The sequence below is a fragment of the Xenopus tropicalis genome, chromosome 10 (assembly GCF_000004195.4).
Source record: "Xenopus tropicalis strain Nigerian chromosome 10, UCB_Xtro_10.0, whole genome shotgun sequence".
Lineage (NCBI taxonomy): Eukaryota > Metazoa > Chordata > Amphibia > Anura > Pipidae > Xenopus > Xenopus tropicalis.
Genome location: NC_030686.2, coordinates 6,075,959 through 6,204,021, shown reverse-complemented (window position 1 = coordinate 6,204,021; position 128,063 = coordinate 6,075,959). Strand labels below are relative to the sequence as shown.

The 128,063-nt window shown below is 45.4% G+C and overlaps 7 protein-coding genes and 1 long non-coding RNA gene across 10 annotated transcripts; 6 read left to right on the top strand and 2 right to left on the bottom strand.

The window, feature by feature from the left end:
- The first annotated feature begins 19,621 nt into the window (after nucleotides 1–19,621).
- On the top strand, nucleotides 19,622–37,964 carry coasy (Coenzyme A synthase). The gene is made up of 9 exons (XM_002942271.5): nucleotides 19,622–20,582; nucleotides 23,425–23,639; nucleotides 26,287–26,418; nucleotides 27,786–27,975; nucleotides 29,802–29,866; nucleotides 32,200–32,284; nucleotides 33,804–33,901; nucleotides 36,056–36,202; nucleotides 36,372–37,964. Exons 1-9 carry the CDS (start codon nucleotides 19,931–19,933, stop codon nucleotides 36,459–36,461), a joined length of 1,674 nt encoding a protein of 557 aa, XP_002942317.1. The 5' UTR covers nucleotides 19,622–19,930; the 3' UTR covers nucleotides 36,462–37,964.
- Nucleotides 37,965–42,739: 4,775 nt separating this feature from the next.
- Nucleotides 42,740–49,251, top strand: coq10b (coenzyme Q10B). The gene is given in 5 exon segments (NM_001017119.2): nucleotides 42,740–42,861; nucleotides 46,833–46,985; nucleotides 47,308–47,500; nucleotides 47,978–48,079; nucleotides 48,691–49,251. Coding segments are annotated over 5 exon segments (717 nt in total). The 5' UTR covers nucleotides 42,740–42,748; the 3' UTR covers nucleotides 48,847–49,251.
- On the bottom strand, nucleotides 48,422–54,281 carry LOC116407996. The gene is made up of 3 exons (XR_004220665.1): nucleotides 53,672–54,281; nucleotides 51,834–51,983; nucleotides 48,422–48,612 (listed from the first exon to the last, which is right to left on the bottom strand). It is a non-coding gene; the product is annotated as an uncharacterized LOC116407996 (long non-coding RNA).
- A 2,460-nt stretch (nucleotides 54,282–56,741) lies between these two features.
- mlx (MLX, MAX dimerization protein) lies at nucleotides 56,742–65,645 on the top strand. 3 transcript variants are annotated; one of them, XM_004918728.3, is made up of 8 exons: nucleotides 56,742–57,017; nucleotides 57,340–57,372; nucleotides 59,247–59,330; nucleotides 60,914–61,059; nucleotides 61,979–62,078; nucleotides 63,291–63,390; nucleotides 64,594–64,795; nucleotides 65,149–65,645. In XM_004918728.3, exons 3-8 carry the CDS (start codon nucleotides 59,255–59,257, stop codon nucleotides 65,203–65,205), a joined length of 681 nt encoding a protein of 226 aa, XP_004918785.1. In that variant the 5' UTR covers nucleotides 56,742–57,017; nucleotides 57,340–57,372; nucleotides 59,247–59,254; the 3' UTR covers nucleotides 65,206–65,645. The 3 variants fall into 3 exon arrangements, with proteins under 3 accessions (XP_004918785.1, XP_004918784.1, XP_004918786.1); XM_004918727.4 differs by having other exon boundaries at nucleotides 56,743–57,055; XM_004918729.4 differs by having other exon boundaries at nucleotides 56,747–57,055; nucleotides 60,953–61,059.
- Nucleotides 65,646–72,814: 7,169 nt separating this feature from the next.
- On the top strand, nucleotides 72,815–79,405 carry LOC105945216 (protein kinase C delta type). The gene is made up of 8 exons (XM_018089751.2): nucleotides 72,815–73,074; nucleotides 73,230–73,397; nucleotides 74,083–74,174; nucleotides 74,995–75,057; nucleotides 75,753–75,891; nucleotides 76,392–76,583; nucleotides 77,088–77,216; nucleotides 77,567–79,405. Exons 2-8 carry the CDS (start codon nucleotides 73,308–73,310, stop codon nucleotides 77,687–77,689), a joined length of 828 nt encoding a protein of 275 aa, XP_017945240.1. The 5' UTR covers nucleotides 72,815–73,074; nucleotides 73,230–73,307; the 3' UTR covers nucleotides 77,690–79,405.
- Nucleotides 79,406–101,419: 22,014 nt separating this feature from the next.
- Nucleotides 101,420–106,315, top strand: fam210b (family with sequence similarity 210 member B). Its single transcript, NM_001079350.1, is given in 3 exon segments — nucleotides 101,420–101,633; nucleotides 104,667–104,842; nucleotides 105,714–106,315. Coding segments are annotated over 3 exon segments (591 nt in total). The 5' UTR covers nucleotides 101,420–101,435; the 3' UTR covers nucleotides 105,931–106,315.
- Nucleotides 106,316–107,225: 910 nt separating this feature from the next.
- On the bottom strand, nucleotides 107,226–114,732 carry aurka (aurora kinase A). The gene is given in 9 exon segments (NM_001016570.2): nucleotides 107,226–108,077; nucleotides 108,336–108,510; nucleotides 109,556–109,704; nucleotides 110,057–110,195; nucleotides 110,278–110,469; nucleotides 111,166–111,238; nucleotides 112,274–112,571; nucleotides 113,007–113,057; nucleotides 114,678–114,732. Coding segments are annotated over 8 exon segments (1,248 nt in total). The 5' UTR covers nucleotides 113,049–113,057; nucleotides 114,678–114,732; the 3' UTR covers nucleotides 107,226–107,897.
- Nucleotides 114,733–115,026: 294 nt separating this feature from the next.
- cstf1 (cleavage stimulation factor, 3' pre-RNA, subunit 1) lies at nucleotides 115,027–122,561 on the top strand. Its single transcript, NM_001001220.1, has 6 exons — nucleotides 115,027–115,162; nucleotides 116,679–116,867; nucleotides 117,601–117,878; nucleotides 118,442–118,639; nucleotides 120,217–120,607; nucleotides 121,859–122,561. The coding sequence occupies exons 2-6, from the start codon at nucleotides 116,699–116,701 to the stop codon at nucleotides 122,116–122,118; spliced, it is 1,296 nt and encodes a 431-aa protein (NP_001001220.1). The 5' UTR covers nucleotides 115,027–115,162; nucleotides 116,679–116,698; the 3' UTR covers nucleotides 122,119–122,561.
- The last annotated feature ends 5,502 nt before the right edge of the window (nucleotides 122,562–128,063 follow it).

The following is a 128,063-nucleotide window of genomic DNA, read 5'->3' as shown; positions in this document are numbered from 1 at the left end:
TAAGTTAAATTGGACCCTAGCAACCAGTTGGCTGCTGAGATTTCAAACTGGAGAGCTGCTGAACATAAAGCTCAATAATTCCAAAACCGCAAATAAAAAACAATGAAGACCAATTGCAAATTGACTCAGAATTTTGAATGGTGATTTAAAACAACGGAGCGGAAGCTCCCTTATAAGTAACCGGCAAGGCTGACCTCTGCTACATTGTTTCAAGAGGCAGAACCAACAGTGCAGGAAAAGACACAGCTCTCAATAGCAATTACAAGTACATTTAAAACCACTGAACAAACAATGGAACGTTTCTTAGAATGAAATGTACTTTTTCTAGGCAGCATTTTATTTTTGGGTTTCCCTCCGCTATATATAAATGAGGCATTTTCACAAGGAATTTGTTTGTACTGAGTTTTCCTAGAAGCAAAAAAAGAAAAAGAGCTAATTATACAATGAAATGTCCCCGGTGGAGAAGTTACACAACTCTCAGTCGCTGCGAGAGACGGGTTTGAATTCCAGATGTCGTCGGTCGTAGCGGACCCTGATGTATTTACATTCTTTCCCACTGGATGTCAGCTGTCAGGTAGCACTCCATCCCTCCATGCATGGTCACGTTCTCATGATCCCTAACCTCCCATACGCCAGGCCTTCATCCACTCATATTAGTTCCTTTTGTATTCCAGACTTTCATTCAAATCAGTACATGGTTGCTAGGGTAATTTGGGCCTTGGCAACCAGATGGCCGAAATTGCAAACTGGAAAGCTGCTAAATAAAGGTGGCCATACACAGGCTGAATTTAGCTGCGGATATCAGTCTCTTGGACCGATTTGGCAGCTTATTGGCCCATGTATGGGCAGAAGTGACAACCATACCCGACCGATATCTGGCCTGAAATTGACCAGATATCGATCGGGCAGGTTAAAAGATTTAAGGTCCCCATACACCTTAAGATCCGCTCGCTTGGCAATGTCCCTGGGGCCAAATGATCAAATTATAATGGCAGGTATAGGCAAAGTCGGTCCGGGGACCGCATCAATGAGCCGATGTGGTCCCCGATCCGACTAGATTTTTAAACCTGCCCGATCGAGATATGCCCGATTTCAGGCCAGATATCGGTCGGGCAGACCCGTCGGTAGTGCCCATACACGGGCCGATTAGCTGCTGAATCTGTCTAAGGGACCCATATCGGCAGCTAGAATCGGCCCGTGTATGGGGACCTTTAGTCGGATCAGGGACCGCATCGGCTCGTTGATGCGGTCCCTGAACCAACTGTGCCATTGCTGCCGTTATAATTCGATCGTTTGGCCCCACAGAATATCAGTCTGTACATAATACTAAAAGTTAATTCAAAGGTGAACAACTCCTTTAAAGGGATACTGTCATTCCATAATTACCACCTTTTATTATAAAACAGTAATTGATTTCTACACAAGCTTTAATGCCTGAAATCCCTACCTCCAGCGGCATACCTAAACCACTCCAGGCCCCCCTGCTAAAAAAGTCTTCATAGGGACCCGGCAAGTACTTCAACCATTACTGGCCCCCTGTCCGCCCTCTTTTATGTCCCCAACTACCCCAACCCCGCCAGGAGGGAGCTATAGAGGAAGCAGATCCTGTTGTCCGGGCCCCCCGTACCCTGGGCCCCCCGTGCTGCGGAGTCTGCTTTCTCTATAATTACGCCACAGCCTCTCGCCCACTTCTGCCACCTTTTTAATTTAATTGGTAAATGCCAGTATCACAGAAATGCCCTAGTGAATGTTTTCTCATCAGTATTTCATATAGTGATTTCAGCAATCTAGTTGCCAGGGCCCAAATTACCCTAGCAACCATGCATTCATTCGAATGAAAGACAGCTCTCCAGTTTGGAATTTCAGAAGCTATCTGGTTGCTAGGGTGCCATTTAACCTAGCAACCAGACAGTGGCTTGAAAGAGACAGGGGAATATGAATAGAAGAGGGCATAAATAGAAAGATAAGTAACAATAAAATTGTTTTGTGGCTGCCGGGGTCAGTGACCCCCATTTGAAAGTTAGAAATTGTGATATTGCTGTTGGGGGATGAGAGACCAGTTGAGAGCCAGCAAAAATGGGTAACTTCCAAAGAAATAGGAGTAGGTTGAGAGCTCTGGGAATGCCGTATATGCAGCAAGCAACAAGGATTGTCTATGAACAGGGCCACCATCGGGGGGTACTGTAGTCAGAGGGCCCATAGCCCAGCAGGACCCCATGCTGGAAAACCAGCGGATGGGTGGGGTTTGAGAGCACAGTCAGTAGGGTTTGGCATAATAGGGGAGTGGCTGGGCAGATAAGGGGTGTGGCCAGCAGCATTTTATCTTTCATTAGGGCCCCATTTAACTTGTTGGCAAGACCCACCATCCAGGAGTGCCAGGTAACTACTGGGCTAATAATCAGGGCCTTACTGCTGGCAGCCCTGTCTATGAACAAGGAGTATAATCCAGCTCTTACAGGGTATATAATAGCTGCAGGCTGCTTAATACACTTAATGGAAACGCCACATGGGGGAATCAATAAGGATTACAGAATTTCCCAATAGGAAATCAGCCAAACTAAATTGTTCAGGAGACAAGGAATGCGATTTGCAGGCAAAAGTTTGAAACTACAATATACCCCTTTCAAGATACATTTTCCACTACTAATCAGCTATGTAAGAGTGAAGCAGTGATAATGATTTCCTTTTTATCTTGTTCCTGATTCGACCACAAGATGGCAGTGTCATGCTGGGTTTATAAGGATAAGCGTTTGGAAGAGGCTGAGTGCTGTGAATAAAGGACTGCGTGGGTAATTGGCCAGAAATCAGTCTGGGGGTAGGGTTGCCACCTTTGCCAACTTTTTTCTCTGGGCAGGGGGTGGGCAGTGATGCCCAGGCTTGTAATATACTAACCAGTTGCAACCCTAAGTGAGGCACCCCGGATAATATTTATATGTAATAAATGTAGTGCTTAACAATATTTTTGGTTGGTCTTAAGTTGACCATACAAGGTGCAATCGGCTCATTTGGCGAGGTCACCAAACAAGCGGATCGTCTTGCCTTATGCCCACCTATGGGGGCCGATATTGGGCTAAACAATCTAATTAAAACAGCGTTATATGGGCCATCGGACCTTATGAGTCAATGTGGTCCCATATCCGACGGATCGAGATCTGGCCAATTTTAAGGGTATAGGACCTTATCCAGAATGCTCAAGACCTGGGGTTTTCTGGATAAGGGGTTTTTCTGTAATGATTTCCATACCTTAGGTCTACTAAAATATCATTTAAGCATTAAATAAACCCAATAGGATTGTTCTGCCCCCAATAAGGGGTAATTATATCTTAGTTGGGATCAAGTACAGGTACTGTTTTATTATTACAGAGAAAAGGGAATCATTTAACCATTAAATAAACCCAATAGGACTGTTCTGCCCCCAATAAGGGGTAATTATATCTTAGTTGGGATCAAGTACAGGTACTGTTTTATTATTACAGAGAAAAGGGAATCATTTAACCATGAAATAAACCCAATAGGGTTGTTCTGCCCCAATAAGGGGTAATTATATCTTAGTTGGGATCAAGTACAGGTACTGTTTTATTATTACAGAGAAAAGGGAATCATTTAACCATGAAATAAACCCAATAGGGCTGTTCTGCCCCAATAAGGGGTAATTATATCTTAGTTGGGATCAAGTACAGGTACTGTTTTATTATTACAGAGAAAAGGGAATCATTTAACCATGAAATAAACCCAATAGGGTTGTTCTGCCCCAATAAGGGGTAATTATATCTTAGTTGGGATCAAGTACAGGTACTGTTTTATTATTACAGAGAAAAGGGAATCATTTAACCATTAAATAAACCCAATAGGGCTGTTCTGCCCCCAATAAGGGGTAATTATATCTTAGTTGGGATCAAGTACAGGTACTGTTTTATTATTACAGAGAAAAGGGAATCATTTAACCATTAAATAAACCCAATAGGGTTGTTCTGCCCCAATAAGGGGTAATTATATCTTAGTTGGGATCAAGTACAGGTACTGTTTTATTATTACAGAGAAAAGGGAATCATTTAACCATGAAATAAACCCAATAGGGCTGTTCTGCCCCAATAAGGGGTAATTATATCTTAGTTGGGATCAAGTACAGGTACTGTTTTATTATTACAGAGAAAAGGGAATCGATTATTTTATTAAAATGGAGTCTGTAGAAGGTGGCCTTTCTGTAATTTGGAGTTTTCTGGATAATGGTTTTTCAGATAACAGATCGCATACCTGTATTAGCAATTTTCAAACTGCTATAAAGAATTTAAAACAACAATGGCACCACCTGCTGGTCATTTCTAGGAACTGACTACAGTCAGGTGCAGATTCATTTCGTGACCAAAGCAGAGCAGCATCACAAGCTGTTACTTTCTGCTTCCCTGGGGCCCCTGTTGGTGAGCTCCATGGGGCCTGAAACCAGAAGTGAACATGGCCGCCACCAACCCCCCCCCACAGTGCTGTTCTGCGTATCCTGAACAGGTATAGGGAATGGGGCAGATTATGTGGATCAGGAGGGGGGGAAGGCCAACCTATGAGACTAAACCACTAAGCTGCACAAGTACTTACATGTTTTATAACAGTTGCACTAAATCCCCAAGGAATCTTGCATCTGTGCTCATCATGGTTTCAGACTGTACTGATACTTTTTTTTTGTTTGTTTGTTCGAACAGGATAAAAATATGAAATTCAGCCTCAGAAGAAGATCAAAGAAATCTACTCAAGCGGCACAATAACCATGTCATACAGCTGCTGAAATGGAAAAGGTAACCTATAGAAACTCCCAAGTCAATTAGCATTCACTTTGGGCAGGCACAGAACAAAGCACGAGATTATACTCGCGGATATTCCATTGCTCTTGATGTTCTCTTACGTTTCCCAGCAAGGACCAAGCCTGAAAACAGAAGAGAATCTTGAGTATTATCGAGTCTATTGAGATTCTCATTAAAATACACGACACTCGTAGCGCTTTGTCTCCAGAGAGAGGGGAACTGCTTACTTTGCGTCATGACCCGCGTCCCAGATCGATATTTCTCTATTGAGAGTGGTCGGAACGATTCCATTAGTGTGAAAAAGCATCTTACAAAAAGCTCTGGAGATGCATTTACGAGTGGGCTTTTTTAGGTAGACAAGGAGGAAAGGTGTATTTATTTATAAAGAAGCTTATTATGGGCCGGTCGCATGTACGTCTGCTTAATGGCTGCCGAAGTACAGTGTATGGGAGTCACAAAGAGTTAATGATCATTGTAAAAGTGTAATGGCTATTGCATTATATACTTGGGCAGAATAAGGTATTACTAAGATAATAATAACATTAATAATAATATATATTTAATATGTGCCGACATATACACTGTACAGTAAATGGGCTTATACATTGAATATGCTGAATTACATATTGAGCCCTATTGTAAATGGTTCTTTTATTTACAGATATTGAACGTTTGAGTTTTCTATGGTTCTGGTGACACCTCTCTCCAACTGTGAGCCAAACTAAATGTTATCTCTTAGGTTTCCACCTGATCACTTGATTTAACTTTTAGGATGAAGACACACTGGGCTACTAGTAGCAGATACTTTTTAGTGGCTACTAAACGCCAGAAAATCCCCTGCCATAGACAATACTGAGAATTGCCTCTGCTAAAACACATGTAGGGACAGTTATCAGTAAAAGATCAGCATTGTCTATTTTATTAGCCGTGACAAGTAGCTGCTACTAGTAGCTCCATGTGTCTTCACCCTAAAAATACTCAGGTTACAAGTGGGATGTAAAATTACCCAATCACTTATATCCTTTATGGGCCTGCACTAGGCAAATCCATAATGGAGTCCTTGGAGTCCTTATAGATAATACACTTTGCTGCAGCAGGCAATGCCAGGCAGCAGCTGTAAGGGCAAACAGGGTATTGAGCTGTATTAAAAGGGGTATAGATTCACGGGAGGAGGGGGTTATTCTTCCCCTTTACAGAGCGCTGGTAAGGCCCCATCTAGAATATGCTGTTCAGTTTTGGTCTCCAGTGCTCAAACGGGACATTATTGAGTTAGAGAGGGTCCAGAGAAGGGCAACTAAGCCATAAAGGGTATGGAAAGTCTCAGTTATGAAGAAAGACTGGCCAAGTTGGGTCTGTTTACACTGGAGAAGAGGCGATTAAGGGAAGATATGATAATTATGTCTATGATCATATAATAACCTCTCTTATGCTTTATTTACCAGTAGGTCCTTCCAACGGGCATGAGGGCACCCACTCTGAGTAGAAGAAAGGAGGCTCTGTCTGTATATACGGAAAGGGTTTGTTACAGTGAGAGCTGGGAAGTTGTAGAATTCCCCCCTTGAATCAGTCGTACTGGCTGATACATTATATAGGTACAAGAAGGGGTAGAAGGGGTTGGGTGACTGTTGAGGGAATACAGGGGTATGGGAGATAGCTCTTAGTACAAGTTCATCCAGGGACTGGTTTTATTGCCTTCCTCTGGATCAGCTGGCAGTTAGGCAGGTTATATATTGGCATGAAAGGTTGAACTCAATAGACTTGTGTCTTTTTTCAGCCTATTTGCTATGTTACTATGATCAATAAAACCTAGAAGATAAAATCCATTAACTAACTTCAGCAGTTACACCTTTCTTCACTTATAGCATTTGTCTGCTGGCATATTGTGACATTAGACTTCACCATTCGTATGGGACTTAAAGTGCATATTTGACAAAGGCTGAACTCTCATTTTTTTATTTTTTATCACAAAGACTGACTGTAATGCCATGGATATTGTCTTGGGATTCTTTTTGATCCCAGGAATGATGCTATGCTTTGCTTAGGGGCACTTTTTATTTCTAAATGACACTGTTTACATGGCAAATAATTCCCTCTGCCATTTAACCTTTTATTCTTGTACCAACAAATGTATTTGTAGCTGTAATATTGGTGTGTAGGCGCCATCTCAGTGCCTTGTGCCTGAGTCTGAGCTTTCAGCCAGCGCTACACATTAGAACTGCTTTCAGCTAACCTATTGTTTCTCCTACTCCCATGTAACTGGAGGAGTCCCAAGCCGGACTTGGATTTCTTACTATTAAATGCTATTCTGATACCTACTGGGAGCTGCTATCTTGCTCCCTTCCCATTGTTCTGCTGATCGGCTGCTGGGGGGGAGGGGGGGGATATCACTCCAACTTGCAGCGCAGCAGTAAAGTGTGCCTGAGTCTGAGCTTTCAGCCGGCGCTACACATTAGAACTGCTTTCAGCTAACCTATTGTTTCTCCTACTCCCATGTAACTGGAGGAGTCCCAAGCCGGACTTGGATTTCTTACTATTAAATGCTATTCTGATACCTACTGGGAGCTGCTATCTTGCTCCCTTCCCATTGTTCTGCTGATCGGCTGCTGGGGGGGAGGGGGGGGATATCACTCCAACTTGCAGCGCAGCAGTAAAGTGTGCCTGAGTCTGAGCTTTCAGAAGGAGCCAGCGCTACACATTAGAACTGCTTTCAGCTAACCTATTGTTTCTCCTACTCCCATGTAACTGGAGGAGTCCCAAGCCGGACTTGGATTTCTTACTATTGAGTGCTATTCTGATACCAACTGGGAGCTGCTATCTTGCTCCCTTCCCATTGTTCTGCTGATCGGCTGCTGTTGGGGGGAGGTGATATCATCCTTATTGGGGTCAAAACTATCCTATTGGGTTTATTTTGATTTTTTTAGTAGTAGATGAGCCTATTTATCAATTTTTGATTTAATGAATTTGAGGTTTTTCTTTCTAAATCAAATAAACTCACATATCCAATGCTCGCTTATTTATTAATAAGAAAACTTCATTTGAGTCCCTGAGCATTAGGATAAAGGTGACCATAAACGTTTTAGTCTTCTGACAAACGTTGGGATATCAGTCGTACGTTTAAATGCAACGATCTAAAACTCTGAAATTGTAGTATAAAGCCCTAACAATAACCAATGGGAGGATGTTCTGAACATGAAACAGTTACAGGCACCAATCGTACGGAAGTGACCCCCATTGTAGGGCCCCCAAGGGTATCGGCAGATACACAGATACATGCGCAGATTTTATACCTGTACTTAAATGGAAACAACAATCTTATTGGGTTTAATTAATGTTAGAATGATTTTTAAGTATATATAGTATGGAGATCCAAATTACACAAAGATCCCAGGTCCCCAGCATTCCGGATAACAGGTCCCGTACCTGTATTACATGTATTAAGGACCATACACAGAATTATAAACTAGCATAGGGATGCTGTTGAGGCTGCTAGTATCCCCTCCTCTCTTATCTATGTCTCCTCCTTCCCTCCCCATCCTCTTGCTCATTGAGTCAAATATATAAATACAGAGATGGCAATAATATCTTGTGAGACTACACAAGCTCACGTCCAGCACAGAGCACATCAGCAGGTAGGTATCCCATAACATATCTTTCACTATGCAGGTATTATATATGTATGGAGGCATATAGGAATAGGCAAGGGGCATAGCTAGTACATGATAATGATATTATGCCAAACTATAATTACTCCTTACTGGAGGCAGATAAATACTATTGGGTTTTTTCATGTTTAAATGATTCCCTTTTCTCTGTAATAATAAAACAGTACCTGTACTTGATCCCAACTAAGATATAATTACCCCTTATTGGGGGCAGAACAGCCCTATTGGGTTTATTTAATGGTTAAATGATTCCCTATTCTCTGTAATAATAAAACAGTACCTGTACTTGATCCCAACTAAGATATAATTACCCCTTATTGGGGGCAGAACAGCCCTATTGGGTTTATTTCATGGTTAAATGATTCCCTTTTCTCTGTAATAATAAAACAGTACCTGTACTTGATCCCAACTAAGATATAATTACCCCTTATTGGGGCAGAACAGCCCTATTGGGTTTATTTCATGGTTAAATGATTCCCTTTTCTCTGTAATAATAAAACAGTACCTGTACTTGATCCCAACTAAGATATAATTACCCCTTATTGGGGGCAGAACAGCCCTATTGGGTTTATTTCATGGTTAAATGATTCCCTTTTCTCTGTAATAATAAAACAGTGCCTGTACTTGATCCCAACTAAGATATAATTACCCCTTATTGGGGCAGAACAGCCCTATTGGGTTTAAAAAATTATTTTTAGCAGATAAACTATAGTGATCCAAAATAACAGAAATATCCCCTTATCCAAAAAAACCCAGGTCCTTAGCATTCTGGATAACAGATCTTATACCTATTTGTCTACTTATTCATATTTACTATAGAATAGGAATATATAATATACTAGAGTAGGTCATTGATTGTACTGCTAAATTCTACTCCATATGTATGATGATTGTGATATATTTGGGCATAAAAAAAATGTATTTGTTTTAAGAAATGCCATTTTCCATAGACAATGAAACTAGCCAGCCAGTGTATTTTATTCAGAGTTGCTCTGAGCGTTTCCAAAACTTTGAAAGAACTAAATCTAAATCTGAAATTTTGTTGACCACGGTCTTTCTAGAGAGAACAAATCAGGATATTTTCCAACAGTTGCTTCACTTGAAAGTGGGTGAAATAGAAAACAATGATGGGATTAACTTCCCCTTGAAAGTGGGTGAAATAGAAAACAATGATGGGATTAACTTCCCCTTGAAACTGGGTGAAAAAGAAAACAATGATGGGATTAACTTCCCCTTGAAAGTGGGTGAAATAGAAAACAATGATGGGATTAAATTCCCCTTGAAACTGGGTGAAATAGAAAATGATGAGGGTATTAAATTCCCCTTGAATTGGGTGAAATAGAAAACAATGAGGGGATTAAATTCCCCTTGAAACTGGGGGAAATAGAAAACAATGAGGGGATCAAATTCCCCTTGAAACTGGGTGAAATAGAAAATGATGAGGGTATTAAATTCCCCTTGAAACTGGGTGAAATAGAAAACAATGAGGGGATCAAATTCCCCTTGAAACTGGGTGAAATAGAAAACAATGAGGGGATTAAATTCCCCTTGAAACTGGGTGAAATAGAAAACAATGAGGGGATTAAATTCCCCTTGAAACTGGGTGAAATAGAAAACAATGAGGGGATTAAATTCCCCTTGAAACTGGGTGAAATAGAAAACAATGAGGGGATCAAATTCCCCTTGAAACTGGGTGAAATAGAAAACAATGAGGGGATTAAATTCCCCTTGAAACTGGGTGAAATAGAAAACGATGAGGGGATCAAATTCCCCTTGAAACTGGGTGAAATAGAAAACAATGAGGGGATCAAATTCCCCTTGAAACTGGGTGAAATAGAAAACGATGAGGGGATCAAATTCCCCTTGAAACTGGGTGAAATAGAAAACAATGAGGGGATCAAATTCCCCTTGAAACTGGGTGAAATAGAAAACGATGAGGGGATCAAATTCCCCTTGAAACTGGGTGAAATAGAAAACGATGAGGGGATCAAATTCCCCTTGAAACTGGGTGAAATAGAAAACGATGAGGGGATTAAATTACCTTTGAAACTGGGTGAAATAGAAAACAATGAGGAGATTAAATTCCCCTTGAAACTGGGTGAAATAGAAAACAATGAGGGGATCAAATTCCCCTTGAAACTGGGTGAAATAGAAAACGATGAGGGGAACAAATTCCCCTTGAAACTGGGTGAAATAGAAAACGATGAGGGGATTAAATTACCTTTGAAACTGGGTGAAATAGAAAACAATGAGGAGATTAGATTCCCCTTGAAACTGGGTGAAATAGAAAACGATGAGGGGATTAAATTACCTTTGAAACTGGGTGAAATAGAAAACAATGAGGAGATTAAATTCCCCTTGAAACTGGGGGAAATAGAAAACAATGAGGAGATTAAATTCTCCTTGAAACTGGGGGAAATAGAAAACAATAAGGAGATTAAATTCCCCTTGAAACTGGGGGAAATAGAAAACAATGAGGAGATTAAATTCCCCTTGAAACTGGGTGAAATAGAAAACAATGAGGGGATTAAATTCCCCTTGAAACTGGGTGAAATAGAAAACAGTGATGGGAAAGTGTGTAGCAAAAGGACAGGCTGACAATGAATATTCACTTTTTTAACCATTTTCAAGTTAAACTCGAACATTTCTAGTATTGGAAGCCTTCCATAGGACTCAATGCTACTCAACAGAACAAACCAGCTGATTTTTTTTCCCCGAGAAATAAGCAACCTTAGCGTTAATAAATCTCGAATTATACTGGTTATTTTCGGAAAATACGAATTTTTTTCAGGGAAACTCTCCGAAAACTAAATTTTTTGAGAAGCAATATCAGAAAAATTGATTACTGGCAAAAACCTATTTGTATAAAAATACAAGCAAACAATATGCCCCCCACCCTGGGAGCCCCCCAGTGGCCATGCTTGGCCAGTCTCCCGGCTATCTATGCACGTGTGTGACATTACAGGAAGCCAACTGGGACACGCCCCATTATTTGTGTGCTAGGAATCCTGACCAGGGTCGGACTGGGGGGTGCAGGGCCCACCGGGGCTGCCTCCCCAAGGTGCCCCAGCCGGCCGCGTCACCCGCACCCCCTAACCCCCTGCAGGGGCCCCTACCACCCGCCCCATGTTCTCCCCTGAGCACCCCTAAGTGAAACGCGTCAGGGGAGGACATCGGCGGGAAGTGGCAACAGGGATTGGGTCTGGGCCGCCGACCCTGGTCCTGACATGGCCGTCCACAAGCATTTTGCTCTAGTAGCCCACACAGCGGGGAAAACTATTTTTTTGCTATGACCAGGGCCCTTTAATTCATCTAATCTAGTGAAATGTTCTTTCCGCTGTATCTTGGATATTCGCGTGTAAGATATATAGCCATATAGATATTTGCACATATTAATCGCATTGATCGACTTGATATATATATATTGATCGCCTTGACAGTGCACTGTACAGCAAACCCATCAGCAACTGCTTGTGACAGAAAGTTTCTGTAAGATTAATGGCCGGCGTGGGTACCAATCGGCACGCCACAAAGGGTGCAGGATTGGTCTCGGCAATATAGTAACCCATGGCAGCTAAACTGCCACAATAAGTCCCCGCCACTGAGTTTTTAAATGTCACGGCAACTAATTGCCCCATGTGCCTTTGGCCTTAGTTACACAATGATAATTAAATACAGAAATATAGTACAGTTATGGGACCTATTATCCAGAATGCTTGGGACCTGGGGTTTTCCAGATAAGGGATCTTTCTGTAATTTGAATCTCTGTACCTTAAGTCTGCTAAAAATCATTTAAACATGGAATTAGCCCAATAGGATTGTTCTGCCCCCAATAAGGGGTAATTATATCTTAGTTGGGATCAAGTACAGGTACTGTTTTATTATTACAGAGAAAAGGGAATCATTTAACCATGAAATAAACCCAATAGGGCTGTTCTGCCCCAATAAGGGGTAATTATATCTTAGTTGGGATCAAGTACAGGTACTGTTTTATTACTACAGAGAAAAGGGAATCATTTAACCATGAAATAAACCCAATAGGTCTGTTCTGCCCCAATAAGGGGTAATTATATCTTAGTTGGGATCAAGTACAGGTACTGTTTTATTATTACAGAGAAAAGGGAATCATTTAACCATGAAATAAACCCAATAGGGCTGTTCTGCCCCAATAAGGGGTAATTATATCTTAGTTGGGATCAAGTACAGGTACTGTTTTATTATTACAGAGAAAAGGGAATCATTTAACCATGAAATAAACCCAATAGGGCTGTTCTGCCCCAATAAGGGGTAATTATATCTTAGTTGGGATCAAGTACAGGTACTGTTTTATTATTACAGAGAAAAGGGAATCATTTAACCATTAAATAAACCCAATAGGGCTGTTCTGCCCCAATAAGGGGTAATTATATCTTAGTTGGGATCAAGTACAGGTACTGTTTTATTATTACAGAGAAAAGGGAATCATTTAACCATTAAATAAACCCAATAGGGCTGTTCTGCCCCAATAAGGGGTAATTATATCTTAGTTGGGATCAAGTACAGGTACTGTTTTATTATTACAGAAAAAAATGAAATCATTTTTAAAATTTAGAATTATTTGCTTATAATGGCGTCTATGGGAGATGGCCTTTCTGTAATTTGGAACTTTCTGGATAACGGGTTTCTGGATAACAGATCCCATACCTGTACTGCTTTATGCCATGTCTACTAAGGAACCAGAACTAAATGGGTTTTAGCAGCACCCACCCTACCATTCCTAAGGGAAACCAAAATAGATGTTGTCCCCAATAGGGAGAAGGGATGTACCTAGGGAGTCGCTGGGTGAAGGGTAGAAGAAGCGACTTACACCGAGACCCATCAGGAAGGGAACCAGACAATCTTTATAAAGGAAATATACACAGGCCCAGTTTTCTGTGAAGGCCATATAGTACTGTGCCTAAATCATCTGCCCGCTGCATCTACACTGGGGACCGGACATTGTTTAGGGAAAGAAATAATGTAAAAAAGAAATATTTGTTAGTTAGGGTATAATGTTTGTCTAGCCCAAGTCTCGGTAAGTGATTCATGTTGAAGTGTATAGAGGTAGTGTAGAGAAGTGTATTGGGTAGGGTAATATTTGCTTGGACAGAGCTGATCCAAAAGTACTGTGTCCCCGAGCTCTGCAATAACTGGGGTAAATATGAAATGAGAGGGTTTTAACTGTCTTTACATTTGAATGTGGCTCATAGGTAGAAAGGGTTGGGGACCCCCCTGGTCTAGATTCCCATTTTTTTGTCTGTAATGGGTGAAGTTTTAAAACCCACTTATTCCAGTCCACAGATTCATGAGGAAAATGAATCCAGCAACCTTGGGAATTATCTGCTTGCTTCTATCTATCGAAAGCAGATCCGCTCACAGCGAAAGGTGGAACACATTGGCCCGGTCAGAGAATAGAAATTTGGTGAGTTGATTTATCTTTTATGGCTGCTTGTTGGTAAAAGTGGGGTAAAAAGCATTAGATTTATGCAGGTCTGACATTACAACACTTGTATTAATCTTCAGCTTTAATTTCCATGCAGTGGGGTCCAGGATAATACCAATATAATAACACCTTTGATTATCTCCTACTATATCATCTATGATCTATGGATTTATTTAATGTTTAAATTATTTCCTTTTCTCTGTAATAATAAAACAGTACCTGTACTTGATCCCAACTAAGATATATTTACCCCTTATTGGGGCAGAACAGCCCTATTGGGTTTATTTAATGGTTAAATGATTCCCTTTTCTCTGTAATAATAAAACAGTACCTGTACTTGATCCCAACTAAGATATAATTACCCCTTATTGGGGCAGAACAGCCCTATTGGGTTTATTTCATGGTTAAATGATTCCCTTTTCTCTGTAATAATAAAACAGTACCTGTACTTGATCCCAACTAAGATATAATTACCCCTTATTGGGGGCAGAACAGCCCTATTGGGTTTATTTCATGGTTAAATGATTCCCTTTTCTCTGTAATAATAAAACAGTACCTGTACTTGATCCCAACTAAGATATAATTACCCCTTATTGGGGCAGAACAAGCTGTGAATGTTCTGTACAATAGGCATTACTGCATGTGAATACTATTATGAAAAAAATACACTGCTTTTACCCCATTTTAGCCATTTGTGCTATCAGGTGTCGCTTTGCTTGTTACCTAGCATATCTAAATCCTCCCTCTAGATCCTGCACAATGATACCGGGAGGGGATCCCTGTTAATTGTAATCCCCCAAAACTTTCTTTTGCTAAATCACAACGAAGAAGCAAGTGACCAATACATGGGAAACAACGGTTTCAGAATGGTTTTTTTTGTTGAGTCTTGAAACTGAACAGCCCATTATGATGAAAGAAAATATGACATAAATTGTGCACTTCTAACCTTAGTGACTGTACCGGAAAGCACATTAAAAGCATCTTAAGCCCCTCTGTGATTATGTCTCTAATGGACCTGAACAAATGGCTGGAGATGGGACTATTGTTTGTTCCTTTTCTAAAGAAAGAGGCAGGAAAAGTTACAAGAGATGCTGAAGTGCCCCTTTGAGGGTCTGTCTGTCTTATGGGCTCTTATAACTCGGCTTAGTAATGGGCAGCAAGGGAAAGAGATTGTCTTTTAAAGCAATACCGTCATAGGAAAACATGAAATTGTCAAAACCCATCAGTTAATAGAGCTTCTCCAGCAGAATCCTGCATTGTATTCTGTTTTTCCCATGGGGCTAGCCATATTCTTCATTTCCCAGGGTGCCACAGCCATGTGACCTGTGCTCTGATAAACTTCACTCACACTTTACTGCTGCGCTGCAAGTTGGAGTGATATCCCCCCCCTCCCCCCCAGCAGCCGATCAGCAGAACAATGGGAAGGGAGCAAGATAGCAGCTCCCAGTAGGTATCAGAATAGCACTCAATAGTAAGAAATCCAAGTCCGGCTTGGGACTCCTCCAGTTACATGGGAGTAGGAGAAACAATAGGTTAGCTGAAAGCAGTTCTAATGTGTAGCGCTGGCTCCTTCTGAAAGCTCAGAGCCTTCCAAAACCCGGGCTGTCTGGGTCCAAACCAGACATATGAATGATAAAAATGTCTTTTTCTTTTTCAGTTCTTTCTGTTAGTATCAACTTGATCGTTGTTTTACAGTTTTTAAGTGCGCTGCAGAGTTATTTCAGAAGAAGAGGAATTGCCATTGATGGGGCCACGCCTTTATTTAACAACCTACCTACGAAACCACGAAATACCCATGGTTATGTCCCCAATGAAGATGGATTTGAAGCTGCAGGAATACCTTCAAATGATATTGAATGGGTGAGTTAAATCATTGTCTTCATTTTGGGGCAGAGCAGTAAATAGCTGGGCAATTGGTATATAGTATCTATTACTAGTTATCACACCAATGCTTAGAGTTTTGCTTTGCCTGCCTTTCCTTTGTTTGGGTTATCTGAGGAGACACATTTATTAAAATGTATATTTCCTAGTGTTTTTTTCTAATTCAGAAAGTTGTTCACCTCTGAGTTAACTTTTACTATGAGGTAGATAATGCTATTCTGAGACAATATGCAATTGGTCCTTGTACCTTGTACTTGATCCCAACTAGGACATAATTACCCCTTATTGGGGCAGAACAGCCCTATTGGGTTTATTTAATGGTTAAATGATTCCCTTTTCTCTGTAATAATAAAACAGTACCTGTACTTGATCCCAACTAAGATATAATTACCCCTTATTGGGGCAGAACAGCCCTATTGGGTTTATTTAATGGTTAAATGATTCCCTTTTCTCTGTAATAATAAAACAGTACCTGTACTTGATCCCAACTAAGATATAATTACCCCTTATTGGGGCAGAACAGCCCTATTGGGTTTATTTCATGGTTAAATGATTCCCTTTTCTCTGTAATAATAAAACAGTACCTGTACTTGATCCCAACTAAGATATAATTACCCCTTATTGGGGCAGAACAGCCCTATTGGGTTTATTTCATGGTTAAATGATTCCCTTTTCTCTGTAATAATAAAACAGTACCTGTACTTGATCCCAACTAAGATATAATTACCCCTTATTGGGGCAGAACAGCCCTATTGGGTTTATTTCATGGTTAAATGATTCCCTTTTCTCTGTAATAATAAAACAGTACCTGTACTTGATCCCAACTAAGATATAATTACCCCTTATTGGGGCAGAACAGCCCTATTGGGTTTATTTCATGGTTAAATGATTCCCTTTTCTCTGTAATAATAAAACAGTACCTGTACTTGATCCCAACTAAGATATAATTACCCCTTATTGGAGACAAAATTCTGATTTAAAAATTGGAACTTCGGAGGGGGGTGGGGCTGCCTCCTGAGAAGGGTTCCTCAGCTTGTGATAGTTTGGATAGTCGCAATGAGCCTTGTGATTTTAAGTTGTTAAATATCTTCCTTGTGTTTCAGGAAACATCATTCTGAGAAGCAGCCCCGTGGCACCCTTGGACGACAACATGAAAATACGCTCCAAATATATTTAGGTGTGAGGTGTAGCAATTGTGTGTGTAATAAATGTATTTAGTACACAGTAAGCCATGGTGTATTTTTATACTTGGAACTGTCATGGTCGTAGCTGCTACACAGTGTGACTGGGAATCTACGTTCTCAGGTTGTTTATTTTAGGGACGCACCACAGTTTTTTGAGTTTGGCCGAAGCCCCGAATCCATGTTAAGGGGTCGGCCGAACTGTAATGAGAGTGGATCTGTTTCTTGCCTACAAAATGCAGATGGAGAGTTGCAGACTGTATGCTACGTGTGCCCAGTGGGGTAACTACCTATACAACACACCCTGCAGTTACCAGGGGGGCCCAGACCATGGGGGTTTGCTTGCTGTATCATAGTACCCTGTCCCCAGCCCCTCTCCTACTTAACACAATGGTGCAGTGTGGGCCGGGAGGGGGGACTGTTGGTGCTGGGCCCCCCTGCATAAAAATCTTCTAAGGGGGCCCAGCCCAAGTTACGCTACTGCCAGTAAAGGAACACATTAGGTACAAATGACACAAAACACAACAATGTGGCCACAGATACACTGCTGTACGTAGGTACACAATTAAACACAACTCTCACACCTACTGTAATACAGTATATACCCAAACAAACCCAACAGAACAGTGTAGCATTCCGTAGCACAAACCTCACAAATACATAAACCTACAGTGTGGAACATAACGTGTGCGTCGTGCAGGTAGGAACGGTTCTCGTAGTTTCGTCGGAGGATCGCGAGATGATAAATAAACAAGTGTTTACCAACTGGTGTATGGTTTTTTTTTATCATCAAAATTATAATTTACATGGTTATTATATAAAAAAGGAAAACATGTCTGATTGCTGTGAACTGATTTTACAGAACTGTCACCCCCCTATTTTTTTTCCCTTCACCCAGTAGTATTCTCCCGTTTTTTTGGCCTATCCTACGAAATCTGCGTCAAATTTTGCTCATACCGATTTTCCGTCACTTCCGGGACCCAGGGACAAATTTTTCAGCTCCTGAAGTGCTTCCAACGCTCCTATATTCTTCATTCTTTTCCTTTTTAGCCTCTCCAGTTTGCCACAGAGAGGTATTTATATACCACCATCAGCCCCACCCCATATCTAATGTAACCAGAGGGGCTAATATGAGTAAATAAGCACTGCAGTGTCACTAGGAGGGTGGGGCCAGTGTTAAGAGGGAGGAGTTGGGCTGGCTGCCTTTCATAAAGTGCCACCCCAACATGGCACAGAAAAATGAACTGTGTGTGTGAGGGTTTGTCCTTCCCGCATACATATAATCCTGGAACTCACTGAATCTGAACATGCCAAGTAATGCCCAGGTAGGGCACATACACACCTCCCAACATTTGAAAAATGAAAAGAGGGACAAAGAGATTTGGCGTGCGCAGTGCAGCAATTTTGACCACGCCCACTTTTGTGGCCACGCCCCAATCACCACACTCCATTAAAAAAAAAAAAAAAAATACTCCTTTTATATAGTTGAAATGGCGGGATCAGATGCAAATGTGCTATACCCACATACTGTACGACCTAAGGGAAACCATATAGCAACTCCTACATATAAAATACAAATATAAAGAGAAGGCAGTCAGTTGTAAGTGAGTTATAACTATGTACCAGTTTTTCCCCCCCATACACAGTGTCCCCAATGGCCCAATAAACAGTAGCCTCCATACACAGTACCCCCCATACACAGTGCCCCCCATACACAGTACCCCCCATACACAGTGCCTCCATACACAGTACCCCCCATACACAGTGCCCCCCATACACAGTACCCCCCATAGAAAATGCCCCCAATTGACCCCATAGACAGTAGCCCCCATACACAGTGCCCCCATGACCCAATAGACAGTAGCCTCCATACACAGTGCCCCCATAGACAGTATCCCCCAAACACAGTGCCCCCAATTGACCCCATAGACAGTACCCCCCATACACAGTGGCCCCAACTGATCCCATAGACAGGTTACCCCATAGAAAGTACCCCCCATACACAATGCCCCCATAGTAAGTGCCCCCATAGACAGTAACCCCCATACACAGTAGCCCCCATAGGCGCTCTGGCTTCTTCTGCTGCTTTGCTTCTTATGCCGCTCCTTGCGCGGCGGCAACAGGCCCTTTTATATGTTTGCGCTCTGTGCGTAATGATATCACACGTGCGCACGGGGCGCAACCTTATAAAAGGGCCTGTTGACGCCGCTGGATAGTTCAATGAATGTCCTGCATTTCCGTAATCTGTTACGATAACGGATGCGCTATAAAAACTGGGACTGTCTGGCAGAAAGCAGGACAGTTGGGGGGAATGCAATAAATACAAGATACAGTTGCAATAAGATAAGAGTCAAAGACACACGAGGATGGAGGTCCCTGCCCCGTAGAGCTTACAATCTATATGGGAGGGTTATGGAATTAAAAGTGATTTAAAATAATAAGGGGCACATAATTCCACAGAGCCAATGAACAGACTCAGCCAATGAACAGGCTCAGCCAATGACCAGGCTCAGCCAATGACCAGGCTCAGCCAATGACCAGGCTCAGCCAATGAACCTATAGGAACAGCTCAAGCCAACAACAGATTAGTTATTAAACTTTAACAGAAAGACAAGCAGCATTCCTTGGCCACGCCCCCTGGCCACACCCCCGCTGAGACCCTTCCCTCTCGGCCCAGCGTTGCCGGGGAACGCACGTCATTTTCGCAGAAACTTTAATTCCTTTTCAAACCCCACAATATCTGACACAATAACGCAGCAAATCTAGTCCTACAGTCTGTCAGCGACGATGTTTCTATTTCCGAAGCGGCATAGCGAAACGACGTCTCCGGGCGCGCCGCTCTGACGTCACTACACCGCGCCGATTGTGCGAGCTTTTCCTACACACGGGGCTATTTGTTTTCCTGTCAGAAGCAGATGTGTCACTAATGTATGTTTCCCCCGAGTCTCTAGCATGTCTGTGTTCCGCACCGGTGTGCTGATATTAACTTCCCCGCTCTCCGCCCTGGCTGTGAGACTAGCGCCCATTTTAGCCTCCGCCTCCAAAATCGTGCAAGACACACTGTATGTTCACTTCCAGCCGGGGCTGCTGCTCACTGGCCCCTCCCAGCCCGGTTCTACCTCCATTCCCGCCACCTCTGAGGTGTGCAGCCTCATCTCCAGACTGTACTCGGATGCTGACAGCCACACACACCTGGACATCCGGGTCCTGCTGACCAACATTAATAACCAGTCTCCCCAGCAGCTGCCTTTGGCTTCAGTCCAGAACCTTTCCCACCCCCCAGAAGTGGTTCTGACAGACTTTCAGAGCAGCGATGGGGGACAGTACAACCCAGCAAAGCAGCAACTAGAGCGCTATGCCGCCAACTGCTACAGCTGCCAGCCCAACCTGGCGTCGGTGCTCTTGTATCCGGATTATGGGTCCCCAGGGGAACTAATTCCTTCAGACTCCGCCGCGGATACGACCCTAGAAAGTTACAGCGATGTGGTGGTGGGGGGGACGTTTGATCGCTTGCACAACGCTCACAAGATCCTGCTGAGTGTGTGCTGTCTGCTGGCGGAGACGCGGCTTCTGGTCGGAATGGCGGATAAAGAATTGCTGGAGAGTGAGTGTTGGTTCATTTCTTGGCCATTGAAAGCATGAAGAGCCCTCAGCAAATTGTATCAAATGTTGCACGTAAGGTAGCCATACACGGTATGATCTGCTCGTTTGGTGAGGTTGCCAAAAAAGATCTGCTCGTTTGGTGAGGTTGCCAAAAAAGATCTGCTCGTTTGGTGAGGTTGCCAAAAAAGATCTGCTCGTTTGGTGAGGTTGCCAAAAAAGATCTGCTCGTTTGGTGAGGTTGCCAAAAAAGATCTGCTCGTTTGGTGAGGTTGCCAAAAAAGATCTGCTCGTTTGGTGAGGTTGCCAAAAAAGATCTGCTCGTTTGGTGAGGTTGCCAAAAAAGATCTGCTCGTTTGGTGAGGTTGCCAAAAAAGATCTGCTCGTTTGGTGAGGTTGCCAAAAAAGATCTGCTCGTTTGGCAACCTCACCAAACTTTCCTGATCAAGATCTGGCCAATTTTAAAGCTGGCCATACACGTGGCGATCTGACAACATCGTCAGATGTGCCACACACCATTCAGGCCTGAATCGGCAGGTAAGGAGGTAGAAACAATAGGATTTCTACCTCCTTCTGCCGATTCAGCTCTGAAGGGAGATTTTGATCAGGCGCCTTCTATGGCGCCCGATCAAAATTTTCCTACTGGTCTAATCGGCGAGTCGGCCGATATCAGCAGCTTCCTGTGATAACGGTCGACTCGCCGACATACCATACACGCACCGAATATCGTATGAAACGAGGTTTCGTACGATATTATCGGTGCGTGTATGGCCACCTTAAGCCAGATATCGGTTGGGTAGGCCCATACACGGGCAGATAAGCTGTCAAATTGGTGTAAATGACCCAAATCGCCAGCTGGAATCTGCCCCTGTGTTGCAAATAAAGGAACAGTAAAAGGTAGCCATACACGGTATGATCTGCTCCTTTGGTGAGGTTGCCAAAAAAGATCTGCTCGTTTGGCAACCTCACCAAACTTTCCTGATCAAGATCTGGCCAATTTTAAGCCAGATATCGGTTGGGTAGGCCCATACACGGGCAGATAAGCTGTCAAATTGGTGTAAATGACCCAAATCGCCAGCTGAAATCTGCCCCTGTATTGCACATAAAGGAACAGTAAAAGGTAGCCATACACGGTATGATCTGCTTGTTTGGTGAGGTCGCAAAACGAGCAGATCTTTTTCCGATTTTCTCCCGATATGCCCACTTAAGGCGAATCAGGCTAGTTAGAATAAAAACGGCAGGTATATCAGCAGTGAGCTGATGAGGTCCCCAATCCGATGGGAAAATCAAACTTATCCGATCAAGATCTTGCCAATTTTAGGCCAGATGTCGGTTGGATAGGCCCATCGGGGGGCCCATACACGGGCAGCTAAGCTGTCAAATTGGTCTAAATGACCAAAATCACTAGCTGAAATCTGCCCCTGTATGGCCACCTTACAAGCTAAGATCCGCTCGCTTGGCGAGTCTCCCCAGCAGCTGCCTTTGTCTTCGGTTCCTAAGACCATCAGAAACACTATATTAAAGAGCTCCTGTGTAGCCCCGGGGGCAGCCAAATTACGCTGGAAAAAAGGACAAAAGGCACAGGTTACATATAACAGATAAGCTCTGTAGAATATAATGGGGTTTTATCTGTTATCTTCTATGTACCCTAAAGCTGGCCATACACGCACCAATAATATCGTGCAAAACCTCGTTTCGTACGATATTCGGTGCGTGTATGGCAAGTTGGCGAGCCGACCGATATGGCAAGAGGCTGCTGATATCGGTCAACTCGCCGATCGGGCGCCATAGAAAGGCGCCTGAGCAAAATCTGCCGTCAGGGCTGAATCGGCAGAAGGAGATAGAAATCCTATTGTTTCTACCTCCTTATCTGCTGTTTCAGCCCCAAACGTTAGTGGTAGATTTAAAGATTGCAAATCACCACGTGTGTGGCCACCTTTAGCCTTTTCTCCTAAATGGCTGCCCCCGGGGCTACACAGCCGCTTTGTTTATATAAACTATAGAAGTCTTTCTATGGCAAACACACCAGCTGTACCAGTAAACCATATTGTAATTACTTTTATACACTTTCATTTTTTGGTGTTACTGTTCCTTTAACAGTTTCCAAAAAAAGTTGCTGCGTAAGCAGATCCTGGGGTAGTAGAACCGGCGCTATTCCCCGGCCAAAACTAAATGACTCAAGGCAATCGTGGCAATATTTTATAAGGCTTATGCCAGCTGGCAGGGAAACCAGCGGTAATGCCCTTTGTGCATAGAAAGTGACAGGAATGGCATCTGCCTGTAACCGCGCCAACGGGATGAGCCCAAGTCACGTGCACAGAGGCCAGCCAATGACATTTCTCTGCCGACATGCAGGGAAATAGGGGCAATGGTTTCTCTGCAGCGGTATAATGCAGCAGTATAATGTACATCATACTAAGAGTTAACTCAACCCCTTTTAAGGCGGAGCTTGACATTTCTACGCCTGCTTCCAGTTGAACTGCTAAATTACTGGGTCACAGCATTATGGGTGCAGTTGTTAGACTCCGCCCCTAGTGACTAGTTGCTCACCTTCAGCCCCATGTCAGAGCCCCTCCTCTTAAGAAAACACTCCTGCTCGGGTTACTTTGGGGGGTTATGTAATAAAAGGCACTAAGGTTGCCCAGGAGCAGTAACTCATAGCAACCAATCAGCAGGAATCATTTACTGGTCACCTGTTTAAAAGCAATCATCTTATTGGTTTCTATTGCTTTAGGCCAAACTAAGTGCCATTTATTAACCCCTGGAATGATAATGTGGGAGGAGCTTAGATTGTCTGATATTGTTATGTCTGTTTCAAGCCTTTCACGCAAACCTTTATATTTTAGGCAAGGTCCTAAAGGAGCTGATTGAGCCGTATGAGCAGCGGGTGGAGAAACTGTCACAGTTTCTGGTAGACGTGAAACCTTCACTCCTCTATGACGTCGTGCCCATCTGTGATCCTTACGGTCCCTCAATCACCGACCCGGATTTGAAATGCATCGTGGTTAGCGAGGAAACCCAAAGGGGGGGACTTGCGGTCAACAGGAAACGTCAAGAAAATGTAATTGGCAAGTGCTATTGGGGGCAGGGTTATTGGTTCCCGCTGTCAGTGGGCTGTGTGTTTCAGCAGCTTACATGGCATCGTTGGGGGGTACGTAGGTTCTAACGACACAAACATGGCTGAAATCACTGGGTCATTGCAGCAGATGTATTCACTCTTGGCTAAAGGTAGTCATACACGGTACGATCTGCTCGTTTGGTGAGGTTGCAAAACAAGCAGATCTTTTCTCCTGATATTCCCACTTAAGGTGAACGATATCAGGCTAATTAGGATAAAAAGGGCAGGTATATGCGCCATCGGCCAAGGACCATATAAATGAGCTGATGCAGTCCCCCATCCGACGGGAAAATCAAACCTGCCCGATCACTATCTGGCCAATTTTAGACCAGATATCAGTTGGGTAGGCCTGTCGGGGGGCCCATACACGGGCAGATAAGCTGTCAAATTAGTCTAAAGGACCCAATTCGGCAGCTAAAATCTGCCCCTGTATGGCTATCTTAAGGGTAAAGACACACTGGGTTACTAGTAGCAGCTACTTTTCCATGGCTACTAAACACCAGAAAATCCCCTGCCATAGACAGTACTGAGAATTGCCTCTGCTAAAACACAAGTAGAGACAATTGTCAGTAAATGATCAGCATTGTCTGTTTTAGTAGCCATGACAAGTAAGTAGCTGCTAGTAGTAGCTATGTGTGTCTTCACCCTAAGGGTGAAGACACACAGAGCTACTAGTAGTAGCTACTTTTCCATGGCTACTAAACACCAGAAAATCACCTGCCATACACAATACTGAGAATTGCCTCTGCTAAACACACGTAGAGACAATTATCAGTAAATGATCAGTATTTTAGTAGCCATGACAAGTAGCTGTTACTAGTAGCTCTGTGTGTCTTCACCCTTAGGGCTCTGGTACACGGGGAGATTAGTCGCCCGCGGCAAAACTCCCTGCTCGCGGGCGACTAATCTCCCCGAGTTGCCTTCCCTCTGCCATCCCACCGGCGAACATGTAAGTCGCCGGCGGGATGGCAGACGCGGCGGCGCGATTTCGCGCAAATCGCCGAAAAAGACTCGCGAGGCTTTTTCGGCGATTTCCCGAAATCGCCTCGCCGCGTCTGCCATCCCGCCGGCGACTTACATGTTCGCCGGTGGGATGGCAGAGGGAAGGCAACTCGGGGAGATTAGTCGCCCGCGGCGAAACCTCGTTTCGTACGATATTCGGTGCGTGCATGGCAAGTCGGCGAGTCAACCGATATCGCAGGAGGCTGCTGATATCGGTCGACTCGCCGATCGGCCAGATTAAAAGATTCTGATCGAGCGCCACAGAAGGCGCCTGAGCAAAATCTGCCGTCAGGGCTGAATCGGCAGAAGGAGGTAGAAATCCTATTGTTTCTACCTCCTTATGTGCCGTTTTAGCCCTGAACATTAGTGGCAGATTTAATGATCTTTCATGCGACCGATAGTCGCACGTGTGTGGCCACCTTAAAGGGGAAGGAAAGGCTAAGTCACTCGGGGGTGCGAAAATGTTAAATCGCTTACCCCGTACCCCAGGCTGGTGCCCCTATTAGGAGAAAAACGCACCAGCCCGGAGCACCTGGGGCGATGCGCTTCCTCCTTCCTGCTCTGTTCAGCCTTGACTGTGAGTCCGGCGCATGCGCAGTATAGTGAAAAAGCCGACTTCTCTGTTAAAGTTCCACTATTCACTCTACTGCACATGCGCGCACGGCGAAGAAGGAAGCGCTCCAGGTACCCCAGGCTGGTGCTGTTCTCTCCGTACAGGGGCACCAGCCCGGGGTACGGGGTAAGCGATTCAAGTCACTTGGGGGTGCCTAACATTTTTGCACCCCCAAGTGACTTAGCTTTTCCTTCTCCTTTATGGCATAAGAGTGAGTTGAAAGTCATGTGTGTGGTTGCCTTATCTCTTGCTGAGCCTGAAACACAATAGGGATCACTGCATGTAGAGAGTTTTCAGTGTGGCACTTCCTATTCTTCTGGATTGCAAGGTATTTTTGGATGCTTATTTTTGGATGCTTGTTTTTATTTGCCTGTGGGAGCTGCGTTCTCCCACAGACAAAACAGCACCGTTTCTGACATTGCCCTAAAGGAGGCCATACACGGATGGATTTAAGGTGTCGGTTCAGGTCCTTTAGAACAATTCGGCAGCTTATCTGCCTGTGTAGGGCCTACCCAACCCATATCTGGCACAAAATTGGGCAGATCTTGAGCAGGCAGGTTTGATTTTTCCATCAGTTCAGGGACCGCATTGGCTCTTTGCTGAGTTCCTCACACTGACTGGTCCTATTGTAATTTGACCGAGGGCCAAACCAGCAGATCTTTCAGCCCATAAGCCCACCTAAGGTAGGACGATATTGGGCTAATTTGATCGTTTAGCCCAAGGGCCAAATATTCAAACTACAACAACGGGAATAGGAGCTGTCAGAGCAAGGATCCTCCAATGGGAGTTCCTCATATGCGGGCAGATAAACTGCCAAATCTAAGTCTGAAGGACCCCAATCAGCATCTTAAATCTGTCTATAATTCCTATCAATCCAGATGATTAGATGCCATAAGTAAAACATATAAACAAGCTACTGTATAGTTATTATCGCACATCACACTTTTCATGCAGTGCAATTCCATTCTTCCCCAGGAACTCAGTGAATTAGCCGTTCATGAGATTAAGCTAGTGAAAGATGCCCGACACGCTGAAAACGAGGAGGAAAAGATCAGTTCATCTAGTTTTCGCAATAGATTGCTGGGAACGCTTCTCAGGCCTCTAAAGGTAAGTTCCTTTCTTTATAATAACGTATTTTATTTCTCTAACTATTTTAGTATAAAATATATGTATTAATAAATGATTAGTACACTTTCATATTAAGTTTTATATATATATATTCAGAGACAATTTGCAGTTGGTCTTTATACTTTATTTTTTAATTATTTAGCTCTTTGTTCAGCAGCTCCCCGGTTTAGAATTTCAGCAACTATCTGATTGCTAGGGTTCAGAATACCATAGCAACCAGGAAGTGGTTAAATGAGACTTAATAAGAATAGTAGAGGGCTGTTATAGCTGAATAGAATAGTAATATGATTAGTCCAGGACTATAAAACCAGTGTATATACTATTCTTTTCCTACAACTTAAGGTACAGATATGGGACCTGTTATCCAGAATGCTCAGAACCGGGGGTTTTCTGGATAAGGGGTCTTTAAGTAATTTGGATCTCCATGCCTTAAGTCTACTAAATAATCATTTACACATGAAATAAACCCAATAGGGCTGTTCTGCCCCTAATAAGGGGTAATTATATCTTAGTTGGGATCAAGTACAGGTACTGTTTTATTATTACAGAGAAAAGGGAATCATTTAACCATGAAATAAACCCAATAGGGCTGTTCTGCCCCAATAAGGGGTAATTATATCTTAGTTGGGATCAAGTACAGGTACTGTTTTATTATTACAGAGAAAAGGGAATCATTTAACCATGAAATAAACCCAATAGGGCTGTTCTGCCCCCAATAAGGGGTAATTATATCTTAGTTGGGATCAAGTACAGGTACTGTTTTATTATTACAGAGAAAAGGGAATCATTTAACCATGAAATAAACCCAATAGGGCTGTTCTGCCCCAATAAGGGGTAATTATATCTTAGTTGGGATCAAGTACAGGTACTGTTTTATTATTACAGAGAAAAGGGAATCATTTAACCATGAAATAAACCCAATAGGGCTGTTCTGCCCCAATAAGGGGTAATTATATCTTAGTTGGGATCAAGTACAGGTACTGTTTTATTATTACAGAGAAAAAGGAATCATTTAACCATTAAATAAACCCAATAGGGCTGTTCTGCCCCCAATAAGGGGTAATTATATCTTAGTTGGGATCAAGTACAGGTACTGTTTTATTATTACAGAGAAAAGGGAATCATTTTTAAAAATTATAATTATTTGCTTATATTGGAGTCTATGGGAGATGGCCTTCCCTTAATGCGGAACTTTCTGGATAACCGATCCCATACCTGGACAGATATACAGGAGCATGTACTGTAGCTCATAAAAGAAAATACTTTTAAGCAGTTATTTTTGATTCTTTAAGCAATACACTATGCTCTCTGTGCCAAAGATTTTTTAATGAATTGTTCTTCCACAGGTAAACAATAGCATCCCAGCAAAGCCGTATGTAATTGGTCTAACAGGAGGAAGTGGTAGTGGGAAATCGTCCATTGCAAAGCGTCTGGAGGACCTGGGAGCTGCCGTGATAGACTGTGACAAACTGGGGCACCAGTGTTACATGCCAGGAGGGCCCGCATATGAGCAAGTGATCAATGAGTTCGGCTCAGGTATAGGGTACATTGCTGTGTGCATATACATTGGTTTGTGTGGGGTGACTTTTAAGGTTCCCTACTGCTCCCTGCACTAAGGATTGCTGGTTCCCCTCTAACTCACCAGGGGGACTGTATAAGTTATTAATATCCTATAATTGGGGAGCTCGACCTACTGTGAATACAACAAAGTAGGCCAATACTGGAAGTGCCCTACCCTGCTCAGTAGGGAAGTGCAAGAAAAACGCAACCAGCGACCCAACACCAATATTTATAGACCACCCCACCCGCCCTACAGATGAGCGGCGCAGCCATGTGGCTATAAATCCGGGAACACAAGCCGTCAGTGTAAGGTAGCGACCCACAATGATGCGCCTAGGGCACACTGACCCGCAGGTATCGGGCCTGCACATCACTACTGCACAGGTATGGGACCTGTTATCCAGAATGCTTGGGACCTGTGATTTTTATAGCTAAGGGAAATAAACCCAGTAGAATTGTTCTACCCCCAATAAGGGGTAATTGTAGTTGGCATCAAGTACAGGTACTGTTTTATTATTACAGAGAAAAGGGAATCATTTAACCATGAAATAAACCCAATAGGGCTGTTCTGCCCCAATAAGGGGTAATTATATCTTAGTTGGGATCAAGTACAGGTACTGTTTTATCATTACAGAGAAAAGGGAATCATTTAACCATAAAATAAACCCAATAGGGCTGTTCTGCCCCAATAAGGGGTAATTATATCTTAGTTGGGATCAAGTACAGGTACTGTTTTATTATTACAGAGAAAAGGGAATCATTTAACCATTAAATAAACCCAGTAGGGCTGTTCTGCCCCAATAAGGGGTAATTATATCTTAGTTGGGATCAAGTACAGGTACTGTTTTATTATTACAGAGAAAAGGGAATCATTTAACCATTAAATAAACCCAATAGGGCTGTTCTGCCCCAATAAGGGGTAATTATATCTTAGTTGGGATCAAGTACAGGTACTGTTTTATTATTACAGAGAAAAGGGAATCATTTAACCATTAAATAAACCCAGTAGGGCTGTTCTGCCCCAATAAGGGGTAATTATATCTTAGTTGGGATCAAGTACAGGTACTGTTTTATTATTACAGAGAAAAGTGAATCATTTAACCATGAAATAAACCCAATAGGGCTGTTCTGCCCCAATAAGGGGTAATTATATCTTAGTTGGGATCAAGTACAGGTACTGTTTTATTATTATTACAGAGGAAAGGGAAATAATTTTTAAAAATTAGAATTATTTGTTTAACATAGAGTCTATGGGAGATGGTCTTCCCGTAATTCAGAGCTTTCTGGATAACAGGTTTCTGGTATAGGAATCAATATAGGGATCAATATGCAATTTCTGAAGCATGTAAAAGGGCCCAGAAGGCCCTCAAAGATGCTCGTTTATGAACACTGGGCAAATTTGCACCTGAGTAGTAACCCATAGCAACCAATCAGTGATTAGATTTTCTCAGCGTGCTGCAGGTATCTCATTGGTTGCCATGGGTTACTACCCAGGTGCAAATTTGCTCTTAGTGCCTGAAATTCTCCTGTGTGGCATTACCCTCAGGGCCAGTGAAAAAAAGCAGAATTGAGCTGATAACAATTCTATTATACAATTTCCTGTGCAGGGTTTGGCCACTAGGTGGCGTTTCACTGAGGTCTGTGGAAAATGCCTCATACGGGACGTGCAATAGGATAAGTGTGTTTTACAGTATATTTTCTTACGGACGTCATATTACAGGGATTAGTGCAGCCATTTGTGCACGGCTTGGAAAATACTGAACAGATTGCTGAAAGAAATTCATATTTACTCTCTTACATAGATATTCTCTGCCCAGATGGAACAATTGACAGGAAGGCTATGGGGAGCAAAGTCTTCACAGACAAGGTAGAAATGTCAATATTTAACTTTCCGTTCCCAAAGGAACCCTTACATAAGCACTCGGGCTGATACAGTAAAACACTGGTTGGATGGATAAAGGCAATAAATTGCTCTGTAATGGCCATTCAATAAGAAATCTCTTCAATAATCTTAAATATGTGGGTTTTTTAGATAATAAGAAGGAGGAAAGGCTAAATCAGTGGGGGTGGCAAATGTTAGGAAGCCCCCCAGTGAGTGTAATATCTTACCTATGGGGTGCCTAACATTTATCCATTAGATAAATGGAAAACCCCTAATCCTGTAGGCAATTATGAATAATATCCGGTGCTGGTTTCACTTTGGGCTAAACATTAATCCTATCTGTAACAATGGTCCCTTTATTGGAGCTCCCTAAAGATCCTCTCAGGTCCCTGTCTGTGTTTACAATGAGGGGTGGGCGTGTCCTAACAGTCCCTGCACAGTAGGAGGGGGGAGAGCCAATCACAGCCCTGCAGTCACACAAGCACAGGCAGGCTTCAGTTCCCTATCAGGTCAGCCTAGCTGCTGATTGGTTCCTACAGTGCAGTGTACTGAGAGCTGCCGCCCCCCCTGCACATCCAGAGAAGTCAGCCAGCAGGAAGTGGAACAGGTGGGCGGGACTAGTGGGGTTTTGGTGGAATTTCTCAATAAATCAGTCAGAAACACAACTTTTTTTTAGGCACAAACCTTTTATATCTAGAGGAGTATAATTCCCTGGTACATTCAACATTTTTATATGATATGTCTCCTTTAATAACCTGGGGTTGGGGTTAGGCACATGGTAGAGCCAGGGGTCAGATGATTGACACAAAGCCCTCCGCCTTTATATTGGGTTTCAGATCTTAACAGCCCCACACCCTGCCCTTTTCCTTTTACTCTGATGTAGAATTCTATATTTAGTGGCCAGTCATCTGACATCCAACCATGTTTGAGCAATGCCAGCGACAATGTGTTGCTTAACCAGTGCAGTGAACCCAAGTGTATTTTGTATGGCTTAATACTGTCATCATTACTGTTCTAGCCATTTCATTAACCCAAAAAATTGCACCATAATTTCTGCAAAACTGCCCAAAAAGTCAGATGAAATCTCAAAAAATTCAAACCCCCCCACCCCCAACCCTTCCTGCACCAATTCCAATGAAGCTCTTGTCTCTCTGCCTCGGTTGCAGCAGGTAATGTGACTTTTAAAGCCTGTGCCTTCACTCAGCCGATTTAAAACAAAATTCTCAGGGAAGAACTTTCTGCATATTTAATATTTTGGAGCCTTTGGTTCCCCTTTAAATCATGAAATCTCAGCCCCTTCTTGTTCGCTTTTTTTCCCATCCTTTGTTCCCAGGGCCGCCATCAGAAATCACAGGACCCCTCACAACAAAATTTTCTGGGCGCCCCTCCCCCAATGACCCCTCCCATCAGTACAAAGGACACACAGACATAAAAAGTATTGGGGCCCCCCTAACAGTGCCCCCCCCTAACGCTATGCTGGCCAGGGCCCCCATACACAGTGCCCCCAATTGCCTCCTTAGACAGGGCCCCCAATTGCCCCCATAGACAGGGCCCCCAATTGCCCCCATAGACAGGGCCCCCAGTTGCTCCCAAAAGACAGGACCCCCAATTGCCCCCATAAATAGTGCCTTCAATTGCCCCCAGACAAAGTGCCCCTGATTGCCCCCCAATGATAGTGCCCCCAATAGCCCCCATAGACATTGCCCCCAGTTGCTCCCAAAGACAGGACCCCCAATTGCCCCAAAGACAGGGCCCCCCCCATAGACGGGGCCCCCCAAAGACAGTCTTCTTTGACTTCAGCAGCGTCTTCTCCATCGGTGGCAGCTCCAGCGACTTCGGACTCCTCCAAGAGACAGGCCCTTTTATATGGTTGCACCCTGTGCGTACTGACGCCATGCGTACCCACGGGGCGCAACCTATTGGATTAACCGCTGGCCACCAATGACATTTAAGATGCCCAATGTTAAGGTGGACTGGGCCCGTATTTGATTAAAGGGGGCCCCAGCTATCCAGAAAAGCTTAGCACGACCGGGCCCCCCTTAAATGTAGAAATTGTCCGGTCCCCCCGTGCCCCCCTGATGGCGGCCCTGTTTGTTCCTACCTGTATTTGCCTGCATGTAAAGGTAAGAGGGATACCCTTTCTACATTAGGAGTTGTTAGTTTAGATTATTGTTAAAAGAACAGAATCAACAGAGGTAAAACTGCTTTAGGCCAGAAATTGTAGGAACAGGGGGCAGATAACAGATCCTACAGAGGAGCCATAAAAAGAACATACAGTGTTTATTTTATTTATTCTGTGCATCCTGTTTCTTTCCTAGGAGCAGTTAAAGAAACTGACTGACATTGTATGGCCTGCTATAGCCATGCTTGCTAAGAAAACTATGGAAGAAGCTGCCTCCCAAGGTAAATTCATGGAATTTCTTTCATTAATTGAATATTAATGACATATGTTCATGGATTATTTAATGTATCTTGCCATAGTAAAAATGTAATGAATGTACTGTTATTTATTAACATTGAAGATAAATTTCACCAGTGATGTTGTCCATAGCAACCAATCAGATTGTTGCTTTGGTTTTCTAACTTGTAGGTGACCATTGAAATCTAATTGATGATTGGTTGCTATGGGAAACAGCACCGGTGACGTTTGTCTCCTGTGTTAATAAATACGGCCCTTATTGTGACAGTCAGTAGCAGCACGTGTGGCCATCTTTACTAGGAATCATACCTAGGCCACATGTAACATGTTACGTGCATTGGTCAGTCCCCTTTTTTTCTGTTTGCCTGTAGCTACTTTGGGCAGATCAGTTGCACTTCTATCATTTTACTTAGCCTCGGAGTGCTCCCACAACCCCCCTATTGTGTATTACAGTAATACACGACCCACATGTTAAAGGGGAGGTTTACCTTTAAATAAACTTATAATATGCTGCATCATACTGATGCTTCCGTGTTTGCTTTCTGGAACATGTTACAGGCGGGATCTGACACATTACATAACATTACAGGCACGTAGGCTCAAAGGAAAAAATCTCCTTAGGGCCCTGCAGGCAATAAAGCACCCAAAATGCCCCTCCCTTCAGATTTATTGGAATCGCCGCATATAAAACACTTTGTGTGTCTCTCCAAGGTAATGGCACAAAAATGCCTTCTTCCCAATTCTTATAACTGCATGTAATGATTTACAAGTGGCAATTCCAATGGATGTGGAGGGTGCTTTATTGCCTGCAGGGCCCTAAGGAGATTTTTTCCTTTGAGCCTACGTGCCGGGATCCTTAATAATGTCATGTGTCAGATCCTGCCTGTAACATGTTCCAGAAAGCAAACACGGAAGCACCAGCATGACGCAGCCACAGGTTTATTTCTTACTGCTCCTTTCAGTCTCCTCACGATATGGTGTACTCGGCCTCTTTCCCTATTGTCCCTTATGACAAACAATTTGCAGTTGGTCTTAATTTTTTTATTATTTGTGTTTTTATTTCACCTTTTGTTTAGCAGCTCCCCAGTTTGGAATTTTAGCAGTTATCTGGTTGCTAGGGCTCAAGTTACCTTAGCAGCCAGGAAGTGGTTTGAATAAGAGACTGATATATGGATAGGAGAGGGACTGAATAGAAAGATAAAAGTAATAAAAATTAATAATTTACAATAGCAAAATTGTAGCCTCACAGAGCAATAGTTTTTGGGCTGCCGGGGTCAGTGACCCCCATATGAAAACTGGAACGAGGCAGAATAGGAAGAAAAATAAGCAGAAAAACCATAAAGGTGAACCACCCCTTTAAGATACATTGACTATGTTCCCTTGCTAAACAGATAGGGCTTTAGGGAGTGTTTGGTAGGAAGGGGGGGGGGGGGGTATATATTTCATATTGCTCTGTTTCTCTTCTCAGACCCGCCAATGATACATCTTTTTACTTTAAATCAGGTATTTCCGTGTGCGTACTGGATGCAGCTGTTCTGCTGGAAGCTGGGTGGAACAGTATGGTCCATGAGGTGTGGACTGTAATCATTCCTGAGAAAGAGGTACATCTGCCCTACTCTTCCCACTGATACAGTGCCCATTATTTGGGGGTAAAACCAAACTGCAACAGTCACATGACTGCATACCCTGCACAATTGCTTTTAGGTAAATGGCAGCACCATCTACAAGTTAGTAGCATCACAGGTGCCAAGGCACCCCGATTGGTCAAAGTGCCTTTTGTACAGTAACACCGCCTCTTTATAAAGCAACTACGGGTATGGGGCCCGTTATCCAGAATGCTCGGGACCTGGGGCTTTCTGGACAAGTCGTCTTTCTGTAATTTGGATCTCCATACCTTAAGTCTACTAAAAAATCATTTAACCATGAAATAAACCCAATAGGACTGTTCTGCCCCCAATAAGGGGTAATTATATCTTAGTTGGGATCAAGTACAGGTACTGTTTTATTATTACAGAGAAAAGGGAATCATTTAACCATTAAATAAACCCAATAGGGCTGTTCTGCCCCCAATAAGGGGTAATTATATCTTAGTTGGGATCAAGTACAGGTACTGTTTTATTATTACAGAGAAAAGGGAATCATTTAACCATGAAATAAACCCAATAGGGGTGTTCTGCCCCCAATAAGGGGTAATTATATCTTAGTTGGGATCAAGTACAGGTACTGTTTTATTATTACAGAGAAAAGGGAATCATTTAACCATGAAATAAACCCAATAGGGCTGTTCTGCCCCAATAAGGGGTAATTATATCTTAGTTGGGATCAAGTACAGGTACTCTTTTATTATTACAGAGAAAAGGGAATATTTTTTTAAAATTTGAATTATTTGATTAAAGTGCAGTCTATGAGAGATGGCCTCCCTGTAATTTGGAGCTTTCTGAATAATGGGTTTCTGGATAACAGGTCCAATACCTGTATTACATTGTCTCTGAGGCAGGCAGTATATTGGGGGGTGCTGTAGCACAGCCCATAGTGATGGAAGCAGTTGGGGAACCCTTTTAGAGCAGATTTGTTAGAAATATCACTACGTAATCGCCCTAAAATACAGTATGGGGAATAGGAGTAGTGTCATGGTAGGAGAAAAGTTCAGTGAGCAACTGGAAAAAATATTGCATGGTTACTAGGCAGGTTGTTCACCTATAATGGGAGTCACTTCCGTACGATTGGTGCCTGTAACTATTTCATGTTCAGAACATCCGCCCATTGGTTATTGTAAGGGCTTTATCCTACAATTTCAGGCTGAATATGAGTTTTAGATCGTTTAAGCATTTAAACAAACAACCGATATCCGAACGTTCCTCAGAAGAAGACTAAAATCTGAACGTGTATGGGCAGCTTTGGTTGTAAACAAAATAAAAAAAAAAAAAAACAGTCAAGTCCAGTCTTTTATTTACCCAGCCTTGTACCTTCTAGTTTAATAGATGGGACCTCAATGGGTATCTATCACAAAACAAAACATAATAGCAATCTATAGGTCAGTGTACACCAAGCTTCCATTGTGCTGTGTAATTGTACATAATGGCACCCCCCCCTCATTTCTGTATATCTTACTGTTTTCTGTACCTGCCCTGACCAAACAGCAGCCGTTTGACTGACCTTCAGGGAGTAGAATTGCTTACTAAAGGTCCCCATACACGGGCCAATAGTAGCTGCTGAAGTGATGGTTTATCAGTGTTCTTATATAACTGAATTGGAGGGGGGGTTGTTAAATGGGAAACACAGGCAGGGTACTTAGCAGGGCAAAGAAGCGGTCCTATTCCTAGCAACTTTGCAACTGGTCTTTATTATTATTTTTTTTTATAGCTTCTGAATTTTTTGCCTAACTTTTCTACATCTTTCCAGCTTTCAAATGGGTGTCACTGACCCTCTGTGAGCTTGGAATAGTATTATTATTGTTACTTTGAATTCCCTCTATTCAGGCCTCCTCCTATTCATATTCTAGTTTCTCATTCAAACCACTGCCTGGTTGCTAAGTTAAAAAAAGACCCTAGCAACCAGATAGCTGCTGAACAATAAGCTCAATAGCTGAAAACCCACAAATAAAAAACAATTGCAAATTGTCTCAGAATATCACTGTTTACATCATACTAAAACTACCCCTTTCACAATGAGTTATCAGAGCTGTGAGTGAGCAAGGCTATTTGTCCAGTTGGTGGGGATGTGGCCCTGAGCAGAAATGGTTTCTTCTTCTTCAGGCTGTAACGCGTGTCATGGGCAGAGATGGGATCAGTGAGGAACAGGCTAAAAAGCGACTTGCCAACCAGATGTCCAGCAGCCAAAGGGTGCAGCTCTCAGACGTGGTTCTTTGCACAATTTGGGAGCCGGACGTGACCCAGAAGCAGGTACAAACGTGGCACTCGCGCCAACCTGTTACTCTATCAGCGGCACAGTTCCCCCCCCCCCATATTATTATTCTATTATCTGCCTCTTTCAGAAGATGATTTGGGGTGTATCTATAATATTGATACTAACTTTCCTTATGATATGACTTTTGGTTTTCTCAATTAACAGGTCCAGAAGGCCTGGGACCTCCTGCAGCAACGGATCAATCAGGAGTCAGATCGACCCAGGAACAGTCCTGTTTTTAAATCCAGATTTTAATTTTGTAACTTGTGAGTAGCAATGTATTACTAAGGGGCCCTCCTGCTGCTGTAGCTCTCAGGGCTTGGTGAAGACACACGGAGCTACTTGTCGTGGCTACTAAAATAGACAATGCCGATCATTTACTGATAATTGTCTCTACGTGTGTTTAGCAGAGGCAATTCTCAGTAGTGTCTATGGCAGGGGATTTTCTGGAGTTCAGTAGCCGTGAAAAAGTGGCCCAGTGTGTCTTCACTCTTAGAAGAGAACTGTGGTAAAAGCTGAAGCCACACAGGGCTGAGAATTAGCCCCTCTGCTGGCCACAGCCTCCCACCTTGCCTACACCTGGAAGCAATGTGCTGGCCTGCAGAAAAATCCTCTATACCAGTGATCCCCAACCAGTGGCTCCCCAACCCCTTGGGTGTTGCTCTCAGTGCCCCTTAAACCAGGGAGTTATTTTTGAATTCCTGACTTGGGGGCAAGTTTTGGTTGAATAAAAACAAGATTTCCTACCAAATAAAGCCCCCTGTAAGCTGATAGGGTGCATAGAGGCCCCTAATAGCCAATCACAGCCCTTATTTGGCTCCTCCATGAACTGTTACGATGCTTATGTAGCTCTCTTTTTACATTTGACTGTGACTCACGAGTAAGAAAGGTTGGGGATCGCTGATCTAAGGGGCCCTGGTGCGACCAGTCCCTCCTCCCCTGGCCCTCTTGTGCCTCCCGGCCCGACCACACCACCATATTTAAAGGTAGAAGAAGGGCTGAGGAGGGGGGACTATGGTACAGTAGACCCTGCAGTCTGAGCTCCCCTATTGCCTTGGGACCCCCCCACAACCGCAGGGCCTGTTGTATACATAGTTACGCCCCTGACCTGGGCGCTGGCACGTGCAGCGGATATCAGCTCTGAAATGCAAACTCTGTGTTTCTTCACTGATATCCACTACCTTTGCCTGCAGCCGGGCAGACACAATGGTTCCAGGTACAGCCAGGGTAGGAGGCCGATTCCAGCAGTGGCATCAGCCAAAATAAAACACTAGTGGGGCGTAGATGGGCTTAGTTTCCCATGCAGTTCCAGTTTGTGCTGCTGAGTAGGGAAATGGAAATATAAGTTGCCTTTATGTGAAAGCTCCCCATGGTAATAGAGGGGTAGCGCTCTTGTTCTCAGTGTAAGGCTAGTGCAACACGGGGCAGATTCTCCGCAGGCTGAGAACCTGCCCCTTTGCTTTAAGGGGAATAGTCGGGCAGTTTCCGGCTGAAATAGGCTGTGTGTTCCTGTATCCGGCCCGGGGCCATTCTTCCAGCCACAGGCACAACTTTAGGATTCTTCATAGGGACGGATTCTCTCATTTTTCTTAATTAAAATGAATAAAACAGACCGGCCATTTCCCCTCTATTACTTAGAGACAGAGCTGGGACACTAGAATGGCTATTGGGTTGGACTAATCCAAATATCAAGCACTTTAAATAAATGTTTAATTCTAATATGAACATTCTAATAAATGTTCTTATCTGTACACCTTATATTTGTTTGTGTTATTTAGCTTTTTGTTCGGCAGATTTCCAGTTTGGTATTTCAGCAGCTATCTGGTTGCTAGGGTTGTATTGGCCCTAGCAACCGGGCACTGATCTGAATAAGAGACTGAAATATGAATAGGTGAAGAAGTAGTAAAAAGTAACAATAACAATATAGCCACACACAGCAATTCTTTCTTGCCTGCTGGGGTCAGTGACCCCCATCTGAATAATAATAAAAACCTATACAAAATAAATAATGAAGACCAATTGCAAAGTGCTAGGAATAGGGCTTTCTGTAACATACTAAAAGGTGAACCACCCATTTTAAAAAGAAATATACGGTGAAGGGAATCCAGCCCAAAGATATGACTGGTTGCTATGGACTAGTGCCCGGCTACACATTTGCCCACTATCAGTGAATGAGCCCAGAGATGAATCCGGGAATCCTGCCCAGCTCCCAAGGCCTTGATTAATCCCTTTCTAATTTGGTGCCTGCTTTCCCTCTGATCCTGACCTGACCGCCATTGGATCCCCCTTGGCACAGACACTGCTTCAGCTGCCAACCCCTTTCATCCCAAGCCATTGCCCGGCTCCCGGCTCAAACCTGCTCAGCCGCCCGACTCAGCAAATTCACTTTCCTCCTACTGTGGCCAGACTTTGGCCCATTGTCCTTGGAGCTCCCCTGCCCAAGCCGGTTCTGTGCTAAAATAGTCAGTCAGAGGCTGTAGAAGCCTTTCTGCATTCTGACCCGTGCCCTGGCTGCTCTTAGATACCTCCTGATACCCCCTGACCTCTGCTGTTAACTACTTAACTGCCAACTTCCTGCCTTTCTTCCAGCACTGCCTGCACTCAGTTCTCTGCTGCAGCCAACAACTTCCCATGTTGCCTTTCTGCTTCAATTTATTTTCCAAACAGCCAGGAAAGTGTTAATAAGGTGATCACATGAGAACTACTGGGAATCCGCAGCCATTAAAGAACAAAGGTTGTGGTGAATAAAGGCACTTTTTGCAGCAGTACTTCTGCGCTTTTTGGTATCTTTCCCTGACCTTTGTTCTTGGACTGACAGCTGTGGAGGGGGGAGCAAGGGAATATAATACCTGTATTCATTATTTAAAATAGGTTTTCACACTTTTAGCATGATATAAAGAGTGCTATTCTGAGATAATTTGCAATTGGTCTTCATTTTTTATGTTTTTTTTTTTTTTTAATTATTTAGCTTTTTGTTTAGCAGATCTCCAGTTTGTAATCTCAGCCATTATCTGGTTGCTAGGGTCTGGTTTAACCAAGCAACCAGGCAGTAGTTGAAAGAAAGACAGGGATATGAACAGAGGAGGGCCTAAATAGAAAGATAAGTATTAGAAAGTAACAATAAGATAAAATGTGACCCCCATTTGAAAGCTAGAAATAGTTTGAAGAGGTAGGCAAATAATAAGAAATGAAGACCAATTGAAAAGTTGTTAAGAATAGGCCATTCGATATATACTATTCCCAGTATGAATGTTAATAAATCTCCCCCACACTTTTCCGAATAGGATTTCCTGCATTTAGGGAAAAATGTATGGAATGTTCAGGGCTGGGAGGACCATGGCCACTAGGCCAGTCCCACATTCGCTCTGCTTGGATATAGGGCACTAGGCAAGGAAACATGAGGCTACGGGCTCTAAAGGTCACATTTCACTATGAATGCAGTGTGGCTGGGAAAATGTGGCTAAAGGCCCTAATGGGAATTTGGTGTGTAATCCTGCCTGTGGCATGAAAGCTTAGTGTCGTCATAGAGAGCACATACGTGTAATACAAAGGCTGCTCTGCTTGTACAAGCCAGTCCCGGGACTATTTCTGCCCTGTACCTGCGCCTACCTGCAGCAGCGAGAACAGGCAGGTACGGAGACATTCCACCGGGGCAGCACATAGCATGTAGTACACAAATGTGCATAGTAGCACACATTCACACTCAATGCACTTAGCTTTATATTCAGCAGTTTGGCATTTCAGCAGCTATCTGGTTCCAAATCTACCTAGCAACAAGGCAGCAGTACAAATGAGAGACCTGAATATGAATAGTAGTGGGTCTTAATAGAGAAGTAATAAAAAGTAACAATCAATTATAGCCTCAAAGAGCAATAGTTTTTTTTGGCTGCCGGGGTCAGTGACCCCCTTTTGAAAGTGGGAAAGATTTAGAATAAGAAAGCAGATAATTTAAAAAAAGAAGACCAATTGAAAAGTTGCTGCATGCATGGGCTCATCTAAGCTGCCAACTCTGTCCCTCCATACTGAGTCGGCAGATTATTTGCCCCCCAACAGCCTGCCCCCTTGATATATGAATGAAAACTGCCCAGTAATCTATTAGACAGGGTAGAAAATGCCATTGGGCAAGGACGTGGGGGGGGGGTGGCACCTGCATTACATAGTATCTGTATCTGACACATCGGGAATCACATCGGGTATAACTAATTCATTTGGATGCATGCTGCAGACTGCACTGGTTTCTTTGCAGTTTTTCATTACCCAGGCATAATGTGGATTCCATATATGTCTATATAACGGTGTAGATGGACTGATCTTCAGCAACTTTTACATTGTTCATGTTGTATTTTGAAGTGTGGGTCATCATTGGGCCTGTGGGGCGGGGACTGTGTGAAGGAGTTGTGGTCCTTACCCGACGGGGTTGTCAAACCTACCTGATCAGGGTCAGACTGGGGGGTGCAAGGCCCACCAGGGCTACCACCCCAGGGGCCCTTCAGGTGCCCCCACCAACCGCACCCCCTAACCCCCCTCTGAGCCTCCCCAGGGTCGGACTGGGCTGCCGGGACACCGGGAAAATACCCAGTGGGCCCCAGCGGCCCAGACCCAACCCTATTGCCGCTTCCTCTGGCCTCCAATGTCCTCCCCTGACGCATTTCCCGTAGTGCGTTCAGGGGAGGACGATGGACAGGGGCCTATGTGAGGGGGGGTGGGTTAGGGGTGTGCGGTGGCGGGGGACACGGCCGGAGGAGGCACCTTGGAGGCAGCAGCCCTAGTGGGCCCTGCACCCCCCCAGTCCGACCCTGAGCCTCCCTACAACCCCCCCCCCCCCCGGGAGGGTCCCCGACAGGCCGGCCAGGGGAGCGCCGGCAAGTGTCAGCCCAGTCTGACCCCGTACCTGCTCAGTATCTGCCCGGACCCTACCGGGGGCGGAACAGCTGCTCCTGGTAACTTTAAGAGCCAAATTTCCTTTTTTAAACTGGAAATTCATCTCTGCTAGTGCAGAAAGCACAACTAATGCTGGGGGGGGGGGGGGGGGGGGTGCATTACAGGAACTGCCCCAGGGCCCCCCCTGCTTGAGGGCCCCATACACTGGTTGCTTAGCTGCAAACTCTGTCTATAGGGGCTGTCTGCAGCTTTTATTGCCCAGTGTCTGCCCAGCCTTTAGTCTGTTCTGCTTGGCTGCTTCTAACACACATTACCCATAATGCCTGCCTGTCAGCTAGTCATGTATTGCATCTAAATGCCAGTTTGTTTCCACAGTTTGATCAATAGGCTCCTAAATGGTAAAATAAAGTTTCAAAATCAACTGGTTATCTCACTGTTGTGATTTATAGAAAATATACTCTCAATAATACACACAGACTGCTTGTATACCAATTAGGTTACTGTCATAAAAGTATTTATACTTCATACAGACACTCAGTTTTTCTATGAGGGAGACTCATTTAGAAGTGAATGGAAGGCAGTGAAGGGGTTAGGAAATACAGCTGGCTCTTGGCTTTCCCTTCAGGAGGCCAGTTTGGCAGTGCAGGGGTTAACGGACACAGCTGGCTCTTGGCTTTCCCTTCAGCAGGCCAGTTTGGCAGCGAAGGAGTTAACAGACACAGCTGGCTCTTGGCTTTCCCTTCAGGAGGCCAGTTTGGCAGTGCAGGGGTTAACGGACACAGCTGGCTCTTGGCTTTCCCTTCAGCAGGCCAGTTTGGCAGCGAAGGAGTTAACAGACACAGCTGGCTCTTGGCAGTCCCTTCAGGAGCCCAGTTTGGCAGTGCAGGGGTTAACAGACACAGCTGGCTCTTGGCTTTCCCTTCAGGAGGCCAGTTTAGCAGTGACGGGGTTAATGGACACAGCTGGCTCTTGGCTTTCCCTTCAGGAGGCCAGTTTGGCAGTGAAGGGGTTAACAGACACAGCTGGCTCTTGGCTTTCCCTTCAGGAGGCCAGTTTGGCAGTGAAGGGGTTAACAGACACAGCTGGCTCTTGGCTTTCCCTTCAGGAGGCCAGTTTGGCAGTGAAGGGGTTAACAGACACAGCTGCCCCTTGGCTTTCCCTTCAGGAGGCCAGTTTGGCAGTGCAGGGGTTAACAGACACAGCTGGCTCTTGGCTTTCCTTTCAGGAGGCCAGTTTGGCAGTGAAGGGGTTAACAGACACAGCTGCCCCTTGGCTTTCCCTTCAGGAGGCCAGTTTGGCAGTGCAGGGGTTAACAGACACAGCTGCCCCTTGGCTTTCCCTTCAGGAGGCCAGTTTGGCAGTGCAGGGGTTAACAGACACAGCTGGCTCTTGGCTTTCCCTTCAGGAGGCCAGTTTGGCAGTGCAGGGGTTAACAGACACTGTCCCAGTTCTGCCGGGAATATAAGGCAGTGAGAGGGTTAAGGGCCGGCCTTGGCCTGTGACGGCAGCGGGACACAGGTTACTCCAGTTTACTCAATAGGAAGCTCCGCTGGGGGCCGCGCCCCTTTCCATTGTGACGCAGAGGCCGCGCCCCCTCCCGCCGGTGTAAGGGGATCGCTGTAGCGCCACAGCCGGCATTTGTACGGGAATAGCGGACTGACATGGCCGGGAACTTGGGAAAGGGCGCCGCCGCACTCGGCCGGGCACTGCTACAGGCGGAGAGTCGGCACTGCCAAGGGGTTACACGGGCAGCAAGGAAGCAGCATGTAATCCGGTAAGTGATTGGTAGGGGGAGAGCAACTTACTAGGTGATCGGCCGATCCAACGTGCCGCGAATACAGCTGGTAACTACGCTTTGGGTTTCGGTAGAATCATTTCAGAACTTTCCCAGGATGTTGTCTATGTCCCATATATGCCCCCCTGGTTCTGCTGCTTATTGTATATTGTAAAATATGTTTTAGTAGTAACATAGTAAGTCGGGTTGAAAAAAGACGTACGTCCATCAGGTTCAACCCTAATGCCTATATTACATTACATTAACATTTATTTATAAAGCGCCAACATATACATTGGACATACAGAGTAACATATAAAGCAATCAGTAACCGATACAGGAGGGGAAGGGAGCCCTGCCCAAAAGAGCTTACACTCTACAAGGAGTAACATATAAAGCAATCAGTAACCGATACAGGAGGTGAAGAGGGCCCTGCCCAAAAGAGCTTACACTCTACAAGGAGTAACATATAAAGCAATCAGTAACCGATACAGGAGGGGAAGAGAGCCCTGCCCAAAAGAGCTTACACTCTATATAGAACCTGCCTAACTGCCAGCTGATCCAGAGGAAGGCGAAACACCCCATCTGAAGCCTAATAAGCCCCAGTGTAATCTGCTTCCTACAGTCTCATCCAGAAACCCCCGGGGCCTTAGCATTCTGGGAAATATTGGCACACTGGGGTACATAATGTCCCCATTTTGCTAACTGCCAGCTGAAAAGCACCCAATCGCCCCCCCCCCCCCCCCGCCGTCTCTCTGGGAAACCCCAGACACAGCGCCGGTACTGGAGCGTTTCAGTCCAAATACATTTTCCTGCAGAAATGCCCAAGGTCTGGGCGCTGGCGGCAATTGCTCATTTGAGTTAATAGGAGGTGACTAGGGGGCAAGCTGGGGGCCTATTAACCCATTAAATACAGTTTATGCGAATGAAGGATTTATGGGTTGGGGCCCATTGTCTTGAGATTCCTGGAACTGCTGCTCCGCCCCTTGTACTTCTAGTTTCCTTTCAAACTCGTGATCAGCACTTTGGGCCGGAGGCACCGTCAGGGGGAAGTTATACCAGTACTGGGAACCAACGGGCCGACACCGGCAACTTCTACTCCCAATCAGAACCTGCACTGGGGTTCTACATAGGCCCTGGCATTCCAGCCTTCAGATACAGAGTCCCCCCCCCCAGCCCAATAAATAGTGACTGTCTGTGGCACCTTACAGCCCCCCTGGCATTCCCAGTACCCAGAGGCACAAACAGCCCCCCCAGCCCAATAAATAGTGACTGTCTGTGGCACCTTACAGCCCCCCTGGCATTCCCAGTACCCAGAGGCACAAACAGCCCCCCCAGCCCAATAAATAGTGACTGTCTGTGGCACCTTACAGCCCCCCTGGCATTCCCAGTACCCAGAGGCACAAACAGCCCCCCAGCCCAATAAATAGTGACTGCCTATGGCACCTTACAGCCCCCCCCAGCCCAATAAATAGTGACTGTCTGTGGCACCTTACAGCCCCCCTGGCATTCCCAGTACCCAGGGGCACAAACAGCCCCCCCCAGCCCAATAAATAGTCACTGTCTGTGGCACCTTACAGCCCCCCTGGCATTCCCAGTACCCAGAGGCACAAACAGCCCCCCCAGCCCAATAAATAGTGACTGTCTGTGGCACCTTACAGCCCCCCTGGCATTCCCAGTACCCAGAGGCACAAACAGCCCCCCCAGCCCAATAAATAGTGACTGTCTGTGGCACCTTACAGCCCCCCTGGCATTCCCAGTACCCAGAGGCACAAACAGCCCCCCCAGCCCAATAAATAGTGACTGTCTGTGGCACCTTACAGCCCCCCTGGCATTCCCAGTACCCAGAGGCACAAACAGCCCCCCCAGCCCAATAAATAGTGACGGTCTGTGGCACCTTAAAGCCCCCCTGGCATTCCCAGTACCTAGAGGCACAAACACCCCCCCAGCCCAATAAATAGTGACTGTCTGTGGCACCTTACAGCCCCCCTGGCATTCCCAGTACCCAGGGGCACAAACAGCCCCCCCAGCCCAATAAATAGTCACTGTCTGTGGCACCTTACAGCCCCCCTGGCATTCCCAGTACCCAGAGGCACAAACAGCCCCCCCAGCCCAATAAATAGTGACTGTCTGTGGCACCTTACAGCCCCCTGGCATTCCCAGTACCCAGAGGCACAAACACCCCCCCCAGCCCAATAAATAGTGACTGTCTGTGGCACCTTACAGCCCCCCTGGCATTCCCAGTACCCAGAGGCACAAACAGCCCCCCCAGCCCAATAAATAGTGACTGTCTGTGGCAACTTACAACCCCCCTGGCATTCCCAGTACCCAGAGGCACAAACAGCCCCCCCCCCCCAGCCCAATAAATAGTGACTGTCTGTGGCACCTTACAGCCCCCCTGGCATTCCCAGTACCCAGAGGCACAAACAGCCCCCCCCCAGCCCAATAAATAGTGACTGTCTGTGGCACCTTACAGCCCCCCCGGCATTCCCAGTACCCAGAGGCACAAACAGCCCCCCCCCCAGCCCAATAAATAGTGACTGCCTATGGCACCTTACAGCCCCCCTGGCATTCCCAGTACCCAGAGGCACAAACAGCCCCCCCCCAGCCCAATAAATAGTGACTGTCTGTGGCACCTTACAGCCCCCCTGGCATTCCCAGTACCCAGAGGCACAAACAGCCCCCCCCCAGCCCAATAAATAGTGACTGTCTGTGGCACCTTACAGCAGCCCCCCTGGCATTTGCCGGAGCCCACAGATTGCCAGTCCGGGCCTGAAGCTGATCACTGTTTGTTGCGTATCCGGCTTTCGGTTTATTGTAATTAGTCAGCATTCGTGTCATTTGCAATCAATTAACAGAGGCTCTAATTGGCCACTAAGTGATACTGAGCAGCCCGGCAAGTGTGTAGTTGGCATAATTCCCTTCTTAGGAATGTGTGTGGTGACTCGCCAAGCCAAAGTACAACGTGTTACTCTACTGTGCAAATACCGACTGCTCCCTACTCTATATCATGCCGGGGGGGCGGGTGTTGGGGTTCTGCCAAGCTCTGAATGTGCAAGGCTTCCCACTGATCTATAAAATTCCACTGGCTGCCAAAGGAGGCTGGGAGTTGTATTGCAACCCCCGGCAGGCTGCCAGTCCCTATATGTCCCAGTGTTACTGACCCTGGTTGCCAAACTGCAGCTGTTGCTGAACTACCACTGTGCTGATTGCATAAGGGTAAAGGCTAATGACCCTGATCTTTGACTGAAATGCCATTGGCTGACAGTAAGCCGGGAGTTATGCAATGGCTAAAGGCCCCACTGCCCTATATCTCCTGATATGTCTCTATTACATGGGGTCACTGACCCCCCCCCTCCCCCTATAGCCCAGACCATTCAATAGGAGAGTGACTGGTGTTAATGGGCCCTGCTGGGCATTTGCCCACAGTGTGATGGAAGGACGGGCCGGGCACTTCTGGGTTCTGACTGGCTGACAGGGGGGTGTTGGCTTAATTGCTAGAAACTTGGCTCCATGGGGAAAGCAGAAACTAGTTGGTCCTGGTTCAAAGCAGCATCAGGCAATCTGCCCCCCCCAGCCCATGCTGCCTTACACCTGACTTAAAAGGAGAATTCTCTGCATAAGAGGATTAGGGACAGGAGGGTGGGGGGGTGAGCGAAAGGCACATTATATAAAGGGATTTGGAACCTGCTAGACCAGCTTCTAAAAAGTGAAAATAAATCATTTACTTGGAAACCAAATGCTCCCTGTTGCCTATGGAATGTAGAGTCTGGCATTCTGTACTCTAACGCACATGCCTTTCGAATGATGACTGTGTAGAGTCTGGCATTCTGTATTCTAACGCACATGCCTATGGAAGGATGACTGTGTAGAGTCTGGCATTCTATATTCTAACGCACATGCCTATGGAATGATGACTGTGTAGAGTCTGGCATTCTATATTCTAACTCACTTGCATGTGTATTTTGCAGGTATTTAAGTTCCTGTGGGATTTTGGCGTCACAGTGCCCAGCGCTACCCCTCCCGGCAACACCGGCCCAGGTACCAAGGCGCACCTTCCTGAACCTCGCCGCCCCGCTCCTGGGCAGCAAACGCATTGAGTACTCCGAATCCAAAGTGCTCGGGTGAGTAACTTGTACAGTGTGGGAATGGCTAAACCTAGGGCCCAATCATTTGGGGGAAGCGGAGAGACGGGGGCAAATGGAGGGGGAAGCAGAGAGACGGGGGCAAATGGAGGGGGAAGCAGAGAGACAGGGGCAAAGAAGATAATGTTGGGCAGCTCCAAACAGCTGCTTGAAATGGCTCAGGTGAGAAATGCCCTGAATCACCCAACATTGCCCAAAATAGGGAGGCAGATAGAGCCAGGCTGGGGGGGGGAAACAGTTACTATACAGCAGCCCCCTGCAAGGATGAATATGGATTTATATGTCCCGCTTTGCTTTGCAGATATTCCATAGAGCAAATGTACGACATTGTAGCGGATGTGGCCAATTACAAGATCTTCGTGCCTTGGTGCAACTGTTCTAAAGTCTTATCCTGTAAAAAGGGGGTGACGAGGGCAGAGCTGGAGGTGGGCTTCCCCCCTGTGGTGGAGAGATACGTGTCTGAGATCTCCGTCATCCCTCGGCACCAAGTGCGGGTAAGTGCCCCTCTCGCTATGGAGTGTGTGTCTACAGGCCAGTAGATGGGCAAGGGGGTATAATGGGCACCCGTGGATTATTACCATGGATACACGTCAGTAATTGCGTTATAAGTCACAAAATAAATTAGATACGGATTATGGTCATTGTAGTTAATGAACTGTCGGAGCTCTAGGCCGCTACTCCTGCATTTTAATTGGCTGTGGCCAAGGGGCCTGCCCTTTTTATTGCAGTGATTATATAGGGTATAAAGTCTTTAGTTACTGAACACTGGGGGTCTGTATCTGTATCCCTGGGGTTTATGTATACATGTGTATCTTCCAGCAGTTACTTATTACACACAGTTGCCTACCATAGTAAGTTGGGTTGAAAAAAGACATACGTCCATCACGTTCAACCATAATGCCTATATATATATCTGCTTAACTGCTAGTTGATCCAGAGGAAGGCTAATAACACACTGTTTGTCTCCGCAGGCTGTTTGCAGCGATGGCAGATTGTTCAGTCACCTGGAGACTGTATGGAGATTCAGCCCGGGGTTATCAGGCCGGCCCGATACCTGCACACTGGACTTCTATGTGAGTAGCCTTCCCCATACACAGCCTTAATATATGTGGGGGCTGCGTTTAATCATGGCAGGGGTTTAATCATGGCAGGGGTACCGGGCATATTGTTATTTTATATGGTACAAGCCTATCTGTAACCGGCAGTATATAGGGTAAGGGCACTGCCCATATGTTACACCTTGTAGGGCACTGCCCATATGTTACACCTTGTAGGGCACTGCCCATATGTTACACCTTGTAGGGCACTGCTCACATGATACACCTTGTAGATTAGCATTTGGCTAAGTCTTTAGTATTTGCCCTAACTGAATCCTAACCTTTAATGAAACAGAAAAATAAACTGGGGGGGGGGTGGGGTAGGATTTGCCGGTATGTAACATGGCAGTGAGCAGAATCACTAACCTTCTGGCCTAGGTCGGTGTGGCCTTTCTGTAAGATGAACCGGCCCTGGGTACATTGCTGGGGCCACAACCTGGCCATGTCTCCTTATTCTCCCGTCCCCAGCGTATGCACAGTAAGGATCTCAGTCCTGTTTGAATTGGAGTCTGTGGGGGGAAAGAAGGATGATTAATGAGTTTATAAATCATAAAACTGACTTTTAAACCAACTTTTCCCTTTTTCAGGTCTCCTTTGAATTCAAATCCCTGCTCCACTCTCAGTTGGCCAATGTCTTCTTCGACGAGGTGGTCAAGCAAATGGTTTGTGCATTTGAGAAGCAGGCGGCGCGGATATACGGGCGCCAAGTGGTACCCGCGGGCAAGCTCAGGGCTGTGCAATGACCGGGAATGTTCCACGGATGCCCCGCCCACTTCAGCCCCCCCAAATGAACTGATGGGAGTTATACCAAGCCGTGGCTGGAGAAGCAGTGCCCCCCCCCCCCCCCGGGCGCTGTGGGTCAGACCCCCCTTGGCACTAGACATGTATCTGCATACAGGACCACCTCAGCACACTGCACATACCTCTATGTTTCTATTTATTTAACCGGACCACTTTCAATTGTTTAAATTTATTTAAATTGTTTAAATTATTTTGTAAATGTTGAATATTTAAAAAAGAGCCGGAGTCCCGTCGTTACAATGGCGGGGGAGGCGGAGCTCTTGTGTATGTTTCAAACACCAGCCTAATGTACATAATATTTTAGAAGATTCTCATTTTAAGGTGTAAAATAAATGTATGTTTATAGTTTTGTGTCGTCCACATTTAATTTAAAAAAAAATATATATATTTTTGAGGATTTACGCAGATTTGTATTTTGTCTTCTAAGGGGCTTGTCTGATTGGACACTGGATGTGCCTGTTTGTCACCAGTAGAAAGGGGCGGGATTAGGATGTGGGTTCATTAAAACCACTTTAAAAAAAGGCAAATGGTGCTTAATGGTTTCTTTTCCTCAGGGTACAGTATAGACTGTAGTGGTGGTGGTAGTAGTATTACAGAAGGTTTAGCTCCAACAGATTGGTAGTAGTGTATACAGGGTAGAGCCACATACAGAGGGGGCAGGCAGTGGTACATTAGCCTAACTGGAGAAGAAAGTGGTGGGTAGGGTTGCCTCCATTGTAGGGTTTTAATCCCGGACAAAGGGGGTGTGTTGCTGATGTTTTCTGGTCACATGATGACCTCAAGGGTGGAGATATTGCATCCTCTGGACTCCATTTGGAGGTTTTGACCCGGAGAGTCCCTTGAAAAACTAGGCGGCCCGGGTCAGTACTGAACAGCTGGCAGCCCTAGTGCTGAGCCAAAGTGCCTCACTGGAATACTGGGATCTCTTTATATTCTGTTTAATGAATAACTTTGAGGCATTAAAAATAGGGTTATCACCCAGTGAGTATTTGAACAGCACAGAGGGTAGTAAATCAGCAGCTAGGGCCGGGGCCAGAATTACAAATGTACCGGCAATGTAATTTGTATTACCCTATGGACTTACTCTCTCGGCTGTACTGGCAGATACACTTGATTCAGATAAGGGTGAGAAAATAGAACTGCTGTATCTACTATGGAACATATCTACTCTATTCACTATGGAACATAGCTAATATAGCTACTATAACTACTATGGAACATAACTACTATATCTACTATAGTTACTATGGAACATAGCTACTATGTCTACTATAACTACTATGGAACATAGCTAATATATGTAATATAGTTACTATGGAACATAGCTATGTTCCATAGCAGATATAATAATTATGCTCCATAGTAGTTATAGTAGCTATGTTCCATAGAGTTACTATAGTAGATATAATAGTTAATATACTGTATCTACTACAGTTATATACAGTTATAGCTACTATATCTACTATAGTTACTATAACTACTATGGAACATAGCTAATATATCTACTATGGGACATAGCTATTATGTCTACTATAGCTACTATGGAACATAGCTAATATATCTACTATAGTTACTGTATCTATTATGGAACACCCATAACCTCTGGCAAAGCGAATACCTGCATGGTGCCAGGAGGCACAAAAGGCAGAACCCACATCCAGGGCTGTAATTAAAGGACCAGTAACAAAAAAAATATATATTTTCATGCATTTAAATACAATGCAGAGTTACCTTGCAGGGGTAAATACATGTTTGCTTAAATACCATGATATAAGTTGATTTGGGCTATAGGGCACGTGTACATAGCAGATAATGGATAAGCTCTGTAGAATACAATGCTTTTAGTTTTTACACAGTAAGATAAACATGGACAAATGCCCTCCCTAAACAGGAATATAGAGAGAAGGCCTCTCCTGGAAAATTGGACATTTTTAAAGGTGGCCACACACACTGAGATCTGCTTGCTTGGCGACCTTCCCCGATATCCCACCTACGGGTGGGCGATATCAGGCTAATTCAGTTGTTTGGCCCTGGGACCAAATGATAGAATTAGAATGACGGGTATAGGGCGCAGTCAGTTCGGGGACTGCATTAACAAGACAATGTAGTCCCCGATCCGACCAAACTTTTTAACCTGCCCGTCGATAGTGCCCATACACGGGCCGATAAGCTGCCGAATCAGTCTAAGGGACCCATATCAGCAGCTACAATCGCCTTGTGTATGGGGACCTTTAGCCACAATTTTTATGCTGGTGGTGTATAAAGAGATCAAAATTAAAAAAAAACTCACTTTATGACATTACTATATGTGCTCCGAGTGCGGACTTGGCCACCCCCCCCCCCACTTGGCCACGGAACAACTTACCCCCAATGTAAAATCTGATTCTTCCAGGCAACTGATGTATATCTGGGTCTCACTTAATTTTAGTGGGAGCAGGAGTAACAAGGTTAGAGTGGGAGCAGGCACCCCGGTTTCTGGGGGATCCCTAATCCTTGCTCCAATGGCTCCTATACCCGTAATTGGATTGAACTGGCCTTATGTCACCCCTTAGGTGGGCATATCCGGAGAAAGATCCACTCATTTATTGACCTCACCAAATGAGTGGATCTTAATGTACCTTCCCTCCTTGAACCCAAACCACCCCATTAACATTATTCCCACCAAGTCAACATTAACCCCAAACCTCTCCTTCACTCACCTTAGTGCCCCCCCCAATTCTCTCACCTCAATGTTTTCCCACCCACAATACCTCCCATTTCCTGACACCTCACTAATCACATTGGCCCATCATTTCCTTCTACCCTTAGTGCTGATTCCTTGGCAACTAGCCGCAGAACTTTAACCCTTTGGTGTGTCCAAACTAAACAAGGACAAATGCACCAATGTGATTGTTATGAGCTAATCAGCACTGGAGCAAAGTTTACAAACCTGTGTTCTACCTCCTTGTTATGTAAATGGAAATTTCCCAGACTGTTGCTCCCTGCAGGCTGATGCAGTGTTGCTGGGGTATGTTACTGCGGGCAACAGCGGCGTAACGTGGTGTCAGACTGGGTTTCCAGGGCTGCTGCCCTGAGGCATCTGGTCAGATGGAGGAAAATGTAAAATACGGTTAAACCACATGGGTACAGTTTGCCCATAAAATTACAGATATCACAAAACTACAGCTCCCAGCATTCCCTGCCAGCTGCCTCTGTAACATTACTATTCTGCCAGAAAAGGACTCGTATTGTAACATAGTAACATAGTAGGGGAGACTGCATAAAGATTTGTGTCCATCAAGTTTAAGTTAATGGTGGGAATAGCATGTGACTTTGGCCTTCCAAGGAAAATAAATATATATATTTTTTTCAAGAAAGTTTAGGATGAATATTTTCTTTTTCCATATGTTACAGATTTGTTTTTGTATTGATTTACTATTGCATGTTTAATTTTTTTCAGTAGAACTGCCTTGAAACCCATGATAACCTATGGTGACAGTGGAGCAGTTCTTGCAGTGATCTATTAAAAGTATTAAAATTAGTTGTCAAAAAGATTTTTGTTTGTCTTTACATCCCCCTAGTGGCTGTCCTTAGTACTACACTAAAGGGAAAATATCCTTCAGACACTGTGTAACACAGTCACAATGAGCTTCACTCTAAAGCTGGCCATACACGTGGCGGTCGCACGAAACATCGTCAGATCCGCCACACACCATTCAGGGCTGAATCGGCAGGTAAGGAGGTAGAAACAATAGGATTTCTACCTCCTTCTGCCGATTCAGCTCTGAAGGGAGAATTTTGGTCAGGCGCCTTCTATGGCGCCCGATCAAAATTTTCTAACTTGGCCGATCGGCGAGCCGACCGATTTCAGCAGCTTCCTGCGATATCGGTCGGCTCGCTGACATGCCATACACGCACCGATTATCGTACGAAACGAGGTTTCGTACGATAATATCGGTGCGTGTATGGCCACCTTAATTCTGAGCTTTCAGAAGGAGCCAGCGCTACACATTAGAACTGCTTTCAGCTAACCTGTTGTTTCTCCTACTCCCATGTAACTGGAGGAGTCCCAAGCCGGACTTGGATTTCTTACTATTGAGTGCTATTCTGATACCTACTGGGAGCTGCTATCTTGCTCGCTTCCCATTGTTCTGCTGATCGGCTGCTGGGGGTGAGGGGGGGGATATCAGTCCAACTTGCGGCGCAGCAGTAAAGTGTGCCTGAGTCTGAGCTCTCAGAAGGAGCCGGCGCTACACATTAGAACTGCTTTCAGCTAACCTATTGTTTCTCCTACTCCCATGTAACTGGAGGAGTCCCAAGCCGGACTTGGATTTCTTACTATTGAGTGCTATTCTGATACCTACTGGGAGCTGCCATCTTGCTCCCTTCCCATTGTTCTGCTGATCGGCTGCTGGGGGTGAGGGGGGGGATATCAGTCCAACTTGCGGCGCAGCAGTAAAGTGTGCCTGAGTCTGAGCTCTCAGAAGGAGCCGGCGCTACACATTAGAACTGCTTTCAGCTAACCTATTGTTTCTCCTACTCCCATGTAACTGGAGGAGTCCCAAGCCGGACTTGGATTTCTTACTATTGAGTGCTATTCTGATACCTACTGGGAGCTGCCATCTTGCTCCCTTCCCATTGTTCCCATATATACAGATAATGGGTGCAGAGGATCTCCCGTTGGTATCTATATGCACCAGTGCTTAATCAGGATATTTCTGACGGACGCACAATTTTCTTCAATGTTTACACAACTGACTTGTGTTCATAAAGAAGCCCTACAATCACCTTGGTATCAATAGAAACTTCCGGTAAGATCCCGTGTATGATCCCATTGATGGGGAAGCAGAGGAAAGCAGCAGATTAGCAGCCCTATCCCAGGCAGAAGCTGCGAGTTCATTAGCGCCGGGCGTCATGGAAAACCACTTCGTTATACAAACACTCGTTATCAGTACCCGCCTCCCAGCCGTTATGTTTGTTCATAAAACCCATACGGTTCACTTACTACACAGGGTAATGCTGTATCCCCTGTACATCTATCATGGGAGAAATGACTAGAAATTCTCTGTGTAGGATGAAACTGATCCACTGCCATTCTATACCAAATTATAACATGCATAATAATCTTATAAACTGCAAATAAGGCAAAATAAAGACCAATTGCAAATTGTCTCAGAATAGACAACCCCTTCAACATCAACACCATCTGCTCCACCTCTGCTAGCCATACCAGCCGTTAGCAACCAGCCACACTTCCCACCCAGACACCACAAAGTAGCCGCAACATGTACCTTAGTGGGTTTGTACTTGGGAACCTGCCACAGCTTTACATTATAAGCCTAAATTGACACCATCTTGCCTTGCTATACACAATGTCCCACCCCTGACACCATCTTGCCTTGCTATACACAATGTCCCACCCCTGACACCATCTTGCCTTGCTATACACACAGTCCCACCCCTGACACCATCTTGCCTTGCTATACACACAGTCCCACCCCTGACCCCATCTTGCCTTGCTATACACACAATGTCCCACCCCTGACACCATCTTGCCTTGCTATACACACAATGTCCCACCCCTGACCCCATCTTGCCTTGCTATACACACAATGTCCCACCCCTGACACCATATTGCCTTGCTATACACACAATGTCCCACCCCTGACACCATCTTGCCTTGCTATACACACAATGTCCCACCCCTGACCCCATCTTGCCTTGCTATACACACAGTCCCACCCCTGACACCATCTTGCCTTGCTATACACACAATGTCCCACCCCTGACCCCATCTTGCCTTGCTATACACACAATGTCCCACCCCTGACCCCATCTTGCCTTGCTATACACACAATGTCCCACCCCTGACCCCATCTTGCCTTGCTATACACACAATGTCCCACCCCTGACACCATCTTGCCTTGCTATACACAGTCCCACCCCTGACACCATCTTGCCTTGCTATACACACAATGTCCCACCCCTGACACCATCTTGCCTTGCTATACACACAATGTCCCACCCCTGACCCCATCTTGCCTTGCTATACACACAATGTCCCACCCCTGACACCATCTTGCCTTGCTATACACACAATGTCCCACCCCTGACACCATCTTGCCTTGCTATACACACAATGTCCCACCCCTGACCCCATCTTGCCTTGCTATACACACAATGTCCCACCCCTGACACCATCTTGCCTTGCTATACACACAATGTCCCACCCTGACACCATCTTGCCTTGCTATACACACAATGTCCCACCCCTGACCCCATCTTGCCTTGCTATACACACAATGTCCCACCCCTGACACCATCTTGCCTTGCTATACACAGTCCCACCCCTGACACCATCTTGCCTTGCTATACACAATGTCCCACCCCTGACACCATCTTGCCTTGCTATACACACAATGTCCCACCCCTGACACCATCTTGCCTTGCTATACACACAATGTCCCACCCCTGACCCCATCTTGCCTTGCTATACACAATGTCCCACCCCTGACACCATCTTGCCTTGCTATACACACAATGTCCCACCCCTGACCCCATCTTGCCTTGCTATACACACAGTCCCACCCCTGACACCATCTTGCCTTGCTATACACACAATGTCCCACCCCTGACCCCCATCTTGCCTTGCTATAACACACAATGTCCCACCCCTGACCCCATCTTGCCTTGCTATACACACAATGTCCCACCCCTGACACCATCTTGCCTTGCTATACACAGTCCCACCCCTGACACCATCTTGCCTTGCTATACACACAATGTCCCACCCCTGACACCATCTTGCCTTGCTATACACACAATGTCCCACCCCTGACACCATCTTGCCTTGCTATACACACAGTCCCACCCCTGACCCCATCTTGCCTTGCTATACACACAATGTTCCACCCCTGACCCCATCTTGCCTTGCTATACACACAGTCCCACCCCTGACCCCATCTTGCCTTGCTATACACACAATGTTCCACCCCTGACCCCATCTTGCCTTGCTATACACACAGTCCCACCCCTGACACCATCTTGCCTTGCTATACACAATGTCCCACCCCTGACCCCATCTTGCCTTGCTATACACACAGTCCCACCCCTGACCCCATCTTGCCTTGCTATACACACAATTATAGTGCACTCCCTGTAAATAAGTATAGGAGGACCCAATGTTGTGCCCTGACTATTGCTCTGCGGGGCCCCCGGGGCCTGTAAAGGGTCCCCCCTTTCTAGCCATCTCATTCTACCAACAGGGTAACAAACTGCCTATCAGCTCAAAGCTTCTGGGGGTGCCGGGAGTTGTAATTCAATGAGCAAAGAGACGTAGGTAAAACATCCCTGAATGTAATGAAGTTCAATGCCAGAGGTGCAACCTACTCCCCTCCATTTATGGGATTCTGGAAGTTATAGTTCAGGCAGCCCCCCACACACAGGCAGGATTTTAGGTATTTAAAGGGTAAGTTAACCCCTCCTCAGCCAACCAAACTGCATCAGCCAGGCAGGGAGCTGGGATATGACAACCTCCCACCAAATCTCCTCTATATACAGGGATACCTGCCTCCCATGGCCCATCTACCTCCCTCTACACTCAGCACCTTAGAGCCCCCCAAACAACTCAGTAGCATCCTAAAGAGGAGATAGAGCTCAGTCTGAGGGGCTGCTCATTGACTCCCGAACCACCCTATTCCATTGCATGCTGGGTAATGTAGTTTATTCAAAGCGTAGTATCAGGCGACAGCTAAAACAAGAACTACATTACCCAGTATGCACTGGGGTTATTTACCAGGAAAAGGGAAGAGGCGGGGCAGGTAGGGCTGAGAAAGTTTTGCTGTGCGTGTAGTTTCAGGATATTATTAGTATTTTATTCGTTGGACTTTAACAACCCACCTAGTATGAAAACGAACAATATATGACTGGAAATGTACTATTTTGGCAGCCCTGGGATCCTCGGTAGTCGCACGTCACACTCTCGCGAGATTTGGAGGAAATTCTGGGGGAGCTGTCGGGAAGCAGCTGAGGGGCTGAGGGGCTGCGCTATAGGAAGGGGTTGTGGGGCGTTTAATCAGCGCTCCGGGACGACGATATCAGCAGCTCCGGGCGGGACGGCTGTCGGTTCTGTTGTGTGAGTTACCGACTGGAAGCGGAGCTCAATGTAAATAGGTCCGTGTGCGGGAACCTTCCATTTGGGGAAGTGCTGCCAAACTGACAGGGGAAAGCAGCTTGTAATGTAATCCCATCAGCATTGTACGGATAGGAGAGGGTTAATACGTTAAAGGGGAACTCCCCCTCCCAAATATTACTTTATACCCCCTGGTCTAATATCCATAGAATTCAATTCCCAGGCATTTATAGTGTGATCCCTTAATGCTTACAGCAAACATGTCTTATGCTCTAATAGCCTGTTTGTAACCCTTTGTATTCATCCTTCTCACTCTTCCTTCTAGCCTGATGTTCCCTATGTGATAATGTGAGGCCGGGTAAGTCTTTCATATACTTAATAACTGTCTTTTATTGGTTTTTATTTTATAATAAATGCTTACAGTTGTATCAAGGCTTGGATCCATTATCTGGAAACCCGATATCCAGAACGCTCCAAATTATGGAAAGCCTGTCTCCCATAGACTCTAAGATATAACTTAGATATAACTAAGATATAATTACCCCTTATTGGGGGCAGAACAGCCCTATTGGGTTTATTTCATGGTTAAATGATTCCCTTTTCTCTGTAATAATAAAACAGTACCTGTACTTGATCCCAACTAAGATATAATTACCCCTTATTGGGGGCAGAACAGCCCTATTGGGTTTATTTCATGGTTAAATGATTCCCTTTTCTCTGTAATAATAAAACAGTACCTGTACTTGATCCCAACTAAGATATAATTACCCCTTATTGGGGCAGAACAGCCCTATTGGGTTTATTTCATGGTTAAATGATTCCCTTTTCTCTGTAATAATAAAACAGTACCTGTACTTGATCCCAACTAAGATATAATTACCCCTTATTGGGGCAGAACAGCCCTATTGGGTTTATTTCATGGTTAAATGATTCCCTTTTCTCTGTAATAATAAAACAGTACCTGTACTTGATCCCAACTAAGATATAATTACCCCTTATTGGGGCAGAACAGCCCTATTGGGTTTATTTAATGGTTAAATGATTCCCTTTTCTCTGTAATAATAAAACAGTACCTGTACTTGATCCCAACTAAGATATAATTACCCCTTATTGGGGCAGAACAGCCCTATTGGGTTTATTTCATGGTTAAATGATTCCCTTTTCTCTGTAATAATAAAACAGTACCTGTACTTGATCCCAACTAAAATATAATTACCCCTTATTGGTATGAAGATCCAAATTATGGAAAGACCTCTTATCTGGAATACCCTTGGTCTCAAGCATTCTGGATAACCTGTATACCTGTAACTGTAAATATCAGGGAGACATTGCTTTTACCTGATCTGCATCATTATATTTATAAAACTCAGGTAAATTATATTAACTGTGTATATTATCTCCAAAATCAAACTGTTTAAACCCCAGGAAAGCGTAATGTGGTGGCTTTGGACTATGGTTTTGAAATACGGCTTTAAAGGGGAAGTTCACCTTTATGTTCACTTTTAGTATGTTAAATAATATTCTAAGCAACTTTTCATTTGGTCTTCATTATTTATTTGTTATAGTTTTTACAGCTTTCAAATTGGGGGTCACTGACCCCGGCAGCCAGAAAACTATTGCTCTGTGAGGCTCCAGTTTTATTATTATTGTTACTTTCATGACTTATTTTTCTAGGCCCCTCTCCTATTCATATACCTGTCCATCTTTCAAACCACTCCCTAAGGTAATTTGGACCCGAGCAACCGGATAGCTGCTGCAACTCCAAACTGGAGAGCTGCTGAACCAAAAGTGAAATAAAATAAATAAATAAAAGAAACAGGGGGGCCCATTTATAAACACTGGGCAAATTTGCTCCTAGCAACTGGTTAGTTACCCACAAACACACCTTCCTGTCTTTAAATCAGTCATCCCAGTGCTTGGTATAGAGGGTTAGCGCCCTCCTCTGTCTGAAAGCAGTAAATCTATCGGCACAACAAGAGCAATTCCAAGAGAGGCAGACCTGTTTTAAAACAACATTATTGGTTACCATGGGTTACTGCCCCTGGGCAAAGTAAGTGCTTTTTAGTACACGCGGGTGGGGTAATGTTTAATTTGGAAGTAGAAAGCGGCCTAATAAATGCATGACGTTTGGGCAATAATCCAATCTGTTGATACTGTAAGAACTGGATCACAACAGACTTGGCATGGGTGCATTCATATTAATTTAGTATATATGATTTTATCTTTTTGCAGTTCCTGTCATGGAGCAGAAGGGAAGTTTAGTGTCCAGAGCAAACAGCATTGGATCCACAAGTGCATCTTCAGTGCCCAATACAGGTAAATCCTAAAACTGTTTGCACATGATTAACCTCACCTTCCACCCATTGAGGGTTGCTCTATTTTATGTTTTTATTCAAGTACATTTCAGGCTTTAAGATTAAATATAAATTCTAAACTGTGAAAAATATTTTCCAAAAGTAGTACAGGTATGGACCATGTTACCAACAATGCCCTGGACCTGGGGTTTTGCAGATAAGGGGTCTTCCCGTAATTTGGATCTCCATACCTTACGTGTACTAAGAAATCATTTAAACATGAAATAAACCCAATAGGGCTGTTCTGCCCCCAATAAGGGGAAATTATATCTTAGTTGGGATCAAGTACAGGTACTGTTTTATTATTACAGAGAAAAGGGAATCATTTAACCATGAAATAAACCCAATAGGGCTGTTCTGCCCCCAATAAGGGGTAATTATATCTTAGTTGGGATCAAGTACAGGTACTGTTTTATTATTACAGAGAAAAGGGAATCATTTAACCATGAAATAAACCCAATAGGGCTGTTCTGCCCCCAATAAGGGGTAATTATATCTTAGTTGGGATCAAGTACAGGTACTGTTTTATTATTACAGAGAAAAGGGAATCATTTAACCATTAAATAAACCCAATAGGGCTGTTCTGCCCCAATAAGGGGTAATTATATCTTAGTTGGGATCAAGTACAGGTACTGTTTTATTATTACAGAGAAAAGGGAATCATTTAAACATGAAATAAACCCAATAGGGCTGTTCTGCCCCCAATAAGGGGAAATTATATCTTAGTTGGGATCAAGTACAGGTACTGTTTTATTATTACAGAGAAAAGGGAATCATTTAACCATGAAATAAACCCAATAGGGCTGTTCTGCCCCAATAAGGGGTAATTATATCTTAGTCGGGATCAAGTACAGGTACTGTTTTATTATTACAGAGAAAAGGGAATCATTTAACCATGAAATAAACCCAATAGGGCTGTTCTGCCCCCAATAAGGGGTAATTATATCTTAGTCGGGATCAAGTACAGGTACTGTTTTATTATTACAGAGAAAAGGGAATCATTTAACCATGAAATAAACCCAATAGGGCTGTTCTGCCCCAATAAGGGGTAATTATATCTTAGTTGGGATCAAGTACAGGTACTGTTTTATTATTACAGAGAAAAGGGAATCATTTAACCATGAAATAAACCCAATAGGGCTGTTCTGCCCCCAATAAGGGGTAATTATATCTTAATTGGGATCAAGTACAGGTACTGTTTTATTATTACAGAGAAAAGGGAATCATTTAACCATTAAATAAACCCAATAGGACTGTTCTACCCCCAATAAGGAGGAATTATATTTTAGGCTGGGGGTAAATTCCCTGTCAATCTGCTCTGCTCCAAATTTCGATACCACTCATGAGAAGGAAATTATGTTTGAACGCAAACTGTGAAATAGCAATTGCAGCAATTTCTGGGCAGAAATCAATAACTTCTTAGCTGATAACTATTAGTTTAATTTGGCACTGTGCAGCACTCTCTCTTTATATGGTAAAGGACAGATGGTTGGTTTGGCTTATCATGGTGTTAAATAGCATCTATGTGCCTCACCGTTTCTGTAGCCTGCAACATGATGGACAATGCTTGTTCCCTAACCTCAGATGACGAGGACAGTGATGACCGCCAAGAGACCATAAAAAATGACTACAAGGACCGACGCAGACGGGCACACACCCAGGCTGAGCAGAAGAGAAGAGATGCCATCAAAGTAAGAATTGAAGGCTACATATTGGGGAAATAATCTGAAGACTGAGGGCTGTCTGCAAAGAATTCACTGTAGATATAACATAATGGTGGCCGGGGGGGCAGCCCCCATATCTACAGTGACTATGGGGCTTGGTGTGACCCCTTGTATCTGCAATGTATTTGCTGTAAACAGCCCATAGTGTAGTGGGCTTGATTATTAGATACTGTATCTATAAGGGTAAGGTTATATTGCAACGGCATCATACATAGGGTCCTGCTTGACCAGGATGGGGTGGGGGTATCAGAGACCGTTAAGAATAAAAGCTTTAGGGGTCATCATAAATTATCAATCAGAAAATAAGGTTGGCCTGTCATATAAGCTGATGCTACAGGGCCAATTAATCTGCTGCTAATTGCACTGGTTTCAGAGCTGCCATATAGCAATGATCTGTATTAATTACTAGTCAGCCTTATATTGTGACATTTATATTGTATATATACTGTATATTGTGAGTGGGTCCCTAAACTCAGGTAAGTGACAGCAGCACATAGTATGTGCTGGGAATCAGCAGAAATGAAGATGGGGGGCTACTGGGGCATCTTGGGGGGCACAGATCTTCCCTGCTAAAGGGCTGTGGGTGCCTTGGGCTGGTACAGAAACCCAAAATATCATGTACATTTACATACACCTAGTATGAATAGGTCCTTTTTTTTTCCTATATGGATTTATAATAGAATAGCATAGAGAGGTGTCGGCACTCATAGGATTTCCACGATCATATTGAAGAGAATACTCATGGGTAAATGCAAACGGTGAGGTTTATTTAGTCCTACGTTTCGGTTCCCTACTGGAACCTTCGTCAGGGAAGATTTATAATAGAATGTAAAGGGCTCTTCCTGGGTTTCTCACCACAATAATGGCTTCTGCCTGTATCTTGCAGAAAGGCTACGACGACTTGCAGTGCATCGTGCCCACCTGTCAGCAGCAAGACATCGCTATAGGAACACAAAAACTCAGCAAGGCTGTTGTTCTGCAGAAGAGTAAGTATTCTGCCCCCACAGTACCCCCCCCACACACATCAATGACAATTGCAACTGCCTTGTATTGATAGCTGTATGGTTATGCGCCATGTAAGGGCCACTTCTGGGTATGGTGTGGGGAGCAGTTATCAGCTGAAATGCTGCTTCGTTGGGATATAGCTGCATTTAGGGTAAATGGATATTATGATTAGCCAAACTAGCAATCTGCAAGCATTTCCAGGGACAGTACCTTCCTGTTCAACATGAGTGTAACAAATAGGACATAAGCCAGATATACTCTCTGCCTGTTGTTTTTATCACAAAAAAATTTATTGTTTTTGTTTCTTGAACTAAACAGGACAAATAGATATGGTTCTTATGAAGTAGAAGGTTAGATTACCAGTGCATAGCCACAGCAGTCCAACAAAGAGTGAAGGGGGTGGGTTGTTTATACAGAGCTTATTATCTTTAAACAAAAGGTGGCTATACATGGTACTGGAACCTCGCTAAACAAGTGGTCTTTCCCCTGATATGCCGACCTTGGGTGGGGGATATCGTGCTAATGCGATTTATTTGGCATAACTGAGCCAACAAGGTCCTTGATCCGACAGAAAAATCAAACCTGCCTGAACTACATCTGACCAATTTTAGGCCAAATATCGGTTGGGGAGGCCTGTCGGAGGTCCCCATACACGGCAGATAAGCTAAAGAACCCAAAAGGTGTATGGCCACCTTTATTCAGCTAATTAATGGTAAAGTGGGAAAGTTTAAAAGCCGGATAAGGCTCTGTTATTGAGTGAAGGGGATGGGTTGTTTATACAGACCTCATCTCTGGTTACGCTAACTCTGCTAATTGATGGTTACATTTTAAAGTTTGAAAGCCAAATAAGGCTCCGTTATTTTCAGCATGCGTTTACTTTTTTTTCTTGCTCATTTATTATTTATTACAAAAAAACCCCACACCCTATGCCGTGTATAGACTAATAGAGAATCAAGCCTTGATTTTTATATGATTAGAGCTGCCCATAGGCCAATGGGGGCAGGTTAGCGGGAGCGGGAAACATTTTATTTCCAGACAGTTCAGTAACGGTGTGGGTGTGTTGTACTGCGGTAAACTAAGGGGGAAAGAGGTGCAATTCATAAATGGGCAAAATAAGGGCAATAAAGCATGAAAGAATAGTAATGTGTGTTTTTTACTCAAGGGCATAATCCATTTTCCTGTCTTTCCTACAGCCATAGATTATATCCAGTTTCTCAATAAGGAGAAGAAGAAGCAGGAGGATGACGTGTCCACATTACGGAAGGAGGTCATGGCTTTGCAGATTATGAAATCGTAAGCTATCCATTGCTATTTGAATGCTTACGAAGGGGGGTGAATAAAATCTGTTTGTGGTTGGCTCACATTGTGCCCCCCTGTGCAACATGCGTGCAATGGAAAGGGCTTGTGCCTATTGTTTTAATCACAAAACATCTGTGGTTTTTGTCTTGAGCTAAACACGGAAACTGAAGCTCTTCCATGTTTGGTCTTTGTGAGGCAGATAATTAGATTACAACTTTACAGAGAATCCCTCTGCTTAAACTGGAGTAGAATCTATTTATATGCAGTTTCTACATACAGGACAAGGAAAGGAATAATTGTTTATATATGTCAGTTCTCGCCAGGACATGGGTAGGGTAAGAGGCTCTAACAGAAACCTATAATAAATGCCATAACGTTGAAGAGAAAGTCCAGTATCATGCAACTTCTATAACGGGGGTCCCCAACCCTTTTTACCAGTGAGCTACATTCAAATGTAAAAAAAAAAGACACAAGCACCGAGGGGTGCCAAATAAGGGCTGTGATTGGTTATTTGGTAGTCCCTATGTGGCCTGGCAGCCTAAAGGAGATTTTCTTTTATTAGTACATCTGTTGTTTTATGCCTCCAAGCCAGGAATTCAAAAATAAGCACCTGCTTTGGGGGCCACTGGGAGCAACATCCAAGGGGTTGGTGAGTAACATGTTGACTCCAAATGGAAACACAAGAAATAAGAAAGTCTATCTTCTAGACCAGTGGTCCCCAACCAGTGACCTCAAAGAAGGTGTTTATTTTAGAATTTCTGACTTAGATGTAAGTTTTGGTTAGGTGTACTGCCAAACAGTAGTAGCCTCCTGTAGGCTGCCAGTCCCCATAGGGGCTACTAAATAACCGATCACAGCCCTTATTTGGCACCCCAGGCGTATTGTGCAGGATTGTGTTTCTCTCCAACTCTTCTGTCATCTAAATGTGGCTCCTGGGGCAAAAAAATCATTGGGGATCCTCGTTCTAGACACAGAGCAGAAGTACCTCGGGCTGCAGTATGAACCAAATAAACCGCTCAATTCAGCCTGTACCAATTTCATAACCTGACAAATCTATATTCCATAAGTGCTTACGTGGGTCAGGCTGAACAACAAGCAATGAATATTCAGACCTATCCATCTGTAGCAGCAGTAAATAAACTATTTTAATATTATTCTATCATTTAATCTATTGATGATATATATCCCATGTTACAGAAATTACGAGCAGATCGTAAAGGCTCATCAAAACAATCTCCATGAGGGCACGGATCAAGTCCCGGACGAGATGAAATTCAGGGTGTTCCAAGGCATCATGGATTCTCTGTTTCACACCTTTAACTCTTCTGTTTCCGTGAACAGCTTTCAAGAGCTGTCTGCATGCGTATTTGCCTGGATAGAGGAGCACTGCAAGCCCCAGGTACGGCAAAGAGGTCTCGCTTTGGGTCTCTGTGCACTTGGGGCCCAATTCTGTGTTATGAGAACAAAATATATTTGTTCTCTAGGCACAGGCCCTTAGGTGCCTATATATTAATATGGCCCTAAAGACTGTAGATGAGGGATAATCCAGGGGGTGGGACTCAAGCGAGGAGCATTGGACACTAGCTAGTGTTTATAGGGAGAATCAATTGCATGGTCCGTTTGGGGGGCTATAGGCACCATAGGGGAATTTTCTGGAAGATTTCCATGCCAGTATGAGCACGAGATGCATTGCGCCAGGCTAACCAGCGCTGTTATTCTCTATATAATAAGCGTTTCCCTTTCTCTCCTCAGACGCTGCAAGACATCGTAATCAGATTCCTGCACCAGCTGAAGAACCCACTGTACTAAGGGACATAACTCTTTCCGTCTCTCCTGAGATAAAAGCCAAAGGAGTTGGCAGCGGTGCAGACGGCCCAGAAGCGACGCGCGAATGTGTCCGATGGTTCTGCGTTGCTCACTACTGCCAATTCTTACCAATGCCTCTGCTACTGATTGCGCCGCTGCGTGTCCTTGTGTAAATCCAGAACTATGGTGCCTGAGTGAGGCCATATTCAGCACATGTTGTACCGGCGCCTTCCGGATCCATTCTTGATCAGTGACAAAAGGGCCGAAGAAAGACTTGTTTTTTGCTTGTGACTTTATTGCAGTTTCCTTGAGTGGGGGGGGGGCTTCATTTCTATTCTTTTTTTCAGGTTTCGTGCTATAAATCAGCTTATTGAGTCTTAAAATCATTGACATTTTCCTTTAGTTCAGCACCTTTCCATTAAAATCAGAATGTTTAACCCAAACGTTTTGTGTGACTGGATATGTCCGTGTGCGGTTCTGTCAGTCTTACACAGGGTCGGACTGGGCCGGTGGGACACCGGGGGAAAAAACCCAGTGGGCCCTGCCGCCTCCACTGACCCAGCCCTCTCCTTCTTCTGCCCCTGCCGGGAACTGGACTTGCCCCGTTCAGTGCGCCTGAGCTCCCACCCTGATCGCGGAGGGGGGTGCTGTACGTGGACCTTCCTGTCTGGGGTGGGGAGGCAGCCCCAGTGGGCCCTTGACACCCCAGACCGTTCACCTTTAAAATAACTTTTAGTATGCTGTAGAGAGTAATATATTGAGAATTTGCAATTGGTCTTCATTTTTTATTGTGTAGTTTTTGAATTGTTTAGCTTTTTGTTCAGCAGCTCTCCGGTTTGGAATTTTAGGAGGTAAAAAGAACTGGTCCTTTTAAATATAAAACTTTTTCGAGTCTGTTCAATCCCATAGCTCTGCCTCTGTATAAGCACTAATGTTAGATTTATTCCATACTTAAGGAGGCCAGACACGGGCAGATTTTAGGGTCCGATTTGGGTCCTTCAGACCGATTTGACAGCTTATCTGCCCATGTATGGGCACCCCCGACGGGCCTACCCTGGGCATTTCTCAATTGGGCTGGTTTGATTTTTATGCCTGCCGGAAATAGCCCGATGTTGGCAGAAGGTCCGCTCCAGTAGTTATTTTTTCTGTCATCTCTTAACAGGCCTGGCATTTATGTCAGCTTCATTTTCTGCACTTCCAAGCCCCCCCCCCACAACAATAACCCCTCCAGGTAAACAGTACCCTCAAAAGCCCCAGTAGAATTCATATTCCTGCCACCCCAGACACCCTTCTAGCAAGATTAACCCTTACAGCCACAAAGATTCACAGTCTCTGCCCCAGACCTGTCTCTCTGTTATTAGGGGGTTTTACAGGAATCCGCACACCATAAAAAAATGAGGACCAATTGCAAATTTTCTCAGAATATCACCCTCGGCATCATACTAAAAGTTGATTCAAAAGTGAACCACCTCTTTTAAGGGGTGGTTCACCTTCAAGTTAACTTTTATTATGTTATAGAATGGCCAATTATAAACAACTTTTTAGATGGTCTTCATTATTTATTTTTTTATAGTTTTTTTTTAATTATTTGCCTTCTTCTGCCTCTTTCCAGCTTTCAAATGGGGGTCACTGACAGCAGAAAACTATTGCTCTGTGAGGCTCCAGTTTTATTGTTATTTTCTTATTATTTATTTTTCTATTCAGGCCCTCTCCTTTTCATATATCAGTCTCTCATTCAAACCACTCGCTGGTTGCTAAGGTAATTCGGGCCGAAGCAACTGGATAGCTGCTGAAACTCCAAACTGGAAAGCTGCCGAACGAAAATCATTACTTTTTTTAATTATTGCAGCGACAATTTTCGAGGCGATAATTCAAAAAAGTCTGGGTTTTTTACGACTTTTCTCGCAGCGAGTTTTAGTAAATCTGCCCCTATATGTTTTATTTCTGTGAGTAAATTCCTATTAAGGAAACATAAAACCAAATGCAGAAGATATACTGATTATTCTATAAGGGTGATGTATTATTCCCAGGGGTGCAAGTACTAAGGGGGGAGGGTTAAGAGACGCAAGAATGTGCTTTTTAGTGCTCACTAACCTAGAACTTGCACCCTAAGGCCAGCAGTAGGACAGGGGCTCCAATGCGACTCCTGATGTTCCTTAACTCAGGGATCCCCAAACTTTTATACAGGTTTCGGACCCCTTATCCAGAAACCCGTTATCCAGAAAGCTCCGAATTACGGAAAGCCTGTCTCCTATAGATTCCATTTTAACCAAATAATTCAGAATTTTAAAACTGGTTTCCCTTTTCTCTGTAATAATAAAACAGTACCTGTACTTGATCCCAACTAAGATATAATTACCCCTTATTGGGGGCAGAACAGCCCTATTGGGTTTATTTAATGGTTAAATGATTCCCTTTTCTCTGTAATAATAAAACAGTACCTGTACTTGATCCCAACTAAGATATAATTACCCCTTATTGGGGCAGAACAGCCCTATTGGGTTTATTTAATGGTTAAATGATTCCCTTTTCTCTGTAATAATATTGGAAGGAAACAACAAAGTCAAAGAAGTTTGTTAAGGGTTCTATGAAAACAGCAAACTGGCATTGTGTGTCTGTGCTGGCACGGTCATGTGATGTTGAGTGACCGTTGGAGTGACCAACTGTCACAGCACTCACATCAGTTGAGATTGTCAGAGACCAAGAGAGCGTTTGTTTTGCGACTGAGATTTTGTGAAAAATTTGGAAAAATGAGCTCTGAAGAGAGAGACCCAGGCTCACCGGGGAGGAAAAGAAGAAGGAGTGAGAGTGAGGAATCCTGGGGAAGAAAGAAGAGCAAGAAGAGCGAGGAGACGGCCAACAAGAGCGAGGAGACGGCCAACAAGAGCGAGGAGACGGCCAACAAGAGCGAGGAGACGGCCAACAAGAGCGAGGAGACGGCCAACAAGAGCGAGGAGACGGCCAACAAGAGCGAGGAGACGGCCAACAAGAGAAAGAGGAGCAGCAATGACAGTGGCACCGACATTGGTAAGGGAAACGGATTCAGCAACATAATAATGATTATATCTATAAATATGGAATAATGTTCCCCTATAGGGAGATATAAAGGGACTAGATATTACATAGATCTCTCTGCATTGCAATCAGTGCTATAATATTCAGCTTTATTCAGCTTCAGGTTGGTATCGGTGTCAGTTAGGGGGACTTGCAGGTATAATATGAAAGGGGCAAGTCCGTTACTTGAAGTAATAAATCTGCTAATGTCATAAAATGTGCAAACTTTGCCAAGGAGTTGTTACCTGCAGCAGCCAATCGGCTGTTTGCTGTCAAACTAGTGAAAAATAAATGCTTTCTTTCAAGCAGATGAAAATGCTAGCCATTAATTGGTTGCTATTGGTAACTAGGCTGTCCATAAACTTTGCACCTTCAATTACATTACCCCTAAAGTGACATTGTCTATTATGTGGACTGTACCATGCTACATTTCTACAGGGGAATAACATTCACATTTCCTTAAAATGGTAAGATGCTATTAATCCTAATATAATAATGATTACCGTATATACTCGAGTATAAGCCGAGTTTTTCAGCACTAAAAATGTGCTGAAAAAGTAACCCTCGGCTTATACTCGAGTATATGGATGTGTTGACTCTGGCTCGTTGTGCAGATGGATCAATATAATATTTCTAATGTGCAATATCAATATCGAAATGGTTATCATAATTGCTTCTTAGCGCTGTTATGCACTTTAGGTGTTTGCTATGAGGCTTATATGCCCTTTGAATGTATTTAAATGTTTCTAATGTGCAATATCAATATTGAAATGGTTAAATTATGTTTTGTGTGTTTTTTTCACATCATGATTTATGCTGGGTGCAGGGTTGTTTTGAAGGCCCCTGGGAATGTATATTTGATATATTATGAGCTTATTACAGGGTTTGATAGTAGCCCTGTACACTGCATGAATCATAGGTTGGGGGGGTACATAAAGGAAATGACATGAACAGGCCACACCTCCTCTTATGAAGCAACCAATGGATGTGCAGATGTAACGTGCTTCTTGCGCAGTGTATCTGCACAATGAGCCAGAGTCAGTAAGTGGTAAAATCACTTGTTATTTAAAAAAATATATATTTTGTACTAAGTCCAGCATCAAGAATTATTTTGCCCTAGTAACTACTATTGTAGTACTGTGGTGGTACACTGGGGTCCACGGAGGACACCCCCTCACGTGAACTGTGTCAAGTACTTGATAATTAGTATGGCAGCTTCCTTAGCCTTCCCAAACTTGCTCTTGTCTGCTGCTGTAGCATTTTTCTTTCCCTAAAGTTATCTATTATTTATTTATCTGTTATTTATTTGATTATTGAAACTTAGCAGTAGCGGCTGCATTTCCCACCCTAGGCTTATACTCGAGTCAATAAGTTTTTCCAGTTTTCTTAGGTAAAATTAGGTACCTCGGCATATATTCGGATCGGCTTATACTCGAGTATATACGGTATATCTATAAATATGGAATAGTGTTCCCCTATTGGGAGATATAAAGGGACTAGATATTACATAGGTCTCTCTGCATTGCAATCAGTGCTATAATATTCAGCTTTATTCAGCTTCAGGTTAGTATAGGTGTCAGGTATAGGGATTTGATAATATAAAAATTAAATGAACCAATCAGATGTTTTCTTTCAAGCAGTTGAAAATGCTAGCCATTGATTGGTTGCTATAGGTAACTAGGCTTTCAGCGAACCTTGCACCTTCAATTACATTAACCCCCCCCAAAGTGACAGTTTCTATAATATGGACTGTACCATTCTCCATTTCTACAGGGGAATAAACATTCACAATCACATTGTGGGGCAGAATGTATTTAAGGTGTGATACAGTCATTTCCTTATAATGCTAAGACGGTATTAATACAATTGTGTTGGGTTTTAGGTTGAAGTGTTAAAAATGTATCTGGCAACCAATACCCCACTGATAGGTCCTGAATATATATATATATATAATCAACAAGGTTTTCAGTGAAATAAACAACCATTTATTGGCTCAAAATTAAACAAACAATTAAAAAATACTATACCAAACAATGGATAGGTGCATCCCAGTGCCTCATGTACCCCCTCTCCTAACGCGTTTCGCACCATTGGGTGCTTCATCAGAGGAGGTGTGGCATGTTCATGTCATTTCCTTTATATACCCCCCAACCTATGATTCATGCAGTGTACAGGGCTACTATCAAACCCTGTAATAGGCTCATAATATATCAAACACTTGAAATATACATTCCCAGGGGCCTTCAAAACAACCCTGCATCCAGCATAAATCATGATGTGAAAAAACACACAAAACATAATTTAACCATTTCAATATTGATATTGCACATTAGAAATATTATATTGATTCGTTATTGATATTGCACATTAGAAATAATATATTGATTCATGATTGATATTGCACATTAGAAATAGTATATTGATTCATTATTGATATTGCACATTAGAAATAGTATATTGATTCGGTATTGATATTGCACATTAGAAATATGATATTGATTCATTATTGATATTGCACATTAGAAATAGTATATTGATTCATTATTGATATTGCACATTAGAAATATTATATTGATTCGGTATTGATATTGCACATTAGAAATGTGATATTGATTCATTATTGATATTGCACATTAGAAATATTATATTGATTCATTATTGATATTGCACATTAGAAATATTATATTGATTCGGTATTGATATTGCACATTAGAAATGTGATATTGATTCATTATTGATATTGCACATTAGAAATATTATATTGATTCGGTATTGATATTGCACATTAGAAATATGATATTGATTCATTATTGATATTGCACATTAGAAATATTATATTGATTCATTATTGATATTGCACATTAGAAATAGAATATTGATTCATTATTGATATTGCACATTAGAAATAGTATATTGATTCATTATTGATATTGCACATTAGAAATAGTATATTGATTCATTATTGATATTGCACATTAGAAATATTATATTGATTCATTATTGATGTTGCACATTAGAAATATTATATTGATTCATTATTGATATTGCACATTAGAAATATTATATTGATTCATTATTGATATTGCACATTAGAAATAGTATATTGATTCATTATTGATGTTGCACATTAGAAATATTATATTGATTCATTATTGATATTGCACATTAGAAATATTATATTGATTCATTATTGATATTGCACATTAGAAATCTTATATTGATTCATTATTGATATTGCACATTAGAAATAGTATATTGATTCATTATTGATATTGCACATTAGAAATAGTATATTGATTCATTATTGATATTGCACATTAGAAATAGTATATTGATTCATTATTGATATTGCACATTAGAAATAGTATATTGATTCATTATTGATATTGCACATTAGAAATAGTATATTGATTCATTATTGATATTGCACATTAGAAATAGTATATTGATTCATTATTGATATTGCACATTAGAAATAGTATATTGATTCATTATTGATATTGCACAATAGAAATATGATATTGATTCATTATTGATATTGCACATTAGAAATATTATATTGATTCATTATTGATATTGCACATTAGAAATAGTATATTGATTCATTATTGATATTGCACATAAGAAATATTAAAATAATTTCAAAGTGCATATAAGTCTCATAGCAAACAACTAAAGTGCATAACAGTGCAAAAAAATATAATTATTATAATAGTAAGCAATAGATAGCTAACCTTTCCTTTTAATATATATAATATATATAAATATTCTTACAGTGACCTAGACCAGTGTGTCTTATGCAATTCTTGTTCGGTTCAATATACAGGTATAGGACCCATTATCCAGAATGCTTGGGACCAAGGGTATTCCGGATAAGGGGTCTTTCCGTAATTTGGATCTTCATGCCTTAAGTCTACTAAAAAAAACAATAAAACATTAATTAAATCCAATATGATTGTTTTACATCCAATAAGGGGTAATTATATCTTAGTTGGGATCAAGTACAGGTACTGTTTTATTATTACAGAGAAAAGGGAATCATTTAACCATGAAATAAACCCAATAGGGCTGTTCTGCCCCCAATAAGGGGTAATTATATCTTAGTTGGGATCAAGTACAGGTACTGTTTTATTATTACAGAGAAAAGGGAATCATTTAACCATGAAATAAACCCAATAGGGCTGTTCTGCCCCCAATAAGGGGTAATTATATCTTAGTTGGGATCAAGTACAGGTACTGTTTTATTATTACAGAGAAAAGGGAATCATTTAACCATGAAATAAACCCAATAGGGCTGTTCTGCCCCCAATAAGGGGTAATTATATCTTAATTGGGATCAAGTACAGGTACTGTTTTATTATTACAGAGAAAAGGGAATCATTTAACCATGAAATAAACCCAATAGGGCTGTTCTGCCCCAATAAGGGGTAATTATATCTTAGTTGGGATCAAGTACAGGTACTGTTTTATTATTACAGATTATTATTATAATTTGATTATTATAATTTGATTAAAATGGAGTCTATGGGAGACAGGCTTTCCGTAATTCGGAGCTTTCTGAATTATGGGTTTCCGGATAAGGGATCCCATACCTGTATAATAGCAAACAGGAGATGTAAGTAGAATGTAACTGGGCCAGTAACACTGTGTGAGGTATCTTTGTTGGGATTCAGCTCATGTGCAGTTAATAGAATTTCTTCTCTTCCAGAAGAAGGAATCAGCCCGAAGAGGCCGTGCCGCGCACCCCCGAGACCCCTCTCACTTACCATCTCCAGCTACACCCTGCACTGTGTGCTTGGGCGAGGATCATATGGGAAGGTAAGCAATGCATGGAATTCGGTCCAAGGGTGCCTGCAAGGTTGCTCGTGTGATTAAGCTGATTATTGTCCCTTTATTATAGTGATACTTTAGCCCATTCTAACCTGGGGATTCCTGGCAATTCTAACCTTTTCTCATTCCAATGCCTTTCTCAGGTGGCGTTGGCTTCCACGGCCACAACCAACCAACTGGTGGCCATAAAGACCATCTTGAAGAGGCCACAGAAGGAGAACATGGAGTACATCCTGCGGGAGGCGCGAGTGCTCAGGGTCGCTGCGGGGCACCCATACCTGTGCCGTGCCTACGCAGCCTTCCAAACCCAGGTACCAAACACCTATTCATTTAACTAACGATCCGTATTCTATGTCTCACAGTCGTACGCCTCATACAGATCCCTTTAACTGATATATCTCAACAAACATGCCATAGGCCCTTATCATTTCATTCCCAGTGCTTTATAGACTGCTAATAATCAGATGGCACACAGAACATCAGCCCATACGTACCCAGCAGCTCAACACTCACAGTATAAATGATGAGAGAGTAACTTACTCAAACATAAACCCTAAACTATTCAAATAATACAAGTAAAGATCTCCCTGTTACAATCAAATTGTATCCTTGAACCTTTAAAGGGGAAGTAAACCCAGACAGCAGAACCCTTTCTTTAGCAGCAGCGCATTTATTGCACCTAAGGCTGATGGCACACATGTTGCACTTCTCTGCCCGGTGTATTTCAGCTGAAAGTGCCATAACCTGCCTGAATCCTCTGCTACAATTGCTATTCAAACAATGAAAAGTCAGAGTACTGGGGGGCTGCAGATGTTGCCCCCTGAAATAATGGAAGGCACAGAAGGCAGGTTGTGGTGCGTCACAGGAGGGCAAATGCACCAGGGCCTGAGGCGCCACATGTTTTTCTGCAATTCTTTAGAAACACACCTTGCCCTGTTCTGCATGGTGCTACCTGTCCCAGCCGCTCAGTCTCTCCTCCTCTGTCTCTATAACCAGACCCGCGCCTTCTTCACGATGGAGTATGCGAGTGGGGGGAGCCTCGAGTTGGAGATAAGGAAGAGAAAACACCTGAAAATGAGGAAAGTGATGTGAGTATTTTATGTCGGAGCAGTTAAAGGGTAGCACATCTGCACAGTAAGGAGATTGGAGCTCTCATAGAGACACCCACTAATGTGCCATAGGGAGTGCCCTTCCCATACACCAGAATGGCACCGGCTCACTAGTGGCTTTTATAGTCATTGCAATAAATAAGCACCACATACTCTATTTAATCTCTCCCATACAAGCTACTCAGTATAATAACATTTCAGTTGTGTTATCCATGACACCTGTACCAATGAGAGTGAGCCCTTAGGGCATATGTGACTTCACCTGGTACAGTCTATAGCAGGGGTCTCCAACCTTTTTTGCACCACGGACCGGTTTCAAGCAACTCCCACCTAAGTGCTGACATCCCCTGACACTTAATATGGAGCTTTAAGTACTTTGGTCCTTTTTGCGATCAGTAGAAAGCTTCCCTGGGCTTTGCATAGCAGTTGTCATGGAGTTGGGATCACAGGTAATTGGGACCAGAGGTGGCCCAGTTCAGCACAGCCCACGGCCCGGGACTGGTCCCCGGGCCGGTGGTTGGGGACCCCTGGTCTATAGCAGCTACTAATGCCAATTTCTCTTATTTTGATCCCAGTATTCTCAATATATAACATGTTTAATGCAGAAATCACAGCAGACATTTGGGAAATGTGTGGTTTGTTGGGAGATATAATTCAGCTGAAGTACAAAGTACTTGACTTGACTTGACCAACTTTGCCAAATGTAGACTCATTTTACATTGCTAAAAACCAAATGCAGTAATATAGGCTATGGAATGTACTTAGCATGGGGGTAACTAAAATATCCTATTCTGAAAAGCTTCTACTCGGCGGAGATCATTTGCGGACTGCAGTATCTACATTCCCATGGTATCATCCATCGGTAAGTACCATTAATGGTTCCTTTGTGTTCTGTATAAACATATGGATTTAATATTGTATCTAGCAATGGGTTTCATTCTCTGGCTGATATTGCGCCTGTGCTCCAAAAACAGCAAAAAAGGGACATTTAATTATACCAGAACCAGGCCTTGAAAGTGAGTAGAAGCAGGGTCGGACTGGAGGTTGAAGGGCCCACTGGGGCTCCACCCCAGGGGCCCTGAAGGTGTCCCCTAACCCCCCCTCAGGGGCCCCCCTCGCAGAACCCCCCCCCCCACTCGACGTCCTACCCCAAGCGCATAAATTTATCGCAGCAGGGGATTTTTCCCGGTGGGCCCAGTCCAACCCTGAGTAAAAGAGGGAGTGATTCTAATCCACCTTTCTTACTGTCTTAGGGGTGAGGTTTTGGCTTTTTAATATTAACTTATCCCTCCTGTACCCAGGTACTTACCAAGGGAACAGACAGATTATTCCTAAATAAAATATATGAGAGTGACCTGTATAGCCAGTGGAACCTCGGGCCACTTTATATGCCCCATCCACCTGGCCTGCCTTCCTTCCTTCCTTCTTACCACATGGGGCTGATTCTTGGCCTTTATATAACCACAGGCTGGGATGTATTTTATGCAGGCCCCGTGTGGCTTTAGCCTCTTAGCCTTCCCATTACCCACACACTGATTACTAACCTTTATCCTGCAGTGACATCAAACCAGGCAACATCATGCTGAGCAGCGAAGGTCACATTAAGATCCTGGACTTTGGCTTGGCAGCGGAAGGAGTGTACGGCGACAGCACCACCAATGGCAGGTTTGGAACCTTTGCCTACATGGCTCCAGAGGTGAGAAACTCACATTCAGCCATTTAAAACATCTAGTTCCGGGCAGATACAGAATTACTGAGGGCAACGTATTAACAATAATACAGGTTTGGCAACCGATGCCTCATATATACAGGGAACCGAGAACTAACCTAGGGCCACAGACAAGTTTTGCAGTTTCCACTCTCATTGTAACAAATGATCATATGGAAATAAACTGGGCTCTTTGTTGGTAATTTCTTATATCTATATCTTTCGCTTTTCATGTTAATAATAGAAAGTGATTATAAAGCCCAAAGGGGGCATATCTTCTCCTTACTTAAACCAAGCAATGATTTATTTCATAACATTTGCAAAGTATTTTTACCTCTCCCTTGTGGTGGCCTTATGAAGTTGGGGTTTCTTCTTGTGTCTCAGAAATAATATGCAGGGATATAGATGTGTTGAACACAGATTAATAGAGGGATGAACTTAATAGAGCATTTGGCAGGTTGGTAACTGATATACTCTTCATTATCAAGGTGCATAGAGAGAAGGAGTACAGTGCAGCTGTGGACTGGTGGTCGTATGGCATCACCCTGTGCCAAATGGCTACTGGTCAGTACCCTTTCCATCTTGGAAATAATCTGCAAGACTTGAGAAGATCTATCCTCCGGGAACAACCCACCTACCCAGCATGGATTGGCCGTAAACTGCACCGTCTCCTGGGAAAGGTAGGCTTTGGCAGTTATTTGGACCTTTACTTGGTTTTGCAGCAGTTATTACAGCACAGGCTGGGATTCTGTAAATATTATATATATTACATATATATATATTATTATGAGTACTTTAAGCAGGCACGGGTATTGATAATATACTGACACACTACAGAGAAGAGTATGCTGAAGGAAACAAAGTAATATGGAGGCTATAGCTGGAATGGTTATAAGGGGCAGATTATTGGGAGATATCCAATATGGGAGGCAATCAGCAGCGGCAGAAAGGAGGGCTACGATAGTATTTATACAGGGCAGGCAAATATAGGAATTATATTGAACACACTTTGCTAGACACGTCAGCCTGATCTCTAGAATGTATTCACGACTTGCTTCTAGATAATCTGGTGACCAGTTCTACATACATCGTATTTGACAGAGTTACAGCTTCATGATGGCAGGTTGTTGCTGACAAGTACCTAGAGGAATAGAACTTTAACCAATTGCCCTTTTTGTTTTTAGCTTCTGAAGAAGAAGGTCTGCAATCGCCTTGGGATCAATGGCAACATAAGAGAAGATCCCTTTTATGAGTCCATTGATTGGGAGGAACTTGAAAACCAAAGAGTTCCAGCTCCGTTCCAGCCAGAAGCTGTAAGTACATGAGTGCAGAACCCAATGGGAATCTGCTTCATTATTATAAAGGCACCGTTACTACCCACCCAGCATTCTTCCCTAGTAGAAATGTATCCTCAGACTTTCCTATTGGGAATGCCAGTTGTAGTTTGTCTCTGAGGCGAGACAGCTGGGCCAAACTGTTACTTTCTGTTACTTATCTTCTCTATTCATTTACAATTGGTCAATCAAACCAATGCCTGGTTCTTAGGATAAAGGTGACCCTAGCAACTAAATACACTACCATTTATACTGGGGTTTCTCATAGCTGTTGACTAAAAAGAAGAGTTGATATAGTTACCCTAACATTTATTTATTCTCTCTTGCAGCAATCAGTGGAGGACTTTGACGAATGTGTTATGACCCCCATGCAGTTTGTAGAGGACCCAGCTCCATCAGGAAATTACATCATTAAGGACTTTTCCTATCAAAGTGTCGGATGGGAGGCGTAAGTAACATCACTGGACAACACATTCCTACACACATTCTTACAACTATTGGCTGTTTCAACTTGCCAACTTGCCATCCTCTGCCCAAACATCTCTTGCCATCTGTAGCATTATCTTACTGCCACCTCCATCTGGCACAACCACTTCTTCCATCTGGCACTACCCACTCCATCAACTTCCATCTTCCATGTCTTGTATGACCATCAGTTCCATCTTGCCACATACCAAACATCTTTCTGTTCAAATGACACCATTTGGCTGTACTATTCGTACCACTTTGTTGGTACCACATACTACTGCACCACTCTCTAGGTAGCTCCTCTGCAAGGAACAGCTGTAAATTCTACTGTATTTGCATTTCCTTCTCTCCCATCCACTCCAATTACACCAGTGGAGCCTTCGTCTCTATTTATGCCACCAGTGGAGCCTCCCCTTTCTTGAGCTGCTTGTCCACCTGTGGTGCCTTTATTTCCATCCACCAAAACTTTACAATCAGCGCTTCCCACTGCACAGCAGTTCCACCAGTGGTGTCTCCCCTTGCACCCACCAGAATACCACCAGCTGTGCTTCCGTCCTTTCCATCCAAAATGTGGTTTAATACCAGGAGCACCCCATGTCACTGGGTAGACCCCGCATTCCTTTCCATTCCATCCCTCAGACTGCAGAAGCCGGGGTCTGCAGGCTGCCTGGGGCCAATGGAATGGAACGGAATGCAGAATTCACCTTGTGTCTTAAAGGTGCTTGTGTGTATTCTGTCATATTACCTTGTCTTTAATTTACCCTGCTTCCCTTCATTAAAGCAGTACCGCCCCTTATCCACCATACTTTCTCCAGCCCAACCTCGCCTTCCAGCCAACAGTTACTCCAGCAGTGCCACCTTTCCATCCAAAATGTGGTTTAATACCAGGAGCACCCTAAGTCACTGGGTAGACCCCGCATTCCTTTCCATTCCATCCCTCAGACTGCAGAAGCCGGGGTCTGTAGGCTTACTGGGGGCCAATGGAATGGAACGGAATGCAGCATTTCCCTTGTGGCTTAAAGGGGCTTATGTGGATGCTACCATATTTCCACTTACCCTGTTTCCCTTCATTAAAGCAGTACCACCCCTTGCATCTACCACAGCTTCACCAGCCTCACCGAGCCTTTCATCCAGTTTGTTCCCTTCCATCTAAAATATGGTTTAATACACTGTTATATTCCCTTATGTTCCCTTTATTAAAGCAGTACCGCCCCTTATCCACCACACTTTCTCCAGCCCAACCTCGCCTTCCAGCCAACAGTTACTCCAGCAGTGCCACCTTTCCATCCAAAATGTGGTTTAATACCAGGAGCACCCCATGTCACTGGGTAGACCCCACATTCCTTTCCATTCCATCCCTCAGACTGCAGAAGCCGGGGTCTGCAGGCTGCCTGGGGCCAATGGAATGGAACGGAATGCAGAATTCACCTTGTGTCATAAAGGTGCTCGTGTGTATTCTGTCACATTACCTTAATTTACCTTTAATTTACCCTGCTTCCCTTCATTAAAGCAGTACCGCCCCTTATCCACCACACTTTCTCCAGCCCAACCTCGCCTTCCAGCCAACAGTTACTCCAGCAGTGCCACCTTTCCATCCAAAATATAATTTAATACACAGAAGACTCTTAAGAAACATGGTAGACCCTGCATTTTTTTCCATTCCATCCCTCAGACTGCAGAAGCCGGGGTCTGTAGGCTTACTGGGGCCAATGGAATGGAAAGGAATGCAGCATTCCCCTTGTGGCTTAAAGGGGCTTATGTGGATGCTACCATATTTCCACTTACCCTGTTTCCCTTTATTAAAGCAGTACCACCCCTTGCATCTACCACAGCTTCACCAGCCTCACCGAGCCTTTCATCCAGTTTGTTCCCTTCCATCTAAAATATGGTTTAATACACTGTTATATTCCCTTATGTTCCCTTTATTAAAGCAGTACCGCCCCTTATCCACCATACTTTCTCCAGCCCAACCTTGCCTTCCAGCCAACAGTTACTCCAGCAGTGCCACCTTTCCATCCAAAATGTGGTTTAATACCAGGAGCACCCCATGTCACTGGGTAGACCCCACATTCCTTTCCATTCCATCCCTCAGACTGCAGGAGCCGGGGTCTGTAGGCTGCCTGGGGCCAATGGAATGGAACGGGATGCAGAATTCACCTTGTGTCTTAAAGGTGCTCGTGTGTATTCTGTCACATTACCTTAATTTACCTTTAATTTACCCTGCTTCCCTTCATTAAAGCAGTACCGCCCCTTATCCACCATACTTTCTCCAGCCCAACCTCGCCTTCCAGCCAACAGTTACTCCAGCAGTGCCACCTTTCCATCCAAAATATGATTTAATACACAGAAGACTCTTAAGAAACATGGTAGACCCTGCATTTTTTCCATTCCATCCCTCAGACTGCAGAAACCGGGGTCTGTAGGCTTACTGGGGTCAATGGAATGGAACAGAATGCAGTATTCCCCTTGCAGCTTAAATGTGTTCTTTTCTATTCTATCATATTCCCTTATGTTTCTCTTTATTAAAGCAGTACCGCCCCTTGCATCTACCACAGCTTCACCAGCCTCACCGAGCCTTTCATCCAGTTTGTCCCCTTCCATCTAAAATATGGTTTAATACACTAAAATATGGTTTAATACACAGTCATATTCCCTTATGTTCCCTTTATTAAAGCAGTACCGCCCCTTTCATTAACCACAGTTTCCCCAGCCTGACTTCCATTTTAGCTGACACAGTTCCAACACCACTGCAAGATCCAAACTATGGTTTAATACCAGAAGCGCCATTAAGTCACTGGGTAGACCCCGCATTCCTTTCCATTCCATCCCTCAGACTGCAGAAGCCGGGGTCTGTAGGCTTACTGGGGCCAATGGAATGGAACAGAATGCAGTATTCCCCTTGCAGCTTAAATGTGTTCTTTTCTATTCTATCATATTCTCTTATGTTTACCTTTATTAAAGCAGTACCACCCCTTGCATCTACCACAGCTTCACCAGCCTCACCGAGCCTTTCATCCAGTTTGTCCCCTTCCATCTAAAATATGGTTTAATACACTGTTATATTCCCTTATGTTCCCTTTATTAAAGCAGTACCGCCCCTTATCCACCACACTTTCTCCAGCCCAACCTCGCCTTCCAGCCAACAGTTACTCCAGCAGTGCCACCTTTCCATCCAAAATATGATTTAATACACAGAAGACTCTTAAGAAACATGGTAGACCCTGCATTTTTTCCATTCCATCCCTCAGACTGCAGAAGCCGGGGTCTGTAGGCTTACTGGGGCCAATGGAATGGAACAGAATGCAGTATTCCCCTTGCAGCTTAAATGTGTTCTTTTCTATTCTATCATATTCCCTTATGTTTCTCTTTATTAAAGCAGTACCACCCCTTGCATCTACCACAGCTTCACCAGCCTCACCGAGCCTTTCATCCAGTTTGTCCCCTTCCATCTAAAATATGGTTTAATACACTGTTATATTCCCTTATGTTCCCTTTATTAAAGCAGTACCGCCCCTTATCCACCATACTTTCTCCAGCCCAACCTCGCCTTCCAGCCAACAGTTACTCCAGCAGTGCCACCTTTCCATCCAAAATGTGGTTTAATACCAGGAGCACCCCAAGTCCCTCGGTAGACCCCGCATTCCTTTCCATTCCATCCCTCAGACTGCAGAAGCCGGGGTCTGCAGGCTGCATGGGCTTCAATGGAATGGAACGGGATGCAGAATTCACCTTGTGTCTTAAAGGTGCTTGTGTGTATTCTGCCACATTACCTTGTCTTTAATTTACCCTGCTTCCCTTCATTAAAGCAGTACCGCCCCTTATCCACCACACTTTCTCCAGCCCAACCTCGCCTTCCAGCCAACAGTTACTCCAGCAGTGCCACCTTTCCATCCAAAATATGATTTAATACACAGAAGACTCTTAAGAAACATGGTAGACCCCGCATTCCTTTCCATTCCATCCCTCAGACTGCAGAAGCCGGGGTCTGTAGGCTTACTGGGGCCAATGGAATGGAACAGAATGCAGTATTCCCCTTGCAGCTTAAATGTGTTCTTTTCTATTCTATCATATTCTCTTATGTTTACCTTTATTAAAGCAGTACCACCCCTTGCATCTACCACAGCTTCACCTGCCTCACCGAGCCTTTCATGCAGTTTGTTCCCTTCCATCTAAAATATGGTTTAATACACTGTTATATTCCCTTATGTTCCCTTTATTAAAGCAGTACGGCCCCTTATCCACCACACTTTCTCCAGCCCAACCTCGCCTTCCAGCCAACAGTTACTCCAGCAGTGCCACCTTTCCATCCAAAATGTGATTTAATACCAGGAGCACCCCAAGTCCCTCGGTAGACCCCGCATTCCTTTCCATTCCATCCCTCAGACTGCAGAAGCCGGGGTCTGCAGGCTGCCTGGGGCCAATGGAATGGAACGGAATGCAGAATTCACCTTGTGTCTTAAAGGTGCTTGTGTGTATTCTGTCACATTACCTTAATTTACCTTTAATTTACCCTGCTTCCCTTCATTAAAGCAGTACCGCCCCTTATCCACCACACTTTCTCCAGCCCAACCTCGCCTTCCAGCCAACAGTTACTCCAGCAGTGCCACCTTTCCATCCAAAATATAATTTAATACACAGAAGACTCTTAAGAAACATGGTAGACCCTGCATTCCTTTCCATTCCATCCCTCAGACTGCAGAAGCCGGGGTCTGTAGGCTTACTGGGGCCAATGGAATGGAACAGAATGCAGTATTCCCCTTGCAGCTTAAATGTGTTCTTTTCTATTCTATCATATTCTCTTATGTTTCTCTTTATTAAAGCAGTACCACCCCTTGCATCTACCACAGCTTCACCAGCCTCACCGAGCCTTTCATCCAGTTTGTCCCCTTCCATCTAAAATATGGTTTAATACACTAAAATATGGTTTAATACACAGTCATATTCCCTTATGTTCCCTTTATTAAAGCAGTACCGCCCCTTTCATTAACCACAGTTTCCCCAGCCTGACTTCCATTTTAGCTGACACAGTTCCAACACCACTGCAAGATCCAAACTATGGTTTAATACCAGAAGCGCCATTAAGTCACTGGGTAGACCCCGCATTCCATTCCATTCCATCCCTCAGACTGCAGAAGCCGGGGTCTGTAGGCTTACTGGGGCCAATGGAATGGAACGGAATGCAGAATTCACCTTGTGTCATAAAGGTGCTCGTGTGTATTCTGTCACATTACCTTAATTTACCTTTAATTTACCCTGCTTCCCTTCATTAAAGCAGTACCGCCCCTTATCCACCATACTTTCTCCAGCCCAACCTCGCCTTCCAGCCAACAGTTACTCCAGCAGTGCCACCTTTCCATCCAAAATATAATTTAATACACAGAAGACTCTTAAGAAACATGGTAGACCCTGCATTTTTTTCCATTCCATCCCTCAGACTGCAGAAGCCGGGGTCTGTAGGCTTACTGGGGCCAATGGAATGGAAAGGAATGCAGCATTCCCCTTGTGGCTTAAAGGGGCTTATGTGGATGCTACCATATTTCCACTTACCCTGTTTCCCTTTATTAAAGCAGTACCACCCCTTGCATCTACCACAGCTTCACCAGCCTCACCGAGCCTTTCATCCAGTTTGTTCCCTTCCATCTAAAATATGGTTTAATACACTGTTATATTCCCTTATGTTCCCTTTATTAAAGCAGTACCGCCCCTTATCCACCATACTTTCTCCAGCCCAACCTTGCCTTCCAGCCAACAGTTACTCCAGCAGTGCCACCTTTCCATCCAAAATGTGGTTTAATACCAGGAGCACCCCATGTCACTGGGTAGACCCCGCATTCCTTTCCATTCCATCCCTCAGACTGCAGAAGCCGGGGTCTGTAGGCTGCCTGGGGCCAATGGAATGGAACGGGATGCAGAATTCACCTTGTGTCTTAAAGGTGCTCGTGTGTATTCTGTCACATTACCTTAATTTACCTTTAATTTACCCTGCTTCCCTTCATTAAAGCAGTACCGCCCCTTATCCACCATACTTTCTCCAGCCCAACCTCGCCTTCCAGCCAACAGTTACTCCAGCAGTGCCACCTTTCCATCCAAAATATGATTTAATACACAGAAGACTCTTAAGAAACATGGTAGACCCTGCATTTTTTCCATTCCATCCCTCAGACTGCAGAAGCCGGGGTCTGTAGGCTTACTGGGGTCAATGGAATGGAACAGAATGCAGTATTCCCCTTGCAGCTTAAATGTGTTCTTTTCTATTCTATCATATTCCCTTATGTTTCTCTTTATTAAAGCAGTACCGCCCCTTGCATCTACCACAGCTTCACCAGCCTCACCGAGCCTTTCATCCAGTTTGTCCCCTTCCATCTAAAATATGGTTTAATACACTAAAATATGGTTTAATACACAGTCATATTCCCTTATGTTCCCTTTATTAAAGCAGTACCGCCCCTTTCATTAACCACAGTTTCCCCAGCCTGACTTCCATTTTAGCTGACACAGTTCCAACACCACTGCAAGATCCAAACTATGGTTTAATACCAGAAGCGCCATTAAGTCACTGGGTAGACCCCGCATTCCTTTCCATTCCATCCCTCAGACTGCAGAAGCCGGGGTCTGTAGGCTTACTGGGGCCAATGGAATGGAACAGAATGCAGTATTCCCCTTGCAGCTTAAATGTGTTCTTTTCTATTCTATCATATTCTCTTATGTTTACCTTTATTAAAGCAGTACCACCCCTTGCATCTACCACAGCTTCACCAGCCTCACCGAGCCTTTCATCCAGTTTGTCCCCTTCCATCTAAAATATGGTTTAATACACTGTTATATTCCCTTATGTTCCCTTTATTAAAGCAGTACCGCCCCTTATCCACCACACTTTCTCCAGCCCAACCTCGCCTTCCAGCCAACAGTTACTCCAGCAGTGCCACCTTTCCATCCAAAATATGATTTAATACACAGAAGACTCTTAAGAAACATGGTAGACCCTGCATTTTTTCCATTCCATCCCTCAGACTGCAGAAGCCGGGGTCTGTAGGCTTACTGGGGCCAATGGAATGGAACAGAATGCAGTATTCCCCTTGCAGCTTAAATGTGTTCTTTTCTATTCTATCATATTCCCTTATGTTTCTCTTTATTAAAGCAGTACCACCCCTTGCATCTACCACAGCTTCACCAGCCTCACCGAGCCTTTCATCCAGTTTGTCCCCTTCCATCTAAAATATGGTTTAATACACTGTTATATTCCCTTATGTTCCCTTTATTAAAGCAGTACCGCCCCTTATCCACCATACTTTCTCCAGCCCAACCTCGCCTTCCAGCCAACAGTTACTCCAGCAGTGCCACCTTTCCATCCAAAATGGGATTTAATACCAGGAGCACCCCAAGTCCCTCGGTAGACCCCGCATTCCTTTCCATTCCATCCCTCAGACTGCAGAAGCCGGGGTCTGCAGGCTGCATGGGCTTCAATGGAATGGAACGGGATGCAGAATTCACCTTGTGTCTTAAAGGTGCTTGTGTGTATTCTGCCACATTACCTTGTCTTTAATTTACCCTGCTTCCCTTCATTAAAGCAGTACCGCCCCTTATCCACCACACTTTCTCCAGCCCAACCTCGCCTTCCAGCCAACAGTTACTCCAGCAGTGCCACCTTTCCATCCAAAATATGATTTAATACACAGAAGACTCTTAAGAAACATGGTAGACCCTGCATTCCTTTCCATTCCATCCCTCAGACTGCAGAAGCCGGGGTCTGTAGGCTTACTGGGGCCAATGGAATGGAACAGAATGCAGTATTCCCCTTGCAGCTTAAATGTGTTCTTTTCTATTCTATCATATTCTCTTATGTTTACCTTTATTAAAGCAGTACCACCCCTTGCATCTACCACAGCTTCACCTGCCTCACCGAGCCTTTCATGCAGTTTGTTCCCTTCCATCTAAAATATGGTTTAATACACTGTTATATTCCCTTATGTTCCCTTTATTAAAGCAGTACGGCCCCTTATCCACCACACTTTCTCCAGCCCAACCTCGCCTTCCAGCCAACAGTTACTCCAGCAGTGCCACCTTTCCATCCAAAATGTGATTTAATACCAGGAGCACCCCAAGTCCCTCGGTAGACCCCACATTCCTTTCCATTCCATCCCTCAGACTGCAGAAGCCGGGGTCTGCAGGCTGCCTGGGGCCAATGGAATGGAACGGAATGCAGAATTCACCTTGTGTCTTAAAGGTGCTTGTGTGTATTCTGTCACATTACCTTAATTTACCTTTAATTTACCCTGCTTCCCTTCATTAAAGCAGTACCGCCCCTTATCCACCACACTTTCTCCAGCCCAACCTCGCCTTCCAGCCAACAGTTACTCCAGCAGTGCCACCTTTCCATCCAAAATATAATTTAATACACAGAAGACTCTTAAGAAACATGGTAGACCCTGCATTCCTTTCCATTCCATCCCTCAGACTGCAGAAGCCGGGGTCTGTAGGCTTACTGGGGCCAATGGAATGGAACAGAATGCAGTATTCCCCTTGCAGCTTAAATGTGTTCTTTTCTATTCTATCATATTCTCTTATGTTTCTCTTTATTAAAGCAGTACCACCCCTTGCATCTACCACAGCTTCACCAGCCTCACCGAGCCTTTCATCCAGTTTGTCCCCTTCCATCTAAAATATGGTTTAATACACTAAAATATGGTTTAATACACAGTCATATTCCCTTATGTTCCCTTTATTAAAGCAGTACCGCCCCTTTCATTAACCACAGTTTCCCCAGCCTGACTTCCATTTTAGCTGACACAGTTCCAACACCACTGCAAGATCCAAACTATGGTTTAATACCAGAAGCGCCATTAAGTCACTGGGTAGACCCCGCATTCCATTCCATTCCATCCCTCAGACTGCAGAAGCCGGGGTCTGTAGGCTTACTGGGGCCAATGGAATGGAACGGAATGCAGAATTCACCTTGTGTCATAAAGGTGCTCGTGTGTATTCTGTCACATTACCTTAATTTACCTTTAATTTACCCTGCTTCCCTTCATTAAAGCAGTACCGCCCCTTATCCACCATACTTTCTCCAGCCCAACCTCGCCTTCCAGCCAACAGTTACTCCAGCAGTGCCACCTTTCCATCCAAAATATAATTTAATACACAGAAGACTCTTAAGAAACATGGTAGACCCTGCATTTTTTTCCATTCCATCCCTCAGACTGCAGAAGCCGGGGTCTGTAGGCTTACTGGGGCCAATGGAATGGAAAGGAATGCAGCATTCCCCTTGTGGCTTAAAGGGGCTTATGTGGATGCTACCATATTTCCACTTACCCTGTTTCCCTTTATTAAAGCAGTACCACCCCTTGCATCTACCACAGCTTCACCAGCCTCACCGAGCCTTTCATCCAGTTTGTTCCCTTCCATCTAAAATATGGTTTAATACACTGTTATATTCCCTTATGTTCCCTTTATTAAAGCAGTACCGCCCCTTATCCACCATACTTTCTCCAGCCCAACCTTGCCTTCCAGCCAACAGTTACTCCAGCAGTGCCACCTTTCCATCCAAAATGTGGTTTAATACCAGGAGCACCCCATGTCACTGGGTAGACCCCGCATTCCTTTCCATTCCATCCCTCAGACTGCAGAAGCCGGGGTCTGTAGGCTTACTGGGGCCAATGGAATGGAACGGAATGCAGAATTCACCTTGTGTCTTAAAGGTGCTCGTGTGTATTCTGTCACATTACCTTAATTTACCTTTAATTTACCCTGCTTCCCTTCATTAAAGCAGTACCGCCCCTTATCCACCATACTTTCTCCAGCCCAACCTCGCCTTCCAGCCAACAGTTACTCCAGCAGTGCCACCTTTCCATCCAAAATATGATTTAATACACAGAAGACTCTTAAGAAACATGGTAGACCCTGCATTTTTTCCATTCCATCCCTCAGACTGCAGAAACCGGGGTCTGTAGGCTTACTGGGGTCAATGGAATGGAACAGAATGCAGTATTCCCCTTGCAGCTTAAATGTGTTCTTTTCTATTCTATCATATTCCCTTATGTTTCTCTTTATTAAAGCAGTACCGCCCCTTGCATCTACCACAGCTTCACCAGCCTCACCGAGCCTTTCATCCAGTTTGTCCCCTTCCATCTAAAATATGGTTTAATACACTAAAATATGGTTTAATACACAGTCATATTCCCTTATGTTCCCTTTATTAAAGCAGTACCGCCCCTTTCATTAACCACAGTTTCCCCAGCCTGACTTCCATTTTAGCTGACACAGTTCCAACACCACTGCAAGATCCAAACTATGGTTTAATACCAGAAGCGCCATTAAGTCACTGGGTAGACCCCGCATTCCTTTCCATTCCATCCCTCAGACTGCAGAAGCCGGGGTCTGTAGGCTTACTGGGGCCAATGGAATGGAACAGAATGCAGTATTCCCCTTGCAGCTTAAATGTGTTCTTTTCTATTCTATCATATTCTCTTATGTTTACCTTTATTAAAGCAGTACCACCCCTTGCATCTACCACAGCTTCACCAGCCTCACCGAGCCTTTCATCCAGTTTGTCCCCTTCCATCTAAAATATGGTTTAATACACTGTTATATTCCCTTATGTTCCCTTTATTAAAGCAGTACCGCCCCTTATCCACCACACTTTCTCCAGCCCAACCTCGCCTTCCAGCCAACAGTTACTCCAGCAGTGCCACCTTTCCATCCAAAATATGATTTAATACACAGAAGACTCTTAAGAAACATGGTAGACCCTGCATTTTTTCCATTCCATCCCTCAGACTGCAGAAGCCGGGGTCTGTAGGCTTACTGGGGCCAATGGAATGGAACAGAATGCAGTATTCCCCTTGCAGCTTAAATGTGTTCTTTTCTATTCTATCATATTCCCTTATGTTTCTCTTTATTAAAGCAGTACCACCCCTTGCATCTACCACAGCTTCACCTGCCTCACCGAGCCTTTCATCCAGTTTGTCCCCTTCCATCTAAAATATGGTTTAATACACTGTTATATTCCCTTATGTTCCCTTTATTAAAGCAGTACCGCCCCTTATCCACCATACTTTCTCCAGCCCAACCTCGCCTTCCAGCCAACAGTTACTCCAGCAGTGCCACCTTTCCATCCAAAATGTGGTTTAATACCAGGAGCACCCCAAGTCCCTCGGTAGACCCCGCATTCCTTTCCATTCCATCCCTCAGACTGCAGAAGCCGGGGTCTGCAGGCTGCATGGGCTTCAATGGAATGGAACGGGATGCAGAATTCACCTTGTGTCTTAAAGGTGCTTGTGTGTATTCTGCCACATTACCTTGTCTTTAATTTACCCTGCTTCCCTTCATTAAAGCAGTACCGCCCCTTATCCACCACACTTTCTCCAGCCCAACCTCGCCTTCCAGCCAACAGTTACTCCAGCAGTGCCACCTTTCCATCCAAAATATGATTTAATACACAGAAGACTCTTAAGAAACATGGTAGACCCTGCATTCCTTTCCATTCCATCCCTCAGACTGCAGAAGCCGGGGTCTGTAGGCTTACTGGGGCCAATGGAATGGAACAGAATGCAGTATTCCCCTTGCAGCTTAAATGTGTTCTTTTCTATTCTATCATATTCTCTTATGTTTACCTTTATTAAAGCAGTACCACCCCTTGCATCTACCACAGCTTCACCTGCCTCACCGAGCCTTTCATGCAGTTTGTTCCCTTCCATCTAAAATATGGTTTAATACACTGTTATATTCCCTTATGTTCCCTTTATTAAAGCAGTACGGCCCCTTATCCACCACACTTTCTCCAGCCCAACCTCGCCTTCCAGCCAACAGTTACTCCAGCAGTGCCACCTTTCCATCCAAAATATGATTTAATACCAGGAGCACCCCAAGTCCCTCGGTAGACCCCACATTCCTTTCCATTCCATCCCTCAGACTGCAGAAGCCGGGGTCTGCAGGCTGCCTGGGGCCAATGGAATGGAACGGAATGCAGAATTCACCTTGTGTCTTAAAGGTGCTTGTGTGTATTCTGTCACATTACCTTAATTTACCTTTAATTTACCCTGCTTCCCTTCATTAAAGCAGTACCGCCCCTTATCCACCACACTTTCTCCAGCCCAACCTCGCCTTCCAGCCAACAGTTACTCCAGCAGTGCCACCTTTCCATCCAAAATATAATTTAATACACAGAAGACTCTTAAGAAACATGGTAGACCCTGCATTCCTTTCCATTCCATCCCTCAGACTGCAGAAGCCGGGGTCTGTAGGCTTACTGGGGCCAATGGAATGGAACAGAATGCAGTATTCCCCTTGCAGCTTAAATGTGTTCTTTCTATTCTATCATATTCTCTTATGTTTCTCTTTATTAAAGCAGTACCACCCCTTGCATCTACCACAGCTTCACCAGCCTCACCGAGCCTTTCATCCAGTTTGTCCCCTTCCATCTAAAATATGGTTTAATACACTAAAATATGGTTTAATACACAGTCATATTCCCTTATGTTCCCTTTATTAAAGCAGTACCGCCCCTTTCATTAACCACAGTTTCCCCAGCCTGACTTCCATTTTAGCTGACACAGTTCCAACACCACTGCAAGATCCAAACTATGGTTTAATACCAGAAGCGCCATTAAGTCACTGGGTAGACCCCGCATTCCATTCCATTCCATCCCTCAGACTGCAGAAGCCGGGGTCTGTAGGCTTACTGGGGCCAATGGAATGGAACGGAATGCAGAATTCACCTTGTGTCATAAAGGTGCTCGTGTGTATTCTGTCACATTACCTTAATTTACCTTTAATTTACCCTGCTTCCCTTCATTAAAGCAGTACCGCCCCTTATCCACCATACTTTCTCCAGCCCAACCTCGCCTTCCAGCCAACAGTTACTCCAGCAGTGCCACCTTTCCATCCAAAATATAATTTAATACACAGAAGACTCTTAAGAAACATGGTAGACCCTGCATTTTTTTCCATTCCATCCCTCAGACTGCAGAAGCCGGGGTCTGTAGGCTTACTGGGGCCAATGGAATGGAAAGGAATGCAGCATTCCCCTTGTGGCTTAAAGGGGCTTATGTGGATGCTACCATATTTCCACTTACCCTGTTTCCCTTTATTAAAGCAGTACCACCCCTTGCATCTACCACAGCTTCACCAGCCTCACCGAGCCTTTCATCCAGTTTGTTCCCTTCCATCTAAAATATGGTTTAATACACTGTTATATTCCCTTATGTTCCCTTTATTAAAGCAGTACCGCCCCTTATCCACCATACTTTCTCCAGCCCAACCTTGCCTTCCAGCCAACAGTTACTCCAGCAGTGCCACCTTTCCATCCAAAATGTGGTTTAATACCAGGAGCACCCCATGTCACTGGGTAGACCCCGCATTCCTTTCCATTCCATCCCTCAGACTGCAGAAGCCGGGGTCTGTAGGCTTACTGGGGCCAATGGAATGGAACGGAATGCAGAATTCACCTTGTGTCTTAAAGGTGCTTGTGTGTATTCTGCCACATTACCTTGTCTTTAATTTACCCTGCTTCCCTTCATTAAAGCAGTACCGCCCCTTATCCACCACACTTTCTCCAGCCCAACCTCGCCTTCCAGCCAACAGTTACTCCAGCAGTGCCACCTTTCCATCCAAAATATGATTTAATACACAGAAGACTCTTAAGAAACATGGTAGACCCTGCATTCCTTTCCATTCCATCCCTCAGACTGCAGAAGCCGGGGTCTGTAGGCTTACTGGGGCCAATGGAATGGAACAGAATGCAGTATTCCCCTTGCAGCTTAAATGTGTTCTTTTCTATTCTATCATATTCTCTTATGTTTACCTTTATTAAAGCAGTACCACCCCTTGCATCTACCACAGCTTCACCTGCCTCACCGAGCCTTTCATGCAGTTTGTTCCCTTCCATCTAAAATATGGTTTAATACACTGTTATATTCCCTTATGTTCCCTTTATTAAAGCAGTACGGCCCCTTATCCACCACACTTTCTCCAGCCCAACCTCGCCTTCCAGCCAACAGTTACTCCAGCAGTGCCACCTTTCCATCCAAAATGGGATTTTAATACCAGGAGCACCCCAAGTCCCTCGGTAGACCCCACATTCCTTTCCATTCCATCCCTCAGACTGCAGAAGCCGGGGTCTGCAGGCTGCCTGGGGCCAATGGAATGGAACGGAATGCAGAATTCACCTTGTGTCTTAAAGGTGCTTGTGTGTATTCTGTCACATTACCTTAATTTACCTTTAATTTACCCTGCTTCCCTTCATTAAAGCAGTACCGCCCCTTATCCACCACACTTTCTCCAGCCCAACCTCGCCTTCCAGCCAACAGTTACTCCAGCAGTGCCACCTTTCCATCCAAAATATAATTTAATACACAGAAGACTCTTAAGAAACATGGTAGACCCTGCATTCCTTTCCATTCCATCCCTCAGACTGCAGAAGCCGGGGTCTGTAGGCTTACTGGGGCCAATGGAATGGAACAGAATGCAGTATTCCCCTTGCAGCTTAAATGTGTTCTTTTCTATTCTATCATATTCTCTTATGTTTCTCTTTATTAAAGCAGTACCACCCCTTGCATCTACCACAGCTTCACCAGCCTCACCGAGCCTTTCATCCAGTTTGTCCCCTTCCATCTAAAATATGGTTTAATACACTAAAATATGGTTTAATACACAGTCATATTCCCTTATGTTCCCTTTATTAAAGCAGTACCGCCCCTTTCATTAACCACAGTTTCCCCAGCCTGACTTCCATTTTAGCTGACACAGTTCCAACACCACTGCAAGATCCAAACTATGGTTTAATACCAGAAGCGCCATTAAGTCACTGGGTAGACCCCGCATTCCATTCCATTCCATCCCTCAGACTGCAGAAGCCGGGGTCTGTAGGCTTACTGGGGCCAATGGAATGGAACGGAATGCAGAATTCACCTTGTGTCATAAAGGTGCTCGTGTGTATTCTGTCACATTACCTTAATTTACCTTTAATTTACCCTGCTTCCCTTCATTAAAGCAGTTACCGCCCCTTATCCACCATACTTTCTCCAGCCCAACCTCGCCTTCCAGCCAACAGTTACTCCAGCAGTGCCACCTTTCCATCCAAAATATAATTTAATACACAGAAGACTCTTAAGAAACATGGTAGACCCTGCATTTTTTTCCATTCCATCCCTCAGACTGCAGAAGCCGGGGTCTGTAGGCTTACTGGGGCCAATGGAATGGAAAGGAATGCAGCATTCCCCTTGTGGCTTAAAGGGGCTTATGTGGATGCTACCATATTTCCACTTACCCTGTTTCCCTTTATTAAAGCAGTACCACCCCTTGCATCTACCACAGCTTCACCAGCCTCACCGAGCCTTTCATCCAGTTTGTTCCCTTCCATCTAAAATATGGTTTAATACACTGTTATATTCCCTTATGTTCCCTTTATTAAAGCAGTACCGCCCCTTATCCACCATACTTTCTCCAGCCCAACCTTGCCTTCCAGCCAACAGTTACTCCAGCAGTGCCACCTTTCCATCCAAAATGTGGTTTAATACCAGGAGCACCCCATGTCACTGGGTAGACCCCGCATTCCTTTCCATTCCATCCCTCAGACTGCAGAAGCCGGGGTCTGCAGGCTGCATGGGCTTCAATGGAATGGAACGGGATGCAGAATTCACCTTGTGTCTTAAAGGTGCTTGTGTGTATTCTGCCACATTACCTTGTCTTTAATTTACCCTGCTTCCCTTCATTAAAGCAGTACCGCCCCTTATCCACCACACTTTCTCCAGCCCAACCTCGCCTTCCAGCCAACAGTTACTCCAGCAGTGCCACCTTTCCATCCAAAATATGATTTAATACACAGAAGACTCTTAAGAAACATGGTAGACCCTGCATTCCTTTCCATTCCATCCCTCAGACTGCAGAAGCCGGGGTCTGTAGGCTTACTGGGGCCAATGGAATGGAACAGAATGCAGTATTCCCCTTGCAGCTTAAATGTGTTCTTTTCTATTCTATCATATTCTCTTATGTTTACCTTTATTAAAGCAGTACCACCCCTTGCATCTACCACAGCTTCACCTGCCTCACCGAGCCTTTCATGCAGTTTGTTCCCTTCCATCTAAAATATGGTTTAATACACTGTTATATTCCCTTATGTTCCCTTTATTAAAGCAGTACGGCCCCTTATCCACCACACTTTCTCCAGCCCAACCTCGCCTTCCAGCCAACAGTTACTCCAGCAGTGCCACCTTTCCATCCAAAATGGGATTTAATACCAGGAGCACCCCAAGTCCCTCGGTAGACCCCACATTCCTTTCCATTCCATCCCTCAGACTGCAGAAGCCGGGGTCTGCAGGCTGCCTGGGGCCAATGGAATGGAACGGAATGCAGAATTCACCTTGTGTCTTAAGGTGCTTGTGTGTATTCTGTCACATTACCTTAATTTACCTTTAATTTACCCTGCTTCCCTTCATTAAAGCAGTACCGCCCCTTATCCACCACACTTTCTCCAGCCCAACCTCGCCTTCCAGCCAACAGTTACTCCAGCAGTGCCACCTTTCCATCCAAAATATAATTTAATACACAGAAGACTCTTAAGAAACATGGTAGACCCTGCATTCCTTTCCATTCCATCCCTCAGACTGCAGAAGCCGGGGTCTGTAGGCTTACTGGGGCCAATGGAATGGAACAGAATGCAGTATTCCCCTTGCAGCTTAAATGTGTTCTTTTCTATTCTATCATATTCTCTTATGTTTCTCTTTATTAAAGCAGTACCACCCCTTGCATCTACCACAGCTTCACCAGCCTCACCGAGCCTTTCATCCAGTTTGTCCCCTTCCATCTAAAATATGGTTTAATACACTAAAATATGGTTTAATACACAGTCATATTCCCTTATGTTCCCTTTATTAAAGCAGTACCGCCCCTTTCATTAACCACAGTTTCCCCAGCCTGACTTCCATTTTAGCTGACACAGTTCCAACACCACTGCAAGATCCAAACTATGGTTTAATACCAGAAGCGCCATTAAGTCACTGGGTAGACCCCGCATTCCATTCCATTCCATCCCTCAGACTGCAGAAGCCGGGGTCTGTAGGCTTACTGGGGCCAATGGAATGGAACGGAATGCAGAATTCACCTTGCAGCTTAAATGTGTTCTTTTCTATTCTATCATATTCTCTTATGTTTCTCTTTATTAAAGCAGTACCACCCCTTGCATCTACCACAGCTTCACCAGCCTCACCGAGCCTTTCATCCAGTTTGTCCCCTTCCATCTAAAATATGGTTTAATACACTAAAATATGGTTTAATACACAGTCACATTCACTTGTTTCTCTTTATTAAAGCAGTACTGCCCCTTTCATTAACCACAGTTTCCCCAGCCTGACTTCCATTTTACAAAAAAAAGGAGAAGAAATACAAGGAGACACCCAAACAGGTGGTCCCTGTCTAGACTTCAGAATTGCTGCACCGTTAACCCCAAAAAAGAAAGAGAAAAAGGTGAAAATTATAATAGGCAATTCACTTGATCAAGTGTCATGGGACATTAAAACTTAACCTTTATTGGTAAAAATTAAAAGAGTAAAGTATATCTAGAAATAATCCCCATTAAAAATCGCCTGGGGTGATATTCAATTAAAGTACAAACTATGAGGTATTATAAGGCTGCTCAGAGTTAACCTGCCTCATTCAATTCATTAAATGTATCAGCTTAAAAAATAACTATTGTATCAAACACTCTCCACAATTCAAAAGCCCCGTAGAGGCAGCCAAGGAGAGATTGCAAAAACACCTGCAACAATTGTTGCAAGATTGTTGCCAAACAAGGAGAAGTCGAGTCCCGTTTCCTTATGAGCTATATTAACTGCTGAAACTGCTGAAACATTGAGGCACCCCTGCTTACTAAAATGCACATCAGTCGTGCAGACAAATCAGCCCACCCTTCCAAACCCAGAGCCCCACATCAACACCCGCTCCACCCCCCTTCAAGCCCGACGCGCGTTTCGCCCCTTCACGAGGAGCTTTGTCAAGGACTGTCCTTGACAAGGCAGTCCTTGACAAAGTCCGCGCGTTTCGCCCCTTCACGAGGAGCTTTGTCAAGGACTGTCCTTGACAAAGCTCCTCGTGAAGGGGCGAAACGCGCGTCGGGCTTGAAGGGGGGTGGAGCGGGTGTTGATGCGGGGCTCTGGGTTTGGAAGGGTGGGCTGATTTGTCTGCACGACTGATGTGCATTTTAGTAAGCAGGGGTGCCTCAATGTTTCAGCAGTTTCAGCAGTTAATATAGTTTCAGCAGTTAATATAGCTCATAAGGAAACGGGACTCGACTTCTCCTTGTTTGGCAACAATCTTGCAACAATTGTTGCAGGTGTTTTTGCAATCTCTCCTTGGCTGCCTCTACGGGGCTTTTGAATTGTGGAGAGTGTTTGATACAATAGTTATTTTTTAAGCTGATACATTTAATGAATTGAATGAGGCAGGTTAACTCTGAGCAGCCTTATAATACCTCATAGTTTGTACTTTAATTGAATATCACCCCAGGCGATTTTTAATGGGGATTATTTCTAGATATACTTTACTCTTTTAATTTTTACCAATAAAGGTTAAGTTTTAATGTCCCATGACACTTGATCAAGTGAATTGCCTATTATAATTTTCACCTTTTTCTCTTTCTTTTTTGGGGTTAACGGTGCAGCAATTCTGAAGTCTAGACAGGGACCACCTGTTTGGGTGTCTCCTTGTATTTCTTCTCCTTTTTTTTGTACAATTTTACTTCAGTTGCACGTTACCTCAGTGTTCTCACTCCATTTCATACAATCTTAAGATAGGAGTGTAGACAGTTACAAGTTGAAAGTGCATAGTTAGTGAGGACGGTGCTAGCTTTTTCCATTTCTATATTATGACTTCCATTTTAGCTGACACAGTTCCAACACCACTGCAACATCCAAACTATGGGTCAATACCAGAAGCGCCATTAAGTCACTTGGGGACCCTGCATTTCTTTCCATTCCATCCCTCAGACTGCAGGAGCCGGGGTCTGCAGGCTGCCTGGGGCCAATGGAATGGAAGGGGATGCAGCCTTTCCCTTGTGGCTTAAAGGGGCTTATGTGGATGCTACCATATTTCCACTTACCCGGCTTCCCTTCAGTAAAGCAGTACCACCCCTTGCATCTACCACAGCTTCACCAGCCTCACCGAGCCTTTCATCCAGTTTGTCCCCTTCCATCTAAAATATGGTTTAATACACTGTTATATTCCCTTATGTTCCCTTCATTAAAGCAGTACCGCCCCTTATCCACCATACTTTCTCCAGCCCAACCTCGCCTTCCAGCCAACAGTTACTCCAGCAGTGCCACCTTTCCATCCAAAATATGATTTAATACACAGAAGACTCTTAAGAAACATGGTAGACCCCGCATTCCTTTCCATTCCATCCCTCAGACTGCAGAAGCCGGGGTCTGTAGGCTTACTGGGGCCAATGGAATGGAACGGAATGCAGCCTTTCCCTTGTGGCTTAAAGGGGCTTATGTGGATGCTGCCATATTTCCACTTACCCAGCTTCCCTTCAGTAAAGCAGTACCACCCCTTGCATCTACCACAGCTTCACCAGCCTCACCGAGCCTTTCATCCAGTTTGTCCCCTTCCATCTAAAATATGGTTTAATACACTGTTATATTCCCTTATGTTCCCTTCATTAAAGCAGTACCGCCCCTTATCCACCACACTTTCTCCAGCCCAACCTCGCCTTCCAGCCAACAGTTACTCCAGCAGTGCCACCTTTCCATCCAAAATATGATTTAATACACAGAAGACTCTTAAGAAACATGGTAGACCCCGCATTCCTTTCCATTCCATCCCTCAGACTGCAGAAGCCGGGGTCTGTAGGCTTACTGGGGCCAATGGAATGGAACAGAATGCAGCCTTTCCCTTGTGGCTTAAAGGGGCTTATGTGGATGCTGCCATATTTCCACTTACCCAGCTTCCCTTCAGTAAAGCAGTACCACCCCTTGCATCTACCACAGCTTCACCAGCCTCACCGAGCCTTTCATCCAGTTTGTCCCCTTCCATCTAAAATATGGTTTAATACACTAAAATATGGTTTAATACACAGTCATATTCCCTTATGTTCCCTTTATTAAAGCAGTACCGCCCCTTTCATTAACCACAGTTTCCCCAGCCTGACTTCCATTTTAGCTGACACAGTTCCAACACCACTGCAACATCCAAACTATGGTTTAACACCAGAAGCGCCATTAAGTCACTGGGTAGACCCCGCATTTCTTTCCATTCCATCCCTCAGACTGCAGAAGCCGGGGTCTGTAGGCTTACTGGGGCCAATGGAATGGAAGGGAATGCGGCACTCACCTAGAAGCTTAATGGCGCCTCCCATGGTTTAATATGGCGCATTGATCCTGGGAGCAATCCGATTGCCGTTAAGGAGTCAGGAAGGAATTTTTCCCTTTAATGAAGCAGATTGGCCCAAGCTTCCTAAAGGTTTTTCGCCTTCCTTAGGATCAATAAGCGCAATTTATTTTAATCAACAATAAAACTGTGTCTTAAACAGATTATCCCCCAAGCCGCTGTATGTGTGTCTTTATTCTGGGTATTGGTCTCATTTGGCAGTGGTAACGATAGAGTAGAATGAAAGTTTTATAAGAAACCCTGCTTTCCATTGTATTTGCCAGTCTGATTCCCTACCCACCCCCAGCACTTCAGTACCTGTGAGGGATCCATGCCAGTCCCCCTGTGGGTATGGCCGCTCCACCAAGCATTCTCACACTGGGCTAACAGGCTGGAGATTCTATTTATTCTTGGGGTCCCCCCCACCATATTTGGGTGCACCCAGAGATTATCTGTTATTGCCCACAGCATTCCTGTCTGATCCCCTCATATTGTAGGGCTGCGGGGACTGGGGGTGCCGGACTGCAAACAGTGGAGGGAGGAATCATGTGTGACCCAGACTGAACAATGGGAGTCAGTAGGACAAGGGAGTGGGGGTGGGAGAAGGGAAAGGTGAAGCTGCACTGTATTAGGGTGCAAATCCCTGTGTATAGTTATACAGTGCAAGGCAGCACAGGGGGTGGGGTTTGGGGGAACAGGGCGGGGATGTGTAAGACAGGGGGTAATGCAGTGACAAGACCTATGGTGAGATGCCTCCAGCAGTGTAGTCTGTGCTGACGTAGTGACGAACTGGGTCATCTTGTCATTTTAACTCCCAATATGGCGTGAACCCCCAGTATGTTATACAATGTGTGCCGGCACGCAGTTACACAGTCAGGCTCATTTATAAACACTGGGCAAATTTCCACCTGGGATGTAACCCATAGCAACCAATCAGAGATCAGCTTTTTTTTTTAACTGGAAGTAGAACAATGAAAACAAACATCTGATTGGTACTCATGGGTTACTTCCCAGGTGATAGGGATATATATATATATATAGGGAGCTATGAGGGTACTGGGCTGGTAAATAGGGAGGTATGGGGGTACTGGTCTGGTACATGGGGGTATTTAGGGAGGTATGGGGGTACTGGTCTGGTACATGGGGGTATATAGGGAGCTATGGGGTACTAGGCTGGTACATGGGGGTATATAGGGAGGTATGGGGGTACTGGGCTGGTACATGGGGGTATATAGGGAGGTATGGGGGTACTGGGCTGGCACACGGGGGTATATAGGGAGGTATAGGGTACTCTGTTGGTATATGGGGTATATAGGGAGCTACGGGGGTACTGTGCTGGTACATGGGGTTACATAGGGAGGTATGGGGGTACTATGCTGGTATATGGGGGTATATAGGGAGCTATGGGGGTACTGTCCTGGTACATGGGAGTATATAGGGGTATGGGAGTGCTATGCTGGTATATAGGGAGCTATGGGGGTACTGAGCTGGTACATGGGGGTATATAGGGAGGTATGGGAGTACTGGCCTGGTACATGGGGGTATATAGGGAGCTATGGGGGTACTGAGCTGGTACATGGGGTATATAGGGAGGTATGGGGGTACTGGCCTGGTACATGGGGGTATATAGGGAGCTATGGGGGTACTGGGCTGGTACATGGGGGTATATAGGGAGCTATGGGGGTACAGGGCTGGTACATGGGGGTATATAGGGAGGTATGGGAGTACTGGACTGGTACATGGGGGTATATAGGGAGGTACAGGGGTACTGGGCTGGTACATGGGGGTATATAGGGAGGTATGGGGGTACTGGGCTGGTACATGGGGGTATGTAGGGAGGTATGGGTGTACTGGGCTGGTACATGGGGGTATGTAGGGAGGTATGGGTGTACTGTGCTGGTACATGGGGGTATATAGGGAGGTATGGGGGTACTGGGCTGGTACATGGGGGTATATAGGGAGGTATGGGAGTACTGGACTGGTACATGGGGGGTATATAGGGAGGTACAGGGGTACTGGGCTGGTACATGGGGGTATATAGGGAGGTATGGGGGTACTGGACTGGTACATGGGGGTATATAGGGAGGTACAGGGGTACTGGGCTGGTACATGGGGGTATATAGGGAGGTATGGGGGTACTGGGCTGGTACATGGGGGTACATAGGGGTATGGGAGTACTGTGCTGGTATATAGGGAGGTATGGGGGTACTGGGCTGGTATATGGGGGTACACAGTTACACAGTGGGTGAGAGTTATAGGCTGTACCAGCAGGGGGCGTGTGTCAGTGTTGGTTCAGTTACACAGTGGGTGAGAGTATAGGCTGTACCAGCAGGGGGCGTGTGTCAGTGTTGGTTCAGTTACACAGTGGGTGAGAGTTATAGGCTGTACCAGCAGGGGGCGTGTGTCAGTGTTGGTTCAGTTACACAGTGGGTGAGAGTTATAGGCTGTACCAGCAGGGGGCGTGTGTCAGTGTTGGTTCAGTTACACAGTGAGTGAGAGTTATAGGCTGTACCAGCAGGGGGCGTGTGTCAGTGTTGGTTCAGTTACACAGTGGGTGAGAGTTATAGGCTGTACCAGCAGGGGGCGTGTGTCAGTGTTGGTTCAGTTACACAGTGAGTGAGAGTTATAGGCTGTACCAGCAGGGGGCGTGTGTCAGTGTTGGTTCAGTTACACAGTGGGTGAGAGTTATAGGCTGTACCAGCAGGGGGCGTGTGTCAGTGTTGGTTCAGTTACACAGTGAGTGAGAGTTATAGGCTGTACCAGCAGGGGGCGTGTGTCAGTGTTGGTTCAGTTACACAGTGAGTGAGAGTTATAGGCTGTACCAGCAGGGGGCGTGTGTCAGTGTTGGTTCAGTTACACAGTGAGTGAGAGTTATAGGCTGTACCAGCAGGGGGCGTGTGTCAGTGTTGGTTCAGTTACACAGTGAGTGAGAGTATAGGCTGTACCAGCAGGGGGCGTGTGTCAGTGTTGGTTCAGTTACACAGTGAGTGAGAGTTATAGGCTGTACCAGCAGGGGGCGTGTGTCAGTGTTGGTTCAGTTACACAGTGGGTGAGAGTATAGGCTGTACCAGCAGGGGGCGTGTGTCAGTGTTGGTTCAGTTACACAGTGGGTGAGAGTATAGGCTGTACCAGCAGGGGGCGTGTGTCAGTGTTGGTTCAGTTACACAGTGGGTGAGAGTATAGGCTGTACCAGCAGGGGGCGTGTGTCAGTGTTGGTTCAGTTACACAGTGGGTGAGAGTATAGGCTGTACCAGCAGGGGGCGCAGGGTGCTGTTACACAATCAATGAGTGGGATCTTTCCCCAGTAGCGCGGCTGCGGCAGTGACAGGGGAGGCCCGGCCGATCTCTCCCAGACAGTGCGACTATTGGGCCGCGATGCAGGCGGCGCTACTCCCCAGGCTGTGGCTCCGCTGCTCATTACCGAGGTTGGTGGGTACGAGCGGGCGAACGGCAGTGCGGCCTGACTCCCTATGGCAGCTCGGGGCTGTGCGGCTCTGCCTCCCGGTCGGAACCCTTTCCCCGGCCAGCGGGATAACGCTATGGGCCAGCGCTGCGGGACCCGGCCCGACCCAGGTGGGTTTGTACTGACCGTACTGGGCTGGTACATGGGGATATATAGGGAGCTATGGGGGGTACTGGGCTGGTACATGGGGGTATATAGGGAGCTATGGGGGGTACTGGGCTGGTACATGGGGGTATATAGGGAGGTATGGGGGTACTGGGCTGGTACATGGGGATATATAGGGAGGTATGGGGGTACTGGGCTGGTACATGGGGTATATAGGGAGGTATGGGGGTACTGGGCTGGTACATGGGGGTATATAGGGAGGTATAGGGGTACTGGGCTGGTACATGGGGGTAATATAGGGAGGTATGGGGGTACTGGGCTGGTACATGGGGATATATAGGGAGGTATGGGGGTACTGGGCTGGCACATGGGGGTATATAGGGAGGTATGGGGGTATTGGGCTGGTACATGGGGTATATAGGGAGCTATGGGGGTACTGGGCTGGTACATGGGGGTATATAGGGAGCTATGGGGGTACTGGGCTGGTACATGGGGGTATATAGGGAGGTATGGGGGTACTGGGCTGGTACATGGGGGTATATAGGGAGGTATGGGGGTACTGGGCTGGCACATGGGGGTATATAGGGAGGTATGGGGGTATTGGGCTGGTACATGGGGGTATATAGGGAGCTATGGGGGTACTGGCTGGTACATGGGGTATATAGGGAGGTATGGGGGTACTGGGCTGGTACATGGGGTATATGGGGAGGTATGGGGGTACTGGGCTGGTACATGGGGGTATATAGGAAGGTATGGGGGATACTGGGCTGGTACATGGGGGTATATAGGGAGCTATGGGGGTACTGGGCTGGTACATGGGGGTATATAGGGAGCTATGGGGGTACTGGGCTGGTACATGGGGGTATGTAGGGAGGTATGGGGGTATTGGGCTGGTACATGGGGGTATATAGGGAGGTATGGGGGTACTGGGCTGGTACATGGGGATATATAGGGAGGTATGGGGGTACTGGGCTGGTACATGGGGGTATATAGGGAGGTATAGGGGTACTGGGCTGGTACATGGGGTATATAGGGAGGTATGGGGGTACTGGGCTGGTACATGGGGGTATATAGGGAGGTATGGGGGTACTGGGCTGGTACATGGGGGTATATAGGGAGGTATGGGGGTATTGGGCTGGTACATGGGGGTATATAGGGAGCTATGGGGGTACTGGGCTGGTACATGGGGGTATATAGGGAGGTATGGGGGTACTGGGCTGGTACATGGGGGTATATGGGGAGGTATGGGGGTACTGGGCTGGTACATGGGGGTATATGGGGAGGTATGGGGGTACTGGGCTGGTACATGGGGGTATATAGGAAGGTATGGGGGATACTGGGCTGGTACATGGGGGTATATAGGGAGCTATGGGGGTACTGGGCTGGTACATGGGGGTATATAGGGAGCTATGGGGGTACTGGGCTGGTACATGGGGGTATGTAGGGAGGTATGGGGGTATTGGGCTGGTACATGGGGGTATATAGGGAGGTATGGGGTATTGGGCTGGTACATGGGGGTATATAGGGAGGTATGGGGGATACTGGGCTGGTACATGGGGGTATATAGGGAGCTATGGGGGTACTGGGCTGGTACATGGGGGTATATAGGGAGCTATGGGGGTACTGGGCTGGTACATGGGGGTATGTAGGGAGGTATGGGGGTATTGGGCTGGTACATGGGGGTATATAGGGAGGTATGGGGGTACTGGGCTGGTACATGGGGATATATAGGGAGGTATGGGGGTACTGGGCTGGTACATGGGGGTATATAGGGAGGTATAGGGGTACTGGGCTGGTACATGGGGGTATATAGGGAGGTATGGGGGTACTGGGCTGGTACATGGGGGTATATAGGGAGGTATGGGGGTACTGGGCTGGTACATGGGGGTATATAGGGAGGTATGGGGGTATTGGGCTGGTACATGGGGGTATATAGGGAGCTATGGGGGTACTGGGCTGGTACATGGGGGTATATAGGGAGGTATGGGGGTACTGGGCTGGTACATGGGGGTATATGGGGAGGTATGGGGGTACTGGGCTGGTACATGGGGGTATATGGGGAGGTATGGGGGTACTGGGCTGGTACATGGGGGTATATAGGAAGGTATGGGGGATACTGGGCTGGTACATGGGGGTATATAGGGAGCTATGGGGGTACTGGGCTGGTACATGGGGGTATATAGGGAGCTATGGGGGTACTGGGCTGGTACATGGGGGTATGTAGGGAGGTATGGGGGTATTGGGCTGGTACATGGGGGTATATAGGGAGGTATGGGGGTACTGGGCTGGTACATGGGGATATATAGGGAGGTATAGGGGTACTGGGCTGGTACATGGGGGTATATAGGGAGGTATGGGGGTACTGGGCTGGTACATGGGGGTATATAGGGAGGTATAGGGGTACTGGGCTGGTACATGGGGGTACATAGGGAGGTATGGGGGTACTGGGCTGGTATTTAGGGAGTATGGTTTATAGGAGTACTGGGCAGTATCTGGGGGTACAGTTTGTATGTACAGGTGACATATGGGGGGCATTTGGGGTTATGGGAGGAGGGGCAGTGGAGGGGTATGAAGGCAGACAATGGGTAATGGGGGGGGTAAGGGGGCCCTGGGTGCTGGTTGGGGTGAAAGGAACAATAAAGTCTGAGGTTCCTGAATATGGGCAATAGTCCAACTACAACTGTTATACAAAGGGGCAAATACGCCCAGTAACAAGGTGCTCGGTATGCCAGCGGGTATGCCAGTGGGTATGCCAATGTGCCAGTACCAGGGGGCACTAATGCCAGGAGCTGCTATATAAGCTGCCAGTTTCCATGCTCTGTAGCCTGAGAGATATCAGCCCCAGCCATCTGCCCTTACCCCGTCCCCCCCTGCCCTTACCCCCTCCCCTCTGCCCAACCCAAGAGAGACACCAAGGCCGGGCCCTTCCCTGTAGTGGGGGGGGGGGCTGAGACAGCAGAGATCTGACAGCTGGGGGGGCATTTCCCTGTATGTAGAGTAACTGCCGGGGTAACACACGGATTTTCTCTCTTATAAAGGCCCCGCAGAAGCCCCCCAGCGGGGAGGCCAGTGGCCCCACCAATGAGAATGAGGAGAAACCCAACAAGACCAAACAGCTGAAGAAAGTGTTTAAGGAATACGGGGCGGTGGCCGTGTCCTTCCACGTTGCCATCTCGTTGGTGTCACTGGGCATATTCTACACCATTGTTTCCAGGTGAGAATTAGGGGGGTAATTCCTATTTATGGCGGCTGAGAGCTCAGGCAGCACTGTGGGGGGCATCCCATACTATAGGGCTTCCATATTAATGGGGCGGTGCAGTTATTAACATTGGGGACAAGCATTGCCGGTGATATTGTCCATAGCAACCAGATTTGAATGACCACCTACAAGTTTGAAGATGATCTGATTGGTTGCTATGGGCAATGCCACCGACAACGTTTGTGTGTTATGGACTGTCTAGTTATTGGCAACTGTTCAATTGCTCTTCATTTTTTAATTATTTCCCTTTATCTTCTGCCTCTTTCCAGCTTTTTGATAGCGGGGTCACTGACCCCGGCAGCTGAGAAACTATTGCTCTGTGAGGCTCTCAGTGTTATTGTTACTTTTATTTCTCTTCATCACCCAGTCTCTCCACTGCCTGGTTGCTAGGGTAAAATAGATCATAGCAACCAGATTTGAGTGGCCACCTACAAGTTTGAAGAAGATCTGATTGGTTGCTATGGGCAATGTCACCGGCAACGTTTGTGTTACGGACTGTCTAGTTATTACTGTTCAATTGCTCTTCATTTTCTATAGTTTAATTCTTTCCTTTTTTCTTCTGCCTCTTTCCAGCTTTTAGATAGGGGGGTCACTGACCCCGGCAGCCGAGAAACTATTGCTCTGTGAGGCTCTCAGTGTTATTGTTACTTTTATTTCTCTTCATCACCCAGTCTCTCATTCTATCCACTGCCTGGTTGCTAGGGTAAAATAGATAGCAACCAGATTGTGAAAATTCCAGAATAAAGAACAAAATAATGAAATATAATAAAAAAGACCAATTGTGAATAGTTGATTTACCCTTTTTCTCTCCATTTATTCATTACAGCGGAATAGACGTTACATGGCTCCTCCTTAAAGTTGGATTCAGCGAAGCGGTGGTCCAGTCCAAGCTAGCAGCCGGAACCAGCACCTTCGTATTGGCATATGCCATCCACAAACTGTTTGCCCCGGCCCGGATCAGCATCACCTTAGTCTCGGTACCTTTCATTGTCCGATATCTCAGGAAGGTCGGGCTTTTCAAGCCTCCGACCCAGATCCATTAGGACGAGAGCAGAATTTTTTTCTTACTTGAAATCTTCTAATTCTAGAATATTGATAGAAACCCAATCCATGAGCAGTCGGCTAGCAGAACCTTTTAGGGAGGAGCCAACAGCTGCCTGTTTGTGGCACAGGGAACCAGAATTATATGGAAATAAATTATTTTTACATCTAAATATATAGACGTTTCACCCTTGGGTTTCTTATTAATGACCTCAAAACAGCTGCCTGGGCCTTTAATTAAAGGGGAAGCTTGGGGTGTATATAGAGTACACATTTAATGGACATTTAACCATTGCTTATACCCTGCAGAGCTGCTTATACCCGGGCTGCCTTGCTGGGCTCTTTACACTATTTCTGCATTCAGCAGGCTGATTATCTCCGACCATATGGCTGTGGGGCAGATTATGGCTGCTGATTGGGAGCCCTTGGCTCGGCCCAACTGGGAAACCTTGAGCTCACAGAAGTATGGGTTCCACCTATTGGTTGGCAGAGGTTATTACAGCAGCCTAATGGACCAAATAAAAATGCCAACCAGTTCCTTATGGTTATACAGTACCTAGGTTACCATTCTGGCCCCCCCCCAAAGGAATTAAAAACAAAAAAATCCTAGTGGCTAAGTGATTAAAAGGTAGGAAGTAGTAATAGGATTGTGATAGAAAGCAGAGATCTTATCCCTATCCTATTGTCGGTGTGATCCAGAAGTCTAACTGGCCTTCAGGCTGGGCCCCCTTAGCCCATAACAAGGTTACAGATATATAGAAACATTGGGGTAACAGTCACCCCGCTATAGTTCCAGGGGTACCCAGGGCACAAATAAGCACTCACCCCAAATCCCCCCCTAACTGGCCTTCAGGCTGGGCCCCCTTAGCCCATAACAAGGTTATAGATATATAGAAACATTGGGGTAACAGTCACCCCGCTATAGTTCCAGGGGTACCTAGGGCACAAATAAGCACTCACCCCAAATCCCCCCCTAACTGGCCTTCAGGCTGGGCCCCCTTAGCCCATAACAAGGTTATAGATATATAGAAACATTGGGGTAACAGTCATGTTGCAGGCTTCCAACTCACAATAAAGTGCCAGTAGCCCTGTAGGCAGCCTATTCTATAATAACCTTCATGGCTCTATGCTTACTGACCCATCTGGGCTAGTGTCAGACTAGTAATGTACCATCTTCCTGCTTAGGGGAGCCCCATGTCTTTGCCCTTCTTTCTTCCCCCCATTGGAATCTATGGATTTCGGGGTACCAGCCCATTTTGCCACCCATTCCCTAACTGAGAAAGGCACCGTTTGGCAGTAACTTTTTCAATCAGCTTTATTTTAAAACACAGAAAGAAAAGGGAGCATCTTAGAACAGATTTTTATGCTTTTCTAAAAAGTGTTGTTAACACATAAAAGGACAGACGAGATATAAGTTGATACAGAATAGGTATTTACACTGAATTCATTCTCTCAGTATTCAGAGCAGCTGTGTAATGGGACAGCCATATTAGCAGCCTAATAAATATACCCAAGGCATTCACATCACTATTGCACCGGCCAAGGAAACCTTACAATCTCTGTATAATCAATCAGTGGTGTCGGAACCGGCAGATTTTAGTTGTCAGTGCGTATACAGTTTTATAACTGCCGCATCTGGGGTTAAACATCCATAGTAAAGGGAACCTGTGCCAGTAGCAGAGCAGTGGTTTGTGACGATAGAAGTTATAAAGCACCGGGCCTCGTGGCCCCTTTAAAGAACCCGTCGTTCCAGATCAGGCAGTCTAGTCCCATTCACAAAAGGCACGCAAGGCGGTGAGTGTTCCATGGTACATTGCCTTGTGTTGGAGTCAATAAGCAAATACTGAGCTGTGAGTTGCCAGATTGTGACCCCCCCCCCCCCCCATTAAACAGGGCAGGGGGGTATCCAGCAGGTGCAAATTGCTGTGCCTTCTCACATTTGGGAAAGTAAAGATCCACAGGGGATTTCCTATTGAGCCCCTGTAACCGGCCCCTCTTTCCTCTTGGGCTTTTGAGCAGAATTATCTATGATCCACGGATGTTCGAGAACCCCCTTCAGGGACAGCCTGTGGTTTGGGTTGTGCTTTAACAGCTTCGATACGAGATCTCTGGCTCCTTCCGATACATACGAAGGATACTGAAATTCAACCTGCAGAAAATAAAGCAGTTGGGAGGGGGGGTTATACTGGGAAGGGGTATGAAGCGCAGCACTAAATATGTCATGTTTGTATTTAGACCCCCCCATCAGATTTAGTGGTAACAAGACCAGTTTGACCATAGCCAGTCTAGTTGGAATCAGTACTGATATTTATAATAGTGAAGCACCTCACCCCAGTGATGGGAGCACCCTGCCTGTCCGTATGTTGGGCACGGAGGTGGGAGTACTAAGGGGGATATAGAAAGATACCTTTGAAATACGTCTGTAGGTTTCCTGGTGGGTGTCAGTCTCAAATGGAGGTTTCCCTACAAGGAACTCATAACAGAGGACTCCCAGGCTCCACAAGTCCACCTTCTCGTCGTGCATTCGGCCCTCAATCATCTCAGGAGGGAGATAGTCCAGGGTTCCGCACAGAGTGGTCCTCCTGAAGAGAAGCAAAATGGAAAGATCCAGATCTCAGAAATGCCAGGATATTGCACTAACTGGCCTTCAGGCTGGGCCCCCTTAGCCCATAACAAGGTTACAGATATATAGAAACATTGGGGTAACAGTCACCCCGCTATAGTTCCAGGGGTACCCAGGGCACAAATAAGCACTCACCCCAAATCCCCCCTAACTGGCCTTCAGGCTGGGCCCCCTTAGCCCATAACAAGGTTACAGATATATAGAAACATTGGGGGTAACAATCACCCCGCTATAGTTCCAGGGGTACCCAGGGCACAAATAAACACTCACCCCAAATCCCCCCCCTAACTGGCCTTCAGGCTGGGCCCCCTTAGCCCATAACAAGGTTACAGATATATAGAAACATTGGGGTAACAATCACCCCGCTATAGTTCCAGGGGTACCCAGGGCACAAATAAGCACTCACCCCAAATCCCCCCCCTAACTGGCCTTCAGGCTGGGCCCCCTTAGCCCATAACAAGGTTACAGATATATAGAAACATTGGGGTAACAGTCACCCCGCTATAGTTCCAGGGGTACCCAGGGCACAAATAAGCACTCACCCCAAATCCCCCCTAACTGGCCTTCAGGCTGGGCCCCCTTAGCCCATAACAAGGTTACAGATATATAGAAACATTGGGGTAACAGTCACCCCGCTATAGTTCCAGGGGTACCCAGGGCACAAATAAGCACTCACCCCAAATCCCCCCTAACTGGCCTTCAGGCTGGACCCCCTTAGCCCATAACAAGGTTACAGATATATAGAAACATTGGGGTAACAGTCACCCTGCATACAAGTTATTTTTATTGTGACATACTGAAAAACTACGCTTGCATCATGCTTTATGGCAGGCTTGCTATATACTCTGAGAAAAAAGTCCCAGAAGACACGTGGGCCTTACATTGCAAGGGATCTGCTTTATGCAATAGGCACCCAAGTGCAAATCTCCCAATAATTTCCTGCAAGGACAGTACACCCTAACGCAGCAGAATTCCATCCCTTCTCTCCCCTTGAACCCCTGTACCTGGAGGACGGCGCGTGCACAGACCAACCAAAGTCAGCGATCTTCAGTTCCCCGTTGGCACCGAGCAGCAAGTTCTCTGGCTTGATATCCCGGTGTATCACGTTCTTGGAGTGACAGTACAGGAGGGCTTCTGCCAGCTGTTTGATGTACTGGGGGGGGGGGGGGGGAATGATAAAGGCACTGGTTAAAACCTCCCATTACATAGAGAATCAGATTTACCAACATGGGGTCAGTAATGCATAGCAACCAATCAGTTAACAGTTTTGTCTTGTCTACAAGTTGTGGTTGGGTTGCTATGGGCAGCAGTACCGGTGCAACCAATTACCCACACAGGGTATGCAGAGTCAAAGTTGCAATAGTTCTAGTGACCTATAGAATCAGATGCCTGCCAACTGGTTGCTATGGGTTACAAGACCTCGCACAAGCTTTGTATATTACTTGGCTCCCTTTCCCCATAGTATTCCCCTGGGTAGGGATACAAAGGGCCATCAGCAGACATACCAAGGCGCTCTTCTGCTCATCAAATCTGGTGACTTTCTGCAGCTCTCGGAACAGCTCCCCGCCGGGGGCATAATCCAGGATTAGGTAGACTCGGGCGGCATCATGGAAGTACCCATATAGCCGGAGGATGTTTGGATGCCTGGAAAGAGATTTCCCATGATGACTCAGTACAGGGGACCCCATTCCGTGAACCCAACAGATTCCGAGAGTCCATTTCTTACCTGAGATGGGACTGAATTTCCACCTCCCTCCGCAGTTGGTGCTCTACCCCTGCCTTCTCCAGCTGAGTTTTAAACAGGACTTTCAGCGCCAGGATGAATTTACTCTCCCGCTCGCGCGCCAGATACACGTTCCCAAACTTCCCTTTGCCCAGGGGGCGCCCAATCTCAAAGTCTTCCAGGCACCACTGTTTCCTGTGGGAATAGAAGATTCTCATTAAAGGCCCAGAACAGTAATAATGCCCTACAGCCCTGCAGCCGGGCCCTAACATACGGGGGGGGGGGGGCCATAGGGCCCCTGACTGTAAAAGCAGCAACACACAGGCCTTACACACTAAACAAGGGGCTCTTTATCCTCAGCTTAAATTGTATTTAGCAAATATTAAAGCCTCTCAGAGCTGGAGAAAAGTAACAACCAATTAGCAGAGGGCATAAGAACAACAGCTCGTAGCTTTGCGTCGGACACACACACCCAATAGGATAAGCATTTTGGTTCCCCGACAATAGAACAGTCAGATACTGGTTCTGATCAGTTCAGAAAAGTAAATAGTTAAGTCTATGAAAGAATGCAATAATGACCGATTAACTCCCCGGGGGGGGGGGGGGGGGGGGGGGGCAAAGAAGCCGAGAGCAGAAGGGGCACCATAACCTCCATATGTTATAAAAAGCCCTAATTGTGCTCAGTAGCAGTAACCCATAGCAACCAATAAACAGGTGACTAATAAATTCTACCTGCTGATTAGTTGCTATGGGTTAACTCTGAGTCAAACCTACTGCCTTTTATTCCATAGCCCCTAAGTCTTCTCCACTGTGGCTGTTTTGTGCCTCCCCTACAGTTCCCTATGGGAATGTCTGTGGCCTTCAGGAGTGGGATACAGAAACCCAACTTACTTTTTGCCCTCCTCTTTGGGAACAGCCAGAGTCTTTCCTTGATCGGTGCTTCCTTTCTTCTCCACGTTTGGAGCTGGGGAAATGGAAGAGTTAAGAGAGAGACATTATCCGGCTGTTGGTGCAGCTCTTGGCTACCCCCTGGTTACATACAGGCAGAGTACCCGGCCAATAGCCAGAGGCTTTATGTAATGGTTTCAATCAACCAGCGCAGGTCCAGACAGACTGATAAACTACATTAAGGTACTTTATCCAGGTTCTCAATTTGACCAACCTTTGTGCACCATGAACCGGACTAAACTATTCATACTAGGGGCCACATATAGACTAGAAGTCCATGCACCAAGCCCAGCATCATGGCTTAGCCTTAGTGCAGCAGCCAGAAGTAGTGTTGCCAGAGGCAACACGGCCCGAAGCACACAGCCACCGGCCAGAGGCAACGCGGCCCGATGCACACAGCCACCGGCCAGAGGCAACGCGGCCCGATGCACACAGCCACCGGCCAGAGGCAACGCGGCCCGATGCACACAGCCACCGGCCAGAGGCAACGCGGCCCAAAGCACACAGCCACCGGCCAGAGGCAACGCGGCCCAAAGCACACAGCCACCGGCCAGAGGCAACGCGGCCCAAAGCACACAGCCACCGGCCAGAGGCAACGCAGGCAACCCAACACAGCCGGCCAGGCGGCCCAAAGCACACAGCCACCGGCCAGAGGCAACGCGGCCCAAAGCACACAGCCACCGGCCAGAGGCAACGCGGCCCAAAGCACACAGCCACCGGCCAGAGGCAACGCGGCCCAAAGCACACAGCCACCGGCCAGAGGCAACGCGGCCCAAAGCACACAGCCACCGGCCAGAGGCAACGCGGCCCAAAGCACACAGCCACCGGCCAGAGGCAACGCGGCCCAAAGCACACAGCCACCGGCCAGAGGCAACGCGGCCCAAAGCACACAGCCACCGGCCAGAGGCAACGCGGCCCAAAGCACACAGCCACCGGCCAGAGGCAACGCGGCCCGAAGCACACAGCCACCGGCCAGAGGCAACGCGGCCCGAAGAACACAGCCACCGGCCAGAGGCTATTGCAGTAAGCTCTCAAGTCCCAGGGCACTTACTGGAGGAATGGCTGGTCTGCTGTGGAGTACGATTCTCATTTGGTCCCTGTGGTTTGCCAGCCTGATGCCCATGAGTTACTGGCCTCAGTGGCCCCTGAGTCATTGGCTTCTGAGTGGACATAACAGGTTTCTGAGCGGACATAACAGGTTTCTGAGCCTGAGACACGACTCGCTGTGGCACATTGGAGGGACCCAATATCCTCTGGGCAGAGACGGCAGTCCCAGGAGGTCTAACCTGGGTGCTCGGAGGCTGGGTAACTGGGATACGTTTGGGACCCTCCATTGTGGGGTGGAAAACCTACAGTAAAGAAAAAGAGAAACCTTAGTAAGAATAATCAAATGCCAAACCATGGATGTAAAGATCTCTGGGAAACAACTTCCCTGGGCAGCTAAGGATGCTGGGAATTTCTTAGCACAGACTATGGTCAGTAGTCTGACAGTTCTTTATTACCAGGGAGAATGCATAACATTAAAGAGAGAAACCCAAAAGACTTTTACAGACATTAAACTGAGCATTTTGTGGCGCAGGCAGAGGAACGTCGTGTTACCGGCGCAAGGGCAAGTATTCCCTCCTTCTGCCTTCCAGTGTGATCGAGTTACTGAACTACACATCTCAACAGTTTACATCTCACAGCGATAAAGATAATCACCTACTGAGGCGCAGGGGAACTTAAATACAAAAAGAAATAGTGGCTCCCCAAGTGCTTAGTAACTTGGGCAGATAAAGACTTACCTTGACATTAGAAGGAAGATTCTCTTTAACAGCCCGTTCCATTATATGTGCCTGTCACCAACATATTCAGTTATATAAACCGTCAATAGAAACCGAGCAAACATTGCAAGTTCTTATGCTTAGAGAGATTTGGGGTGAGTGAGTAATCTTATTAGGCCCATGGTACCCCTGGAACTATAGCGGGGTGACTGTTACCCCAATGTTTCTATATATCTGTAACCTTGTTATGGGCTAAGGGGGCCCAGCCTGAAGGCCAGTTAGGGGGGGATTTGGGGTGAGTGCTTATTTGTGCCCTGGGTACCCCTGGAACTATAGCGGGGTGACTGTTACCCCAATGTTTCTATATATCTGTAACCTTGTTATGGGCTAAGGGGGCCCAGCCTGAAGGCCAGTTAGGGGGGGGATTTGGGGTGAGTGCTTATTTGTGCCCTGGGTACCCCTGGAACTATAGCAGGGTGACTGTTACCCCAATGTTTCTATATATCTGTAACCTTGTTATGGGCTAAGGGGGCCCAGCCTGAAGGCCAGTTAGGGGGGATTTGGGGTGAGTGCTTATTTGTGCCCTGGGTACCCTGGAACTATAGCGGGGTGACTGTTACCCCAATGTTTCTATATATCTGTAACCTTGTTATGGGCTAAGGGGGCCCAGCCTGAAGGCCAGTTAGGGGGGATTTGGGGTGAGTGCTTATTTGTGCCCTGGGTACCCCTGGAACTATAGCGGGGTGACTGTTACCCCAATGTTTCTATATATCTGTAACCTTGTTATGGGCTAAGGGGGCCCAGCCTGAAGGCCAGTTAGGGGGGGGGATTTGGGGTGAGTGCTTATTTGTGCCCTGGGTACCCCTGGAACTATAGCAGGGTGACTGTTACCCCAATGTTTCTATATATCTGTAACCTTGTTATGGGCTAAGGGGGCCCAGCCTGAAGGCCAGTTAGGGGGGGATTTGGGGTGAGTGCTTATTTGTGCCCTGGGTACCCCTGGAACTATAGCAGGGTGACTGTTACCCCAATGTTTCTATATATCTGTAACCTTGTTATGGGCTAAGGGGGCCCAGCCTGAAGGCCAGTTAGGGGGGGGATTTGGGGTGAGTGCTTATTTGTGCCCTGGGTACCCCTGGAACTATAGCAGGGTGACTGTTACCCCAATGTTTCTATATATCTGTAACCTTGTTATGGGCTAAGGGGGCCCAGCCTGAAGGCCAGTTAGGGGGGGATTTGGGGTGAGTGCTTATTTGTGCCCTGGGTACCCCTGGAACGATAAGGATCACCCTTTTTCCTGCTGGGGGGGGGGGGGGCAATCATCTCCAGACTGGGAGCCCAAATCCAAAATCCCACACATTACCAACTCCCAAAACTCAGTCATGGATTAACACTAAATACTAAGGCCTGTATGGGCCCCACACAAACACATGGGGGGGGGGGGGGGGGCAATACTAAGGCCTGTATGGGCCCCACACAAACACATATGGGGGGGGGCAGTACTAAGGCCTGTATGGGCCCCACATGAGCCAGTGCCACTGGGAGATGCAGTTTCATTGGCCCATAAAGATAACCAATGGCTGAAGCACAGAGGGTGCAGCTGTTACAGCCCAGAATATATAACTCAGTTCACACAACACTCCCGAACCATATGAAACAAAGCTCCCCATTGGCCCAGTCACACACACACACCTGGCAGCCGAATGTGCGGGCCGGGACTCTAGCAGCTCTCACACAGACCGGATTGCAGCAGCTGAAGCCACGGACAGACACTGGTTAGCGGCAGACGCAAAACCGACAGCTCCGCTTCCCGTCAGGCAGAACACTCGCCTCACTTCCTCCAACCGTCACAGCCCACTCCGATTCAAATCGCCCGCTTTTAAATCCCTTTAACCCGCTCCGAGCGCTGATTGGCTGCAGGCGGTCAGCTGCCTCGCTTTGATTGGTGGAGAGCGGAGATCCGTTAGGTATCCGAGTGACAAGAGCTTGACGCGCAAGGCGCCTGCGCGTTGGTGTGTGACGTGTTAGACGCTGGCCTGTCGCGCCTGTATGACGTATAGTCGGGTCTGGGAGCGCTTTCTGGTTTGAAAGAGTTTTATCTGGGCCTTTACTGAGTATCTGTGCGCACTTACCGGCATAGCCCCGCCCCGCCCAGGAACCGGAAGCCTTTCTGCTCGGTGAGTATCCTGCCCGCTCCCTCTCTGCCAGTCACTATGTGCTGCCCGCTATTATATCCCATACACACAGCAATATGGCTGCCCAATGGCTCCGGTGCATCGGTCCCTTCCCTGCACTGCTGGTTCTGACTCCTGATACAACTCCCCAATACCCATTCATTCCTCATTCTCACTGGGTTTATAGTTATGTGTAACTGTCACTGTGTCTGTCCCTTTCCCTTCCCTGCACTGCTGGTTCTGACTCCTGATACAACTCCCCAATACCCATTCATTCCTCATTCTCACTGGGTTTATAGTTATGTGTAACTGTCACTGTGTCTGTCCCTTTCCCTTCCCTGCACTGCTGGTTCTGACTCCTGATACAACTCCCCAATACCCATTCATCCCTCATTCTCACTGGGTTTATAGTTATGTGTAACTGTCACTGTGTCTGTCCCTTTCCCTTCCCTGCACTGCTGGTTCTGACTCCTGATACAACTCCCCAATATCCATTCATTCCTCATTCTCACTGGGTTTATAGTTATGTGTAACTGTCACTGTGTCTGTCCCTTTCCCTTCCCTGCACTGCTGGTTCTGACTCCTGATACAACTCCCCAATATCCATTCATCCCTCATTCTCACTGGGTTTATAGTTATGTGTAACTGTCACTGTGTCTGTCCCTTTCCCTTCCCTGCACTGCTGGTTCTGACTCCTGATACAACTCCCCAATATCCATTCATTCCTCATTCTCACTGGGTTTATAGTTATGTGTAACTGTCACTGTGTCTGTCCCTTTCCCTTCCCTGCACTGCTGGTTCTGACTCCTGATACAACTCCCCAATATCCATTCATTCCTCATTCTCACTGGGTTTATAGTTATGTGTAACTGTCACTGTGCCTGTCCCTTTCCCTTCCCTGCACTGCTGGTTCTGACTCCTGATACAACTCCCCAATATCCATTCATCCCTCATTCTCACTGGGTTTATAGTTATGTGTAACTGTCACTGTGTCTGTCCCTTTCCCTTCCCTGCACTGCTGGTTCTGACTCCTGATACAACTCCCCAATATCCATTCATTCCTCATTCTCACTGGGTTTATAGTTATGTGTAACTGTCACTGTGTCTGTCCCTTTCCCTTCTCTGCACTGCTGGTTCTGATTCCTGATACAACTCCCCAATACCCATTCATCCCTCATTCTCACTGGGTTTATAGTTATGTGTAACTGTCACTGTGTCTGTCCCTTTCCCTTCCCTGCACTGCTGGTTCTGACTCCTGATACAACTCCCCAATATCCATTCATTCCTCATTCTCACTGGGTTTATAGTTATGTGTAACTGTCACTGTGTCTGTCCCTTTCCCTTCCCTGCACTGCTGGTTCTGACTCCTGATACAACTCCCCAATACCCATTCATTCCTCATTCTCACTGGGTTTATAGTTATGTGTAACTGTCACTGTGTCTGTCCCTTTCCCTTCCCTGCACTGCTGGTTCTGACTCCTGATACAACATACATTGTAACTGTATCTGCAACTTGCAGTCCCTCACCTGGAGGCGGCCATGTACCGGTACAAGATAACCCTTAAAGATCGGCAGCAGCTGTACAAGCTGATCATCAGCCAGATGCTGTACGATGGCTACATCAACATTGCCAACGGCCTCATCAGCGAACTCAAGATCCATTCTGTGTGCGCCCCGTCTGAGCAGCTGCTCCATCTCATTAAAGTGGGTAAGGATCAGTCACTGATAGGAATAGTATCTCCTCAGAGATGGATACTATTCAGATATACAGAGAAGGAATGTTCTGGGCACACAATAAGCTGTACCCCCATACTGTACTGTCTAAGGGAAACACTATGGCACCCCCTACCCATATGCATAAATACAAATATACAGAGAAGGAATGTTCTGGGCACACAATAAGCTGTACCCCCATACTGTACTGTCTAAGGGAAACACTATGGCACCCCCTACCCATATGTATAAATACAAATATACAGAGAAGGAATGTTCTGGGCACACAATAAGCTGTACCCCCATACTGTACTGTCTAAGGGAAACACTATGGCACCCCCTACCCATATGTATAAATACAAATATACAGAGAGGGAATGTTCTGGGCACACAATAAGCTGTACCCCCATACTGTACTGTCTAAGGGAAACACTATGGCACCCCCTACCCATATGTATAAATACAAATATACAGAGAAGGAATGTTCTGGGCACACAATAAGCTGTACCCCCATACTGTACTGTCTAAGGGAAACACTATGGCACCCCCTACCCATATGTATAAATACAAATATACAGAGAAGGAATGTTCTGGGCACACAAAAAGCTGTACCCCAATACTGTGCTGTCTAAGGGAAACACTATGGCACCTCCTACCCATATGTATAAATACAAATATACAGAGAAGGAATGTTCTGGGCAAACAGTAAACAGGTTTGTTGCACGTAGGTATGGAGAATGACGACAGCGCGGTGCAGTATGCCATTGGACGCTCCGATACTGTAGCCCCAGGCACAGGAATCGATTTGGAATTTGACGCTGACGTACAAACCATGTCTCCCGAAGCCTCTGAATATGAGACCTGCTACGTGACATCCCACAAAGGGCCTTGCCGCGTGGCCACGTACAGCAGAGATGGGCAACTGATTGCTACCGGCTCAGCAGACGCTTCTATCAAGATCCTCGATACGGAGAGAATGCTGGCAAAAAGCGCGATGCCAATCGAGGTAAATATGTGGCAACAGTTCCTGTTAACGGATTTTTGTCTCAATGTTAAAGGAGAACTAATGGCTTCTAATAAGTAAAAATGCAGAATTAATCGTAGCCAATCAAATCTCTGAAATGCAGCCATTGTGCAAACATCATATATGGGACTCATGGTTCCTTTCTGGCCAATAGGCAGCAGCCTTTGTTTCTTTACAGCAGGTATTGTTGATATAATCCCAGGACTTAGAAGCAAAGGCTGCAGGCAGGGTCACTATCACTTTACCTAAATGTATTTATTTCATTTATATTTCATGCACAGGGGGCCTGTCTTCCAGACATTAAAAGCTGTATAATCAAATAATGAAATTAAACATGAAACCTATTTTTTTTTTAATTAAAACATCCGTACCTGTTCTATAGGTTCTTTAAAATCTCAGGTATAGAGGCTGGGCAGGCAGTTCCTTTCACTTTCCACTTAGCACTTCCTAGATGTCACTGCACTGCTCACATTCCCCCACCCTCCTCACTGTCTGTAATTGTGTATGTGTAACAGCCCCCCCCCCCACTTCCCTCTTGTTGCTAGGTGATGATGAACGAGACTGCGCAGCAGAATATGGAGAATCACCCGGTCATTCGCACTCTCTATGATCACGTGGATGAGGTGACCTGTCTGGCGTTCCACCCCACTGAGCAGATCTTGGCGTCCGGCTCCAAAGATTACACCCTCAAACTCTTCGACTATTCCAAGCCCTCTGCCAAAAGAGCCTTTAAATACATCCAGGTATGATTTTGGGTTCCATCAGAAAGGAATCGTGACTCTAGGCCTGCATTAACCCCTTCCCACCCAGCTGTTCCATTTCTCTTTTATATGCCCCATCCCCTAATCACCAAGCTATGACTGTGCATACAGAGAGTCCTCTTGTGGCTCAGGAGGGAAGGATTTATTATATTGTGCACAGTCGCTGTGTGCGTGTCCCACAGGAGGGTTCCATAGCCAGGCAGCTGCACTACAACCTATGCAGTGTCTTGCAAATAGTTTTTATCATTCTTCTTCTTGTTGTTTGAGTGTATTCAAATACAAACTGATATAGGCAGATGAGTGGGCAGGTCACTAAAGGTGAGTTGGCCTGGGCAGGACGGGTAATCAGGCATGTGTGGCTTTGTATATTGGGCCAGGTGGTGGTCACTAAACATATCATAGAGCGGATAGAGTGCTGCGGGGTAGAGCGGATAGAGAGCTGCGGGGCAGAAGGAATAGAGAGCTGCGGGGCAGAGGGGCTAGAGAGCTGAGGGGCTAGAGAGCTGCGGGGCAGAGGGGCTAGAGAGCTGCGGGGCAGAGGGGCTAGAGAGCTGCGGGGCAGAGGGGCTAGAGAGCTGCGGGGCAGAGGGGCTAGAGAGCTGCGGGGCAGAGGGGCTAGAGAGCTGCGGGGCAGAGGGGCTAGAGAGCTGCGGGGCAGAGGGGCTAGAGAGCTGCGGGGCAGAGGGGCTAGAGAGCTGCGGGGCAGAGGGGCTAGAGAGCTGCGGGGCAGAGGGGCTAGAGAGCTGCGGGGCAGAGGGGCTAGAGAGCTGCGGGGCAGAGGGGCTAGAGAGCTGCGGGGCTAGAGAGCTGCGGGGCTGAGGGGCTAGAGAGCTGAGGGGCTAGAGAGCTGCGGGGCTAGAGAGCTGCGGGGCAGAGGGGCTAGAGAGCTGCGGGCGAGGGCAGAGGGGGCAGAGGGGCTAGAGAGCTGCGGGGCAGAGGGGCTAGAGAGCTGCGGGGCAGAGGGGCTAGAGAGCTGCGGGGCAGAGGGGCTAGAGAGCTGCGGGGCAGAGGGGCTAGAGAGCTGCGGGGCAGAGGGGCTAGAGAGCTGCGGGGCAGAGGGGCTAGAGAGCTGCGGGCAGGGGCAGAGAGGCGGATAGAGAGCTGCGGGGCAGAGGGGCTAGAGAGCTGCGGATAGAGAGCTGCGGGGCAGAGGGGCTAGAGAGCTGCGGATAGAGAGCTGCGGGGCAGAGGGGCTAGAGAGCTGCGGATAGAGAGCTGCGGGGCAGAGGGGCTAGAGAGCTGCGGATAGAGAGCTGCGGGGCAGAGGGGCTAGAGAGCTGTGTAGGCTACACAAGGGTAAGAAAGGGTGGTTAAGAGGTTCTTTTAAAGGGCTAAATAAGTGGGGGTAGGACTGAAGATATGTGGAAGGGAGTATAGTATATTCAGATATTAAAGGGATGGGTGTAGTGTGCATTTTGCACCCTTACAGGTATTTAAACGATTAACTGTCTGCAGACGGTGGTTAGAGGGTTAAATGGCCATGTAGTCTGTGGGGCAGGGGCGCTCTCGCAGGTGAGCTCTATCTCGGTGCCTAAGTATACAGTCTATCTATTAACCAGGAAGCGGAAATGCTGCGCTCTATCTCGTTCCACCCGTCCGGCGACTTCATCATAGTCGGCACCCAGCACCCCACGCTGCGCCTCTACGACATCAACACCTTCCAGTGCTTCGTGTCCTGCAACCCCCAGGATCAGCACACAGACGCCATCTGCTCGGTCAACTACAACCCCTCGGCCAACACGTACGTCACGTGCAGCAAGGACGGCAGCATCAAGCTGTGGGACGGCGTCTCCAACCGCTGCATAACCACCTACGAGAAGGCCCACGACGGCGCCGAAGTCTGTTCCGCCATATTTTCCAAGAATTCCAAGTACATCCTGTCCAGCGGCAAAGACTCTGTGGCTAGATTGTGGGAGATCTCAACAGGGAGAATGCTGGTAAAATATACAGGTAAGGCCCCCTTTAATGAGCTAAAGTCCTTGTACCCACACGTGATTGGCTTATACAGCTTTGTTTCCTTACCTTGCCCAACTACTGACTGACCAAGACTGGAGCCATTAATTAGCTCACTAATTAGCACTAATTAGCTCAGCTTGCCCCATCTGATCTCAATACTCTGAGGTCAGTAGCCCCTATGACCCTCATACTTGTCACTCCTGTAAACCTCGCTGTGATAGGCTGCATCACATTATTAGCATTACTGTTAAGTCCATATATAATATATATATATATATATATATATATATATATATATATATATATATATATATATATATATATATATATATAGGTGCTTGAGAGGGTCAGCACTCACAGGACTTATATAAACAAATTATTTTTATTAAATAGGAGACTACCGTTTCATATATATATATTTATATATAATATGACCTGGCAAGGTATAAATATGATTTCCAGGCCTTGAACCCGCTGCCGAGATACAGCTGAGAACAGTTGCATTGGTTGCTATTGGGCAGCAGGCACTGTAGGGTATTGTATAGGGTGCTTGTATTCTATGCAGCCTTTTCATAATGTTTAATGTAATAATCTGATTTGGAACAGTTCCCTAAGCCCCTCCCCCTGTTCCCTAAGCCCCACCCCCTGTTCCCCTGCTGGTCTGGCTGACTACTTTGTGACTCAAAATTTAACAGTAGTGCCTGCCTCCTCCCAATCCCACAATTCCCTGCTGCACACGTGATGTCAATAAGGAAAGGAACATCCTAGTGCAATGCATTGTGGGTTATGTAGTTCCTGCATGCTGTCTGTAAGCTGTGGGGAAGTTGTTACAATCTGTAACATCAGTGTTTTAGTCCCTCCTCCCCTGCCAGGATTACAAATGATGCAGAAAGAGAAGAACAGTTTTGCAGCTGGATTTCAGCATATAAAAATGGTATTTATTCCTACTGTTGGAAGGAACAGATTACAGGGATAGGGATATTAGGGGTTTCTGGGCTGTGTGGGGCTCTTTAACACATTTTGGTTTGGTAGGTGGCGTTTCCCTTTAAATTGCTTCAGGTAGTTACTACATACTCCCAGCAGGGGGCAGGCCATCCCCATGTCAGAGAGCTAACTGGGTAATATGCAACTGCCGACGTCACTTTACCCAGTTTTCTGCCTCAAACAGTCGCTTCTATTTATATGAACTTTTCCGTTCATTCCTCGTATTAACGTGTGTTGCCTGAACCCCCCCCACCCACCCAGGAGCCGGACTCAGCGGGAGACAGGTACACAGAACCCAAGCTGTGTTCAACCACACAGAAGACTACGTGTTGCTTCCGGACGAACGGACCATAAGCCTCTGCTGCTGGGATTCCAGGACGGCGGAACGGCGGAATCTTCTCTCTTTGGGACACAACAACATAGTGCGCTGCATCGTTCACTCCCCGACCAATCCCGGCTTCATGACCTGCAGCGATGATTTTCGGGCCCGGTTCTGGTACCGCAGGTCGACCACAGACTGATTGCCCCCTGCTATTCCCTTTTACCCGCCCTTGCATTTAAAAACATCTGAAGTCGCCAAACGAGAGGATCTTTCCGTGACATGCCCAGCCTTGATTGGGCGATAAAGGATTGATCCGATCATTTGGACCTCAGTTAAACCAATTGGATCACAACAGCGGTAAATGCAGGCTGTCGGGGCGAGGACTCATCAACAAGCCGATCCAGTCCTCGTCCCGTTTTTTTTTTTAAAACCTGTCCAATCAGTTTCTGCCGGATTTTCAGGCAGTTATCTGTCAGTCGGGCCCATCGAGGGCCCATAAACGTGCCACCTTGATCCCCAAGGGCCACTTTTACTCACTGCTCAGAGCAGATTCACTGATTCAATGTTTATGGGATGAACTCAATTCAAAAGTCTGATCTGTAGATAATCCAGTAGCTGAAAAATAAACTCTTCTTTTTATTTTAAAGTCATTATTTGCTTTTGTCCATTGGCAGTGATGCCAGGTCTTCTGTTCAGCTTCAAGGAAGCTCTTATGGGCTCAGATTAAAACGTGATTGGCTTATCTTCCCCCATTACATTGCTGTTGTGTTATAATTTAACACAAAAAAAACCATAAAACTATGGCAGCATAGGGATTCCCCTGTACTAAGCACAATTCAGCAGGAACAGCCCCTTAAGTTTGCCCATAGCCTGTACAGAGAGATACCATAAAACTATGGCACATAGGGATTCCCCTGTACTAAGCACAATTCAGCAGGAACAGCCCCTTAAGTTTGCCCATAGCCTGTACAGAGAGATACCATAAAACTATGGGTTATTCTTAAGATGACTGTTCTAAAATATGAAAGCCCCGCCCCCAATGGCCCTATAGCAGATGGCTGGGGGCTGTTGCTTGAGGAGAAAATAAACTCCAGATCTTTGGCTGGAAGGCTTAGTAGATAACTAAAAGCAGATACTGTCTGGCCAGACTTTATATTTCATCATTTTGATCCGTGAAACCAAACCTATTTTTCAAGTTTTTGTTGATAATCGTAGGATATATTTATCTAAAATCAATAAAATCACCAGTGTGACCCCCCCCGATTGAAGCTGGAAAGACACAGCCAAAACTACCATAAAAAATAAAGACCAATTGAAAAGTTGCTAAGACTAGCCATTCTATAACCTACTAAATGTCACATTAAACTACCCCTTTAAAGGGATTGTACACTTTAAACTGTTAGTGTGATGTAGAGAGTGCTACTCCGAGACAATTTGCAGTTGGTCTTCATATTTTTTCTTATTTTCAAATATTTAGCTTTTTGTTCAGCAACTTTGCCGTTTGGCATTTCAGCAGGTATCTGGTTGCTAGGGTTCAAATGACCTTAGCAACCAGTCAGTGGTTTGCTTGAGAGACTGATATATGACCCCTATTTGAAAGTTGGCAAGAGAAGAAGTCAAGAAGTAAGAAAAATAAGTAATGAAAACCAATTGATATCCTTATATGTTACAACAGGGGGTACTGTATTTATTATAATATACAAGTTTCAGTGAGTCATGTGACAGAAATGACATCAATAAGCTCCGATTATAACTGATGACATCACTAAGCGCCGTTTGTAAGGAACAATAATTACTGGTATCTGTATATAAACCATTTCATACGTTGATGTTACTGTTCCTTTAAGGCAGAACCTGAGGAATAAACATGAACTTAAATGTCCACAGGAAATTACACATATCCTGCGATGCTGAAAATGTCTTTTTTTCCCCTTTTTTTTTTTTTTGTAGGTTTATTTTTAGAGGCACAGGGTACATGACTGCCCACATTTGCACTCTGTAGGGGAGAGGGGCTGCAATGGGAGATCAGTTGGGCTATAATGCAGAATAGAGACACGAAAATATTCATTTAGTCATCAACCTACACACTATCGGGGGGCATGTGACTTGCAGGGGATCAAACATGGCCCCTGTGCCACTGTGACAGAATGCTCTGTTATACAGATAGCTAGAATCTCAGCCATAAAGCAGGGCAGGACTGCTGCTTACAATGGGGGGGGATCAGATAGGATCTGTGCCACTGTGACAGAATGCTCTGTTATACAGATAGCTAGAATCTCAGCCATAAGCAGGGCAGGACTGCTGCTTACAATGGGGGGATCAGATAGGATCTGTGCCACTGTGACAGAATGCTCTGTTATACAGATAGCTAGAATCTCAGCCATAAAGCAGGGCAGGACTGCTGCTTACAATGGGGGGATCAGATAGGATCTGTGCCACTGTGACAGAATGCTCTGTTATACAGATAGCTAGAATCTCAGCCATAAAGCAGGGCAGGACTGCTGCTTACAATGAGGGGGATCAGATAGGATCTGTGCCACTGTGACAGAATGCTCTGTTATACAGATAGCTAGAATCTCAGCCATAAAGCAGGGCAGGACTGCTGCTTACAATGGGGGGGATCAGATAGGATCTGTGCCACTGTGACAGAATGCTCTGTTATACAGATAGCTAGAATCTCAGCCATAAAGCAGGGCAGGACTGCTGCTTACAATGGGGGGATCAGATAGGATCTGTGCCACTGTGACAGAATGCTCTGTTATACAGATAGCTAGAATCTCAGCCATAAAGCAGGGCAGGACTGCTGCTTACAATGGGGGGGGATCAGATAGGATCTGTGCCACTGTGACAGAATGCTCTGTTATACAGATAGCTAGAATCTCAGCCATAAAGCAGGGCAGGACTGCTGCTTACAATGGGGGGGATCAGATAGGATCTGTGCCACTGTGACAGAATGCTCTGTTATACAGATAGCTAGAATCTCAGCCATAAAGCAGGGCAGGACTGCTGCTTACAATGGGGGGGATCAGATGGGATCTGTGCCATTGTGACAGAATGCTCTGTTATACAGATAGCTAGAATCTCAGCCATAAAGCAGGGCAGGACTGCTGCTTACAATGGGGGGATCAGATAGGATCTGTGCCACTGTGACAGAATGCTCTGTTATACAGATAGCTAGAATCTCAGCCATAAAGCAGGGCAGGACTGCTGCTTACAATGGGGGGATCAGATAGGATCTGTGCCACTGTGACAGAATGCTCTGTTATACAGATAGCTAGAATCTCAGCCATAAAGCAGGGCAGGACTGCTGCTTACAATGGGGGGATCAGATAGGATCTGTGCCACTGTGACAGAATGTTCTGTTATACAGATAGCTAGAATCTCAGCCATAAAGCAGGGCAGGACTGCTGCTTACAATGGGGGGGGTCAGATAGGATCTGTGCCACTGTGACAGAATGCTCTGTTATACAGATAGCTAGAATCTCAGCCATAAAGCAGGGCAGGACTGCTGCTTACAATGGGGGATCAGATAGGATCTGTGCCACTGTGACAGAATGCTCTGTTATACAGATAGCTAGAATCTCAGCCATAAAGCAGGGCAGGACTGCTGCTTACAATGGGGGGGATCAGATAGGATCTGTGCCACTGTGACAGAATGCTCTGTTATACAGATAGCTAGAATCTCAGCCATAAAGCAGGGCAGGACTGCTGCTTACAATGGGGGGGGATCAGATAGGATCTGTGCCACTATGACAGAATGCTCTGTTATACAGATAGCTAGAATCTCAGCCATAAAGCAGGGCAGGACTGCTGCTTACAATGGGGGGATCAGATAGGATCTGTGCCACTGTGACAGAATGCTCTGTTATACAGATAGCTAGAATCTCAGCCATAAAGCAGGGCAGGACTGCTGCTTACAATGGGGGGGGGGGGGGATAGGATCTGTGCCACTGTGACAGAATGCTCTGTTATACAGATAGCTAGAATCTCAGCCATAAAGCAGGGCAGGACTGCTGCTTACAATGGGGGGGGGGGGATCAGATAGGATCTGTGCCACTGTGACAGAATGCTCTGTTATACAGATAGCTAGAATCTCAGCCATAAAGCAGGGCAGGACTGCTGCTAGAATCTCAGACAGACTGCTGCCCATAGACCGGTTTCCTCATTGATTCTGGTGAATGTGAAGAATGTGAATTGTTTTATTTCCTGTTATCCCCGTAACTGAGTGAGTGATTCCCTCTGCCCCGGCTCATCCTCCCAGTTGCACTTTGCTACTTCTGTAGTGAAACATCTGAACTGAGCCGACACAGAGACAGACACAGAGACAGATACAGACACAGAGACAGAGGGAGCACCGGGGCAGTTTAGTAATTTCCCTGAAAAAAAAGCGGAACGGCAGTAAGGGCTCAGGGCCAAACCAGTCAGAAATCACCTCTAGAATTCATTAGAAACCGGGTTTAGTCTGTATGTAATACCCACCCGCACCCTGGCACCCTGAGCCCCTCACTGCCTGAAAGGTGGGTAATGCACAATATTCTAGTTTTCTATTCTATTTTCCCTTTCTCTTCCTTCTTTCTTTCTTTCTTTCTTTCTCTCCTCACACTGAAAAGTTTAGTAATGCAGAATATTCTGTTCTTCTATTCTATTTCCATGTTTTCTTTCTTTCTTTCTTTCTTTCTTTCTTTCTTTCTTTCTTACTTTTTTTCTGTTTTTCTTTTTCTGTCTTTCTTTCCCTCTCACACACACAGCAGCCTGCTGTACCCAGGTGGGTAATGCAGAATATTCTATTTTTCTATTCTACTTTTTCTTTCTTTCTTTCCTCTCTTTCTTTCTTTCTTTCTTTCTCACACACAGTAGTCTGACCTGAAAGTTTGGTAATGCAGAATATTCTATTTTTCTATTCTATTTTACCTTTCTCTTCTTTCTTTCTTTCTTTCTTTCTTTCTTTCTTTCTTTCTTTCTTTCTTTCTTTCTTTCTTTCTTTCTTTCTTTCTTTCTCTCTTTCTTTCTTTCTCACACACAGTAGTCTGACGTGAAAGTTTGGTAATGCAGAATATTCTGTTCTTCTATTCTATTTCCCTGTTTTCTTTCTTTCTTTCTTTCTTTCTGTTTTTCTTTTTCTGTCTTTCTTTCCCTCTCACACACACAGCAGCCTGCTGTACCCAGGTGGGTAATGCAGAATATTCTATTTTTCTATTCTACTTTTTCTTTCTTTCTTTCTTTCTTTCTTTCTTTCTTTCTTTCTTTCTTTCTTTCTTTCTTTCTCACACACAGTAGTCTGACCTGAAAGTTTGGTAATGCAGAATATTCTATTTTTCTATTCTACTTTTTCTTTCTTTCTTTCTTTCTTTCTTACTTTTTTTCTGTTTTTCTTTTTCTGTCTTTCTTTCCCTCTCACACACACAGCAGCCTGCTGTACCCAGGTGGGTAATGCAGAATATTCTATTTTTCTATTCTACTTTTTCTTTCTTTCTTTCTTTCTTTCTTTCTTTCTTTCTTTCTTTCTTTCTTTCTTTCTTTCTTTCTTTCTTTCTTTCTTTCTTTCTTTCTTTCTTTCTCTCTTTCTTTCTTTCTCACACACAGTAGTCTGACCTGAAAGTTTGGTAATGCAGAATATTCTGTTCTTCTATTCTATTTCCTTTCTTTCTTTCTTTCTTTCTTTCTTTCTTTCTTTCTTTCTTTCTTTCTTTCTTTCTTTCTTTCTTTCTTTCCCTTTTTCACACAGCAGTCTGCTGCAGCCTGGTGGGTAATGCAGAATATTCTATTTTTCTATTCTACTTTCCCTTTCTTTTCTTTCTTTCTTTCTTTCCTCTGTCCGTTGGTGGTTGCAGGAAGAGAATACTAAGAGTTGTCACTGTTCCCCAGAGCTTCCTGTAGTGCCGGCGGTGCCGCAGCTGAACTCTGGGTGATTGTGCATTTACACTCGCAGAGTCAGAGCAGGTGGGGACCCGGCATCGAGCGGCATCTTCACAATCTGCAGAAATAAAAGGTAAGGTGCACTGGGAATATGCAGAGCTGCCTGCGGGGGGTGCAGTGCAAGGCATGGGTAACTCAATTGGGGTAAAAATAATAGTAGTAACAATAATAGTAAAAATAGCAGATCTATATAGAGAGGATATTTTTGGGAAGGGGTTAAAGGTGGCC

What these genes read in the sequence shown, in the direction of transcription:
- LOC105945216 (XM_018089751.2), top strand. Translation starts at nt 73,308, where the DNA reads ATGGAGTACATCCTGCGGGAGGCGCGAGTGCTCAGGGTCGCTGCGGGG. An exon ending in CTGAAAATGAGGAAAGTGAT is followed by an intron (nt 74,175 to 74,994) that starts GTGAGTATTTTA and finishes TATTCTGAAAAG; the next exon opens with CTTCTACTCGGCGGAGATCA. An exon ending in TCCCATGGTATCATCCATCG is followed by an intron (nt 75,058 to 75,752) that starts GTAAGTACCATT and finishes TTTATCCTGCAG; the next exon opens with TGACATCAAACCAGGCAACA.
- coasy (XM_002942271.5), top strand. Translation starts at nt 19,931, where the DNA reads ATGTCTGTGTTCCGCACCGGTGTGCTGATATTAACTTCCCCGCTCTCC. An exon ending in ACAGGAAACGTCAAGAAAAT is followed by an intron (nt 23,640 to 26,286) that starts GTAATTGGCAAG and finishes ATTCTTCCCCAG; the next exon opens with GAACTCAGTGAATTAGCCGT. An exon ending in CGGACGTGACCCAGAAGCAG is followed by an intron (nt 36,203 to 36,371) that starts GTACAAACGTGG and finishes CTCAATTAACAG; the next exon opens with GTCCAGAAGGCCTGGGACCT.
- mlx (XM_004918728.3), top strand. Translation starts at nt 59,255, where the DNA reads ATGGAGCAGAAGGGAAGTTTAGTGTCCAGAGCAAACAGCATTGGATCC. An exon ending in AGAGAAGAGATGCCATCAAA is followed by an intron (nt 61,060 to 61,978) that starts GTAAGAATTGAA and finishes TGTATCTTGCAG; the next exon opens with AAAGGCTACGACGACTTGCA. An exon ending in GGCTGTTGTTCTGCAGAAGA is followed by an intron (nt 62,079 to 63,290) that starts GTAAGTATTCTG and finishes TCTTTCCTACAG; the next exon opens with CCATAGATTATATCCAGTTT.
- cstf1 (NM_001001220.1), top strand. Translation starts at nt 116,699, where the DNA reads ATGTACCGGTACAAGATAACCCTTAAAGATCGGCAGCAGCTGTACAAG. An exon ending in GAGCCTTTAAATACATCCAG is followed by an intron (nt 118,640 to 120,216) that starts GTATGATTTTGG and finishes TCTATTAACCAG; the next exon opens with GAAGCGGAAATGCTGCGCTC. An exon ending in AATGCTGGTAAAATATACAG is followed by an intron (nt 120,608 to 121,858) that starts GTAAGGCCCCCT and finishes CCACCCACCCAG; the next exon opens with GAGCCGGACTCAGCGGGAGA.